This window comes from Canis aureus, chromosome 32 (genome assembly GCF_053574225.1).
Source record: "Canis aureus isolate CA01 chromosome 32, VMU_Caureus_v.1.0, whole genome shotgun sequence".
NCBI classification, from domain to species: domain Eukaryota; kingdom Metazoa; phylum Chordata; class Mammalia; order Carnivora; family Canidae; genus Canis; species Canis aureus.
In genome coordinates this window covers 42,720,858-42,837,900 of record NC_135642.1, presented here as the reverse complement: position 1 = coordinate 42,837,900, position 117,043 = coordinate 42,720,858, and the positions used below count along the sequence as shown (strand labels likewise).

Here is a 117,043-nt window from a genome sequence, read left to right as displayed (position 1 = left end):
TGCCAACATGTATCTTGGGGGGGTTTAGAGATAAAGGAAATTTCTAAAGGAATTTTTATACAATAAAGTAGATTCACAGGCTCCTGAGGGTCAGGGTAAGATTGCTTTCTGCCCTTAGCAAAGTATTAATTAGATCTAGACAGCTGAGTCCATAGAGGACTGTCCCTCTTCCTGTTTCAAGGACTTGTCAATGTGCTGCCCCGGTCTTGTGCTTTGTTCTCAGCTAGTTCTCTGTTCCCCCATCAACTGCAAGACTCCCCTTCCCCATCTGGGAAGAGTAATGCAGGAGCATGCTGCAGGAGTCTACAGGGTTTGGGGACTCAAAACAGGGTCACATGCCTGAGACAGAAACGCTAGGTCACAGGCTGGGTGAACACAGAGTGCAGAGGGAGACCAAGGAGACAGGAGTGATTGATTGCTTTTCCCTGAGGGTGTGCTGAAGAGTGGGGACCCAAGCTTTCCGCTGGAGATTGGGAGGCCATCATTTTCACTCTCATCCTCTAAAACAGAGTGGAAAGCCCTCAGGGAACAAAAGAGCAATATGAAACAGATTACTTAGCCTGGCCCCCGGCAAGGGTGGTGCAATTCCACCTTGGGCAAAAACATCTGAGAATCGGGGCAACAGGCCCCTCCCTCAGAAGACCAGCAGGAACATCCAGCCAAGATCAAGTTTACTAATCTTAGAGAACTGCAGAACTCCAGCGCTAGGGGGGAAACAGTATGTAGAATTCATTTTTTTCTCCCCATGATTCTTTAGTCTTCAATTTTACTTTTTTTTCTCTTTTCTTTTTCAATCAGTTTCTTATTTTATCAACTCTTATTTAAAAATCTTTTTTTAGGGGCCCCTGGTTGGCTTATTAGGTTGGGCATCTGCCTTCCGCTTGGGTCATGATCCCAGGATCCTGGGATTGAGCCCCATATCAGGCTCCCTGCTCTGCAGGAAGTCAGCTTCTCCCTCTCTCTCTGGCTGCTCTCCCCCTGCTTGTGCTTGCTTGCTCTCTGTCAAATAAAGAAATAATATCTTTGAAAAACAAAACAAAAAATAAAGAATAAAATCGTTTTTTTTAAAGATTTATTTATTTATTAATGAGAGACACAGAGAGAGAGAGGCAGAGACACAGGCAGAGGGAGTAGGCTCCATGCAGGGAGCCTGATGTGGGACTCGATCCAGGACTCTAGGATCACACCCTGGGCCGAAGGCAGGTGCTCAACCACAGAGCCACCCAGGTTTCTCTAAAATCTTTTTAAATTTTTTTTAAAAACTTTTTAAATTTTCATTTTTACAGTTACATTCTATCCTTTCATTGTATTTAATTTTATTTTTGTATATATATGTTTTTCTTTTTTTTAATATGTGTAAGTTCCTTTTTTTTTAAAGATTTTATTTATTTATTCATAGACACAGAGAGAGAGGCAGAGACACAGGCAGAGGGAGTGGGAGAAGCAGGCTCCATGCAGGGAGCGGGATGTGGAACTCCATCCCAGGTCTCCAGGATCACACCCCAGGCTGCAGGTGGCGCCAAACCGCTGCGCCACCAGGGCTGCCCTATATGTTTTTCTTTCTTTACAATTTTGAGATGTAGTTTCTTCTAACAAACTGATTAAAATACACTTAGGATATAGTGTATTGCTCTGTTCTGTTCACCTATTTATATTCCTTCATTTTTTTTCTTTTAATTTTCTTTTTTCACAGTTATAAACTATCCTTTCATTGTATTTAATTTTATTTTTGTACATATATAAGTTTTTCTTTCTTTACAATTTTGGGATCAAATTTTCTAACAAACAGACCAAAATACACACAGGTTCCAGTGCTTTGCTCTGTTCTGTTTACTTATCTGATTATATTCTCTCTCTTTTTCTTTTTCTGGTTTCGAGTCTCTGATTTGTGGCTATTTCAGTATCTCGTTCATCTATTCTTCTCTGGGCAGAATGACAAGACAGAAAAACTCACCTCAAAAAAGAGAACAAGAGGCAGTACTGACTGCCAGGAACCTAATCAGTATGAATGTAAGTAAGATGTCGGAACTAGGGTTGCTATAAAGATACTAGCTGGGCTTGAAAAAAAGCCTAGGAGACACTAGAGAATCCCTTTCTGGAGAAATAACAGAACTAAAATCTAATCATGTCAAAATCAAAAAGGTTATTAATGAGATGCAATAAAAAAATGGAAGCTCTAATTGCTAGGATAAATGAGGTAGAAGAGAGAATTAGTGATATAAAAGACAAAATGTTGGAGAATAAAGAAGCTGAGAAAAAGAGATAAACAACTACTGAATCATGAGGGTAGAATTCAAGAGATAAGTGATACCATAAAGCAAAACAACATTCGAACAATTGGGATCCCAGAAGAAAAGGAGAGAGACAGAAGGGAGCAAAAGGTATATTGGAGCAAATTATAGCACAGGGCTTCCCTTTCTGGGGAAAGAAACAGGCATTCAAGTCCAGGAGGCACAGAGACACACACCCCTCCCAAATCAATAAAAATAAGTCAACACCCCGACGTATAATAGTGAAACCTGCAAATCTCAGAGACAAAGAGAAAATCCTGAAAGCAGCTCAGGACAAGAGATCTGTAACCTACAAGGGTAGAAACATTAGACTGGTAGCAAACCTATCCACAGAGACCTGGCAGGCCAGAAAAGACTGGCATGATATATTCAAGATGCTAAATAAGAAAAATATGCAACCAAGAATACTTTATCCAGCTAGGATATCATTCAAAAAAAAGGAGAGATAAAAAGCTTCCAGGACAAACAGAAACTAAAAGAATTTGTGGTCAATAAGCCAGCCCTACAAGAAATATTAAACGGGATCCTTTAAGTAAAGAGAGAGTTCCAAAATAACATAGACCAGAAAGGAACAGAGACAGTACATAGAAAGTGACTTTACAGGTCACTTTGGCACTAAATTAATATCTTTCAATAGTTAATCTGAATGTAAACCGGTTAAATGCCCCAATCAAAAGACACAGGGTATCAGATTGGATAAAAAGCAAGACCCATTGATATGCCATCTGCAAGAGACCCATTTTAGACCCAAAGACACCTCCAGGCTTAAAATGAGGGTGTGGAAACCCTTTATCGTGCTATCATGCTAATGGACATCCAAAGAAAGCTGGAATTGCAATCCTTATATCAGACAAATTAGATTTGAAACCAAAGACTATAAAAAGATGAGGAACTATATCATAATTAAAGTGTCTATCCAACAAGAAGATCTAATAATTGTAAATATTTATGCCACTAACATGGGAGCAGCCAATTATATAAACCAACTAATGACAAAATTAAGGACGGCTGGGTGGCTCAGCAGTTGAGCATCTGCCTTTAGCTCAGGGGATGATCTCGGGTCCAGGGATCAAGTCCCATATCAGGCTCCCTGTGAGGAGCCTGCTTCTGCCTCTGCCTATGTCTCTGTCTCTCTCTGTGTCTCTCATGAATAAATAAATAAAATATTTTAAAAATAATAATAACAAAATTAAAGAAATGCATCAATAATAATATAATAATAGTAGGGGACTTTAATACCCCAGTCACTGAATGGACAGATCATCTAAGCAGAAGATCAACAAGGAAATAAGGGCTTTGAATGACACATTGGACCAGATGGACTTCACAGATATATTCAGAACATTCCATCTTAAAGCAACAGAATACACATTCTTCTCCAGTGCACATGGAACATTCTCCAGAATAGATTACATACTTGGTCACAAATCAGGTCTCAACTGGTACCAACAGATTGGGATCATTCTTGGCATATTTTCAGACCACACTGCTTTGAAACTGGAACTCAGTCACAAAAGGAAATTTGGAAAGAACTCAAATACATGGAGGCTAAAGAGCATCCTACTGAAAAATGAATGGGTTAACCAAGAAATCAAAAAAGAATTAAAAATTCAGGTAAACAAATGAAAATGAAAGCACAACTGTTCAAAACTGTTGGGATGCAGCAAAGGCGGTCCTAATGTGGAGGCCGAGAAAAATTAAGGCCATCCCACATAAAGTTTAGCATTAGCACAAGTACAGCCATCTTAGGCCCCTGTGAATAAGAGCTGAACTTTACGGGAAAAACTGCAGAATGTCCTTAATGTCCTTGCAGGGAATCCCATATCAGAAAGACAACAGAGCTCAGAATTACCCTTGGCAGAGAATCCCATATCAGAAAGACAACAAAGCCCATGCCCATGGTAAAAAGTCCCATATTAGAATGAGAACAGAGCTCAATGCCCTTGAAAGCCCCATATCAGAATGTAAACAGAACTTGAGAAATTCCTCCACCCCTTCTGAAAATCCCCTAGACCAGCCTATAAAAAAACCAGCTGTAACCCACTTCGGGGTCCAAGTCCCTGCTCCGCTGTGTTGGGTATACTTGGACCCAAGCTCGAGCTTGCTAATAAACCCTCGTGCGTTTGCATTGGTGTCAGCTCCTTGGTGGTTTCTTGGATTAGCAATCTTGGACACAACACTAAGAGGTAAAGTATACAGGAATACAAGCCTTTCTCAAAAAATAAGAAAGGTTTGAAATACACAGCATAACCTTAAACCTAAGGGAGTTGGAGAAAACAGCAAATAAAGCCTAAACCTAGCAGGAGAAGATAATAAAGAATATAAATCAATGAAATAGAAACCAAAAGAACAGTAGAACAGATCAACAAAACTAGGATCTGGTTCTTCAAAGGAATTAGTTAGGTTGATAAACTCCTGGCCAGACTTATCAAAAAGAAAAGAGAAAGGACCCAAATAAATAAAATCATTGAATTAAAGAGGAGAGATCATAACCAACGCCAAAGAAATACAAACAATTATATGAACATATTATGAGCAACTGTATGCCAACGAATTAGGCACTCTGGAAGAAATGGATGCATTTCAAGAGATGTATAAACTACCAAAACTGAAACAGGAAGAAATAGAAAACCCTGAACCGACCCATAGCCAGCAAGGAAATTGAATCAGTAATCAAAAAATCTCCCAACAAACAAGAATCCAGAGCTGGATGGCTTCTCAGGGTAATTCTAGCAAACATTTAAAGAAGAATTAATACCTATTTTTTTGAAGCTGTTGCAACAAATAGAAATGGAAGGAAACGATAGATGTTGGCAAGGATGTGGAAAAAGGGATACCTTCTCACAGTGTTGGTAGGAATGAAACTGGTGCAGCCACTCTGGAAAACAGTATAGAGGTTCCTCAAAAAGTTGAAAATATACTACCCTATGACCCAGCAATTGCACTACTGGGTATTTACCCCAAGGATACAAATGTAGTGATCCAAAGGGGTAGCTGCACCCCAATATTTATAGTAGCAATGTCCACAAAAGCCAAACTATGGAAAAAACCCAGATGTCCATCAACAGATGAATGGATAAAGAAGATGTGGTATACATACAATGGAATATTACTCAGTTATCAAAAAAATGAAATCTTGCTATTTGCAATGGCGTGGTTGGAACTAGAGAGTATTATGCTAAGTGAAGTAAGTCAATCAGAGAAAGACAATTATCGTATGATCTCACTCATGTGTGGAATTTAAGAAAAACAGAGGATCATAGGGAAAGAGAGGAAAAAAGTAAAACAAGATGAAGTCAGAGAGGGAGACAAGCTGTAAGCGACTCTTAATCACAGGAAAAAAACTGAGGGTCGCTGGAGAGGAGAGGCTGTGGGGATGGGGTAACTAGGTGATGAGTGTTAAGGAGGGCACTTGATGGAATGAGCACTGAGTGTTATATGCAACTGATGAATCACTGAACTCTACCCCAAAATAATAATACACTATATGTTAATGAATCTTTAAAGACTCATGGAACTATTAAAAAAACAAACATAAATAAAGGAAAAGTTTGCAGCATGCAGTGACAAATAATAAATTATTGCCATAATTATATTATTTTTTAAAGATTTTTATTTATTTATTCATGAGAAACAGAGAGAGAGATGGAGAGAGAGAGAGAGGCAGAAACACAGGCAGAGGGCGAAGCAGGCTCCATGCAGGGAGCCCGATGTGGACTCGATCCCGAGACTCCAGGGCCACCCAGGGATCCCCATGTCATAATTATATTAAACAAAACACTCTAGTAGCCAATCTAAGACACTGTAGACAAAGTGGAGAGATTGACAGCAGAGAGACCAGCTGGGATTCAGGTGCAATATACCCTAGTACTTTCTTAATTACAGGAATGCTGACCTCATCCTGAGATTTGATAAATATTAATTCAAATACAATGAGGTCAAAGCTTCTCCAGGTGTTCTTTGGTTAGGCTGGTGGGAGGTGAGGGCAGGTGCTTTGAAAAGAAACTCTTTTTTGTCCTTTTGACAGCCAGGGTCATACCCTCTAAAACCACACTGAGAGGGAGGGAAATGAGAAGGGTAGAGGCTCACAGCCAGGAGAAAGAGCCTGGAGTGAGAAAGTGGTACCTGAATGTCCATCTCTTCTTTCCTTGGTGAGTCCAGGGATAGAGAATGAAGGATACCAAGACAAGATACTGTCTCATTAACTCTCGGTGGCAGTATGGTAATTCAGGCCTGGGGAAATGGACCCACTGCCCAGGAGCTCAAAGTTAGGATGTAGTTAATAAGGCCAGATTAGATGTTTAGAGCCTTGGAATGTAATCAACCCCATTTCAGAGCAGTCTGCTATAGGAGCCTTCCTCTAGGGATTGGGGGCAGGCATCTGGCCAGAAATACTGTTTTACTCGAGGCAAATTGTGCTCAGAGACGGAGACTGTCTTTGCCAATAATTTGCCTAACACAGGTTCACTGTGATAATATTTCACAAGCCAATAGCATACAGGATAATGTCTCTTCTGGAGCCAATAAGAAATAACATACTCCAAATCAATGACAGATTACACTATAGTTCCAGACAAAGTGGAGATGAAAGAAATAAAGTCCAAATTTAGTTGAGGTGTACCTTTCTAGGAGTTGGTTCTTGGGAGAGTCAGCCCTTCCAACGAAAAGCTGGGTATCGGCTGCCTGCCTGTGATGGGGGAACACAGGGCTACTGAGGACAAGGCCCGAGCCTGGGGGGCAGCACATTGGCAAGTCCTTGAAACAGGCAGCAGGACAGTCCTCTATGGGACTCAGCTGCCTCCTTGTTAATACTTTGCTAAGGGCAGAAGGCAATCTTAGCCCGACCCCCAGGAGCCTGTAAGTCTACTTTAACATATAAAAATCCCTTTAGAAATTTCCTTTATCTTGGGCAGCCCGGGTGGGTCAGCAGTTTAGCGCCGCCTTTGGCCCAGGGCCTGATCCTGAAGACCGGGATCAAGTTCCGCGAGGGGCTCCCTGCGTGGAGCCTGCTTCTCCCTCTGCCTGTGTCTCTGACTCTCTCTCTGTGTCTGTGTCTCTCATGAATAAATAAATACAAAATCTTAAAAAAAAATTTCCTCTATATCTAAACCCCTGAAGATACGTGTTGGCAATCATCATCCTCCAAGCACAAGGCCCACTGATCTCCACCTGAAGGGTGTCATGACTCAGGGTTTATTAGATGGTAATAAGTGACCTTTCCCAACAATAGCTGGTCCCCTCAAGGCCCTGAAATCTTGCTTCCAAAATTCCTTGGAGACTACGCTATCCTCAAACCCCTCCCAACTCCCAAGTCCCATATACTCTGCCACCCCTCACAGGCCCGAGGCAGCAGCTCTTCCTTCCTATGGGTTCTGTCCCCGGGCTTTAATAAAACCACCATTTTGCACCAAAGATGTCTTCAAGAATTCTTTCTTGGTCATCGGCTCCAGATCTCATCTGTAATTCCAAAACTTCATCACCGAGACTCCTCATTGTTGGGGCACATAGCAAGCAGGCCAAGGCCCCGGTAGGCAAGGTAGGCTGCTTAAAAGGTTACTACTGCAGGGAGCATTACATGTGCCACTGTCTATAAGGAGTAGCCTTGCCAAGGAAGGGACACACGTCCCTATCTACCTGAGATTGTTGTGTGGTTTAATACCACTACCAGGGCATCCCTGGGTGGCACAGCGGTTTGGCACCTGCCTTTGGCCCAGGGCGCAATCCTGGAGACCTGGGATTAAATCCCACGTCAGGCTCCCGGTGCATGGAGCCTGCTTCTCCCTCTGCCTGTGTCTCTGCCTCTCTCTCTCTCTCTCTCTGTGACTATCATAAATAAATAAAAATTTATAAAAAAAAAATACCACTACCAAACAAGAGCACCCAGCCTGGCCATGGCAGGATCAAGTGTCTCAAGTCCTTCCGAGAATAGCAAAGGGTAGTCTTATCCAGATGGGATGCTCTTGGTAAGTCCTCACGAATTCTTTATAAAGTCTAAAAGTCGGGCAGCCCAGGTGGCTCAACAGTTTAGCGCTGCCTTCAGCCCAGGGCATGATCCTGGAGTCTCGGGATCGAGTCCCACATCGGGCTCCCTGCATGGAGCCTGCTTCTCCTTCTGCCTGTGTCTCTGCCTCTCTCTCTGTCTCTCATGAATGAATAAATAAAATCTTTAAAAAAAATTTTTTTTTAAAGTTAAAAAGTCCTGGGGGTGCCTGAGTGGCCCCGTGGGTTAAGTGTCTGCCTTCCACTCGGGTCATGATCCCAGGATCCTGGAATCAAGCTGCTTCCAGCTCCCTGCTCAGTGGGGAGCCTGCTTCTCCTTCTACCTCTGCCATTGCCCCCACTTGTGCTCTCTGGCTCTCTCTGTTAATCTTTTTTTTTTTTTAAGATTTTTGTTTATTTATTCATAAGAGACAGAGAGGCAGAAACATAAGCAGAGGGAGAAGCAGGCTCCTCATAGGGAGCCCAATGCAGGACTCGATCCCAGGCCCCTGGGATCCTGACCTGAGCTGAAGGCAGACGCTCAACGGCTGAGCCACTCAGGCGTCCCAAATAAAATCTTTAAAATAAATAAATGAAGTCCATCAAGTGATGGACACCAGGGACCTTACTATGCTGCCAATGGCCTAAGGGTCCTCTCTGCTCCAAGTGCAACTGTTTCATCAGTTAAGTCTAAATATCCAACTTCAAAGCAATTTCATCAAAATAAGTCATTCCAAACAAATTCAAACCACAAACAACTTTGTCCAAAACAAGCTTTCAAAACATGGATTCGAAATCATAAGTCGCTATACAACAAATATCCAGGTTAAGTCTTCAGAATGGGGGATTTGAGAACCTTGATTGCCAGCAAGCAATCTGCTTTATGAGCCTGTTTCCTCGCCTGTAGAGTGAAGTGGCTGAACTCAATTTTTAATGCTTGCGGGTTTGTGATGTAACAGTTACTAATAAGATCCTTTAAAAAAAAAAAAAAAAAGATCCTTTAAGGGATCCCTGGGGGGCTCAGTGGTTTAGCACCTGCCTTCGGCCCAGGGCGTGACCCCGGGGTCCCGGGATCGAGTCCCACGTCGGGCTCCCGGTGCATGGGGCCTGCTTCTCCCTCTGCCTGTGTCTGTGTCATAAATAAATAAATGAATAAATAAATAAAACAAAATCTTAAAAAAAAAAAGATTCTTTACACGTACGCGGTTGTGTTTTTCCCCACTTCCTTATTTTAGGCTCCACGGGGAAGAGAAGTCATACAAAGAAGATACTTTTATTATAACTTAGGGCTGCTGTCATTGTTAACAGTCCCATCTAAATCTCCTTATCTCCTTTTTTTTTTTTTTTTTTTTTTTTCAGTTATCTCTAAGACCACCTTGGTCTCGATCTCGCGACCCTGAGATCGAGTCGCATGCTTTACCGCCTGAGCCCCCAGGAGCCCCTTAGCGCCCCCGTCTGGACTTGAACCCCGACAGGGTCCCGCGGCCGCCGTCGACCTTCCCGACGTTCTCGCCTTCCCGACGTTCTCTCGGGGGGTGCCGAGGTGGCTTGTCCCCAGCGCGCCACCGTAGCCCGCTCAAGCGCGAGCGCCGCAGTGGGCGGGGCCTGACGCTCCGCCCGACGTGCGTCCGTGCGTGAGTCCGGCCCCCGCCAGCTCCGGAGCGGCCCGCGAGTTCACACCCGGCTTCGCCTCAGCCTCGCACTGCGCGCCGCCATCGCCGTCATGCTCGGCGCCGCTCTCCGCCGTGGCGCCGTAGCCGCCGCCGCCGCCGCCGCCCGAGCCAGCCCCCGAGGCCTCCGGTACCCAGCCCCGGCCCCCGGCCCTGCCGCCGGTAAGGCGCCCGTCGCCCCCGCCGGCGCCCGCGTGTCCTTGCGGTGACCTGGGCTCCCGCCGCCACTCGAGGGCAGGCTCGCCCCGCGGCCTAGCCCCTGCCCCGCGGGCGGGCGGACGAGCCTGGTGGCCGCCGCCGCCCGCGGGGGACTCGAAGACGCCGCCGCCGCCGCCGCCCCGCCGCGGACCTGCCTCCCGCGCGCCGCGGACGCCCTCGTCCCGGGCCGTGGCCGTGGCCGTGCCCCGGCGCCGACCCCGCGGCCACCTGACTGGGAGTGTCCGTCGGCCGCCGGCCTGCAGCGCGTGGGCGAAGGTGACATTGAGCCCCGGGGCGCGCCGCGGTCCGCGTAGGGGCGGAGGTGGCCCTTCCGGACACCCGGGCACGGACACCCGGGGCTGCCTTGGGGACGCGCGCGCGGGTGATCAGGCCCTCCTGGGCCGGCGCTGCGTGTCACCTTCACAGACCTCGGCGGCGTCGCGGGGACCGCCGTGCCGCGCTCCAGCGCTTCCGTTTTTTAGGTTGGGTCTGCGTGTGCGGGGTTGCCCGAGGTCCGGAGGGGAGCCCGAGTGTCGTTAGGTCTAAGGGTAGGGCGCTCGACCCTCGCAAATCGGGTGTCCTCGCAGACTCGGGAATACCGCTCTGCAAACGTAAGGGCAGCTTTTTTTTTTTTTTTTTTTTTTTAAACATTTTTGTTTCTTTTTTTTTTTTTTTTTAATTTTTATTTATTTATGATAGGCACACAGTGAGAGAGAGAGAGGCAGAGACACAGGCAGAGGGAGAAGCAGGCTCCATGCACCGGGAGCCCGACGTGGGATTCGATCCCGGGTCTCCAGGATCGCGCCCTGGGCCAAAGGCAGGCGCCAAACCGCTGCGCCACCCAGGGATCCCCGTAAGGGCAGCTTTATCACTAATTTTTTTTTTTTTTTTTTAATTTTTAAAGATCATTCAGAAATGTTTTCATTTTTTTTTATTTTTGTTTATTTTCTGTTGTTATTTTCGCTTCGAGTCGGGAAGCGGACTGCTGGAGTATGAAGAGTGCTGCCGATTCCTGCCTCGTACTTTGCCTTCCCTCCCCTCTGGGTTTTGGGGAGACTCCTGTGGCCCAGCGCTGTCCTCGCAGTCGGTGTAGCTGCTCTGCGGTCTTGGCCCCCGGCGGCGGTATATGTATGCCGCGCTGTGGAATGGAGCCCTGAGCGTGCACATGTAGACGTGTGAACTCAAACTCAGAGCTGAAAAGGTGGCTCTCTTGACTCTTGAGTGTTATACCTGGACCCTTCCGGCACCTAAGAAATGCGCTTTTTTAATTATTTTTTTAAATTTTTATGATAGAGAGAGAGAGAGGCAGAGACACAGGCAGAGGGAGAAGCAGGCTCCATGCACCGGGAGCCCGATGTGGGATTCGATCCCGGGTCTCCGGGATCGCGCCCTGGGCCAAAGGCAGGCGCTAAACCGCTGCGCAACCCAGGGATACCCCAAAGAACTAGATTTTTAGAGTTTGCAGAAATGTCCCAGTTTTCAGATAGTAATTTTTTCCCTACTCTGGAACCCTCAGGTTGTGTGAAAGCAATGAGCAATTGCTTTCAAAATACTTTGCCTTGCAAACCTCAAACCTGTTTGGAAATGCTGTACATAAGTTGGGTTGGTAGGGGAGAGAGAATGTCTATAAACTATATATCTAAAAATCAAAATGTTAAGCATATGGGCATATCCACAGCTAGGAGAGTAGATCCTACTCCTACCCCTTACTGAAGTTAGTGATAGAATTTAAACCATGTGGGAGACCCCCTGGTTTTGCTATGCTGGAAGGGGGGGAAATGTATGTTCCCATTGCATGCTTGATATTATAAGTAGTTGTTTCGTAAAAGCTTTTTGGTAGTATAACCAGCTTATAATTTGGGACTTGCACAAGGAAGGTGAACAGCTTATTGAAGGTGATCCATCATTCTCCTTGCCTGGGATTTGTAGTTGCTGATCATCTTTCTCTTTGATTAGAAAACAAAACAAAGCTGCTAGTCATCTCTTGAATTCATGCCCAGCAAGAGCTAAAGAAAATGGGTATGAAACACTTTTCTGGGTGGTAGGAAGTATACATGTAATTATCTCTGGGGAAGGAATACGTATATTTCAGTTTTCTTGGGTAAACACTTAGAAGTGGATTTATTGGGTGCTATGGTAGGTGTGTGTTTAACTTGATAAGAAAGCACTAAAGAGTCTTCCAAAGAGATTGTAACATTTTATACTTGAACTTTATTCAGCTAAGGATAATTTTTTAAATATTACTTATTTATGGGACACCTGGGTGGCTCAGCGGTTGCGTTGTCTGTCTTTGGCTTGGGACCAGGTCCCACATCGGCTTCCTACATGGACCCTGCTCCTCCCTCTGCTTGTGTCTCTGCCTCTATCTGTGTTTCTCATGAATAAATCTTTAAAAAAAAATAAATAAAATTACTTATTTACTTAAGTAATCTACACTCAGCATGGGGCTCAAACTCACCGCCCTGAGATCAAGAGTCACATGCTCTTCCCACTGAGCCAACCAGGCACTCCTCTAAGCTAAGGATAATTTTAGTTTTTGAAAAAAGTAGCTTACACATTTTTGGTAAGTGGGTTACAGGGTTGTTGTGAACTATACTTTTTTTTTTTTTTTTAAGATTTTATTTATTTATTCATGAGAGAGAGAGGCAGAGATACAAGCAAAGGAAGAAGCAGGCTCCATGCAGGGAGCCTGATGGGTACTCTATCCCCAGGATCACATCCCGGGCTGAAGGTGGCACTAAACCACTGAGCCACCGGGGCTGCCCTGACCTATACTTTCTGATGTATTAATGTGAATATTAGTCTTGTAAGTATTATTAAATATTCATGTACTTTTGCTTAAATGTTTGCACTAATCAAATACATTTAAGTCTAGAGATACATTATTTTTCCTCACCATAGAAATTAAAGTATGGCCAATTCCAGCCCATTCATATACATGTCCTCCTTCATTCTGGGTTTGGTTAATGGAGGTAATTTATGTCTCTGGGAAGATTGGAACTTGTGCTATGATCCCCTGTGACTAATGGCAGGTAGTTTGCTCCGGGCTCACATAGTAATTTAAATGAGAATTTTCTCACTTGTTGTAGTAGTGGCAGTCCATCTCCAGAACTGGCAGTCTTTCATCTTTTTCTGTTTTCTGATCTTTTTCCTGACATTTACTGTATTAAGGATATGAAGGATAGGGACCCTTGGCTGGTGCAGTCTTTGGACATAAGACTCTTGATCTCAGGTTCATACGTTGAAACCCCACATTGGGGGTAAAGTTTACCTTAATTTTTTTTTAAAGATTTTTTTTTTTAATTTTTTTTAAACTTTTATTTATTTATGATAGGCACACAGTGAGAGAGAGAGAGAGGCAGAGACACAGGCAGAGGGAGAAGCAGGCTCCATGCACCGGGAGCCCGACGTGGGATTCGATCCCAGGTCTCCAGGACCGCGCCCTGGGCCAAAGGCAGGCGCCAAACCGCTGCGCCACCCAGGGATCCCTTTTTTAAAGATTTTATTTATTTGAGAGAGAATGAGAACAGGAGAGAGAACAAGCAGTGGGGGAGGAGCAAAGGGAAAAGGAGAAGCACATTCCCTGCTGAGCAGGGAGTCCAATGTGGGGCTCAATTCCAGGACCTTGATACCATGACCTGAGCAGAAAAGGCAGATAAGCCACCCAGGCACTCAAAGATTTCTTCCTTCCTTCCTTCCTTCCTTCCTTCCTTCCTTCCTTCCTTCCTTCCTTCCTTCCTTTCTTTTTTTTTTTTAGATTTTATTTATCCATTCATGAGAGACACAGAGAGGCGCAGAGACATTGGCAGAGGGAGAAGCAGGTTCCACACAGGGAGCCCGGCATGGGACCAGGTCTCCAGGGTCACACCCTGGGCCAAAGGCAGCACTAAACCGCTGAGACACCTGGGCTGCCCTATTTCTTTATTTTTTTGTTTTTAAAGATTTTATTTATTTATTCATGAGAGACCGAGAGAGAGGCAGAGACACAGGCAGAGGGAGAAGCAGGCTCCATGCAGGGAGCCCGATGTGGGACTTGATCCTCCTAACTCCAGGATCACACCCTGAGCTGAAGGCAGACACTCAACCACTGGGCCACCCAGGCATCCCAGATTTATTTATTAGAGAACACAAGTTGGGGAAAGGGCAGAAGGAGAGAATCTCAAGTAGACTGCTTGCTGAGTTTGGAGCCCAACAGAGGCACAAGACTCAAAGGCATGGGACTTGGGGCTGAGTCCCACATCCCTGAGATCATGACCTGAGCCAAAATCATGAATTGGACACTCAGCCAACTGAGCCACCCAAGTGCCCCCTGTAGGGAGCAGAATTCTAAATGTGTCCTGTTTTTCTATTTTTTTTTAATCCCTATTTGCCTACACCCTCCCCTCCCTTCCCTCTGGCAATCACTGGATTGTTCTCTGTATCTGAGTCGGTTTTTGATTTATTTTTTTAGATTCCATATATAAGTGAAATCCATTTGGTATTTGTCTTTGTCTGGCTCATTTCACTTAACCATAATATTCCAGGTCCATCCATGTCATAAATGGCAAGATTTGTATATGTACATACCACATCTTCTTTATCCACTTATCTTATTTATGGATACATACGTTGCTTCCTTGTCTTGGCTATTGTAGATAATGCTGCAGTGAACAACATGGGGTGCATATGTCTTTTTGAATTACTGTTTTTGTTTTCTTTGGATAAATACCCAGATATCCAGAAGTGAAATTGTTGGATCACATGAAAGTTCTATTTTTAATATTTTGAAGAACCTCCATACTGTATTGCATAGTGGGTACACCAGTTTGCAATCCCTCCAACAGTACATGAGTGTTCTTTTCTCCACATTCTCACCAACACTTGTTATTTCTTACCTTTTTGATAATAGCCATTCTGATCAGTATAAGGTAATATCTCATAGTGATTTTGAATTGCATTTCCTTGATAGTGATATTGAGCATCTTTTCATGTGTCTGTTGACCAACTGTATATTTTCTTTGGAGAAGTATCTATTCAGGTCCTCTGCCCATTTTTAATTGGATTGCTTTTTTTTTTTCTTAAGATTTTATTTATTTATTCATGAGAGACACAGAGAGAGAGAGAGAGGCAGAGACATAGGCAGAGGGAGAAGCAGGCTCCATGCAGGGAGCCTGATGTGGGACTCGATCCCAGGACCCCAGGATCATGCCCTGAGACGAAGGCAGATGCTTAACCACTGAGCCACCCAGGCATACCTAGATTGCTCTTTTGATACTGAATTTTGTGAGTTCTTTCTATATTTTGGATATTAAACCCTTATCAGTTTTATCATTTGCAAATAGCAACCCCCATTCAGTAGGTTGCCTTTTCCTTTTGTTGATGGTTTCTTTTTTTTTTTTTTTTTTTTTTAATTTTTATTTATTTATGATAGTCACAGAGAGAGAGGGGCACAGAGACACAGGCAGAGGGAGAAGCAGGCTCCATGCACCGGGAGCCTGATGTGGGATTCGATCCCGGGTCTCCAGGATCGCGCCCTGGGCCAAAGGCAGGCGCCAAACCGCTGCGCCACCCAGGGATCCCTGTTGATGGTTTCTTTCACTGTGCAAAAGCTTTTTAGTTTGATGTAGTCCCATTTGTTTATTTTTGTTTTTGTTGCCCTTCCTCGAGGAGACAGATCCAAAAATATATTGCTCAGATTGATGTCCAAGAGCTTACTGCCTATGTTTTCCTCTAGGAATTTTATGCCTCTAGTCTTACATTCAAGTCTTTAATCCGTTTGAGTTCATTTTTGTGTATAGTGTAAGAAAGTGGTCCTACTTCATTCTTTTGCATGTAGTTGTCCAGTTTTCCCAACACCATTTATTAAAGAGACTGTATTTTCCCCACTGTGTCCTGTGTGTGTGTGTGTGATCTATATATCTATTTAAAACTTCTTAAATATCATGTAGAACCGTTTTTTTCATTGGGTATAAATGAGAGGGCATGTTGCCTCTTAGGGGATTTATCAGCTTTGCAGGGAAGGGACTATAGTTTGATAAAACAGGTTTTTAAATTGGTATTTGCCAGGATATGTAATTTATTTTGGAATATAATCTAAAGGAAAGCATCAGATTTTTTTTTTAATTTATCAAAAATATATACATTTGTTTAAGAATTGGAATGAGCATTTTTTAAAGCTAGGAATTAGGGCAGCCTGGGTGGCTCAGCGGTTTAGTGCCTCCTTGGGCCCGCGGCATCATCCTGGAGACCCAGGATGGAGTCCCAAGTCGGGCTCCCTGCGTGAAGCCTGCTTCTCCCTCTGCCTGTGTCTTTGCCTCTCTCTCGCTCCGTGTGTCTCTCATGAATAAATAAATAAAATCTTTAAAAATAAAAATAAAAATAAATAAAACTAGGAATTAACACTGTTTATCATAAAAATTCAAACATTGTGGAAGTATATAAAGAAATAGGTTTTCTTGGGGATCCCTGGGTAGCTCAGTGGTTTAGTGCCTGCCTTCGGCCCAAGGTGTGATCCTGGAGTCCTGGAATTGAGTCCCACATTGGGGTCCCTGCGTAGACCCTGCTTCTCTCTCTGTGTCTCTACCTCTCTCTCTCAGTGTCTCTCATGAATAAAGTCTTTAAAAAAAAATAGGTTTTCCTTCCAAAGATAACCACTTTTAACAGTTTGAAGCTAGTCTTTACATGTTAGGGGGCAAAAGTGTAAACATATGTACGTAGTATAGTACTCTTTGTTCTACTTGCTTTTCTTAGTTTTTTTTTTTTTTTTAAGATTTTATTTATTTATTCATGAGACACACACACACACAGAGGCAGAGACAGAGACAGAGGCACAGGGAGAAGCAGGCTCCATGCAGGGAGCCCGATGTGGGACTCGATCCCGGATCTCCAGGATTACACCCTGGGCTGCAGGCGGCGCCAAACCGCTGCGCCACCGGGGCTGCCCTTCTTTGCTTAGTTTTTAAGATTTTTTTCACATCGGTACATAAGATTTGTTTCACTTGACCTGCTGAATAATTTTCCTACCATGATAAATATAGTTGATTCAGAATTTAGTGCATTGAATATATTTCACCCCACTGAACTGTATACTTAAAAGTGGTTCAGATGGTAAATTTGATGTTGTAAATATTTTAACACAATTTAAAAAAAAACAAACTTTAATATATTGACAAGATATGTCAAGTATTATTTCTTTCTGCACATTGAAGTCATTGTTCTTTCTTATTATAGCTGTCCAATCAGTTCGCTGCTACTCCCACGGGTCACACGAGACAGATGAGGAGTTTGATGCTCGCTGGGTGACATACTTCAACAAGCCAGATATTGATGCCTGGGAATTGCGTAAAGGTAAGTGGAACATAGGCTTATTTGCCTACTTGGCATAAAATTGGGAACTACTTTGTAGTCTTTCACTACTCTGTTGAAAGCAGCTATTTTGAAAATATGCCTCATGTAAACTGGGTATTGTCACGCAACTTGCAGTTGGGAAAGTTTATAGCCTCCATAGTGTTTCTTGTAAAGCAGAGTTTTAAAGCAGGCACAATTTACTTTTTGGGCCCGATAGTTCTTTGTTGTGGGGCTGTCCTTTGCATTATAGGATGTTTAGCAGCATCTTTGGCTTCAACCTACTAGGTGCCAACCACCAACCCCCACCCTGGTGTGACAACCAAAAATGTCTGCTGGGAGACAAAATCACCCCTGATTGAAAACCACTGCTGTAATGGTAGATCAATATGAGCAAGAGTTAACAGTTTTGTGCCTTTTAGATGATTTAAGCAAGTAGTCATTGGGTTCTCTCCCTACTCTTGGTAATAGTTTGGGTTTTTTGTGATTTTTATTCTGAATTGTTATTTGTTTTGCCCTGAATTAGTGTTCTAAGTAACATAAAAATTGTTTTTCCTAATTTGCAGATTTGTATTGAACATGAGTCGGTAACATTAATGATAATTAGTCTAATAGCCAAATAGATAACTATTTTTAAGTGTATGGTAATTTGCCACAGACCAAGAGTTCAGTTTCTGTGACTATATTCTAGTATTGTAGTCACTGTGCTTTTTGTACATATAATAAAATAAATAAAAGCAGAACATCTACATGCTTCAGATTTATCTGCAGTAATGTAATAATGACTCTTAATTTGCTGAAACCAGGAAAATTCTTACTGAATAATCTTAAGTAGCAGTAATGAAAAGAATAGTAATTCTGTGTTTGCGTTAAGAGAATCTTGTTTTATGATGTATCATTTTGTGCAGAGCTGAAAGTAATCCTGCCCAGTCATTTTCTGGTTGAATGTGCACTAATGCTTCTCTATATCTTTGTAATGTCCTCATTTGGGCTTCATTAATTCTCCTTAAGCATTTCTCGGGTTGTTCTTAGATTATTTCCCAATCAAAGCTATTTTAAAGCAACTAAAGTATATTCATTGTAATAAGATTTAAGGATACGAGTTGAAAATGACCCTCTTGTTTGAAAAGAAGCCAGCTAATTATTACGAAAATTGTATTAGCATTTAAGAAAATGCTTGGGGTTTTTTATTGTTGTTGTTTTTTAATCTTCAGTCTGCATGCTACTGCATAGTTCCTTCTACTAGTTCATTGTGGAGGATCAACTATGCTCTTACTATCTAGAATTTGTTAAAGGTAGGTTCTCTTATTTTCTAGATAGGAGAATAGAGATCCAAACAGACAAGATCACGTTTATTATTTAATAAACATATAGATAATTGAAATGTAGTTTATATGAAGATATTCCAGGTTGATATGGCTCCTCTTTTTAATTTGACAGGGATGAACACACTTGTTGGCTATGATCTGGTTCCAGAACCCAAAATCATTGATGCTGCTTTACGGGCATGCAGACGGTTAAATGATTTTGCTAGTGCAGTTCGCATCCTAGAGGTTGTTAAGGTCAGTGAAATAACATTGCTAAAGTTGTTCCGGGAAAAAAAAAAAGTTCCAATGTGGGTGGGCTGTTGGTAGGTATCAGCATATTCTGTGTTTCTGAATTTGTTAAAATACCTAAAATCAGTTCTTAAAGCTATAGGAAATGTACATTGCAATTACAATCTTTTTGGAGGGCAGTTTTGCACAATTTATGCAAGGTCTTTAAAAAATTGTGCTTGAGGGGCACCTGGGTGGCTCCATTGGTTAAGCTTCTGCCTTCAACTCAGGTCATACTCTCAGGGTCCTGGGATCAAGCCCCTTAGTCAAGTTCCCTGCTCAGTGGGGAATCTGCTCCTCCCTCTCCCTCTGCCACTCCCCCTGCTCATGTGCATGCTCTCTCTCTTTAATAAACAAATAAATAAAATCTTTTTTAAAAAAGTTGTGCTTGGGGCAGCCTGGGTGGCTCAGCGGTTTAGCGCTGCCTTCAGCCCGGGGCCTGATCCTGGAGACCTGGGATCAAGTCCCATGTCAGCTCCCTGCATGGAGCCTGCTTCTCCCTGTGCCTGTGTCTCTGCCTCTCTCTCTCTCTCTCTCCCTCTCTCTCTTTGTGTCTCTCATGAATGAATACATACATACATACATACATAAAAAATAAAAAGTTGTGCTTGATACTGTCTTGTTTGGCAATTCCACTTGAGAATTTATCTTAAGGAAATAATTAAGGATGTACAAAGATTCTTTGTGCTATTTGTGGTATGAAGTTAAATGTTAGTGGTTTCTTAAGATGGGACTTCCTGAAAGAGGTTATCTATTAATGTTATGATAATTAATGCATTTAACATTATATAATTCATAGTATATTATTACTGTTTTTTTTTTTTTTAATTTTAAATAGGCTCCACACTCAACATGGGGCTTGAACTCAGGACCCTGTAATCAAGAGTCACAAACTCTACTTACTGAACTGACAGTTGCCCCAACAATTCACAGTCTATTAACTGAAAAAAATAATGAAATGATTCTTTGTGGTGTGACCCCATTTTATTTTTTAAAAAATACATAGATGAAAACATAAGAGGATATATATTTATCCTTTTGATTATGATTCCTGGTTTTTCAGTAGTGAACAAATAAATACATTGCATTTTAAACAAGAATTTTATAATTTAAAACAATACAATTGAGGCGCCTGGGTGGCTCAGTGGTTGAACATCTGCCTTTGGCTCAGGTCGTGATTCTGGGGTCCTGGGATCGAGTCCCACATTGGGCTCCCTGCATGGAGCCTGCTTCTCCCTCTGCCTGTGTGTGTCTCTGCCTCCCTCTGTGTCTCTCATGAATAATAATAATAATTTTTTAAATTTTTTTTTAAAATTTTTATTTATTTACGATAGTCATACACAGAGAGAGAGAGAGAGAGAGGCAGAGACATAGGCAGAGGGAGAAGCAGGCTCCGTGCACCGGGAGCCCAACGTGGGATTCGATCCCGGGTCTCCGGGATCCTGCCCTGGGCCAAAGGCAGGTGCTAAACCGCTGCGCCACCCAGGGTTCCCAATAATAATAGTTTAAAAAAAGTAGGTGACTTGATCCTCTGCTACTAGCCTCTGCATATGTGATTAAAAGCATTCTCAATTTCAGTTTTTTAATAGACACAGCTTTTCAGAGAGCTAAATGTAGATATTTTCTTTGCCATCAGGACAAAGCAGGACCTCATAAGGAAATCTACCCCTATGTCATCCAGGAACTTAGACCAACTTTAAATGAACTGGGAATCTCCACTCCAGAGGAACTGGGCCTTGACAAAGTGTAAAACCCATGGGTAAGCAACACTCCACTGAATAAGACAGGAAATGAATCCAGGGAGTGGGGAATGGATAACATTTCAGTGTTCTCAGAGTAAGACCTTTTAATGGCTGCCTTAGTGGCTATGAACATAAAAGATCCAGAAAGCACCAATGATGCTAAATTTAAGGAGCTAGAATTGTTATTTCTAGTTGTTACAATGTTCTCTTATTGGTGTAGAAGCAAGAGGAAGCCCCATTAATTAAAAATCTATATAAAATATTTCAAAAATAAAATTCTAGCCCTTTTACCTCCCCCAAACTAAAAGTAATCCATTGTGTATAAGCCGTTCACCACTCATGCTTTTATACATCTGTTTATTTTTTTAACAGGGTTCTATTAATTTGATGCATTTGTTTTTGTGTGCCCATATTAGAATTTAACAGTCAAGTAAATATTCACTGATAATTAAAACGTATTTGATACCTTATTCTCTGTGGGAAGGCAGGTAATAGAACCAGTCACAAGATTATCTAGGTAGAGAGGAGTATGCAGAAAATCCTTTGTAAAACAGAAAATGTATAAGCATAACTCATTTTCATTTTATTTAAGCACATAGTATATATAACTTCCTATGTCAGACACTGTTTTAAATGCTGTATAAATATTCACTCATTTAATCCTCATAAACCATCCCATGAGGGAGTTATTAATTTTTATAATTACTCCATTTTACTATTTTATTAATGAAGAAACTGAGGCACCTTGTCCAAAGTCCTATAGCTAGTACTGGAACCTACACTTTAAGCCAGGCAGTCCAGCTCCACTGCTCCAGAGTCTCTTGCTCTTACTATAACACGTCCTATATAGGCATTTATGAAGGCTATATTCATTTCTCAGTAGTAAACAATGAGGCTTAAATAGTGGATTTGCTTCCTTAAAGTAAGAGGACATTTATTTTTAAAATAGTGGAACTAAACTATCTTATAAAAGTACACCCAAAATTATTGAAGGAGCTGGTATCAGATCTCTCACAAGATACAGGTCCAGTGAGCATGGTTAAAGGTTGCTTTGGAGCAGGAGTCTTTTTTTTTTTTTTTTTTTAATTTTATTTATGGTAGTCACACACAGCGAGAGAGAGAGAGAGAGGCAGAGACACAGGCAGAGGGAGAAGCAGGCTCCATGCACCGGGAGCCCGACATGGGACTCCATCCCGGGTCTCCAGGATCGCGCCCTGGGCCAAAGGCAGGCGCCAAACCGCTGCGCCACCCAGGGATCCCTGGAGCAGGAGTCTTAACTTTATCTTTGTCCACTCCCATACCACCACCACCTTGCTAAAGTCATTTAGCTCATCTTTGTAGTACATGGAAAGGTTTTTTAAATATGTGTACTAAAGATTTCTGTGAGAAAATTAGGCATTCAGAATAGAAGATTTCCTCCTTACATTTTATTTTATCAAGTAGAATTCCAAGGAGTCCAGAGATCTTTGTTACATAGGATATATCCTAGCTGTGATGACATATTTCTTTAAAAACATTTTTAAAGGGCAACTCCCCAGCACTTTTATGGTTGGAAAAGAGGACCACCCCAGTAAATACTGTTTTAGTAAGATTTCTATCTTTCCTTTATTTTCTGGCTAATTCTTCCTGTTTTCTCTTACAGATGGGCTTCTCAAGGATTTATTCATATTGCTACTTGATTGTAAACAATCACCTGGAAATACTGATGATAACATATTACCTTATTTGAACAAGTTTTCCTTTATTGAGTACCAAACCATGTAATGGTAACTTGGACTTTAATAAAAGGGAAATGAGTTTGAACTGAAATTAGGTATTATTCCATGTGTTTGCTTTGAAAAGCAGAAAATGAATCATCATAGAACCATTGATTTCATGGTTTTGTTGCCACTATGTGCTGAGAGAACTGCTTTAATTCTCTGGAAACCATCTGACATCAAATAATTTTAAAAGTGATCATTGAGATAGTCTTGAGAATGTGCTGTGTAGTAGCCAGCTTCTCTCTTAGTGACCTTTTCCTTCCCTACCTGTTCTCCTTTAGCTGTGCAGTATTAGCCTTGGACATCAAATAACTAGCTATTTTAGATGTTCAGTGCTTTAAGAACTAAAATCAGTTTACTTCTTGAGAGAATTAATAGAATACACAAATCCCATCTTAGTTTAGAAGTCCCATATTATTGGAGACTGGCTGTCGGAGAAAGAGGTTCTAGGTCTGTGTGACTTCTAGTATAGCCATTCAGACAGTAGTGTCAGGGGATAGGATTACTATTAGGTTGAGGTTTGTGTGTCTTCTCCTAAAGCGAAGTAAGAAAATGTTAGTACAATCAGTTTTGGTAAGGAATCAACACAAATGACATTTTATTTATTTATTTATTATTATTATTTTTTTTTACAAATGACCTTTTATGAAAGACTAGTTACCTACTAAAAAGTCCCCCTCTCCTTTTTTAAAAAGTAGAAATGGAAATAAACTAAAATAGCCACATATGTTTAATTAATCGTATAGTTGATAGGTATGGTTCTTATGTTTGACCCCTCCATAGGCCAGCTCTTTCCCCTCATTCTGTGTAGTATAACATAGCAGTCACACTGCTGTTTTTCCTCCAGATTCTCTTTAGGTTGCTTCCCCTAAGGATGACATAATCTTAAGTCTGCTCTCCCAAATCCTACAGTTGATGGGTGGGGGTAACAGAACAATCACATATGTAAAGATTATCACGGCAGAGATTTTTAAAGTTCTGTGAACATACATATGGGTACTATGAGGAAGGAAGTGACATTTAAGTTGAAGCCTAAAGGATTGAGGGTTTTTGTTTATCCACAGCTTTATCAGAAAGGTAATTTTACTTATTGTATGACCTGTTTGGTCTTTGCACCATTGGAGTGGGGAGGAAAGGTTTGTTTGTTTGTTTTGACAGCTCCCATATGTACATTCATAATCGCATTTAAACCTGTTTTTTCGGACAGCCCCGGTGGCCCAGCGATTTAGTGCCACCTTCAGCCCAGGGCGTGATCCTGGAGACCCGAGATTGAGTCCCATGTCAGGCTCCCTGTATGGAGCCTGCTTCTCCCTCTGCCTGTGTTTCTGCCTCTCTCTCTCTCTGTCGTGAATAAATAAAATCTTTAATAATAATAATAATAAACCTGTTTTTTCAATTCCCAGATGTAAAGGATTAACTATAGCTGAAAAAGGGCCATGTCAGGATCATGGGCTCTTACTCTTTATAGGAGGAACAGAAAATGATGGAAATGGTTTCTGTTCTTAAGATCATAGGAGGCGCCTGAGGAGGAAACATAGGTTTACAACCATTTGCAAGAGTGAGAAACGAGTGCTATGATGGTTTTCACACCACATTTATTGGATACCTACTGTATGCCGAGCATTGTGCCAGATACTGGTAATAGAATAGTGAATAAGAAACCAATTTGGAGCCTGGAAAAATTGTTGGAGTTAGGGTCACAATTTAGGAAGTTCTACAGTGTAGTTATAACTAATAAGGACTTTATTTTTTTAAGATTTGTTTATTCATGAGAGAGAGAGAGGCAGAGACATAGGCAGAGGGAGAAGCAGACTCCCCACAAAGAGCCCAGGGCAGGACCCAATCCCGGATCCTAGGATCCGGAGCTGAGCCAAAGGCAGATGCTCAACCTCTGAGCCACCCAGGTGTCCCACATTTGCATTGTTATACAGTGTCTGTGGCTGTTTTGCACTACTGTGGCAGAACTAAGTAGTTGGGATAGATATTGCATAGTCCAGAGTCAAAAATATTTTCTGACCATTTATAGGAAATGTTCGTCAATCCCTAATCTAAAATAATGGAAGTTATTTTTGAAGCAAGCAAACTTCTAAATCCTAGGCCTATTACTAAGAGGCAAAAGTGACAAGATACATTTACTGATAAATTTTTTACTCCTGTCAAATACCAGTTTTGTCATGTCAATTCCCCCATTGTCTGTGAGTCAAATTTGACTGACTCCTGTACTGTGCTGGAGAAAGTAGGTACATCTTTTAGCTTAATGGATTCTAGTTCTATCTAAAGGAAGTAGACAATAAATAATGTTCACAATTTATTTTTATTATTTTTTTAAGATTATTTATTTATTCATAGAGAGACAGAGAGAGAGGCAGAGACACAGAGGGAGAAGCAGGCTCCATGCAGGGAGCCCCACGTGGGATGGTGGGACTCCATCCCGGGTCTCCAGGATCATGCCCTAGGCTGCCGGCGGCGCTAAGCCGCCGCGCCACTGGGGCTGCCCAATGTTCACAATTTAAAGAAAATGATGCTTCAACAGCTTGATGACGGACAAGCTTCTGCCCTAACAGAACTCTTCTTTCCTTATTCTTTATTTCAAAATATTAAAAACTAATAGTTTGCTACATTTGTTTTATACTTAGTATATGTATACACTTTTTTCCTCAACCATTTGAAAGTAAATTACGGCATTTTACCCCTAAGTAGTGAAGCAGACATCTAAGAATAAGGACTTTTCTTACATTATCACAATACTGTTAATATGCTTTAAGAATTTTGCCATAAAATATATATACAGTTCATTTTTCTAAAGAGTCCAGGCCAGCGGTGGTGTAGAATGCTCTACAATCTGCATCTTGCTATTTGTTTCCTGATTATTAAAATCCAGTTAAACATTTTTGGCAAGAATGCTACACAGATGGGGGTGCCTGGCTGGCTCAGTCAATGGAGCATGTGACTCTTGACTAGGGTTGTTGAGTTTGAGCCCCATGTTGGGTGTAGAGATTATTTTATTATTTATTTATTTATTTATTTATTTATTTATTTATTTATTTATTTATTTATTTATTTATTTTGTAGAGATTATTTTAAAAATTAAAGGGTGCAGGACACCTGAGTGGCTCAGTGGTTGAACATCTGCCTTTGGTTCAGGGCGTGATCCTGGAGTTCTGGGATCAAGTTCCACATTGGTTTCCCTGCATGGAGCCTGCTTCTCCTCCCTCTATGTCTCTGCCTCTCTCTGTCTCTCGTGAATAAATAAAATCTTAAAAAAAAATTAAAGGGTGCCTGGGTGGCTCAATCAGTTAAGCATCTGACCAGCCCAGGTCATGATCTCAGGGTCCTGGGATTGAGCCCTGTCAGGCTCCACGCTCAGTGGGGAGTCTGCTTCTCCCTCTGTCCCTCCGCTTGCTTGTGCTCTCTGTCTCTCAAATAAGTAAAATCTCTTGTGAAATAAGAAAAAATACTACATCGATGATGTGAAATTCCAGTTAGATCCCCTGAAGATGGATGTGATGTATGTCCTAGCATCTTTGTATTATATTTACCCATCAGCTGATGGGAGACAATAATGTAGCAATAAGATGAAGAAATAGGGGCTTTTTCCCTCTGTTCACACATCTCTGGTATCTCTTATAAAGATACTGGTCCTGTTGGATTAGGGGCCCACTCTGATGACCTCAGTTAATCACTTCCTTAATGGCTTTTATCTCCCAAGAACTGTCACCCTGGGGAGTTGAAACTTAAACATTAATGGGGAGGATAAAATTCAGTCTGTAACATTAAAGACATGCACCTGACTGGTACAAAAAGACGACAGCCCCCCCCCCCCCACACACACACACACACACGATAGGCTTTTGAAGCAGATGATTCAATTCTCATCTCTACAACTTTGTGATCTTTGACAGATCAGTTAATCCTGGTGATCCTCACTTCACTTTGCTTATGATAGTGCTACATAAGGATGTGAGGACTGGGAAATCTATCTTCCCTAGAAGGAGGTGACATGCGTTCATGGGAGGATGAAATTGGAGCTGGTGACCTGGGATCCACAAAGACCTGCAGATTCATGCAATTCTCTGCTTTACCAACAATGGAAGAAGTCAAAGGCTGGAGTCTGAAACCTGTGAGGTGGGAAAAGAGTTTCAGAGGGGAGTACAGAATGAAAATTTTCACTCTTGATGAACATGATGTAAAAACCCTCAACAATATATTAGGAATCTGAATTTAACATATTGAAAAGATTATACTCCATGATCAACTGAGATTTATTCCAGGGATGCAAGGAGGTTCCACATCTGCAAATCAATCAACGTGATACACCACAGTAACAAGGATAAAAACTGATCATCTCAACAGATGAAGGAAAAGCATCAGACAACAGTCTATATATGATAAAAGTTCTGTATATGATCTATATATGATAAAACTGCAACAAAGTATAATGTGGACATACCTTACCATAATAAAGGCCACATATGACAACCCTGCAGCTAACCTACTCAAAAGTGAAAAGCTGATAGTAAGATCGGCACCACCACTATAACTGTTCATATTATTGTCCTCAAGGTCTTTCCCTTTGAAGCCTAGCCTAGGGTGCTGGCTGACTGATGCCCCTCTCTGGCAAAGAGGGAGGGTGGAGGTAGGTGACACCTCTCAGAAGGACCTCTGGCTCCCCCCCCCCCCAGGTGGCTCAGCAGTTTAGTGCTGCCTTTGGCCCAGGGTGTGATCCTGGAGACTGGGGATCGAGTCCCACATCTGGCTCCCTGCATGGAGCCTGCTTCTCCCTCTGCCCGTGTCTCTGCCTCTGTGTGTGTCTCATGAATGAATGAATAAATAAATTCTTAAAGTCCTACAGATAGATGGCCAATAAGCACATGAAAAGGTGCTCAAAATCATTAATCAGGGACATGTAAATCAAAACCAGTGAGATTCCATCTTAGCCTGTTACAATGTCTAGTCTCAAAAAGACAAATAACAACTGTTGGTAAGGATGTGGAGAGAGATCCCTGGGTGGCGCAGCGGTTTGGCGCCTGCCTTTGGCTCAGGGCACGATCCTGGAGACCCGGGATCGAATCCCACGTCGGGCTCCCGGTGCATGGAGCCTGCTTCTCCTTCTGCCTGTGTCTCTGCCCCTCTCTCTCTCTCTCTGTGACTATCGTAAATAAATTAAAAAAAAAAAAAAAAAAAAGGATGTGGAGAAAAGAACCCTCGTGTTGTTGATGGAAATCTAAACTGGTACAGCCATTATGAAAAACAGTATAGCTTTCCTCAAAAAAACTTAAAAATAGAACTCCAGTATGATCCAGCAATTCCACTTCTGGGTGTTTATCCAAAGATGATGAAAACACTAATATGAAAAGATATATGCACCACTCTCCATGTTCACTGCACCATTATTTACAATAGCAAGATATGGAAACGACTTAGGTGTCCATCGATGGATGAATGGATAAATATATATATATATATATCATAAAATATATATATAATGTGTGTGTGTATATATATACTTTTATATACCATAAAATACTTTACCATAAAAAGAATGAAATCTTGCCATTTGCAACAACATGGATGGAGCCTGAAAGCATTATGCGAAATGAAATAAGTCCGGCAGAGAAAGACAAATACTGTACAATCTCACTTACATGCGGAATCCCCAAAATAAGAAATGGGTTCCTGGCTGGCTTAGTCAATGAAGCATGTGACTCTTGATCTCAGGGGTCCTAAATTTGAGCCTCACTCGGGTATAGAGATTACTTAAAACAAAAACACCAAGCTCATAGATAACATAACAGACTGGTGGTTGCTGGGGTGTGGCAAATAGGTGAAAGGGATCAAAACAGAAGTTGCAAAATAAACAAGGCAGTCTGGTCCTGGGGAGTATAAAGCCAAGCACAGGAATAAACACCACGTTCCTAGAACAGTGTAAGTTTTGTAAGGTTACTTTTTTTTTTAGATTTTATTTTTAAGTAATATCTCTGCACCCACCCAGGGGCTTAAATTTACAACCCCAAGGGGAATGTTTTGATCTTGTTTTACCCTCTGAGTCAAGTGTCCCCATAAGGGTTGCGTGGGTGGCTCAGCGGTTGAGTGTCTGCCTTTGGCTCAGGTTATGATCCTGGGGTCGTGGGATTGAGTCCCGCATCGGGCTCTCCGTGCAGAGCCTGCTTCTCCCTCTGCCTGTCTCTGCCTCTCTGTGTCTCTCATGAATAAATAAAATCTTAAAGTGTCCCCATAAGATTACATATCTTGAGTTCTTACGTGCGAGGTGCCATTCGGAGAACTTTACAATTTAACCTCACAAGATAGGTACTATTATCCCCGTTTCACTGCTGAAAAAATGGAGAAATGAGTAAGTTAAATACCTTGCCAGTTATTGGCAGGTCACATAATCTGGGTTCAGGGGTCATGTTCAATCACATAGCAATTAGCTGATCATTAATGATGGGAGATCGAGGAGGGGCATGAATGAGGATATTCTGCAAGTTCCTGGAGAGTTTGTGACATCATGTGGGTTCTGATCACGTTTTCTTTGGCCCTTGGAGAAGTTCCCATCAGTCTAACAGGCAGCATAGCCAGGAGGAAAACATTTCTCACCGGCATGAGAAAAACATTCCAGGGAGCTGGGTTCAAATCCCAAGTTTACCACTCAACTGCTGAATCTGACCAAGTCTAAATCTCCTTTGCATGATAGGAATAACAGCTGGTCACGCTGGGAAGTCCAGAGAACTGAGCCATGTGGGGGCGCCTGGGTGCCTGAGTCCACTAAGGGGTGAAGCAAGTCTTGGTTTTCAGTGCAGGTCTTGATGTCAGGGTCCTGAGTTCAGGGTCCTAGATGCTGTTTCCGAATGTGCAGTACGGGGGTGGGGGCGCCGAGGCGGACGGCCGGGGGTCAGGACACGGCCTCGGGGCCCGGGATGGAGCCCGGCTGCCGGCTCTGCCGCGAGTCTGGCTGCGGCGCGCGCTCGCTCTCTTTCAAATAACTATTTTTTTCCAAAGCCTGGAATCTACAAAAATAAACATTCCTCTGTGCTTCCGATGATCCAAAAGCTCGTTTCAAATTCCTTTTTCCGAATGTGCCTGAGGCACACAGTCCTGCTCCAGTGTCGGCCCCGGGGACCAGGATGTCGCTGCGGCGCCCGGGGGCCGGTGAGTCTGCGGCGGCCTCCGCGGGCGGCTCCTCGCGGGCCCGCAGCGCCCTCACCCGCTCTCGGCGGCCCGCCCGGCCCCGGCCTCCCTTTCGCCGCCGCCCCCTGCGCCCCGAGCGGCCGCCGGAAGGCCGGGGCCGGGTCCGCGCCTGCGCGCCACCGCCCTTCTCGGGAGGGCCGCCTCCATGCGGGCGCGGGCTCGGCGGCGGCGGCGGCGGCGGCGGCGGAGGGGACTCGGCGGCGGCGCGCAGGGCCCAGCATGGCGAGCGCGGACCGCGGCGGCCCGGGACCTCGGCCCGGCGGGACCGCGGGGGGCGCGGCGGGAGCCCCGGGGCCGCCCTCGGGCCGAAGCGGCGGCGGGGGTGCCCGGGCGGCTGTGGAGAAGAGGGGCCCGTACATGGTGACGCGCGCGCCTTCCCTTCCGGCCAAGCTGCGTGAGTGCGGCCGGGCGGGGGCCGGGGGCGGGGGCGGGGGGCGGCCCGGGGCGGGGGGCGGGGGACCGCGGGCTGCGGCGCGGGAGGACCGGCTGACCCGCGCCCTCTGCCTTGCAGCGAAGCCCCGGGACCTGGCCAGGGCGGTTCTGCGGAGGAAAGGCGTGCAGGGGGCGCCGCCGCCCCGCCCCGGCTCCTCGGCGAAAAGGTCTCGGCGGGCGCCCCTCCTGCGCGGCGGCGTCCGGGGAGGCCCCGGCCCGAGGCCCGAGCCCCGAGGCCCAGCCCGCGAGCGCCCGGAGCCAGCCCGTCGGCTTCGCGGCTTGAAGCTTCTCCCCTTTCGGGCCGTGGCGGCGTCACGCGAGGGCCCTGGGGCCGCGGGGGTCGGCGGAGGGCGCCGAGGCCGGGCCGGGCCGGGCCGGGCCGGGCCGCGAGGGGGAGGGGGAGGGGAGGGGAGGGGAGGGGAGGGGAGGGGAGGGGACGCGCCCGAACGGCCGGGCCCCCTCGTCTTTTCCGCAGGGGCTGAGCTCCGAGGCCGGGCGGGAGCCGAGCCGGCGCCGGTTCCCCGTAAGCTAAGACCGAGAGGCGTGAAGAGGAGACCTGGCCTCGGACTTGCAGCCTCCCTGCCCTCCGGTTGAAGGCCGGCGAAGTGGGGAGTCCTCCCGCTTCTGGAAGCCGCAGGCCTTTCCCCCGGAGCCGCAGCGAAGCGCCTGTCCCGAGCGGCTGTAGCCAGACGCGGGGCCGCGGGGTCGCGGGGTCGCGGGGCGCAGAGGCGACACGGGAGCCCCGCAGCCCTCCCTCCCGGTGACCGGCGGTGCGTCACCTCTGCCTGCTCTTCCCATCTCCCCCCAGGTCGGTGAAGTTCAACAAGGGCTACACGGCCCTTAGCCAGAGTCCAGATGAAAACCTGGTGTCCCTCGACTCTGACAGGTGAGTGCCCCCCCCCCACCCCGGAGAAATGGCCCTTGGGGAGTGACGTGGGTCCCACTGCAGACCTCGTCCAGGACCCCCCTGCGCGTTCCAGAGCTGTCTTCTAGAGAGCATCATCCCTCCCCAGGATAGCCTGGTTAGAGGACTCAGGTGATGCTGCTGCTCTTCCGTTTGGAGCACTAACTGCGAGTGGGGGAGTCATCCTCCCTCCTTACGTATTCGCTGTCGGCGACAGTGACCCCCGCCCCCGCTGGAGCCAGTGGTACTCCTGGTTCTGGGCTTGAGTTCTGTGACCTGTGGTGTTCGTATCTCAAGTCCTCCGGACCCCCTTGCATGCTCTCTACCTGGCCTTTGCAGCTGTGCTCCAGAGGCATCCCCCCTGAACTGACTGTTTTCCTCTTCTCCTAGTGATGGGGAGCTGGAATCCAGATACTCCTCCGGGTATTCCTCTGCAGAGGCAAGTCCAGAGCGCCTTTCTGCACGGGGCCAGGCTGCAGGCAGCGTCACCGCCACTGCTAAATGCTTGTCTTGTGCCTGCTGTATACACGGCACTATGCCAGACTTCCGGTCTGTTCTCCAATCTTCTACTCTGCCCTACTCCCCCAACAGAGGTATAGGTGTCTGAGGAAAGCTGTTGAAAATCCAGAAGACCATAGACCCTTAGGGCTGTAAGGACCTCACAAGTCTTCTAGCCCAGGTGACCACTTAGGAAAGGAGTCCTCTTGATAAATCCCACCTAAGTGTTTACCAGCCTCTTCTTGCTTGAATGCTTCTTGCAACTGAGTACTCACTCCCTCCAAGAAGCCTTGCTGCCTGCCCTCCCTCTAACACACGCACACACTCCTTAGGTAGCTCTTAGAGAAGTTTTCCTTATTATTTGAAATGTCTCTTGCAGGATGGACTCAGTCGTTCTAGGCCTGCCCTCCAGTGTCTCGCAGTAATTCTAGTCTCACTTCCTCTAATTGCCTTTTATCTGAGATCAGCATTCCTGTCCCTCCCCTGGCCATCCTCCACCAGTCTTGTTTTCTTCTAGTCAGTCCAGACAACTTGTGTTCCTTCAGTTGTTCCATCAATGGGAACTCCCGACTGAGATACCGGTGGGATGGCCTTCTGGACATGTTTACAGAGTGATGGTCCCAGACAGAGACACAGGGGTGTAAAGTTCTGGCATGTGCAGCTTACCACCTTAGAGGCCAGGTGCTGGAGACATGACTGGACTGTACGCCACTTTTATTTTATTTTATTTTATTTAAGATTTTATTTATTTATTCATAGAGACAGAGAGAGAGGCAGAGACACAGACAGAGGGAGAAGCAGGCATCATACAGAGAGCCTGACGTGGGACTCGATCCAGGGTCTCCAGGATCACGCCCTGGGCTGCAGGTGGCGCCAAACCGCTGCGCCACTGGGGCTGCCCTTATTATTTTTTCCTTGTTCAGAAAACCCTTGGCCAACCCCCTGAGTTTCTGCCAAAGAGAATAGAAGCAGTTTGTAAATTTTCTCCTTCTTGAATATCTGGGTGCCTAAGATTGTTAAAACTGAGAAAAGAAAAATTAGCCAAGAGCCAGAGAAAGTCCTACCTTGTTCCCAGTCTCCTACTCCTTCTGCTCAGTGGAACTGGTAAATCTAGGTTGACAGGTTCCACTTTGCAGGGAACAGGCTCTGCTGGCATAAAGGAGCTGCATGTTTAACCAGCAGTACAGACAAGGCCGCTCCCCACCCTGTTCCTATGTAACTCCTATTCTACCCCATTGTCCTGGTTTCATTGTCCCATATTCTTCAGCCTTTGTAGGTACCAGTTTAGGTTCCCAGTGGGAACAGTCAGGCCCTTGACTTTCAAACAGAATCTGGAATCTGGTATTTACATCAGATGTCTAAGGATTCTTTAGTGAGAACAGCTCCCCTGGGGGTTAGTGATAGTGCAGCCTGGAGAGTACTGGCTTAGGCTGCTTGGGGCCTTTTTTTTTTATTATTTTTATTGGAGACACAAAGAGAGAGGCAGAGGGAAAAGCAGGCTCCCCGTGGGGAGCCTGATGCAGGACTCGATCCCAGGACCCTGGGATTATGCCCTGAACCAAAGGCAGATGCCCAACCACTGAGCCACCCAGGTGCCCCTGCTTGGGGCCTTTCCCTGCTGGGTGAGGCACAGGCACTTCCTCTTGTAGTCCAGTGATGCATGGAGTTGGCCTGAGGGTGGAGCATGGAGAGGAAGCTCTGGTAAGCGAAGGTAGGTAGGTCTGCCTTTTGGGCAGCAGTTGTTTCTGCTTTGCCTCCTGGCTTACAGTTCTCTCCTCTTTTGCCCTTAGCAAGTGAACCAGGATGTGAGCCGGCAGCTGCTTCAAGATGGGTATCACCTGGATGAGATTCCAGATGATGAGGACTTGGACCTCATTCCTCCCAAGCCTATGGCCTCTTCAACGTGCTCCTGCTGCTGGTGCTGTCCTGGGGACTCTTCCTCCTGTACTCTCCAGTAGACATAACCCCCTAAGATGGGCCCTGCTCACCATGCCTGCAGAGCCCTGTGGACCCTTCTTAGTTCACAGAGTGCAGTGGGGACGGCCATCAGCCTCAGAATCACTGGAGGCACTGATCCTCTGGGAAGAAGGTCAATGGCCTGCAGTTACGCCTTACCTGGTGCTTCTCAGCCAGAGGCCCCCATCTGGGCCATACGGTGATAGGCGGGACTCTGCAGTTTTCCTCTGGTATTAGAGCAGTTTGGAGAAACCACTTTAATAAGGGCAGGCACACAGGAATTCTGGTTCTGGTGGTGACAAGTTGGCTAAGGAAAACTCGCACATATCTTGACCTGTATTTGTTCCCCTCTGTGGAGGGAGAAAGCTTTCGTGGCCAGGCTATGCTGGACAGTGTTGTATGAAAGCAGAAAATAGCACTTTACGGCTTCTAGCTGGGGGGTCTTTGAAAAAGAACTGAACTATTTGGGACCAGTTTAAGAAATTCCATATGCTCCCTCTTCCTGGCTCCACGAGGGGACACTCAAGAAAGCATAAAGCAGGGCCCCTTGGCCTTCGTCCCCTTGCACCTGTTTGCCCATGGCAGGGAGTACGGCAGGTTGCCTGATCACACAGCAGGATCAGGGCTTCTAGTAATCCCTCCACCCAGTGGAGAAAAATTGCTCCACTATGTACATATTTTATTTATTTATCTTTCCTTGGTTACCATTCTTTGCCTTGGTCTTAGGTTATTCAACACCCAGCCTTTGAGTGTAAAGGTTAGGTGAAGGGACTGGAGCTCACCCCGAAGCCTGCAGGTTTGGGTCACCAGCAGAGGGAGCTGCAGGAAGCAGTTAGGTGCCTTCCTATTTAGCTTTTGGATCTTAACTAGCAAGGAGTGAGAAGTGTACTGGCTCTGCCGTGTGGGTCTTTGATGTGGACAGAGACTCACAGGCAGGATGGGCCCCGTGCCAGCTCCCAGGGCCCCTCCCTAAGGAGATAACCTGCCATTGCGGAGGGTGTCCCTTCACTCCAGCATGGGCCTTCCAAGTAAGCCTCTGGGGCAACCCAGCTCCACCCTCAGTGTGAACACGGCTGAGACCAGCATAATCTCCCCAGTGGCCATGCCCCACCCCAGATGGCATCTCTCGCTATACCAGTCCTCTCTAGAATTGGTTTCTTTTTTTTGGGGGGGGGGGATCTCACCCAGAGCCAAGCTGAGGACTGTGAGAGCAGACATGGTTCCTAGCCTAAGGGGCATGAGGATAGGGGGGTGGGCCCTACATGGGAAGTGCCTGGTCTGGTGCTTTATTTGATGTCCCGTGGCCTCCAGAGGTGTGAAGGATGACGTGAACTCTTGCTCTGCCACATGAGGTGACTGGAAGGCTGAGGTGGTCAGTTAAAAAGCCCTTGTCAGATAACTAGGATGATCTATCTGCACTTGACAGGCATCTGTCTTGGTGCTTCTGTCAAATGCTAGGAAGTTAAGGATGTATGGTATCCAGGGGCTGTGGTTGACTTCTGATCCAGTAGCATCACAGCAGGAGGTAGATGGGACCGAGGCCACAGACACGGCAGGTCAGGGTCTGGGGACTAGGAGACCTAGATGGTTTCAGGGGTGGGACTGCAGCAACACACGGGTGCTTCACATGCGGAACACTTTTTGTGCAGGCCTTTCTGGTTTCTGCAGAGGTACAGAAGTACACAGAGGGCACCACCCAGGGCAGTGTGAAGAGACTGTGGTGGTAGCAGGAAGCCCAGTGTGGTGGGGCTACATCTGGGGGGGGGGTGGTTAGGACAACGACCTGAGCACTTAGGTGGGTGAAAGTGGCAGCAGGACCCCAAGACCAAGGCCCTCCAGATGGTTGTTACTCTAAGTCCACGCTATCTATTTCCCTGTGTCTGTTCCTGGAGAGGATGTTCTAGAAGTGGTTGGTTCTGTGCGGAAGTCATTACCTTTGTGGAGAAAGTTGGAGGCACCTGGCAGCTAGGCAGGGTAGAAATGGTCTGTTTGGGGCCAGAGGTCCCAGGCTAAATAAAATGTCACCAATAAAGGCACAAAGGTGCCTAGAGCCAAACTGCCTTAATTCAGAGCACCAGGTATCCTGCAGGTGCCTGTCCTGGGGAGACCGGGGTGTATTCGCAGTTAACCTCCCAGAGGGAAGTAGGTGTGTGGTGTTTACAGAGGACGCTACGGAACTCTTGGCTTAGGCTTCCACAACTCTGAAAATTTGTACGAATAAATACAGTCATGCTAGTTGGGCAGTCTCTGTTGCAGTAGGATTTGAAAGTAAGGCTTAGACCACAGCCCCCTGAATTGTGAAATGAAGAGCCTAAGAGGTTCCCCCCGCCCACCCGTGGCCATTCCTCCTGAGACCTGCCTCTTCCTGCAACTCCCAGTGGGCAGCGTTTCCAGGCTGGCATCACTGGAGGCTGCAGGCCTTTGCAGAGCACTTCTCTTTAGAGGACGTTCCATCTTGCAGACCCTTTCCTTTCCCAGGTCGGCTTTTGCTTTTAGCTGAAAAAAACTTAGAGGCCACGAAGCCCCAGAGTAGGTTAGTCAGAACCATTCTGAAGGTGGTTCTCTAGATTTCCATCATATAGGGCGTCTGGTACGGGCAGCAGCTCAGAAAGATCCTTTTGTGCCGGTTTAAACCGTTACTCCACGGGAGTCTCCACCTCGTATGTGGTGACAGGACCCGACTAGTCAGTGGCAAAACAGACAGCGGGGCCACTTCCTGCAGAGGCGCATGCACGTCTAGAAGGTAGTAGGCACAGCGTGAATAGACATCCTATATGTTTTCTGCCGGTTTAGGAAAAGTAGCTAGGTTTCTCTTCCCAACACAGATTGTGTCATCCTGTCCCCAAATCCCTGTTTGTATGATGACTGAATATGTCCTAAAGTGGCTGACAAATTTCCCTGGAAAGGCAAGTCAATGCTTTAGGCCTTGGAGGCCAGATAGTCTGATGCATCTCCTTTTGCCACTGGAGCCTGAAAGCACCTGGACTCCGGCAGCCTGCTGGCCTTAGCGTGCTGACCCCTGCCCTAAGGCCGAGTGAAAGCACTGGAGAGAGAATCTTGCACTATCTTTAGATCCACCTTCCACATCTTCAGATCCCTTCCCAGATGTTCCTATAAAAGGGCTTCATACATACCCACCTCAGGGAGCTGTTGGGGCAGGAATTAAAGCAAAAACTGGACACCCAGGAAGGGCCCCATCAGCCCACTTCAGAGACTGGCACGCAGACAGCGGACTGCTCTGCCTCCGAGCCTCAACACAAGTGATCTTTAATTGCCTTGACAGAGCCAGAGGGTGACAATATTAGGCCACAGGCCTGCTCTGCCCTCTTCCGCAGCTGAGGAAATGGGCAGTCCCAGGGCCGGAAACCTGTTCTTAATGACCCTCTTGCTGTGACTGACACTGAGCTAGTCCTGGATGTTACCAGCCTGCCTAATGCTGTAGGCTGGAACAGAGCTGCCGCCTCCGCCCTGAGCAGGCCCTGGCTCCGGTACGGTGAGAAGACCAGGGGAGTGTCTGGTCTTTGTCCCCATCAGGGTCCTCCTCCCGGGAGAGAGATGGTTTGTCCTAGGCTTGCTCAGGAGTCCCTACCTTGGGGCTCACTACTCTACCCCTGCTCTTCAGGGTATGCCCAGCTCCAGAGCAGGGAAGGGGTTGGAGCTGGGCCTGAGGAGAGCCAGGAAGGCTACGGCCTCTACAGCAGGCAGCAGGCACGGAACAGCAGTAGGTCACTGGGCACGGCGAGCTTCAGGGAGACCCTCTCGTTGGCCCCAATGAAGAGCACCCCACCACGCTGCAAAGGAATTGGGGTCTGGGCTGTAGGAGTGCTGGCTGTCACTCTCCCCTGTACAACCAGGAGGATGCTGGCGGAGTCCACTGCCAAGACATTGTATTCCGCGACGGAGCCAGGGACCTGGGCAGAAAGAACAGGACGATGCGGCTGGTGGTCTCTTCCCGGCAGCTCCCAGCAGGCCCAGGACAGCCTCAAGGGCAGCAAGGAGAAGAGCTCTTCTCCCCCGCTGCTCAGGCTCTTGTCAGCGTGCAGGCCCTGTCTGGTCCCTGGTACAAAGGGAATGGGCAGGGCCCTTGACCGTGTCCTGTCATCCTCATCCCTGCCCCCCACTGGCCTCCTCTAAGTGCACTTATAAGGAAACCCAGCTCCCGGTGTGTACTCTACATTGTGGCCTTTGCCAGACTTTTTCAAGCCATACAAGACCCCACCACAGCCACTGCCGCCACCCCACTCACCTGCATCTTCATGACCGTGAAGTCCGGCACAGGGGGGTCATAGATATAGAGATAGGGGTCTTCCTGACTCCGTGCTGGGAGAAAGAGCCTGTCCTTGCTGGGGGTATAGCTGAGCATTTCACACAGGGTTGGCACGTCAATGAACTTGGGTGTCAGGCCAGCACGAACAGTGTTATCCGAACACGCCATGCACTCCACACAGTCTGGGGACAGACAGTTGTCATGTACTAATAACCTGATGAAGGATGAAGGGCTGGTCTCCTAACCTGAGGGCCGTGAACCGCCTACAGAGTGCGGCAAAAAAATGCGTGAAATGCATAACCTGGGAGAATGGGCTAAGATATCAGATACCAAAAAACAGGTGGTCAGTTGCCCACTGTCATCAGGGGGAATCATGTCAGCCCCAGACTCCGTTCTACCACAGAATCCTGTCCATGAGGATAGACAGCCAGTAGTCCAGATGTGACACCTTTCTGTGGCAACTTGTTTTCATGTAAAAATCTCTAGGTGGGGAAGACAGACATGCAAAGATAGTGATGCAGGGGAGAGAACAGCCTTGATCCCAGGTAGCCTGGGTTCACATTGTTCCCAACCATGCAGACAGGGCTTGTCATGAGACTACCGTGACCTCACAAGGACCATGTGAAGGTTCAATTGTCCAACACTAAGCTGGCATTCTGCACCCTACTGGCCACTACCCTGCCCGACCCTAAGCCAGAGCTGGATGGGATCTTAAAGATCTTCCTCTGACCACCCCTTCCGCTTTTATCTAGATGATGAAGCAAAGCTTGGTAGTGGGGCTCACTGCTAAAATGGGGCTCACCTTGGGGCACCTGGCTGCCACAGTCCGTGGAGTATGTAACTCTTGATCTCCACGTTTTGAGTTCAAGTCTCACTCTGGGTACGGAGATTACTTAAAAATAAAATCTTAAAAAAGGGAAAAAAAAAAAAACAATAACAAACAGGGACACCTGGGTGGCTCAGTGGTTGAGCGTCTGTCTGTCTTTGGCTCAGGGCGTGACCTCAGGGTCCTCGCATCAGGCTCCCTGCGAGGAGCCTGCTTCTCCCTCTACCTATGTCTCTGCCTTTCTCTGTGTGTCTCTTATGAATAAATAAATAAAATCTACAAAAACAAAAACACCCAAAAAAACCGACAAATATGGCTCACCTCCTTTCAGGTAGGCATGGGGCACATTGGCCTCCAGAAACATGGCCTCTCCCGGCTTCAGGGTTAGCAGGTTCAGGAAGTAGATGGCAAAGCATCCTATATCACCTGGATACTGCTGGTGCAGCTGCAGTAAGAGCTCCCCGTAGATGTCCTCCATGTTGTTCCCAGCAGCCACTGAGGGTCACAGAGCACGTGAGGCCACTCAGGAACACTGAGTGGTGTTCACAACTCCACCTTGGCCAGCGAGTCCTGGGGAAATCCCTGCCCACAGGAATCCAGACACTGGTGGGTATGTTCTCCTAGCCACGTCCTCAACCTTTGGGGGCCGGCCTTCCTTGATCTTCCAGCCCACACAGATGCCATTTTCTCCATTTGGACCGTCTGTATGCCCAGCAATACCAGCCACCAAAAGGGCTAAAGTTTGGGGCCAGATAATCCTTTGTTATGGAGGCTGTCCTATGTACTGTACAATGTTTAGCAGCACCCTTGGCCTCTACCCACAAGATAGCACTAGCACCCTAACCCATGTTTTGAGACAAAAAATGTCTCTAGACAACTGCTGATGTCCCCTGGTTGAGAGCCACTGCTGTAGAAGCTCAATCATTCTAGGTGAAAACCCAAGAGTTCCATGTGGGGTGACCCGCTGTCCCAGATAGCCCAGGCCTTTGCCTTTCTTAGCACTGAAGGTACTGTGTCTCAGAAAATCACTAAGTCCCAGACAAACCAAGATGGTTGGTCACCCCAGATGACAAGAGACAGAATGTGCCAAAACTGTGTCCTGAGACGGACCAAGGGAGGGTGAGCTCAGCCTGGACTGGAGTAGTGAGGGAAGGCTTGGAAGTTAGGGGAGGGGAAGGTATGAGCTGAACCCTCTTGAGTGTGCAGAGAATGGGGGAAAGGCAGAGTAAGGAAAAGCTGGATGTGTCAGTGCCAAAGTGAAGAAACCAGCTGCTCTGTCTGGATTGAAGGGTGGTTCTGGGTCTTCACACGAAGACGTGCACACCCGCTCTGTGCTAAGCACTGGGAACACACAAAGGTCAAGGAGACAGGTCTCTGGCCTGCAGAAAACCCCAGTTTTCACAAGTGTGCATATGATGACAGACTAACAGGTGCTGAAGGCTATACCTCACATAGGAACAGGGAGCCCCCAGGAGAGTAATCCATTCTGCTGGGAGTACAAGAAGCCCTCAAGTGGAGGCATGCAAGCAGAGACAACAGCAAAAACTAAACCAAAAAAACCACAAAGTGGGCAGCCCGGGTGGCTCAGTGGTTTAACGCCACCTTCGGCCCAAGGTGTGATCCTGGAGTCCTGGGATCGAGTCCCACGTCAGGCTCCCTGCATGGAGCCTGCTTCTCCCTCTGCCTGTGTCTCGGCCTCTCTCTCTCAGTGTTTCTCTCATTAATAAATAAATAAAATCTTTAAAAAATAAACAAAAAACAAAAACCACAAAGAAAACATAGGATCAGGGGCTTCTGGGTGGCTCAGGTCATGATCTCAGTCCTGGGATGAGCCTCATGTTGGGCTCCCTGCTCAGCAGGGGGTCTGTTTCTCCTTCTCCCTCTGCCCCTCCCCCACACTCTGCTCTATCCCACTGTGCTCTCAAATAAATCTTTATTAAAAAAAAAAAAGCCCACATAGGATATGCTTGGGTAAAACAGTTCTCTGTGGCTCAGAGGTAGCAGGAAAATGTGTAGAGAGAGAACCAGAAGAGCTCTGGGGTCTCCTAGAGAAGGGGCTGGGGCTTCATCACATGTGCCACATAAGCTCCTAGCTGGAGTCTGCTCTATCTTGTACACTACTTGTATTGACTCCCCAACCCAAATGTGACAACCACACCCATCACAGTCATTTCCTGAACTCTCCTTAGTTAGCACAAGGTTGGGCACAGAGCAGGTATTTAAGGAAACGTGTGTGTGTGTGTGTGTGTGTGTGTGTGTGTGTATAGATTAACCAAAAAAAAAAAGAAAGATCTACTCACTGAAAGCTCTGGGCTTCCGGCCTTTGGAGAAGGGATGAGGATTCCCCTGTCCCCTTCCTGCTCTCTAGGCCCAAAGTACAAATCCATCCATGGGGAGCAACTGTTGGGCTGGGGAGGTCTCAGGATGCCTAGGGGGAAGATCTAATAGTTTTCCAAGCCCTCTCCAGTCAGCTAGAGAAAAGAGCCGGTGAGGAAGCAGCACTCAACCTAGGGCCCTGCTCCACAAAGACAAAAATATTCTCAGTTGCTAATAGACCATCTAAGTCATCTAAGGTCCATTTTAGTGTTCTAGGAGAGCAGAAGGGTTGAGAACTTGGACTAGCATCCAGGGCAAGGCAGGAGGGTTCTGCACCCAGGCCTCCAACACCCACCTTGCTGAGAGATCCGCTTCACCAGCAGGTTGAGCTGCTCCACCACCACCTTCTTCTCGCTCTTCATCAGGTGGGAGAAACAGCTCTGCAGAGCAGACGCCATAGACCGGGAGTCACCACCCATGCTCTGCTTCAGCTGAGTTGCCGCCTTATCTCCAATCAGAAACTGGAACTCAGGCACCTCTGCAGGAAAGCCCGGCCAGTGACCACTTCAGGAATGGCAAGAGGGAACCCGCAGAAGTAGGAACTTAGAGGAGGCCCCCTATCCCATCCCTAACCAAGGAGCCAGGCAACACGAAGCAAGCTCTAGCCAACTGCTCACCACCGGCCTCAGCAACCACACCTGAACCCGGCCCCACAGGCCCACCCTGGTGGCTTCAAGAATTCATTGGACTGGGCCACCTGGGTGGCTCAGTCAGTTAAGCGTCTGCCTTTGGCTCACTCAGGTCTTGATCCCAGGGTCCTGGGATCGAGCCCCGTGTCCGCTGGGCTCCCTGCACAGCGGGGAGTCTGCTTCTCCCTCTCTCCCTCCCCCTGCTTGTGCTCTCTCTCATATAAAATCTAAAAAAAAAACAAAAACAAAAAAAGAATTCATTGGGCCAACCAGCCCTCAGCTCCCGTCACACCCAGCCTCTGTTCTCTGCCCCAGTCCCCGCTCTGCCCTGGGGCAGCCCATGCATCCTGGCCCTACATGCATGTTCTTAGCATTCTGCTCAACCTTACTTGTCAGGAACGTCAAAATTTCCTCAACTGGACGGAAACCACATAAACCCTGGAAGGAGGTGAGGGCAACGGCCATCTCTGGCTTATGGTTGGCATCAGGGTAGTGCTGTGGGGCCTGGAGGTGCAGCTTCTCTGCCAGCTCCTGGGGGGTGGCCAGAGGGACACGAGGACAGTCAGGGTGCATCATGACCTAGCAGGAACCAGCCCCACCCACCAGACAGCAGTGGCTTCATGCTTTCGGCAATGAGCCCACTCAGGGCAGAGTGCAGAAACTCAGGGTTCAGCCAACCCAGGGAGGAACATGGGCCAAATCTGGGGGAGATTTTAAGAGGCCTGGACTGTGAATCAGGAAACCCAAACACCAAGCCACGCTTTGGATACCAACAAGGTGTGTGACTTTGGCTCAATCCTTGTCTTCTCTGGGTCTTATTCTGCCCTCTAGAAATGAGACGTTTGGACAGGCAAATGCCTAGGAGCCGAGGCAACAGCTAGGGCACCTGCCTTGCCCTGGAAGGTGAACTCTCCCAGAGAGCCAGCGGGACAAACAGCACAAGTGAGTAGACCTGGGCTGGATGAGGGGAACCCAGGGAAGAGCACAGAGAAGCTCCCCTGGCACAGGCTGGTCAGCTGCCCACTGAACCTTTGCTGCCAGCCTGTGTCACCAGTATCTAGCCTTCCAGAGCTAAATTGGGAGGCGTCAGGCCTAGATTTAGCTTTGGGCTGGAGAGTGGTGTGGGTGGAGTAAAAGCAGCAATAAAAGCTGTGGGAGGGCCTTGATGAGTTCTTCAGTATCCTGAGCTCCGCACCCCAACTCTGATCCTGTACCTTGTTAGGGTGTGCCTGGATGGACAGGGCCGTTTCAACCGAGAGCACCTTGAAGAGGAAGGGCAGCTTCCCATGGAACATGTCCTTGACCTTCGAGCCCAAGCAGTCCTGGTTCTCTGCGATCCACTGGCCTAGTGTCTTCTGTGAGATGCGGTCGTCAAGTATCTTGGCATCTCCCCGGGGGTGGGATCCCATCCACAACTGGAAAAACAGTAAACTTGGGAGGGAAAGAGGAAGAATCTGGCACCACCAACCTGAATCCCGAGATGGGCGTCCCAGGCCTGGGCGTAGATGCTCGTGCCATCACAGACATACAGGAAGACAACGGACCCCAGAACACCAGTAGTCTGGAGACCCCGTTCAGGCTCTGCCTCCAGCCAGCTATGGAGGCCTGGGCTAGTTACTTCTGGTCACCCTGTCTGGATTTTCTCATCTGTCCAGTGAGGAGAAAGACGCCTGCCCTGTCAAGGTCACTAAAAAGGTCTCTCACATGGCTCTGAAAAGGCTTAACATTCATTTATTCCAACCTCCAAAGTAGATGCCTTGCTGTGCTTTGGGTTTATGTCACCTCATGGCAGAAAAAAAAAAAAAAAAATGCATATTGTAGGCTATTAAAACGTAAAAGCTAGTCAAAGTAAAATTTTCAATTGTCAAAGAGGACTGAATTAAAATTCAGTAAGTGCTGAGAGTTTTTGTTTTGTTTTGTTTTGTTTTGTTTTTCAGAGAGAGAGGCAGAGACCCAGGCAGAGGGAGAAGCAGGCTCCACGCAGGGAGGCCGATGCGGGACTCGATCCTGGGACCCCGGGGTCACGCCCTGGGCCGACGTTGGCGCTAAACCGCCGAGCCAACAGGGATCCCCAAGTGCTGAGAGTTCTTAAGGGGGGAAATGCCAGCCTGTTATGCCCAAGCCTCTCTCCTCCGGCGCCACCACCTGGGCTCATCACCTGCCAGGGTCCCGGGGGCCAAGGCCTCCTCCCTCTGCGGCCGCCCCGGCTGATCCACGGGACTGGCCCGGGCCCTCCGAGTGGAGGAACCCCTGGTCCCACCTGCCGGTAAAGGGAACAGCCCGGGGCTCACCTCCGCGTACGGCTTGTCCTCGGAGATCGCGGCCCCGGGGTCGCTGCTGGCCAGCAGCTGGGCCACCTCGCTGCTGGAGCCCATCTTCCCCCAGGCGTAGTGCTGCACCGCGCAGGAAAGTGGGAACACTGGGGGGCGGAGGCGGCGGGTCAGCTTCCGAGGCCTGGCCCCGCAGCCCCGGGGAACCCGCACACGGGCTGCGGCTTCCGCCCCGGGGGGGTTGGGGGGGGCGCAGACGGTGGGTGCAGGCCCTCCGCCGCAGGCCTCGACGTTCCCATCTGCAAAGCGGGCAGGAGGGCTCTTCCGCCGACGCGAGGCAGGGAGTTGCGGGGGGCGGGGGGGGCGCGCACAGGGAGCAGGGGGAGCCCACTAGAGGGCACCCCGCGTCCGAGTCCACGCGCGCTCCTCCCTCACGACCCTGCCGCGAGCGCTGCAGTAACGGCTCTGTCCCCGTCGCGCCCGGAGCCCACCCATCCACACGCGGGGCTGCAAGCCCGGGTCCCACCTGGCGGACACACCGGGTCCGGAGGGGCCCCGCGCGCCCCCGCCCTGCGTGCCCCGGCCCCGCTCGCCCCCGCCCCGCGGCGGACAGCCCACCTTGCGGAGCCGCCATCCTCTCGCTGCCCGCCCGGCCCGGGCACGTCGGCCCTTCCCGGCAGCCCCCGCGGGCCCCCCCCCATCTGCTCCCAGAGCCTCATGGGAAATGTAGTTCCTCGAGCGCCTCCCCGGAGGCCCGTGGGCCTTGCTGCGGCCGCGCCCCGGACCTTGAACGCGTGCCCGCCCTCGAGCGGTCCCCGGGAGCTCGCGGAAGCCCGGAGGCTGCCGCCCGCAGTCCTGCGTCTCGTATCCGCTCGTCCCTTCACCGGACGCAGATTGACTGAGCGCTGGCAAAATGCCACGGGCGGGAAAAAAAAAAATGCCACGGGCGGTTCCAAGGGCTGGCGGTGCATCCGAAAGGAAGGCGAAGATCCCTTGATAGCTTTGCCTTCATCGAGCTTACATCCTGGTGAAGAGAAGACGGGCAAATAAGCATAATAAATAAGTAGATCATATAAAATGTTGAAAGGTAAGTGTCACGAAAAGTTAAGCGGTGGGGGAGTGCGAGTGGGAGGCAGTTTGCAGGATTTAAGATGTCTCAGTCTCACTGAGGAGGGGAGGCTTGAGCACAGACTTGGAGGGGACCAGCAATGTTCCGGCCGAAGGAGCAGCTTGAGCAAAGACTCAGTGGTGGGAACGCGAGGATGGGCCTGCTGTATCCGGGAGTAAGTGGCACAGAGGCCAGTGTGGCTGGAGCGGAGTGAGCAGGTGTGTTGTGGGGTGGGAGTGCCCGCCAGGGGGGCAGAGGGCCGAACTTTGCAAACTATTGTGGGGACTTCAGGTTTTACCGAGTACCTCGGTCAGTAGCAAAGAATTGCTGTGAAGAAGTAGGGGCTCACTGGTGCTTGATGATGACAGATGTCACATGCACCTTACCGTCTGAGCTTCAGTTTCCTCCTCTATAAAATGGAAATAACAGGTATGTTAGAGAGTGACATGGGATGGGGTGCGGTGCTCCTCTGATCCTCCTCTGATCCTATCTGCTCTAAGTACTACAGATACAGACCCCCCCACCCCCACCCCTCCTCCAGGTGGAGCTGCCCACAGGGCAAACACACAGAATTCAGAGAGAATCACGTGGAGCTCCGCATGCCAGAGGCTGGGCTGGGCCCTGTCTGTGGAATAATCTTGCTAATCCTCTGGAAATAGGATCTGACATCTGGACTTCAATCAGCAGCCCAGGAGGAGGGCAGCCAGCTGAGGCACAGGGAATGAGGGGCTACAGTCCTGACTCTGCTTCCCTTCCCCTCTCCCCAGGTCCCACGGTCTCTACCTCACACCCCGGGGGGAAAGGAGGGGTGCTGTTTTCTCTGTTTCTGCCTGGCTGTGGACATCAACCTTCCCTGGAGGTCCCCTGGCTCAGATACATCAGCCTGCATTTCAAAGGAAGCTTCTAAGGAACAATAAAATGGAAAACAAGAATCCTACAAACAGCACATCCCACATACCTCCTACCTTTGAATCTCTCTCCTTCTCCTCCTCTCTACTCCCCCACCCCCCAGCCATATGAACCTTTTGGGAGCAGAAAGAGGGATTGGTGTAGGCACGGGGGCTTCTTGGAGCACCTCCCACCACCACTACCACTAAAGCCAGAGTTAGAGTCACTCCTTCATAGTATCTCTGTACAGGGAAGGAAGAACTTAGATCTTTGGGACACACCCCACCTCATGCCACCCTCCTTACACTCAGAAAAATAGTGTGTTTGGAGAGCCTAGAGCCTTTCATCCTTACCTCTTATCTATCTCTAGTGGAACTGATCACACTTTCCTAGTGATGACCTCTTTTCCCTACTAGACCTTATATCTAATTCAGCTTCACATTCCTGCCAGTGCCCAGCTGAGAGCTCAAGCTATAACAGCAGTGAACATGTGTCATTATGTGCTAAATACCATGCTAAGCCTTTTTCGAGAATTGTCTCACTTCATTCTCAAGACACCCTATGAGACAGGGAGTGCCTTTAGCCTCATTTTAGAGATGAGAAAGATGGGTCTCGGAGAGCTGAACTGGCCTAACAGCATAGAATTCCAATATGTTACACCTCCTCCCCCACTGAGTGAGTGAATGAGTAAATGATGTCTCTTTCACGGAGAAGGGGGCCGATCCCAGAGGTCTTTAGAGACAGACTAGTAGGCAAGCTCCACATTGATGATAGCAAGTTCCATTCTTTCTTCACCAGTCCAGCATTGTACTAAGCCGGGCAGACAAGGAGGAAGCAGGCTAGCCTCATGTTGTGTGGACTGTTTTCCTTTCAGCTGCAAACAGCAAAGATTTCTATGCTGCCTGTGATGTGTGATATAATAATGGACTCCTGGCCAAAGTTCCTAGAACCTTTGTAAAGTCCTAAACAATAAAAGTGCTAGGGGCAGGGGCAGCCCGGGTGGCTCAGCGGTTTAGCACCACCTTCACCCCAGGGCCGGATCCTGGGGACCTGGGATAGAGTCCTACATCGGGTTCCCTGCATGGAGCCTGCTTCTCCCTCTGCCTATGTCTCTGCCTCTCTCTCTCTCTCTCTCTCCCCCTGTGTGTGTCTGTCATGAATAAATAAATAAATAAAATCTTTAAAAAAAAAAAAAGAAAAGTGCTAGGGGCATTTTTTTGTTCCTATAATTGGCCTTTGACCCCAATTCCTGACATAGAACTCCTAAATCACTTATCCCTTGGAACTTCCTGGGTGACCAGAACATCTTCTGTCCTTTTTTTTTTTTTTTTTTTTAATTTGTTCATGAGAGACACACACAGAGAGAGAGGCAGAGACACAGGCAGAGGGAGAAACAGGCTCCATGCAGGGAGCCCGATGTGGGACTCGATCCCAGGACTCTGGGATCACGCCCTGAGCCGAAGGCAGACGCTCAACCGCTGAGCCACCCAGGCGTCCCACATCTTCTGTACTAATGAGGCAACTCTTAGTGGGTTCCTGGACAGCTTCAGGATGGAGGCTGGTCACCAGAAAGACCAAGCCATGATTCAGAGCTTGGGACCTTCAGCCCTACATCTCCCATCTCTGTCCTCCAGAGAGGGGAGAGACTAAGTTAACAATCAATCAAACGTGCCTACATGATGAAGCCTCCATAAAAACAATCCCTGAACTGGGGCACCTGAGTGGTATAGTCCGTTAAGTGTTTGACTCTTGGTTTTGGCTTAGGTTGTGATCCCTGAGATCAAGCCCTGTGTTGGGTTCCATGCTCAGTGTGGAGTCTATTTAAGAGTTAAGACTCTCTCTCCTTCTCCCTCTGCTCTGCCCCCCTCCCTCAAATAGATGAATAAAAATTTAAAAAAAATATATCTGAACTTAAGTGTTTAGAGAGCTTCTGGGTGGGTAAACACATCCATATGCCAGAAGAGTGGCACACCCAGCTCCCTGGGGCAGAACTCCTGTGCTCAAGACCCAGACCTCGCCCTGTGTTATCTCTTCAACTGGCTATTCATCTGTATATCCTTTATCCTATCCTTTATTATATAATAAACCAGTAAATGTTCCCTGAATTCTGGAAGCCATTCTAGCAAGTTATTGAACCTACGGAGGGGGTCATGGGAACCCTGGTTTATAGAAGTACAGGTGACAGCCTGGGGCTTGAGATTGGCATCTGGAGTGGGAGCAACCTTGTGGGACTGAGTCCTTACTTAACCTGTGGGATCTGATGTTAACTCCGGATAGATAGTATCACAACTGCAATGAATGATACAGATCTAATGCCAGAGAGTTGGTTAGTGTGTGTGGGGGAAACCCATATGTCTGATGATAGAAGTGTTTTGTGCAAATAGTAAAGGAGAAACACTGGAGTTTTTCCTTACATTGCCCTCAGAGGAGTGGTTATGGGACGTTAGGGGTAGAGTTTCTAATGGGTTCCTTTGCATTCGCCCACTTGAGGAGATTTCCCTGAAGAAAAGTTGAACAGGACCTTATTAAAGGATAGTTGGAATTTAGACAGGAAAGAGGAAGGTAAGAAAAGTGGATGAGGGAAACAATAAATACTTATTGACTATCATGTGCTTGGTACTATGTTAGTGCCAGAACTACAACAGTGAGCAAAACAGACCCTACTCCTGCCCTTGTGGAGCTTACTGTCTAGTTAGAACACAAACAAATAACCGCCTAGACAAGTGTATACTTACAATCTGCAATACTTATTATGAAGCAAGACTACGGGGTAATGTAAGCATTTGTTATGGGGGAAGGAGGTGACCTAACCTACAGAGTGGAGAGGCCACTCCTGAAGATGGGGCATGTGAGCTTGGATAAAAGGATAAGTAGGGGTTAACTAAAGTTGATGAGGGCATGGGCTAAGCACACACCAGGAAGAGGGAACTTCATGGGAAAGATCCCCCAGGCGGGAGGGAACAGGGAAGTTGAGAAACTGAAAAGCCAGTTGGAGGGACAGATAGGTGGGGGCAGATCCTACAGGACCTAGAGGCCATACAAGAATTCAGGCCTTCTTTCTTTTTTAAGATTATTTATTTATTCATGAGAGACACAGAGAGAGAGGCAGAGACACAGGCAGAGGGAGAAGCAGGCTCCATGGAGGGAGCCCGACGTGGGACTTGATTCCAGGCCTCCAGGATCACACCCTGGGCTGAAGGCAGCGCTAAACCGCTGGGCCACCGGGGCTACCCCGAATTCAGGCCTTTATGGAAAATAATTGAAGGGCTTTATGCAGTAAGGTTTAAGATAATATAATATTATTTTATAATAATATTCTTATAATGATATTTTAAATAATATTATTTATAATAATATTTCATAATATTTTGTCCCTTTTAAAGCCATCTCTGGTTACAGCATAAACAGCAATAGGCCAATCCGCAGCCCTGTACCAGCCCAGAGGAAGGAATGACAGTGTGGCTGGATTGGGCGGCAGCAGATGCGAACAAAGCAGAAAGATACGAAGAAATAAGGGTAGTGGGGAGTGGCCGTGTCCCCCCATGGCTGATGGCTCAATGGCTGAAATCCCGCGTTCACCCGACAAAGGCTTCGTGTCCAGTTTCAGATCCCAGCTCGGGCCCTACACCTGACCCGGCTCGGGGGTCCTCATTACCCGAACGATGACACTGGGCCGCAGGGGGCGGGACCCAGGAGAATCAGGGGTCGCCTGTGCGTGGACGGCGGCACGGTCGGTTCTCCGGAGGGCCCCTGGGCTCGGCCCTACCCCGGGCCCTGGCCTAGCTCAGGACGTCCTCTAGGGCAGGAGCTCCGTCCCGGGCGCGCCCGAACGAGCTCACACTCCGCCCTCCCGCCCGGACCGGCGCGGCTTCCCAGGCCTGCCTCCAGGGACCCCAGGGGCTTGACTTGCCGCCTCCACTTGGTTTACTTGGGAAATTCCCGGAGCGGAGTTGGGAGCCCTCGGGCCCAGAGGTTTTGGGAGAGTCTCCCCGGGGCCTCGGGGCGCCGCCACCCCCAAACTCAGCGAGAGGAAAGCAGCTGGAAGGAGGACGCCCCGCCCCCGCGGCTCCGTGGTGGGCGGGGCGATGGGCAGGGGGGCGGGGCGATGGGCGGGGCGGGCCTCTGTGACGCCGCGGACCGCGCCCCCAGGGAGGGCGCCGCGCCTGCGCCAGAACGGCCGCCTCGCTCCCGGAAGTGGAGGGTCTGCACGGAGAGCGCCGCTGGGTCTGGGCGCCCGGAGGCAGAAGTGCCGGCGGAGCTCGCTCCTCAGCCCCCCGACCGCCATGTCGTCCGTCGACACCAACCCCTTCGCAGACCCGGTGGACGTAAACCCCTTTCAGGTACAGCCCCCGACTCCGTTCTCCAAGGCCGCGGCGGCCCGGGCCTCGTTCGCTGGAGCCGGGAGACGTGGCGTAGGAGAGACGGGCTGTCTGCCCAATGGGAGAATGGGCTCTGACGGGCGTCCAATCGTCGTGCCCGGGGGGCGGGGCTAGCAGCAGGTGGCACCGGGAAGGGGCGGGGCGCGGCGGCCTGGAAGAGCCGGGGGGACCCTCCAGCTCGCCCGACGTCGCCCCGCGGGCTGGACCCTGCCAGGCAAGGGGACTGAAGCCGAGGCTGCCGGGGAGAGAAGCGACTTCACCGGAGGGGGACCCCCTCCCCACCCCGCAGACTTGGGGGGACACCCGCTTCGAGTCCTGTTAGGACAGAGGGTGACAGCAGCACAGCGGGGTGGAAGCCTCTAGTGGGCAGGAGAAGGAGGGAGATCCCAAGGCCAGACAGGCCTACAAGGTGTAGGAAACCCGCTGAGCATTGCTCGGGCGCGGAGGTAGCCAAGGCACGCTGATACATGGACTTGATAAGCACTCGGCACCTTGGCCACGGCTCTGGTTTGGACCGGGATTTAAGCCAGAGCGCAGAGAGCGCCCAGGTTAGGGAGGGAGGAAACGGGAGGGGGCGGGCTCTGAGGGTCCCGAAGCGCTGGCAGGGGCGCTGAGACCTGTCGACCTTTGCGCTGGCCTCGCGTCTGGAGCAAAGGATAACAGCCCAAACCGCGTAAAGCCCAAACCTCTCTGCCTTTGAGCTGCCAAGGGTGTTGTTCTTCCACAACGAGGGGCTGGGACTCCTGCTCGCTCCCGACCTCCCGTGCCTCTCCTTTCATGTCTGCTCAAAACCAGTTCTAGGGAAGCTTAATTGTGCTGACTGGTGACTTACCAGCTCCGACGATTCTGCTCCGTCAGGATGTCACAGGCACGTGAACCCATCCTGCTGGCACTTTATTCTGGTCGTTGGCCGCTGCTGCGAAGTTTCCTGCAGGTGTAGGGGAAGTGCTGACAGGGGTCCTTCCTGCGACTCACAGCATGAGTTTTCTCACCTTGAATTCCTTCAAGGGTCAGAGCAAAGGCAAAGGAGCCTAGAAGGACATGATGGTACACTGTGGAGAGAGTGGACATTTTATGCTTCTTTCTTGGTCTCAAGGGAGCCCTCCAGGCAAATTTTGGTAGCTTGGTCTTTGTAACATCCTGAACAGTCCCCTGGCAGCTTACTGTTCCTTTTTTTTAAGATTTATTTATTTATGATAGACACAGAGAGAGAGAGAGAGAGAGACACAGGAGGAGGGAGAAGCAGGCTCCATGCAAGGAGCCCGAAGTGGGACTCGATCCCGGGACTCCAGGATCGCTCCCCGGGCCAAAGGCAGGCGCTAAACTGCTGCGCCACCCAGGGATCCCTTAGCTTACTGTTTCTTGATAGAACCCTTGCAGGGACCTTGTCTCTTATGTAACGCTGTCATCTCTATTAGCTGAGTACGGAAAAAAACATTTGCTTTTTTTTTTTTTCCTGCCAGTATCATCTGGTAAGAGTTTGGTTTATTATTTATTTATTTATTTAGATTTTATTTATTCATGACAGAAACAGGGAGAGAGACAGAGAGAGAGATAGAGAGAGAATGAGAGGCAGAGACACAGGCAGAGGGAGAAGCAGGCTCCATGCAGGCGGCCTGATGCAGGGCTCCATCCCAGGTCTCCAGGATCAGGCCCTGGGCTGAAGGCGGCGCTAAACTGCTGAGCCACCCGGGCTGCCCAAGAGTTTGGTTTAATTGCAAAACTGCCGTATAACACTGGACTTTGAGTTTTGGTAAGGATCTAGTAGTCCCTTGGAATGGGTTCTGTGTAATAATTTGCTTTTTTTCTTTTTGTCCCCCCCGTCCGAAACAGACATAAGATGTCTGCTGCTATCCAACAGGGGCAGTCAGCTGTCGAAAGATGCAGAGAGTTTGTCCCCCGTGCTAGCAGTGGATGAGATAATTGGCCTGTGTGCTGCCCTGTATTAATAGCAGCTTGAAAGTCTTAGTCTTAAACCACATCTCCAGCCCCAGGAATGATTGTGCAAACTGTGGTCGAAGTAACTTCTGCATTCAAGTGAGACAGTCTGTCCATCAGGCAGCCCCAGGATATGGCAGGACAGGAAGCAGCTGTGGGCCTGTAAAGAGCAACATCTGGTGGGGAATCCTGTGTGGGAAGACAAGAGCTGGCTGGCTGTGACTCTGCTCCTGCTCTGGGTTTTTCCTCTTGGCACACGGCCCCCGGGGGGGGAGAAGAGCTTTGTTCATGAGGCCCCCAAGCTCTTTCTCCTGGAGAGCTGCCCTCCCTGTCCTTGTGATGAAAGTGTCTGCTTCCTTGACTGCCAGGGCTGGGACATTGGGAGGGTACAGCCCTGGGGTGACTGGGTGTGAACCCAGCTTCATTTACCCAGGGTGTTAGCACAGAGCTCAGGAGAGAACAAGGGGAGAGGAGGGCGATAGGCTCAGAAACCGTCACACCTAGCCAGCTTTCAGAGCAGAGTCATGTTTTCTGCCCCTCCATGATGGGTCATGAAAGTATACTTGGTGTCCAGAGTCCCTGAGCTGGGAGCATCCTCAGAAATCTGTTGTAACCCCTCAATTCAGAGAGGAGGAAACCAGGAACCCAGGGATGATGGGACAGTCAGCAGCTAATTTGCAGCTGGCAGGAGCCCACATCTGGGGCTTTTGAAGTTCACATTATTGGTCTTAAACTGGGTTGGGATTATTTAGGCCAGCTAAGGAAGGAATGTATCTTCGTCATCACTGTCCACATTCTTGAATTGAGAGTACTGGTAGTGGTGATTAGTGCTAGTTAAGTGAGTTTTAGTACTCACTAATTAGTGTTAGCTATGCAAGTCCCCCCACCCCCACCCCCCAGTGTGTGGGACTTGAATAATACAGATGATACTGTGCTTTTTAAGACAAGTATCTGCTTTTTAGGAGCATATGTTCTGAGCAATACCAGTCCTGAAAGGTGCTCAGGGATATGTAGCCATCTAAGTTTGGGAATCACTCTGTATTCCATTTTTCTTGAAGATTGACAAGGGTTGTTAGTTTGCGAAAGGCTCTGAGCAATCCTCTGGTGAAGACATTTGCTCAACTTGATCTGACCCAGTACTTCTCAAAGGTATCCAACTATGGAATCCTTTTTCTGCTAACTCTTATAATAGACTATGCAACTTCCGGTGTGCCTTTATTTATTTTTTTTAAGATTTTATTTATTTATTCATGAGCGACACAGAGAGAGAGAGAGGCAGAGACACAGACACAGGCAGAGGGAGAAGCAGGCTCCATGCAGGGAGTCCAATGTGGGACTTGATCCCAGGTCTCCAGGACCACGCCCTGGGCCAAAGGCGGCGCTAAACCCCTGAGCCACCCAGGGGACCCCCCCTCCCCCCCGCCATGTGCCTTTAAATTGACTTCTTTACTCGTGTTTTTTATCCACCTCCTACTCCCACCCACCTCCCCTGCCCTGTGCTGAGGGTGTGAGCTTTTTGACCTCTTCTTTGCATAGAGTTATAATTGGGATCCTTAGCAAACTTCTGCAAAGCGAGAGCTGTGAAAGCAGAGTTGTCACAAGAGCACAGCAGAAGTTTCACCAAACTTCCAGGAGGAAAGCAGGAAACTGCAAGCCAAATGTTACCGATTTTACAACCTCCCTTGGCACTCCTAATCCCTCTGTTAATTATAGTGCATCTGCTCTGTACTCCGTGTATGCGGGTCCTGCTTTGGACTGATCCCAACGCGTCTGCTCCCGAAAGCTTCTCAGGAAGTCTTGTCAGGGTGGTGAAGAGGTAGAGGGCTGAAGGTGGGCATTGACATGCCCGTTTGAGTTTTCAGCAGTCCACTAACAAGCAGGTCACCCAGGCCAGTGCCAGAGCTGCTTTCCTTCCAGGCATTTCTGCCACGTTGCCCCCAGGCAGACGGCATCGATCTCAAGGAAAGGGAGTGAAGTAGCTGGTGGTGCTCGAACAGAGAAAACCTTTCAGTGTCATGAGTTGCCAGATCACACAATATCACTTTCACACGTTGCCTCCTTGCAATTAAAAGATAATCTCAGTGCTATGGCTGCTTCCCAGTGATTTAAAATGCTTCTCTCCTGTGGGAGGTGAAAGTGGTGGCAAAAACGTGATTTGGGTGTGAACAAAAGTTCCCTTGCACGGACATGGAGGCTTTGCCGTTTCCCAGAGAGGGTGGGCTCCAGCTTGACTGACTTTGGGAATTCTTAAAAGCACCAGATGGACTTGTTGGAAGTTGCCTGTGGAATTGGAGCATTGTCTCAAGCAAATTGAAATTGGTAAAGTTCAGATAGTGTGAGTCCAGACAGCTGCCAGATTGAGGAGGCGGGGTGGTGCTGGTGGTGCTGGTGGTGCTGGGAGTCGTCTCCCTGCCTCTGTGGCTGGCACCTCGTCTCCCTGCCTCTGTGGCTGGCACCTGGAGCTTGGCTGGGTGGTAGAAAGCACCTAGCCAGAGATGCAGCTAGCTTGAACACATTTGTGTTTTCTTTTTTAAGACTATTTATTTATTTATTCATGAGAGAGACAGAAAGAGACGCAGGTAGAGGGAGAAGCAGGACTCGATCCCAGGACCCGGGGATCAGACCCTGAGCCAAAGGCAGACGCTCAACCACTGAGCCACCTGGGCATCCCTACACCTGTTTTCTTTGTAGGTACTTGGAGTAGGTTAATCCTGTGTTTAGAGAAATGGTAATATTTAACCGGGATGAGCAAGGGGTTCTTGCCACTCTGTCAGAGAAGAGTGCTGTGCACTCTTGACCTGTCCAGCAGCACTCAAGCAGTGCCTGAGATGCTGACACATGTACGTACATCGCTGAGCTCCTGCTGCTCCGAGGGCCTGTGCCAGAGATGGACGTAAATGAGCACGCGGCCGGCCAGAGCTTCTGATGTGGCCAGAGAGCCGGGAAGTGCTAACTGTTCACGGTGACACCGAGTATGATGACATAGTCAAAACTTGCCAGCAGCAGCTGTGAGGGATCCGAGGAGGAAAGGCAGAGTCAGGTGGTAGGAAGGCTTAGGCTGAGAGCAGGGAGCCTGGCAGATGGGAGGCGAAGGTATTTCATATTTCAGGTGACACAGCACCAGCAGCTATATGTGGCTCCTGTCTGCTGTCGCCAGGCAGCCCCAGGCACCTCCTGCCTCCCCCCGGCTGCAGGCCTGGACGCGCCCGCCGCTTGCATCTCGCTCACCGCTCGGCTGGTGTCTGGTGCTTCTGTCCTCGGCCTCTCACCACCTTCCACCTGTTTTCAGCCTGCGAAAGCTGGAGCTCTGTCCTTGACTTTGTGCTCAGCGGATGCCTCTCTGAGGAAGTTCTTCTGTAGCCAGCCAGGGTGCAGGGGAGCAAGAGCACCAGGCTCCGGGGACCCGACCAGGCCTGGTTCGGCCCCTTGGCGCTGACCAAATCCAGAGGCAGAGAGATGAATGGTGGTGAAACAAGAGAGGGATTTATTGCAGTGAGGCCCACACCAGGAAGGCCGCAGACTCAAGGACTGTCTCCCAAGTGGAGAAAAGACTTTCAGGTTTATCTCGGGAAAGTATGGGACAAGGGTCAGTGCGTGCAGGTACTGCACTTTGGCCTCAGAATAGCATGCACATCCCCGCCGTCCCGGGTCTGGAGCTCTCGGGGCACCTGCGGCTTAGCAGTAGAGCATGCCACTCTTGGTCTTCCGGTTGTGAGTTCAAGCCTCACGATGACTGTGGAACCTATTTTTAAAAACCCAGACCAGACGTAGGACTCTAGCCCTTACCTTCTCCCGAGCTTCAAACCAGTAGCTCCATGCCTCACCTGGATGTTGCCAACCGTTTCGAGCAGACATAGTCTATAGGTATCTCCCAACCGACTCGGTATCTTCTCAGGGCGTCTCCCTGCTCCCACACCCTCTCCTGACAAACCTGTTCCCCTTCCCCCGCGACCGCTGATCTTGCTCAGCGGTGGCACTGGTCACCAGTCACCCAAGGTAGCCACCCAGTCGCTCTAACTTCCCTTCCCCCTCTCCTGCCCAGAGAGTGATCGAGCCCGTGGCATCTACCTGGGCAGGGTGTCTGGAGTCTGTCCCTGCTGCTCCCCTCCCAGCTGTCATGCTTCACTGTCACCCCTGTGGACTGCAGTCCTGGCCCATCCTCCCTCCCTGCTCACCACGGCAGAGATGCCGGTGCCAGTCTCTAGCTGCCCTGCGCTGCCCTGGGGTGGGGTCCAGGCACCTGCAACCTGCCCGACCTCTGCTTCATGCTGGTTCCTTGGCACTCCTGTTCTCTATACTCTTCACTCCACAGTCCTCAGAACTGTCTTCTGTATAGAGACTGCTTTTATTTTTTACTTATTTTTATTTATTTATAGTTACTTATTTTTAAAGATTTTTTTTTAAGATTTTATTTATTTACTCATGAGAGACACAGAGAGGGAGGCAGAGACACAGGCAGATGGAGAAGCAGGCTTCATGCAGGGAGCCCGATGCAGGACTCGATCCTGGGACTCCAGTATCACGCCCCGAGCCAAGGGCAGATGCCCAACCACTGAGCCACCCAGGCGTCCCTTAAAGATTATTTTAGAGTGGGGGTAGGGGCAGACGCAGAGGAGAATCTCAAGCAGATCCTCCACTGAGCACAGAGCCCAACCCTGGTCTTAAGCTTACAAACCTGACATCCTGACCTGAGCTGAAACCAAAAGTCAGGTGCTTAACTGAGCCACCTGCCGCCCGCCCCTAGAAGCCACTTTATTTTATTATTATTTTTTTGAAGATTTTATTTATTAATTCATGAGAGACACACATACACAGAGAGGCAGAGACACAGGCAGAGGAAGAAGCAGGCTCTATGCAGGGAGCCCAATGCGGGACTCCATCCCAGGACTCTGGGATCATGCCCTGGGCCGAAGGCAGACGCTTTAACCACCGAGCCACCCAGGCATCCCTAGAAGCCACTTTTAAGTCACAGGCTTGAGCACTGGAAATCTGAGTCAGGTAGAGGGCCCATAGAGCCCCCAGCCCCCTAGCGGAATGCAAACAGACTCATTAAGTGACTCACCTCAGAATACCCATGAGCCCCAGCTGACCAGTGGGCTGCTTATAACGGGGCACAGGTACCCAAACTAAATCCCATCCATTCCCATCCCATCCCCCCTTACTTCCCCTTAACTACACCCCCCCGCCCCCACCTCACGGCTGACAGTGTTTCCTTTGCTGTCCTGCCCGCTGCTCCCTTGCAGCATTTTCAATAAACTTCTATGTTCTCTGTCCTGCCTTGGGTGAATTCCAGCCTTTACCCAACTGGGTCACCCCACATCCTGTGCCCTGAACACGTAGAGATGCTGTACCTTTGCAGATGCTGCTCTCGCCTCCCTCCTTAGTGCCTGTTAAACCTCTGTCATCGCTCAAGATCCGACTCCTGTGCCACCTCAGTGAGGCCTTCCCTGACTCCCAGTCTGCTCCCAGTCTGCTCAGTCCCTCCTTCCACTGTGAAGCTATTGCCTGGCCTTGTCCTCTTCCAACACTCCCACCCTGACTGCTTGTTCTCTGTATGTCCACTTCTTGAAGGCAGGAACTAAGGCTTTTTTTTCCCAATGTCCTAGCCCTGTTCTTGGTGTAGGATGGGTTGTGCAGGGAGTAAACCAAAGTGGAAGGAAGTGGCAAGTGGCTCAGTTTGACCAAGGACAGACTGCTGCCAGGGGTGCTGGCACTGGGTCCTGGAGGGCCTCTGGTGCCAGGCCACGTGGTTCAGCCTCACACTCTGAGCTGCTTTGTTCATCACTACTGTGGCAGGTAGAGAGGCTTGAGTGCACCTTGCTCGTTTGGTGGGTTCTCGGGCTCTTTTTAAAAATGTGTGGGTATGTGTGCTTTGAAGGTAAAAATAATGTCATCACATTATAGGAAGTTTATTTATTTTATTTTATTTTATTTTACTCTTTTAAAGATTTTATTTATTCATGACAGAGAGAGAGAGGCAGAGACACAGGCAGAGAGAAGCAGGCTCCACACAAAGAGCCTGATGTGGGATTTGATCCTGCAACTCTGGGATCACGCCCTGGGCTGAAGGCAGATGCTCAACCACTGAGCCATCCAGGCGTCCCACATTATGGAAAGTTTAGAAGACAAAATAGATCATTTCTATTTCTGTAGTGTTTCTTTTACAACCTTTGTTATTTTGGTGTGTTTTTTACCCAGTCTCTTTTCATATGAGTTCTTTTGACAGAATTGTTATTTGGGATTCATATAACAAGGCCTTTTCTATATTGCTGCCCTGTGTTCATAGCTGCGATTTTTAATGGCTGTTCAGGCCATTGGGGGGATGTGTACTTAAACATTCTTGTGCTCGTTGTCATTGGATGTCCTGATTTTTTGTTTTTTAAAGATTTTATTTGTGGGGTGTCTGGGTGGCTCAGTGAGTTAAGCATCTGCCTTCGGCTCAGGTCATGACCCCAGGGCCCTGGGATGGAGCCCGGTGTCAGGGTCCCTGCTCGGTGGGGAGCCTGCTTCTCCCTCTCCCTCTGCTCCTTCTCTCTCCTCTCCCTCCACCCCCATTCATACTCTTTCTCTCTCAAATAAATAAAATCTTTGAAAAAAAAGATTTTATTTACTTATTTGAGAGAGAGTGAATGAGTGAGTGGAGGGTGAGGCAGAGGGAGAGAGAATCTCAAGCAGACTCCATGCTGAGAGCAGAGCCCAGTACAGGGCTCTATTTCACGACCCTGATATCATGACCTGAGCCAAAACCAAAATCAGATGCTCAACCAACTGAGCCACCACGGTGCCCCTGATTTTCTTTGCCCGTTGTAAATACTGGTGCAATAAATGTTTTTTGCAGATACAGATTTTTACATATTTTCATCATATTTCCTTAGGGTCGATTCTCAGTTAAGGAAATACTGAGGTTATGGCTCTTTTCACTTGGGACCCAGCCAGCCCACCTGGGGATGATTGCCCTTTTTTGTCGTATGACACATACCCTTGTCTCCAAAGCAAATAGGACTTCACAGAGTTTCCAAAGTATTGGTAATTCCCTGCCTCCCAGAGAGAATGGCTGAGTTGTTTTTGTTAATGAGGTATTTATTAATGTGTTTATTTGGAGCCTGAAATAAACCCCCTACTGGCAGCTTGGGTGGCGTGTAGGACGGAAAAACAGGGAAAAGTTACAGCTCATGCACAGCCAGGCCTGTGACATGGAAAGTGATTGCCAAAATGGAAACACGCATGTTTTCCCCGCCCTTCCCAGCGGAGCTCCAGCCTGCCTGTCTGCCTCCTTTGCCTCTGTTCCCTGACACTCCAGCTACACGAGGGGCTCCCCTTCCCCAGGGGTGGTGGGCCTCTCCTCCCCTCTCCTGCCCTCCCTTCCCCGCCCTCCCCTTCTTCACGCTGCCCTGGGCTCTTGTGCTGTGTGCACATGTCTGCTAGAACCATCCATCATTGGCTCCAGGAGGGCAAGAGTTGCACCCCTATTTGTCTTGGTGCGTCCTCCCACTGTAACTCTTCCCTGAATGAAAAGAACCGAGTGCAGGAGAGTTTTCTTTGTTACCAGTTCAGTGACTGCCATTAGCCAGCCTGAGTCCTTTGTGTACCATGGGGGTTTTAGGTTACCTCTCTCTAGGTGAAACTTAGCTCTCGCATCCCTTGAAATAACGACTTGACCCACTTACGAGTCAGCTGATGCTTGGTAAGTGGGAAAGAAGGTTGCTGCAGGGGACTTCTTATTTTCATATGATTCAGAGTAGAAGCCAAGGAATGGTCTTCATTCAGACCGGTCAGTGTGGCCCTTCGTGTGAGACTGTCCGCAATGTCTCCCACCATGAGTGTGTTCCCCAAGGACTTCCCTGAAGTCCAGGAATAAAAATGAACAGAAGCAGGTGTCCCGGTCACTCACAGTGCCCTATCAGTGCTCCTTGGGAATGGGGTTCATTCATTCAACCACACATTGAGTACTTTGCCGACGGCAGCAGGCTTTGGGGGTGCGCTGCTGAACAAGGCGGACTATTCCAGGCCCCTTTTCTGAGGTGGGGTGCTTCTGGACCCTGAGGCTGCCACAGTGATGCAGGTGCTCCTCAGCTTTTGAGCAGTACTCCCAGAGAAAGTAGGGGAGAGCATACAGCAGGTACTCTGCAACATCACGTGAGCTTCTGCTCTGCGTCCAGCCCTTCACCAAGCACTAAGAGCCAGAAGTATGAAATAGACATAGAAGCTTCTGGCTGGAGCGCCTGGAGGGCTCAGTCAGTTAAGTGTCTGCCTTTGGCTCAGGCTGTGATCCTGGGATCAAGTCCTGTGTCTGGCTTTCTGCTCAGTGGGGAATGTACTTCTCCCTCTCCCTTTGCCATTCCCCACGCTTGTGCTGTCAAATAAATACACAAATCTTAAAACAAAACAAAACAAAACAAAACAAAACAAAAAAGAAGGCAGTAGCAGCATTTGGCTGCAGAGGGTACCTGCTAGTGGAGACAGTATTTGTTTTTGTTTTTGTTTTTTTAATATTTATTTATTTATTATAATAGTCACAGAGAGAGAGAGAGAGAGAGGCAGAGACACAGGCAGAAGGAGAAGCAGGCCCCATGCACCGGGAGCCTGATGTGGGATTCGATCCCGGGTCTCCAGGATCACGCCCTGGGCCAAAGGCAGGCACCAAACCGCTGCGCCACCCAGGGATCCCGAGACAGTATTTGTTTATGGTGAGTCTAGAGGGGTCCACGGCCAAGAGTTAAAGATTCTAGAAAAAGGAGAAGGGATCACTACAGACAGAGTAGTCAGCTTGCCCAGCCCAGAATCCTCTTCTGGCTGACCTTAGTAAAGGAAATGACATCTCTTCATGGTCTGGAGGTTGCTTATTAAAACGTGTGTGCCTTGGGCAGACATGTGGACCAGCACCCGAAATTGCTACGAGAGCCACCCTCTCTGTCCTCTGTCCCGTGACACAGACTCAAGTAACCAGTTCCTTGGATGGTGGATCTGATTTCAATGACTTCAGCTCACCCGGCCTGCTGGAGCTTGGTGCTATGCGGAGTCCGAAAGGGGATCGGAGCCTGAGCCCCAAATCTTTCTTGGAGGAAGCCAGCCCTGTGATTCTGGGAGAAATCTGCTAGTCACTCAGCTAGCAAATAACCTCAAGGCCAGTTCCCCCAGCTCAGGTGGCCTTCTGAACCTCACCCTACCACTTTGTTCAAGTTATAGGGGCTACCCGGCAGGGCCGGTGTCCAGCAGAAAGGACATTAGCCATGTTGTCTCCTTGCAGAGGACATTGGGTGGGGGTGCAGAGGTGAGGTTCGTCCAGAGAGAAGTGAGAAGTGAGTTGGGGTTGTGTGCCCCGCTCTGGGCCAGCCCCTGGGGCCAGTCAGCCAGTCTCACCGTTCAGGAATTGGAGGCCCAGGTGGGAAGACGAGAATTGGTACATGTGAAAAACCTCAGCAACGCCCACCGCCGACCCTTGCTTCTCTGAATGTACCGAATAGGGACCAGCTATGTTGAGACCTAAGATAAGCACAGCACCCTGGCGAAGGTCTGTTTCCCACAGCCAAGAATTGAGAGGACTGTCCTCGGAAGGTCTGTGTCGTGTGAATATTGTGTTTGAGAATCTGTTTGGTGGAGGCTTCCTGGTGGAGGTGAAGCTGGGCCAGCCAGGTGGGAGCGTGTGAACCAGCCATGAGGGAGGGGGTTAGGTACACAGGGGGGCCAGGGGAGGCCTTGGAACCAGGGCCTTGGCAAAGTCCAGCAGCCTTGTGCCCAGCCTTCACAGCTGTTTCTCCCGAGCCTAGGTCGAGCCTAGGTGATGCAGTGCTGGACCTGAGCCCCACACCTATTATGTACCGGAGGGGAGGGCAGGGCAGGGCAGGGAGGGCGGGGCCGAGGGGATGATCGGGTGATAGAGCGCTGGGGAGGGAGCAGGATGAGGCCCATGGCCCCAGGCCAGCACGGAGGCTGCTGGGGTGCAGGAGATGACAGGCAGTGCTACGCAGGCAGGCCCTAGGCCAGAGGGCTGGCCTTGGCAGAGGTCAGATGGGGAAGGGAAGATTGAAAACTCAGGAAAAGACTGTGTTCTGAGGACATTTTTGCATTTTTTGAAAAGAATCCAGGAAAAAAAAAAAAAAAACCAAACCCAAAAACATTCTCCCAGCTTTTCATCGGAGCCCTTTATGCCTCTATTCCTAGCGAGTGTGCCTGATTTAATAAAATCAGCACTGGCAGCCAGCAGCGTGTTTGTGTTCCACGACCTTAAACTGTCCTTTAAAAAATCAGAGGAATAAGTACTTTTTGTAAGACAATAAATACAGTAACAGAAAGGTTATAAAGTAAAAAAATAAGTCTTTACCCCTGTTCCCCCTCTCGCCCCCCCAAAAAAAACCCACCCCAATCCTGGAGGTCAATGCTGTAAACCGTTTTTCATCTGGAAAGGTTACCAACAAGGATATGGGTGGTATCTATTCTGAGGTCACGGAGTGCGAAGCTTGCTCTGGGTCTCTTCTGGGGAGTCACTGGAGCTGAACTCCTTTTCCAGAAAGGGAGAAGATCGCAGCAGCCTTGGTGTGGCAGGGGCTGGGCACAGGAGCCTTCCCGAGAGGGAGGGGATCCCTGGGAGTGCCTGCTGGCCCTCGGAGGGGCCAAGCGATGGCGATGTGCCTCCCCTTCACCGACAGTCTCTGCTCACGTCTCATGGCTGTTTTCACCTTGGCAGGATCCCTCTGTGACCCAGCTGACCAATGCCCCGCAAGGCAGCCTGGCTGAGTTCAACCCCTTCTCAGAGGTTGGTGAGCATGCCCTCTTTCTGAGTCCCTGGGTCCTCCGGGTGGTGCCACGTTTCCGGGGCCAGGAGCCTTGGCAGAGGCAGCGACAGCTCTGAGAAGCTTCAGTCCTCAAAGGGACAGTCCTAACATGAACTGGGGGGGGGGGGGGGGGGGGATGAAGGATTCACCAGTCTGTGATCTGGGCCCCTCTCTGAAGAGGGCTAGACAGCGCTGGGGAGCCGTGGCTCCAGCAGGGGTGCTGGGTGAAGCATCACGTTGCCCAGCGCCCGAGACTTCGTGCCTCAAAGGGAATGCCCCTCACAGGTGTGCCCCAAAGGGAATGCCCCTCACAGGCAGGGGCACATCACTCACCCTGCCATGAGTTTGCCCTTGTGTGGCCGGCCAGTGGAGCCACTCACCTGCCTCCTTTGGGGTGTCGCACACAGACAAATGCAGCGACAACAGTTCCTGTCACGCAGCTCCCTGGGCCCTCGCAGCCAGCGGTTCTCCAGCCTTCCGTGGAACCAACCCAGCCCACCCCCCAGGTAACTGTTGACGAAGATCCCTCTTGCCTCTCCTTTCCAAAAAGGGAAGCCACAGATCAGTAGCTGAGCTCTGAGATTGGAGGGAGAGCGTGGACACAGGGCCTTAATTCCTGGCTCCCCCTCAAGGGCCCTCTTGGTGATCTCTCTGGAGCTGGTCACTTGCACATGGAGGCTCTGCTCAGCCACCCTGGATCCTTACACCCGCCCACCACTACCACCAAAACATAAGCTCTGCTTACCAGGCTGGAGTCCTTGGTGTCTTTAGAGCATTTGCCCCTGTTGAGCCATTCCAGATCCTTCTGGAGCTTTAGTTTGTCCTCCCCACTTGGGCCCCAGAATCTTTTTTTTATTTTTATTTTTTTACCTCTTTTATTCCTGTCTTCCCTCCTATTTTCCTTTATCCCTTCACCAAATACCGTGAACCCTGTCCGCCTTGTGCCTGACCCTCTACTCCATCACCTCACTGCCCTGCCCCTGTGGTGCGCGCCGCCCCGGTGAGCATGACCCACAGTGGAGTTGTGTGTTGCAGCTCCTGCTTAGACAGGCCAGCAAGTTCCTGCCTACCAGATTCCTGACAGTGAGTGAGCTCTCAGAGAGGCAGATGCTACTAGGAGGAGATAGTATTCTCAGAGACAGCTACATGCGAAAGCTTCCGAAGGTAGGCAAAGCGTAGATGAACGTGAGTGAGGGCAAGGCCCGAGCCAGGCTTTGGACTCTCATGGGTCCCAAGCTGTTCCCGTTGTCTGACTGGACTTGGGAGGGACAGCTGAGACCCTCAGCATGGCCCAGCGTGGTCAGTTCTGGGCCTGCTTTGGCCCCCAGTGCCTGGGATCATCTCCCAGAGGCAGCCTTAGCTCTTCGGAGAACTCGTTGGAGAGAGTGGGAGAGCGAGCGTCTGTATGTGTACGCACACACACACATATACATATGCATGTACGCGTATGCCTGGCTTCTCGTCCTGCAAGATGACCGGTTTCGTGTCCGCTCCCTGAGGACTGTAGACTTCATGAGGACCCGAGCCCCAGGGCCTATCGCACCTGGCAGGACTGGGGCCCTGGGCTGCATTGCTGGGGCTAGCTCGGCTCAGCCTCCCAGAGCTCCCCAGATGCCTCCTCACTCCAGGGCCTTGCTGTCCCGCGCAGGGGATGAAGCCTGCACTTTGTACGACCTCCAAGGTCCTCCAAGCCTGGTGACGGTCCTGGGATGTAACCTTCACAGATTGGTGGTGGGCGGCAGGGGTATCTCCCAGGGTCTGGGGGTGGGGAGGGGTGGTGCCTAGATCCCCGAGGCCTTCCCTCAGGTGCCTCCTCTCTGTGCTCACTGCTAGTGGGTTTGCACTGTGCCCCCTTCACACACACACCCTCCAGGCTCTTCAAATGAGGTGTGGCTCTCTGGTTTCTGGTTACAGGTTAGTCTCTTGTGAGGCCATTTCCCCTTTGCTGTTACCCTAACGGGTAATTGAAGTTTCCCTGGATTCCAGAACAGGGGATAGTTCTCTCTGCTCCAACTCAGGGAGGAAGGAGAGAAGAGAGCCCTGGTTAAGGCTGGTGAATGCCTAAGGGAACGGAGGTGGTGTAGAGGCATAGGACGCAGGTCACCTTGGCGTCTCTGTGATGCTCTCTGGTTCCCAAGACGCCGTGGGGCTGAGATTGGCTCTCCCTGCATGGGGCAAGGCCCTTCTGACGTCCTGCTGAGTCTGACACCACCCCTCTATCTCCCATGTCTGGCTGCCCGTGCCTTCTGTGCCCCCCAGGCCGTGGCCTCCGCAGCCCAGGCAAGCCTGCTCCGGCAGCAGGAAGAGCTGGACAGGAAGGCAGCTGAGCTAGAGCGAAAGGAGCGGGAGCTGCAGAGCACGGTGGCCAGCTTACATGGTAAGAGAGGCGGCCAGCCTCTGGGCCAGCGTGTGGGGCGCAGGAGCCTGCCCTGAGCGTGCCTGTCCCGGGGCAGCCCTGGAGCGCTGCTGGGTCTTGGTCACCTCCGTGGTGCTGGGGCCGGTGCGGAGAGCAGGGAGGTGGAGGCCGGGAGGCCGGCCGGCAGTGTGGTCCACGGTGGAGGTTATTTCCACAGGCATCCCCAGCTCTGAAAGTTCTTGCTAGAGTAGAGGCCCTGCTCCTGCATGTGCTTCCCTCTCATCTTCATGATGATGACCCCTGGTGCTTACGGGCTGGTAGCTCATAAAAGTAACCACTTAGGCCATTTTGCTCTGTTTCCCAGGGCATTTGGGATCCATTATCTTAGAGTGGGCTTGTGGGTTTCCGTGCCCCATCACACTTTGGCCCATCACCCACTCCCCCCATAGAGACCCCTGAGCCTCACTTGCCGGTGCCCTTCTGGGAGCCCTGGTTTGGCCCATAAAGTACCAGAGTGTGCCTCCAGCAAGCCACTGCAGAAGCCAAGGCCTTACCTCATTGCCTCTTTGCACACAGTGAGAGAGAACAACTGGCCACCCCTGCCCTTCTGGTGCCCTGTCAAGCCCTGCTTCTATCAGGATTTCTCCGTCGAGATCCCTGCCGACTACCAGCGGATATGCAAGATGCTCTACTATCTCTGGATGTGTGAGTCCTGCCCGTGCCCTCTGAGCTCAAGCCCTGTCTGTGGTCTGACTGCTCCTCGCTACAGACCCCAGTGCCTCTCAGTGCTGGGCTGAAGGGGGCGCCTTCCGCCCACAGGATTGGCCCTCCACAGGCTACTCCCTGCCCTGAAAGGGCCAGTTCCCGCCACAGATCGAGGAGGGCAGGCCTAGCAGGAGGCTTCAGAGTTCCCGTGGGGCTCGTTGCCCTGAAGGGTCCTCCTTGGGTGAAGGCCTCCCTCCCTTAGGCCCCTCGGCTCCTAGGAGCGCGGGTGAATAGAAGACTCCCTGTACCTCCACCATGCAGGGCCAGGGACAAGAATCACCGAGAGAAAGGCCTCTTCCCCGTGGATCAGCCCTTGAGTCTGCCTCCCCACTCCCACCTTCATGTACCCAGGCTGTCCCTTCACCTTTTACGAACTTGGTTCTGTCCCTGGTTCTGCTGCCCCAGGAGCTCACCCTGCCTCCATGTAGACCAGGGTCCTGTTGTGTTTCCACTGTGGCCCTCACTGTGTGGACCTCGCATCCCCTCCAGGGGTGGTTTGCCGGGCCTGGGAAACCTTCAGTCCCCTTGGCACAAGCCCATTTCTCTCTCCTCACCCTCATTTCTCTCTCCTCACCCTCGCCAGTGCATTCGGTGACTCTCTTTCTGAACCTGCTTGCCTGCCTGGCCTGGTTCTTAGTCGACAGCTCCAAGGGAGTGGACTTTGGCCTTTCGATCCTGTGGTTGATCATGTTCACCCCCTGTGCCTTCCTTTGTTGGTACCGACCCATCTATAAGGCCTTCAGGTGAGTGGGGCTGGGGCAAGGGGTGAGCATGTGACTGGCATCCCAGGTAGCCAGCCAAGGGCCTTACGCCCTGGGCTCCCATCCCAATCTTAGAGCAGAACAGGGTGGTAGGGAAATCCACTTTCCCATTCCCACCCACAGTAGAGCAGATGGAGGTCAGGAGCCATTTTCCTGAGTTGTGCCTGGGTCTGCTCTGGACAGTGTCCTTGGACTAGCAGGGGAGACCTGGAGAGGGATTCGCAGCCTGCCTTGTGCCCCCGCCGCTCCCATGCCTAAGTCTGATGCATTAGGACTTCAGACGGATGGGCTTCTTCACCCCCCCTTCAGCTTTCAGGCATGCAGCTCCAAGGAGGTCTGACTTTGATAAGCTCTCCATGGCTTATCACTGGGAGCTTGTGTGCGCCCCTCCTCCACCTCCTCAGGAACTCGCTTGAGCTCACTGAGTGCCAAGTGATTGACCTAGAATGGACACTGGACTGTGGGTCTACCTCGCACACCCCTAGGGCTTGTGGAAGCGTGCCTCCAAGTTGAGTTGATGTTTTCATTTAGGGCCTGGGAGCCTAGCAGGCCCCAGGGATGGGGCAGGGCAGTGGCTGAACCCTCCCATGCACTCGGCAGGCAGTGTCCCAGCCCTGAGGACCTGGAGACGGTGGTTCAGTTGAGAATTCTGCGCCCCCCGAATAACTTTTCTGGCCAATGGTTTTATAATTAGGTATTTATACCTTTGGCATAGATTTCCTTTTATGAAATACAAATCTGTACTCCGGGAAATGGACCCCTCTTAATATTGTCCTCTGGGAAGCAACTTTATTAGCTCTTTGGTTAAGGGGTCAACCACGATCTCTTAAACTGAGTGACAAGAGCAAGAGTGACAAGCCCTTTTTGATTATGATTATAGATGTCTATGTCCCCTGGACAGTGTGTCTGGTCCCCAGGAGCTCTTCTGCACTCCCATCCTGCCTCCTGGCTCCCTGTGCCATGCGGAATCAGGAATGCTGAGGAGTAAGCCCCGAGCCCGTTTGTGACTTCCAATTTCCCCCTCTCTCCACAGGTCCGACAACTCTTTCAGCTTCTTCGTGTTCTTCTTCATATTTTTTTGTCAAATAGTGATCTATATCATCCAGTTGGTTGGCATCCCTGGCCTGGGGGACAGGTGAGAGCTGGGGCACCACGAGGGAATGATGCTTTCCAGGTGGCCTGGCCTCTCTCGCCCTGTCTCCTGGCTCCCGTCCCAGAGGACCTTCCCCCCCTGGCCAGGAGGGGGCGGGCTGGCTGGCGTCCTCTCCTGGGCTCCTCTGACTCTTCATCGGTTGTCACTTGCTGCCTTGCCTGTTCACCACTCTCTGGGGTTTTGTGGGTGGACTTGCCCTGCACCCTTAGGCTAGCAGGGCTCTGTCCTGTGGTGGATTGCATCCTCCTCTGCTCCTGCCGCGCCCTCCCAGAGGCTGGTGCTACTTCTGGAGGCCCCAGGCGAGCCCTCGGGTTTGGGCAGCTGCCAACGGAAGCCCTGGCCTTTTGCGGACTCTGTGCCGTGACTTTGTCTAGAGACCCTGTAATGTCAGGAGCTGGAGCCCTAGCCTCTCCCAGGTTGCTTTGAGCATGGAGCTGGCTTGAGTTTCCTGGGTGCCGTAGTCCTCAGCTCTAAATTAGCCTCAAAAAGAAAAGCTGCTGGTTGATGTTTTCCTTTCTGCCCCAGTGCACAGGGAACATGACAGAAAGGTCGGGCTGCCACTTGGCTGAGAGCCCGAGGCTGGAAGAGCTGTACTACGTTGGTCCCCACCCTCCAGTGGAGCTGGCCGACCCAGAGCGGAGGGAGGGGACTGACTCACCTTGCACTTGGAGCATGCACCCTGCTCTCCCGCTACCCCTCATCCGGCTCGCCCTGCTGTTTCTAAGCTGGCCCCTTTCTCTCTGAGAATGCCATTCCTCACTATCCTCAGTGAGATCCTGGAAGACAGGCTGTGGCCTAAGTGCTGTTTGTTCCTGACCCGCATTCAGCAGGCTTGAGTTCTGGTCCCAGCCCACCCCCTGCTCAGCCCTCACCCCTGCCCCGCCAGGCTTCCTCAGGAGCTCTGCAGCCCCCAGCTTCCCAGGGCCTTCCTCACCTCCCTTCCCAACCCCCATGGCTGGCTGGCTGGAACCCCATCTTGATGATTATAAAGTACACAGAAGATAAAATTTATTTTATTGACCACTTCAACCATCTTAAAGTAAAAAATTAAGCAGTGTTTAGTAGATCCACAATGTTACACAGCCCTTTCCTCTATCTGGTTCCAGCACATTTGTGTCACACCAAAGGAGACTGTACTACTCAGCAGTCCTCCCCTGAGCCCCGGGCAGTGACGGGGCTTCTCTGTGGCCATTTCATGTAAATGGAACCATGCAATGTGTGGCGGCTTGTTGCGCCCAGCCTTTCTCATCGTGATGTTGTAACACGGATCAGTACTTCTCTTTTTCTGGAATAATCATCCATCCGCTTATCTGCTCATCACTAGACAGAGCCTGGGGTTGTTTCCACCTTTTTCCTGTTGCGAATAGTGCTGGTATGAACATTTTATAAAAGTCTTTGAATATCTGGTTTTGGTTCTTTTGGGTACGTATCTGGAGTAGAATTGCTGGGTCATGTGGTAAGACATGGGGCGGGGCAGCCACGGTTTCCTGAAGTGGCTGCACCATGTTTTCTTTAACATGTCCATTGGCCGCATGTGAGGGTTCTTGTCTTGCCACAACCTCACCAATGCTTATTGTGTTTTGTTCTCAACCTGGAGGTAAATCTCACTGTGATGGTTTTTTTTGTTTGTTTGTTTTTGTTTTTGTTTTTAAGTAGGCTCCACACCCAGCATGGAGCCCAACATGGGGCCCAAACCCACAACTCAAGACCGACTGACTGAGCCACCTACCTAGATACCCCTCTCACTGTGGTTTTGATTGACATTTCCTGAATAATTAATGATGTTGGCCATCTTTTATGTACTTTTTGGCCATATGTAAGGAATATCTATTCAGGTCTTTCTCTAGTAATGGGGTTGCTTTTTTTGTTGTTGAGTTCTTTATATATTCTGGATACTAGCTTATCAGATTAACACATTTCCCCCTCCCCTTTTCATTCTTGTGATAGTGTCCTTTGATGCACAAAAGTTTTAAATTTTGATGAAATCTATTCTTTTGTTGCTTGCATTTTCACTGTCCTATCTAAACCAGTGCCAAATCCAAAGTCATGGAGGGTAAACTGTTTTCTTCTAAGTGTTCTAGTTTTATTTTTATTATTTTTTTAAGATTTTATTTATTTATTCATGAGAGACACAGAGAGAGAGGCAGAGACACAGGCAGAGGGAGAAGCAGGCTCCATGCAGGAAGCCTGACATGGGACTCGATCCCAGGACCCTGGGATCACGCCCTGGGCTAAAGGCGACAGTAAACCGCTGATCCACACGAGCTGCCCAGTGTTCTGGTTTTAGCTCATATTAGGTGTCTCTGATCTATCTGGGGTTGATTTTTGTGTAGCTGAAGTCAAGGTCCAGCTTCATGGTTTTGCATGTGCATGTCCAGCACCATTTGTTGAAGAGTGTTCTTTCTCCATGTAGTGGTCTTGGCACCCTCGTCAAGGATCAGTTGATGGTAGACATATTGGCGTGTTTCTGGACTCGGTTCTTTTCCATTGATCTATATGTCCTTGTGCCAGTAGTGCACTATTTTGAGAATTGTGGCTTTGTAGTAAGTTTTTAAATCAGGAAGTGTGAAAATATCCCCTTTTATAGGTAAGGATCCCGGGGTTCAGGAAGGTGACATGAATGACGGGAGGCAGAGGGGCTGCCCTGGGCCCTCAGTGGGAGGAGCTGAGGTGATACAGGATGAGTGTAATGGGTTGGCCAGTATTCCTTTTCCCCAGGGGGTGAGCCTTTGGAAGTTAGCAGCCCAGCTTTCCATCTGCCCTTGTAACAGCAGGAAAAGCCCCCCTCCTCGCCCCCCATACTACTCCTGTCTGGGGGCAGCGTGGGGCCTCTCAGCCTTCACAGGCCAAGGGCTTCTGGCCCATGGCTCTATGCTGCAGGGAGGTGCCTGGCTGGTGGCTGGTCAGCCTACAGTGGCCACTTAGAGAAGAGGACCTCTGGGGCCTACTCCCACTGTGTCCTCTCTGGCTTCCTCTTCCCTTTGCAGTGGTTGGATCGCAGCCCTGTCTACACTGAAGCAAGACCACTTGGCTGTGTCGATCATCATGATGGTGGTGGCTGGCTTCTTCACCCTGTGTGCCGTGCTCTCACTCTTCCTTCTGAAGCGGGTGAGTGGTGGGCACTGGGGCAGCTCTCTCCAGCCTCCGCCTCGGGGATGCCCATCACTGGAGGCAGTCGCTCCCCTCTCCCCGAGTCCCAGAGGTCCAGTGACTGTCACCAAGGCTCTGGGTAGGAGATCAAGTGGGCATCCAGGGTGCACTTCTCACCGCAGCCTCTTTCCGCAGGTGCACTCCCTGTACCGCCGGACGGGGGCCAGCTTCCAGCAGGCCCAGGAGGAGTTTTCCCAGGGCATCTTCAGCAACAGGACCTTCCGCAGCGCTGCCTCCTCTGCTGCCCGGGGAGCCTTCCAAGGGAACTAGTCCTGACTCTCCTTCTCTGCCCCAGCCTTTTCTCTCGCTGCCTTCTAGCTGCACTTGCCGTGGGTGCCTTAAACAATGGTTATGCTCAGCACAGACCCAGGGAGGGTCTTGCCGGGGTCCTTCCTCCTTCCTCAGCCACCAGCTCTCCCATTTTGCCCAAGGGAAGCGGAGGGAGGGACAGGGCTTTTTTTTTTTTTTTTTTTTTTTACAGAAGAGAAAAGAAAAAAAAAAGCTGTCTTCTCTGGTGGTGGTTTGGTAGGATTCGAAGCAGTGGGAATGAAGTTCACCCCCCCACGCACGCACATACACACACAGACACACGCATGTGCACATACATGTGCACACTTGGAATCACCAGCTGACCTGGACCTGTGCCAGCTGGAGTCTTATTTCTGCCGGGTTCCTGGGGCTCCACTCCTCCCCAGCACGCCTAGCCTGAAACTGGCTCCACGGACCCAGCCTGTGGCATCCACAATCCTGCCTCTACCTTCCTGCCCAGGCTGGGGTAGTCGCCCAAGGGCTCCTCTTTAGATGAGCTCCAGTCCAGGTGGATGGAAAGCTCTGTTCCCCAGATTACTCTGAGGTGGTCTCTAGGCCTCCAAAGCCTCGGGCATCACCTGTAGGCTCTTCCCTGCCTTATGTTTCTCACAGATTTAGAGCCGATCAGTGTCCCCTGCACCTGCCCCCAGTATGGGTGGCATGTGTGCCCCTTGGGGCCTCTCTGAGCCCTCCCCTCCATGGACGTACTGAATGTGCAGTGGGCTTGCCTGGGATTTGGGGATGGGAGGGATAGAAGACGTTGACCCCAGGTGGTCCTGCCCAGCCTTTGGCAGTTGTCTGGCAGGGTGGAGTCTGACTGTCCTGCTGTGGTTTGGCCCTGTTTATCCTGATTTCCTCTCCTCCTGAGGAACAGCAGCCCTTTGCCAAGGCCTCGGCTTCTTCCCTGCTCTGCCTTCCACCCTCAGCAATAGGATTCTTCGGGAGGGCCGGAGAAACATTCCAGGACTGTACCCTCTTGCTGGACCCAGAGCCACTTATGGGATGGTCCGCCCACACCCCCAGCCGAACCTGTCTCCTGTCACTGGCCCTGGTAATTCCGTGGGCGTGTCTGTGGGATGGGCACCTGGAGCCCCCAGATAAGCCCTGCACCCTGTCCTCGGAAGGCTGCATACAGGGGTGGGTGTGTGGACTGAGGGCACTTTTCAAAAAGCTGGCCAACTGCCTGCCTCTGGCACCTGGGGCCCACTCCGACGCGGCGCGCGGACTGCCAGCCCGCCCAGCCCCAGAGCCGCCGAAGGCCGTGGCAGTGATCAAGGTTTTGTAAACTTTCTGGTATTTTTTCCCCCGTGTACAAATGTATATGTTCTGTCTCGATTTTTGTGCTTTAAATAAAAACGACATTTTCAGACAACACGGATCCCCCTGTCTGGTATACTTGGGGGGATGGGGAGGCCCACGGAGCCTGCACGAGAGGAGGCGGTCAGGTCAGGGTGCCGCCTCTGGGCCCTGCTCCGCCGGCCTGGAGCCCCCAAGCCGCCTCCCGAGGCTACTCGGCCAAAAGCTCCGTCTCGTCCCACGGTTCTGGGCGGGCGGGGCCCTTGGGGGAGCCTCCGCGACTCGGACGCCAGCCCGCGCAGCTGCTCAGCCGCGCTCCCCGCCGTTGCCCCTCCCGTGAGCCCTACAGCCCGGATGGGATTCCCGCGGGCGGCCACGGCTGCCGGCCTCGGGCCCGCGGAGACCAGCCAGGGCGCGCCCACCCCGGGATTCGCGGAGGCCGCGGGGGCGGGGCGGGGCGGGGCCGCGTGCGGCGGGGGCGGGGCCGGGGGGCGGGGCCGCGTGCGGCGGGGGCGGGGCCGGGGGCGGGGCCGCGTGCGGCGGGGGCGGGGCCGGGGGCAGAGCCCCGCCCAGCGCGCTGCAGTCCCGGCGGGCGGCGCTGGGGGCGGCGTGGAGCCCGGGAGCGGGGCGGCCGGAAGCGGCGGGCGCGGGCGCGGGCGCGGGGCGCGGGGCGCGGGGATGGCGGGGCCCGGCTGGGGGCCCCCGCGGCTGGACGGCTTCATCCTCACCGAGCGCCTGGGCAGCGGCACGTACGCCACCGTGTACAAGGCCTACGCCAAGGTGGGCGGCGCGGGGGGCGGCGGGGGCTGCACGCGGCCGCACAGCCCGGTGTGTCGAGGCGGGCGGAGGCCCGGGGGCCCCGCGAGCGGCCGAGGAGCGGGCGCCGCACGGGGCGGACGCGGCGCTGGGAGGGGGCTGGGCCGCGGTTCCAGAAGGCCGGCGGCGGAGGGGCCCCCGGGGCGCAGCTCGGTGCGGAGGCGGGGATTCCCGAAGCCGGTGCCCCGCGGGCCTGAGACCCGCGCTGGGAGCCCGCACGGGGCGGGGGGGGGTCGGCGGGCACCGGCTGTGCCCGAGCCCTCGGACCTGCCGCCCCAGAAGGACACCCGCGAGGTCGTAGCCATAAAGTGCGTGGCCAAGAAGAGCCTGAACAAGGCCTCGGTGGAGAACCTCCTGACGGAGATCGAGATCCTCAAGGGCATTCGACACCCGCACATCGTGCAGCTCCGAGACTTCCAGGTGCGCGCCCGGGGTGGGGGGGCCCCACAGGGCGCTGGAGGGACGCCCCCTTCCAGCTGCCGTCTGCCTGTCGCGCAGTGGGACAGCGACCACATCTACCTCATCATGGAGTTCTGCGCAGGGGGCGACCTGTCCCGCTTCATCCACACCCGCAGGCTTCTGCCCGAGAAGGTGGCTCGCGTCTTCATGCAGCAGTTGGGTAAAGCCTCTGACCCCGCCCGACACCCCTTCCTGTGACCCCTGCCCCGACCCGCCTTGACCCCTCGCACTTGTCTCTGTCTCAGCTTGGACGGTTAGGGCCCGGTCTTTCCCGTGTGCCTATCCCTGGCCTCGGGGTGCCACGAGAGGTGGAGAGAGAAGCCCCCCCACCCTCCGCCGCCTCCTGTGGGGGGAATCCCGGTTTCCATAAGGAACTCTAGCATGTCCCAGGGCCCGGGGGTAGACTCAAGTACTTGGCTAAGGAAAACGAAGAGACCCCAAGGGCTGGGGAGGCTCCTAGGAGGGGGAGGGGACATGCAGGGGTCCAGGGTGCTGGGGGGCAAATTCTTAGAAGTGGCAGGAACCTGATCCTTAAGTGTTAAAGAGCCGAGGTCAGGCTGGGCAGGCTTGAAGGGGCAGATGGAAGGCTGAGGGGAGGGGTCAGAGGCAGGGGAGGGTGGGCTCCTCTGACCTGTTTCTCTGGGTGGGCCTTGTTCCCCAGCTAGTGCCCTGCAGTTCCTGCATGAACAGAATATCTCTCACCTGGATCTGAAGCCACAGAACATTCTGCTGAGCTCCTTGGAGAAGCCCCACCTTAAACTGGCAGGTGTGAGTCTAGAACAGCAGGGATGAGGTTTGGAGGGTGGGTGTGCAGAGGCTTCCCTCTGCCCGGGCTCGCTCAGCAGCCCCTGTTCTCATGGCACTCTCTGTTGAGTCATCAAACAGTGATGGGCTGGGAGATGCAGAGAGAGATGGGCCCCACCACCAAAAGGCAGGACGTTTCTCGGGCTCCCCACGCGTGACTCCAGCAGTGCACTGGACGGGGTCAGGCCTCAGTCTCGGGTCAGGGTCGAGACTTCGTGTGTGACAACAGGATGGGCTCAGTCTGGCAGTGCTGGAGGGTGGGAGGTGGGGGAGGAGGTGGCTGTGGCCCCTGACGGGACTTGGAGAAGAATGGACTTGAGCCTGGGAGGCCAGAAAGCAAGGTAAACTCTCATCTTCTAGGCCCTACTGGGCCCTAGCCTCATAGCTAGGGCAATCAGGGTGGCCTTCCTGGAAAAAGATCCCCAGAGAGGGCTATGCGGGGTGGGTGGAATTTGTTCCAGCTCCCAGAGGAAGGTGTAGGAGGGTGTTCTAGGCTAATCTGGAGAGAAGGGGTGTGAGCAGAGGCTACAGAGTAGGCTTGATCCTGGTGAGCCTGCAGGTGGGGAGGAGCCCTGCCCTGGACCCAGGGGAGGCTTTAGGGGCAGGAGCGGCAGCAGCTAGAATTGGGGCCCTGCTGCCTGGCCTCTTGCCCGCAGACTTTGGCTTTGCACAGCACATGTCTCCCTGGGACGAGAAGCATGTGCTCCGTGGCTCCCCCCTCTATATGGCCCCCGAGATGGTGTGTCAGCGGCAGTACGACGCCCGGGTGGACCTGTGGTCCGTGGGGGTCATCCTGTATGGTGAGAGCCCTGGCCCTGGCCCCAACTGGGGCCTCCACCGCGTATCCTCAGGGAAGGCCTCACCGGGCCACTCCTGAAGGGTGCTAACCCACGTGACCCTGCGGGTCCCCCCCACCGCCCCCAGGAGTGGGCCGGGCCAGGCTTGACCCTGTCCCCCCCCAGCCTGCCCTCTGCCTCCCTTCCACAGAAGCCCTCTTCGGGCAGCCCCCCTTTGCCTCCAGGTCATTCACGGAGCTGGAAGAGAAGATCCGGAGCAACCGGGTGATCGAGGTACGTGTTGGAGGGCCTTGGCAACCTGCCCGGCCCTGAGATTAGAGCCCTCACTGCCACCTGCACAGCCCGGGGCATGGGCTCCGGGTGGCCCTGTGTGCGGGGACAAGCTCCAGAGGGGAGGTGGAGGCTTAGGGTTCTGGGAGCCCAGACCGGCTCACGGGAGGGAGCAGAGGGCCTGCCCTCCCCATCCCCCGATTATTGTGCGGGTCCCTGTGGGAGAAGAGCAGAGCAGGCCAGGCCCAGCTTTCCCAGGAGTGATCCAGGGAGGGGAGAAGGACCCATAACCAGGGTTCTGCGACACCAAGGCTTCTGGTGAGGGCGTGGCCCTCCACCGGCTCCATCACCTTGTCCTGTCACTGTTCTTCCCGAGGCTCGGGTTCTCCACCTGCACAGGTGGACCTCTGGGGCGACCCCAGACCAGGGGGTCCTGACAGGGGCGCAGGCTGGGAGCTGAGGTGCTAGAGCCCCGCGTGATGGGTCTCCCCACCCCGTAGCTCCCTCTGCGGCCCCCACTCTCCCGAGACTGCCGGGACCTGCTGCAGCGGCTCCTGGAGCGGGACCCCAACCGTCGCATCTCCTTCCAGGACTTCTTTGCCCACCCCTGGGTGGACCTGGAGCACATGCCCAGTGGGGAGAGCCTGGCACGAGCAGTACGCAGGCCAGCGGGACGGGGTGGAATGAGGGCGGGGGTGGGGCGCTCAGCAGCCCCGTTAGGCGGTGAACAGAGGATCTGCCCTTCTCTGTTCATGGTGGGCATGGGGGTGGCCTGACTCCTGATCTTCCTGTCCCCCAGACCGCCCTGGTGGTGCAGGCTGTGAAGAAGGACCAGGACGGGGACGCCGCGGCCGCCTTATCGCTCTACTGCAAAGCCCTGGACTTCTTCGTGCCCGCGCTGCACTGTGAGTGCGCGGGGCCGGGTCAGCAGTGGTGGGGCGGCCGCAGCTGCACCGGGTGGGCGCCAGAGGCAGCCCCCTTGCCCCCCAGGATTTTGTGGAGGGTAAACGTGACGCTGGGTCCTTTTGAGGATTCCAGAGGATTTGGGGCGCGGCGGGCACTCCTCACATAACCCCCGCTCTCTGCAGACGAAGTGGATGCCCAACGGAAGGAAGCGATCAAGGCAAAGGTGGGTGAGGGCGTCTCCCAAAGGAAACTGGCGCCATCCCGGGATCTCCGCAGCCTGGCTCTCCTGCAGCCGAGAGGCAGACTCTCCCAGGGAGGCCCAGGCCCGCCGCTGCAGCCCCCGGACGTCACAGCTTGGGGCAGCCACCAGGGACGCGGAGGGAGAACTTGGGAGGTGGGTGCAGGTGAGGCAGGAGTGGGGCTGGGGGGATAGCCTCTCCTCAGCCCCTCACCGCCTGCAGGTGGGGCAGTACGTGTCCCGGGCTGAGGAGCTCAAAGCCATCGTCTCGTCCTCCAATCAGGCCCTGCTGAGGCAGGGGACCTCTGCGCAAGACCTGCTCAGAGGTAGGCCTGGTTCCTGGCCTCAGCCCCTGCCCTTTACCTCCAGCAGGAGGGGCGGCAGCGTGGGGGAGGCTCCCTGAGGTGAAACCCAGGCCGCCCCTCACCCGGAGCCTCTGCCCTCCCCCCAGAGATGGCCCGGGACAAACCTCGGCTCCTCGCGGCCCTGGAAGTGGCTTCGGCTGCCATGGCCAAGGTCTGTATCTAGTGCCAGGGATCCAGGTGGGGCAGGAAGCGTCCTGGGCATGACCCTGTGTGACCCGGTGTGTCTGTGGCCGTAGGAGGAGGAGGCTGGTGGGGAGCAGGATGCCCTGGACCTGTACCAGCGTGCCCTGGGGGAGTTGCTGGTGCTGCTGGCAGGTGAGGCCCCGTGGTCGCCGCCCCGTGGTCGCCCCGAGCCCGGGCTGCCCAGCCCTCACCGCGTGCCCTCCCTCTCTTCGTAGCGGAGCCCACAGGCCGGAGGCGGGAGCTGCTTCACACCGAGGTGCCCACTGGGATTGGGAGGGTCGGGAAGCTTTCTCCCTGCCTCTCCCCCTGCCCCCATGTTGGGGGACCTCCCCAGCTTCCCTCAGGGTGTTCCACATCTGGGAGTCACACCTCACAGTGGCCCTGTGCGCTCCTTCAGGGGCTCGGGTGCCAGGGGTCTGGGAAAGTGGGCTGCGCTGCTTCAGGGGGATCGGCCTCCTGGAGAAGGGAGCAGAGACCGAGCTCAGGGGGAGGAGGCTCGGGTTGGCTGGAGGGTTCTGGAGGGCATCTGCAGTGAGGAGGAAAGCAGTTTTCAGGCCCCTACGGCCCGCACCCCTGAGCATGTCTTCCCGTGGCAGGTTCAGAACCTCATGGCTCGAGCCGAATACCTGAAGGAGCAGGTCAAGGTGGGCACGTCTGGGTTCTGGCTCTGTCTGCCCGCAGCTGTCCGCCCCGGCGCCCCTGGCCTGTCCCGCCCTGTCCCGGAGTCTCCCCATCGCCTCTCTGTCCTTTGCCCTCAGGCCGTCACTCACTCAGGGTCTGCTCGGTGGGGCCTGGGCCCGCCTGGCTGCCCCTCACCCCTGGGCCGCCTGTATGTCCCACAGATGAGGGAGTCTCGCTGGGCAGCCGAGACCCTGGACAAGGAGGGACTGTCCGAGTCCGTTCGTACCTGTGAGTCCTGCCCTGGGCTCGGAAGGGCTGGGGGCAGCCCCAAATTCTGCCTCTCTGCCAGAGACTTGAGGCTAGCTTTCCCCCTTCCTCCCCACAGCGTGCACCCTGCAGTGACCCCAGAAGGATGACCGGACGACCACAAGCCAGCCATCTCTGCGGACACACCTGGACCGACGCCCAGGATCCTGTGGCCCCCTGCAAAGCTACAGAGCAGGCTTCCGGCATGGGCAGCTCTAAGACACACACCCCCAGGATACTTGGCACTTCCCAGGTGGCCTGGTGGCCTGTGTCCCCTGGTGGGGAGCGCTGGGCCTTGGCCCATGGGGGAAGGGGAGCAGGACTCGGGGAAAAGACTTTCCTCTGCGTGACTTCTGTGATTTGGTGACTGCTGGATCCTGAGCCTGTGACTGATCCTGGTGACTGAGGCTGCTGAGCCTGTCAGTTTGGGGGCCCCAAGCCCCTGGCCTTGCTCTGAGAACAGGGCAGGGGGCCCTCTGCAGGGTGCTTCTCCTCTGGCTCTTCCCTGTCAGCAGGCAGCTGTGCCCTGGGCCCACCCTGTCCTTCCCGGGAACCCTTACCACAACTCCCTCCCTCCTGGCACTGGAATGGGGCACCCCCAGACCCCTCAGGGACCACCCACCCCACACTGGGCACTCAACCCCACAGAGCTCACCAGGTTTTCTGAGAGCTGACCCCTGCCGCCCTCTCGATAGTTTAAGATAATCCTTCAGACCTGAAGATAATATACTTTGCAGGGTTGGGACAGAGTTCAGAAAGCCATGCCTTCTTGTTCCCACTCTGGCCCAGGGGGCACAAGGAGAGCGGTCCTTAGCCTTTAGCCTTCGCCCCTACTTGCCACAGAGCTGGTCCCCGCCTGGAAGGGGGGAGGCATGGGGGTGCCTGACCCATCCGGCTGCAGAGGAGCTAGCAACCCAGGAAACCTGGTTCTGGGTCTGCCCTTGCTGCTACTCCAGTGTGTGACCCTGTGCACGTCTCTTCCCCTTTTCTGGACTGAGTCTCCCCAGCTCTACAATGGGGCTGTGAATACCTCCTCAGCTCCCCACGTGGGCTTTTAAGAGGACAGCAGTGACTTTAATCTGGAGAAAAATGTATACACGTGGAGTTCCTTGGGGGTTCTTTTAAAAAAAAGTCCACAAGGGTGCTGGTGATCTCTGACCTTTGTGCCCTTTAGTGCCTCCTTGGGGCAAGAGGTGTCTTCCTTGCAGGAGACTAGGTGTAAAGAATATAATTCGTTGTTTATTAAATTATTTTCTGAACTTGTGCTTCTCTTCTTGCCCTGGGAAAAAAAAAGAGAGGTAGCCCCTGTTCACTGGGGCTGGAGGGGCCCCAGGAAAAGCTGGGGAACCTGAGGGAGGGCAGGGGAAGGCCCCAGACAGGATCCCCCGGCCTCGCCATCCCCTCTCCCCCGGGCCTTGTGAGTGAGCAGTGAGCCAGACCCAGGGAAAGGGCATCCTCTCGGGGGTCTAGTGCTCAAGCCCAGCTCCCCAGGACCCTGGGCTGAAGCAGTTTCCGGCAGCCTGCCCTCCGCCTCCCAGGTGTCGATGGGAGCGGCATTCAGGAGCATCTTTGGGGACTGAGGGGAGCAGGAGTCCATCCCCTGGGGCAGCAACCAAGGCAGCAGTTCCCTAGGCCTTCAGAGCGGGCAGGAACGGGCTTCCTTTACAGGAAGGAAACCGGCTGGGACCGGATTCCCCGGAAGCCTCGGCCTGGCCGTCGGGGGGCAGTGTGGAGCAGTGGGCAGAGGCGTGGCGAGGCTCTTGGCCCTGCCCGCTGGCCCTTGAAGCTTGGGGCCCGTGGATGAGCTAGTTTCTCCGGGGAATGAAGATGTGTCTGTAGTGGTTCGTAAGGATTAAACGACCTCCTGTATAGGAGCCTGACCTAAGTTCAACAAAATGTCATTTTCAGATTTAGGGAGAAGGATGTTCTTGATCTCCGGCAGTGGGCCGCACAAGAAAGCCTCAGTGAGAAAAATGAGGGAAAGGGGGAGAATGGGCTCAGAGGGTGGGTCAGTGGGAGGGAGTGGGAAGGAGGGAGGATGGGGGGATGGGGCCAAAAGGCTGGTCGAACAGAAGGATCCCGGGGCAGAGGCTTGGCCTGCAGACCCCGCTGTGGATGTGTACCAGCTGATGGGCTGTGCCCGACCAGAGCCTGAGGCCGCGTGCGGGCGGCCGTGGGGAGGAGAGGCCCAGCCAGGTACAGGAAAGGCCTGGGAGGCCGAGGCCAGGGGAGGAGGCCCTGGGGAAGGGCCCTCCCCGGGAGGAACGTGTAGGTCCTGCGTCTGAGCCACCTGCCAAGGAAGGAGGCAGCCCAGCCCGACGAGGTGGGGCTTGCGCTCCAGGGTTCTCTTCGAATGGCAGAGACCTATGGGAAATAAGCTAAACTGGTTTTTATTTTTATTTTTTCAAGATTTTAGTTATTTATTAGAGATACAGAGAGAGGCAGAGACACAGGCAGAGGGAGAAGCAGGCTCCCTGCAGGGAGCCCAACGTGGGACTCGATCCCGGCACCACCCCGGGGTCACGCCCTGGACCGAAGGCGCTAAGCCTCAGAGCCACCCGGGCTGCCCTAAACTGGTTTTTATAAAATATGTGTTTCCTCCTGAGAGTGAGAGTTGGAAACTCTCACCTTTAACACTTCGAAAGTGCACAAAGCGGGACAGACACAGCCCGAGGTCTGCATGCGCCAGCCGGCCTGTCCTCCCGCTGCCACTCAGCCCCCGAACCCGGAGCCAGCGCGAGGCCGGGCTGCAGGAGCCCCTGGCCTGGGTCCCTCTGTCTCCCCAGGGCCCCGGGAGAAGCGGACAGGCCACCGCTGGAGCAGACTGAGGTGTCCCTGTGCCCAGCTAAGTAGGAAGAAGTGGTTCCCACAGGAGGTCATCTAGGAGAGCGCCTGTCCCCGTGTTCCCAGAAGCCAGCTGCTGTCCCTGCCCCCGCGTGCGAAGTGGCCCAATCACAGGAGGGAGGGGGCACATCGCTTTCTCTGGGGTGACTCGTACCCACACTCGAGAAATCCCACAGACACTAACAGGCCGTAGGCAACAGACACACAGGACTACCACAGCCACGATCAGGTTCACAGACCCGCGCAGGCCCCACCTGGACAGACCGACACTCTGGAGTGCGCACGCGCACACACACACACCCCGAGGCACGGTTCCTGCTAATCACAGCTGCAGTGGCCTCCACACCAAGGCTCCCCCGGATCGGGCCACCTCGGCTCCCTTGCTCTCCCCGCACCTTGCCCGCGGGTTCTGGGACCGACTGTGCTGGGCAGGCCCGGGGCCAGGACAGGGCAGCAGCTCCCGTGACCCACCCCAGACCCAACAGGCCCACCCGCATCTCAGGCTGAGCAAGCAAACGCTCCCCCGGTGTCCCCAGCGCCGGCCTCCCTGGCCGAGGGGGGCCCATCTGGCCAGTGGGGGGAGGGGAGGTCCTCTGGACTCCAAACCCCATCACCCTCCCAGCTCTTCCCTGGGGACCTGCCGCCTCCAGAGGTCACTGCTTCCCTCTGTACCCCGCTCCGTCTGAAAAGCAGGCCTGAGCTGGGCAAGTGGGAAGGGGGCAGAGGAAGGGAACCGGAGTAGGGGAACGGTCACCCTCTTCCCCAAATCGCCTGTGTTACAGGGCCAGAGAGTCAGGTGGGGCTGGGGGCCCAGGCCGGCCACCTGTCGTCCCTCTCTTCCAGGAAGCGCGGCGGGGGCCCGGCCGCAGGGCTGTCTCGTCCCCCTTCAACACCTGTACCCTCGGACTGCCGGCCCAGCACGAGAAGGGGAGGAGGACAAGAGGCGAGAAGCGAGAGGCCCGGCGGGTAACCGGCTTCCCCTAAGCTACGCTGCCCCAATGGCAGGGTTTTAATTGCTCTGAAAAGGGAAGTTTGGGGGCCGGTGGCTCTCTCTGTGGCCTTCACATCACAGCAGGTGGGTGGACCAGTCTGGGGCCAAGTGGCTGTGTGCCTAGGCCGGGGGGGACAGAGAGTAGAGGGCCTGGGGGGACAGCACGGAGGAGCCCCCCACTGAGGGTTCCGTGCAGGGCAGGTAGGGGCCAGGGATGAGGCACAAACGGGGAGGGCACCAGTGAGAAGGACGGGCTGACGGAGAAGCTCTGGGGGCGGGGGATGAAGGGAGGAGGCGGGGAGAGGCCAGCAGAGCCCGAGGCCCCTCGGTGTGTCCTCCGTGCCCACCCCGGCCCGGGCCCCAGAGCTGCTGCCTTTTGCCCAGGAGCCCCCCCCGCCCCCATTCCAGGGACACACAGGTCAGGGTTTCCTGGGGTTCCCAGGCACGGGGAGGAACCCAGTGAGGGGGCTCAGGGCCCCCCACCCGCTCGCTATGTGAGGCTTGGGTGAGGGGTGACCCCAGCCCCCCACGGCCGGCGCCTCTGCCTGTGCGCGCTGGGTCCTGCAAACCACTGAGGGGAAAGGCGCTGTCGGATCCCATTAGGCGGAAGGGCCCCGGGGGGAGAGCGCTGACGCGGGCCCTGCTGCTGACGAGAAGGCCCTCGCCCCCCAGGCAGCCTGCGGCCCCAGCCTGGGTCTCCGCCAGCTCCGGGAAGGTCAGGGCGCTGGGGTTCCTCCGGGGGGGGCAGCCCGGGAGCCGCTCAGAGGCCAGCCCGGCCCCGGAGATACCCGGGTGGCCTGTCCTCGGCCTGCCCCTCCCCGCCGTCACCCCCGCCCCAATTCTCCATCCTCCCGTTCTCCTCTCCCTCTGCCTGTTTCTCCCCACATTACCTACTGAACAGGTTTTATGTTTCTTGTTCTTATTTTACAAGGGGAGGCCTAATGGAAACTTTGCCCTTGAAACCACCCCCCGTATGGCCGTTGGCCTAGAAGTCGTGGCGGGCTTCCTCCCGGGCTGGTGCCAAGCAGGGACGCCCGGGGGGAGCCCGCAGCACCTTGTTGCTGCTCAGGCCCCGGGCGGGGGTGGGGGGCTGCTTGTGGTTGGTTTCTGGGACCCCCCACAGGTAAGGAGGATGAGATTTGCACTCTGGTTTTTTTTTTTTTTTTAATTTTTATTTATTTATGATAGTCACAGAGAGAGAGAGAGAGGCAGAGACACAGGCAGAGGGAGAAGCAGGCTACATGCACCGGGAGCCTGATGTGGGATTTGATCCCGGGTCTCCAGGATCACGCCCTGGGCCAAAGGCAGGCGCCAAACCGCTGCGCCACCCAGGGATCCCTGGTTTTGTTTGTTTTAAGGAGTCAGTTGTCATTTATTGATGGTTTACCATGTGCCAAAGGCTTTCCGAGCTGTCATCCTTTGAAACATTATTATTTAGGGAGGGGGTAGTTCTTCATTTCACAGCAGGAAAAAGAGGCTCTGAGAGGGAAAAGGAGCTGCTCAAAGTCACACAGCAGTGCCAGGACCCGAAGGCGCTTGCCTTGCCTTCTGTTTGTTATACCTCCCATCTCCAAGGTGAGAAGGGGACAGGTGCAGGTGCCAGAGGCAGCTGTGATTGGCCAGAGACCCTCCTGGGGTTCCAAGGAATGGCCGGGAGGCCCAGCCTTCTCCACGTGCACCCCCACCCAGCTGGCTGCCACACCCTCAAAGCCCAGACCTGTTCCATCCCGCCCCAGGCTGCACCTGGTACTTGGTCAGTGCCGGGACCCGCCCTTGCCCAGGGCCCCGAGAGGGTTGAGCTTGAGCATTTTATAGAGGCTGGCGTTGCTATGAAGCTATAGGTGAGGAGGGTGGTGAACCCCACGGTTCCTGGAGGTTTATAAGAAGTGGGAGGACGGTACATCATTTCAAATTTTTATTTTTCACGAAGCTCACAGAGGAGATCCAGCTATGGAATCCAGAGAGAGTTCTACGGGAACAGAACAGAGATTGCCTGGGCCTGGGTCCAGAGAAGGCCTGGAGCCACTTCAGTGCCAGCTTCATCCTTGGCACTCGGCCCCTCACACAGCACCGCTAAGCTCCCGCGAGCCAGAGCCCACGGCACAATGGCAGCCGCTGGCGGCTACGGCTGCAGCTGTTGTCGTGCCCAAGGAGGAGTGGGGGGTTGGCTCCAAGGGCCCAGAGGCCAAGCCAGAGTCTTAGAAATTAGCTAGTCCATTCCCATTTTTTAGAGATGATGCAGTGAAACCCAGAAAGAGCAGAGGCTTTCAAGGAGAGTGAATGTGGAGCCTCAGATCTGGGCCTCTTGTCTACTGAGGGTGTCTGCCTAAGGACCTCTCTAAGCATATCTGAGTGTTGGTGTCTAGAGGGGCTGGCCTGTGTGCGTGTGTCTGTGTGTGCCAGGATTCATCTGTGGCGCATGCTTCTGCACATGCTATGGTTTCCATGTCTGTGTCTCTCGATGGGTGTTCCTGTGTGCACCAACTTGGGGCCATGGGCAGAGGGAAAGGGGCCTATTCCTACAATCTTAGGAGGCCTCTCCAGGCTGAGTAGAGAGATTGGTTCCTGAGGGAAAGGGTGAGGAATGGGGACTTTGGCCCCAGTGGAAGGGATAGACCAGAAGGCAGGCTTGGGCCATGGAAGAGAAGGGTCCCAAGCTAGCAGGGGACAGGGGGAAATAAAACTGAGATGGGGTATGGGTCCCTGGACATTGAAACATGTTCTCAGCCCTCATGTGGGCCCAGCCCTGTGGTCACCCCAATGGGCAACCCCCAGGGAAGTAGTCACATGACGTGGCACTTCTCAGCTGATTGCTTGAGGTCTCCCAATGTGGTCTGGGCCTTGTCCTTGAGTGAGCTGATGTCCAAGCCAGGGAGACTGGCCAACTGCCCAAGGACGGAGGCCCTCTCCTCCTCCTCCTCTGTGTCCTCCTCAATCATCTTGGCCAGCTCCCGCGGCAGCTCCACGTCTCCACCTGCCATCTGAATCTGGCTCTCATCTGTCTCATTCTGAAGGGAAGAGGGGAAGAGGTGGAGTGGGGCTGGAGGTCCAGGAAGACCCAGAGTTGAAGGGACAGGGAGGAGGCCTGGACTGGGCTCCAGACCCCAGGATTCTTGAGCCACATGTTCCAGTGAGTTCAGTCCCCACCCCCACATCCCAGGGTCAAGCTTTTGACACTGGGACATGGACACCTTGCACTTTTATACCGCTTAACTTCACTCTAAGATACTGAAGACACTAGCATAGTGAATAAAGCAAAATGAAAATGCTTAGGAGTCAAACTGTCCCAGTCAGCTAAGTCATAGGGTATCATTACCTACACTGGAGGGTGTACTGGTCATAGTGATGGGTACCGTTTATCAAGTGCCTATCGTATGGCTGACATTCAAAATAACCCTGTGAGGTAGGTATTGTTATCGATTTTACAAACAAGGAAACTGAGGCCTTTTCCACTCATGCACTTTCTCTCTCAAATAAATAAAATCTTAAAAAAACAAAACAAAACAAAAAAACCCTACATCATGGATTCCAATATCTGAGCTCTCTGCCCAACACCTACTGGTTGCCACTGCACTTCTCTATCCCTTTGGGGACCCTGGCACTTTCCACTTTATATCCTACTCAGTTACAGCCACATCTTCCCTCTTCTATTAGACTCAGTTTCCTGATGGCAGGAGTTGTGTCTTTTAATATGCTCGGTGCAGGCATTTGAGCAATGCCTCCATTCCTAGCTGAGTTTTAACTCAGTAGCTTTCCAGGCTCTCTGGACTGTTTTTTGTTTTTTTCCCTCTCTGAGAGATTTTCAGAAGACTGGTGCCCTGTGGCGAGTCAGAGGCAGCCAGGGGATCAGGAAACACCTGCTGAATGAGTGAATGTGATGTTCAAATGTCTGGTCTTGCAATTCAGGTGGAAGCTTCTGGGCACTGGGAATAGCCTGTGCCTCAGTTTCCTCCTTAGGCAACACTTACATGCCCATCTAGTGCTGCACTGCCTATGGAAGATAGCCTCCTGGCTGCCTGGCCAACCAAGGGGCATCCTCCTCTCCGCAGACAGACTCCATGCCCTGGAAGGCAGCCACGGGTCCTGCAGTTAACTGAGGTTCAGCACTCACAAGCTTGAGCTCTGACCCCAGCTCCAACCCTAGCTGGCTGTGTGGTCTTTCAAGTCCCTTAATCTCTCTGAGCCTCAGTCTCCTGATTTGTAGTGTGAGCAACGGCTACCTGGAAGCGCTACTGAGGGGTTACACAAAGGCACGAAGGCTGAGTGCCTGGCACACAGAGGGTGCCGCAGTCTCTACGCCACCCCCTCCCTGGGTATTCAGGAGCTTCGACTGTACTCACCCTTGTGGTAAAATCTACTGCCTTCCACTTCTGCCTGGGCCTGACTAGGGGTTGGGGGAGGGACACATGGGGGAGAGAAGGAGCGTGAACCAGCTCCAGAAACACAAACTGACCAGTCTTGGGAAGCCTGGGCTTCCCCCCTCAGCACCAAGCCCCAGCCTCTGGATCAGGGAAGGAAAGGTCCAACCAAGAACTCCGTGAGTTTCAGGAGCTGAGAGTTGTGGTGCCCAGAGTGGGGAGAAAGAGTGGGGAGCCCCATGCTCACGGTCTCCATGTGCCTACCAGCCCAGCTCCTAAGCTTACCTTGGGCAGCCGATATTTATCTCGGAAGTGGCTCCGCAGCGTGGCCCGCTCAGCCTTCCTCTGTGTGAACTGCGCGTCCCGCTCCATCCTGCGGGGGAGAGGGGGGGCACCGGGGCGCAGTCATCTCAAGGACCCGGAGAATGGGTGGGGTCTGTGAGGGAAGGGACGCAGGGGTCTCTGCACACCCCGAGGTGGACCTCGGTTAGGCTTTGCTGCCTCTCCCCCCATCATCGCGGCCCTTTGTTATCTCTGCACCTGCCACACTGGGCTATGGGGGCGGGAGTGTCAGCCAGTGTGGCTCGCTCTGCAGACCCTAATATGTGTCCCTCGAGGCCTCCAACCCCGTCTGTCTTTTCCCTTCCTGACAGATTGTGTTGTGTGAGGGCAAGTACTCGGGACACGCTTGGGTTTGCATCCTGGCTGCACTACCACTTTTGATATATCACTTATTTTCCTCCTTTGCCACTCACAAAACTATTATCAGGGGGATCTCTGGGTGGCTCAACGGTTTAGCGCCTGCCTTTGGCCCAGGTCGTGATCCTGGAGTCCCAGGATCAAGTCCCACATCAGGCTTCCTGCATGGAGCCTGCTTCTCCCTCTGCTTGTGTCTCTGCCTCTGTGTGTGTCTCTCATGAATAAATAAATAAAATCTTTTAAAAAAAACTATTATCAGGATTAAGCAAAATAATAGCTAATATTTAATGGTTTACCATGTGCCAGGCACTGTGCTATGTGGTTTATATGCGTTAAATAATTTAATCTTAAAAAATATATAGGGCATGTTTTATGGTTGCCATCCCCGTGTTACAGAGGAGGAAACTGAGGCACAGAAAGGTTTAGTTTAAGTAACTGGTCAAAAGTCACCCAGCTAAACAAAACAAAACAAAGCAAAACTGGATCTGAACTAAGCAGCCTCAGATGCCTCTCGGCCCCAGCACTGCCTGCACACAGTCGACGTTGAGTCTCAATATCTATGAGCGCCCCATCTCAAGACCTGTCTCCTTAACTCTGAGCCGCCTCAGCTGCATCGCTTTTCTCGGAATCTCAGACTCAGAGGAGCTCCAGTTGGAAGACGCAGACGGCTAGGACCAGATCGGATTAAGGGATTACTCGTTTCGTCAGAAATGCACGTGCCCCCACCCCATCCCAGGTCCCTACTGCCCCTGCCCCCATTCCCTCTGCCCAGAGTGCGAGGCTGGGACGGGGTCCCGGGTTTAAGATAGGGCAGCTGTGGGGACAGCCTAGAAAGCGCATCCCAGCCTCTTACCGCATCTAGAAAAGTAGGGTAAGGGGATTCGGTGTCTGAAACCGCCCTAGAGGTGGGTCAAGTGGCTGGAGGGGGTTCGGGGGAAGGTCGTCGGTGCCAGGAAGGGATCCCACTCACTTCTCTTCCACCAGTTGCTTCTGATACTCCTCATACTCTTCTCGGCTCATGCCCTGCGCTTCGGCGGCCGATTTGTCCCCGTCCCCCTTGTCCTCGCCGCCCCCCAGGCTCCCGGTGAGGTTCTTCAGCTGGCCGCCCACCATAGTCTTCACCATGAACGCCATGGTCCCCGCTGGCCCTGGCACGGGCGCCGGGAGCCGGGCACGTCCGCACCGACTTCAGCACTAGGGCTCGCGGACAGCTCCTGCCGCCGGCCCGGCGGGGCCCCGCGCTCCAGCCTCCAGCCCCCGCCTCCCCAAACCCCTCCTCACGGGGGGCGGGGGGCATGCACGGGGCTGAGGAGGCTGCACCACGTGCCCGCTCCGCACTCCCGCCTCCCCCACGTGCCTCCTTCCACGCCAAGCTCCGCCTGGGCATCGCTGACAGCGGATTAGGGCCGCGGGGGTGGGGTCTCCCGGGGACGGGGGCGCACCGAGGCGCACGGAGCTCTGCTCCCCTCTCTCCCCTCACTTCCTCCTCTGAGTCCCTGATAGCCAGGATCTCAGCTGGCTGATCCAAGTGGCAGCAAGGGGCAAAAATCCAGCCCTGGGCTCTGCCCCATTGTCCCCAACCCGCTGCCCCAGCAGCTGCCCAGAGAGGTGGACGCCGGGAAAGGGAGGGAGACCAGAGAGGGGGGAATCCCAATTATATCTCCATGGGTTGCCTCATTTTAGTGTGTGCTGCCAAAGCGAGTACCATGGGTTGCCTCCTTCCCATGCCAGCCCCGCTGACCCCTAGAGCTGCAGGAGGTGGCAGGCAGAAGGTTGTTCATGATGATGCTGGCTTGGCTAAGCCAGGAAGGACACCTGGAGGTACCACTCTTTGTGCTGGGTGAATTTGGGGATAGAATTATACCCGGTTGTGATTTCCTCTCCCCCCATTGTCCAGGGTTCAAGGCTCCTGGGGTATCTTGGTCTTTTGGCAATGAAGCCATTCCTTGACCTCCTTACCTGCTTGGAGCTCACTGTCCAGGTACCTGTCTGGAGAAAGTGGAAGCCTTCAGAAAGTAAGGTGAAGCCAGAAGGTCAATGAGCATGTCAAAGCATGGAGAGATATAAATCACTTTTAATAAGATTAGAGCTCCCCCAAAGCTAAGGTGTGAGCAGGAGCTGGGCACCCAGAAGGAGAGGGTACTGGCCAAGTTGTCTCCCCCCTAGACACCATCCACCTCCTTCCGGGCTTTCAGGTGAGTCGTGCACGCATACTGGGGGAGAGAGGCTCCCTCCTCAGAACCCCCAGGGCCCCAGGGACGTGTGGTGCAGGACACTGATGGCTGCCTGTGGACAAACAGTCCTGAAGGCTCTTGTCCAGCTCCCACCTATTGTCAAGGAAAAAAGAAGATTACTTGGATTTCTGCCTTTGGGGTTCTTGAGACCAGGCTCCAAACTCACCTCTCTAGCATCTCTCCACCCCTGTTCTAGGACCTTCCGTGGCTCCCTTGGCCTGCCCCATCAGGACCACATTCTTCCCCTGGCATTCAAGTTCTGTCCAGGTGGCTCCAGCCTTATGGCCACCATTATAAGCCTACCTAATGCATAAGGTTGTCATCATTTCCACTTTGTACCATTGCTGTTCTCACCTGGAGGCTGTCTCTTCTCTGCTTTTTAAAGCTCAGCACACTTCACTTTTCCTCCAGGACCACCCCCAGACCACCCTGATTCTTCTTGTCTTGACATTCCATCAATAAGGACTGTCAGTCCCACTTCTGAGCACCTTAGCACCTTCTCCATCTCTAAATGTTTCATTCCTTCAACAAACACCCACCAAGCAGAGTTAGTGACTTCCCCCCACCTTTTAAATCCTGTTCACTTGGCTTCACAAACTGGTCCCACCCTGCTTTGACAGTACTGAGCGAGTCACTTTTTCTCCAGGATATTGTGCTTTCTTTTTCATGCTTCCATGCTCTTCTCATGCTGTTCCTCTGCACTGATGCCTTTACTTATCTTGACAGGCTGGAAACCTTCTAGTCACCTTGACGACCCGTATCCAACATCCCTTCCAGGTCAATTCCTCTATCTGCCCAAGCTGGGTCAAGGGCTTTATTCCTGTACTGTCATAGCCCCGAGCTTTCTGCCATCATGGCACCGACCACATAACTACCAGCTACTCATCAGTTTCTCACACCAGCAAGTGACTTCTGTGAGGGCGGGACTTAGATGGGGCCAGCAATTGGGCAGGTGACCAGTAGAGCCTATCAGAAAAATGGGTCTTGGCCCAGGTGCTGCTCCTTGGCAGTTGTCAGGCCAGGCACATTCCCCCTGGGCCCCAGTGCCCCACCTCTCAAGTCAGGTGGCTCTGACCCAGAATTAAGAGGTGCCAGGTAGGTGTAGGATGTCTTACCCGTAGGAAGACCCACCTGAAGTACTCGTAACAGAAGAAGCCTAGAGTCTGAATGAGGAGGAAGAGCAGAAAGATGCCAGGCTGCAGGCACGAGGAGGCCCCTGGGGCTTGGCGAGGTGAGCAGGGGGGCTTGGCTGCTGCTTTCTGAAAGGGGACATTTTAAAGTCCTGTATCAGCTTCTTACCCAAAAGGAAAGAGGGGACCTGGAATCTGGGCCATCTGTGTGGGCTCTACTTCCTTTCCCAGGCATGGGACACCCTGGCTGTCATCTCCAGAGAATTTGGAGAGGGTCAGGGTACAAAGCAGCTTCCCCCACCCAAGTTCCCATGGCCCATCTGTGGGAACAGCTGGGAAGGCCTAGGGCCTGGGATCATCGGGGCTCTGAAAGGCTCTAGAGATGAGAAAGAAGTAGAGAGCGACAGACAGACGGTGAGGGCAAATGTAAAAGCAAGACAGGGCAGGGGCACCAGGAAGAGAGGGCTTCACCACCAAGCTCTGAGCACTCCCATTTCGCTTCTGGTCACTGAGGGGGTTGGACCAAATGGTCTCCAGGGTTCTGCAGGCATCGAGAGTCTCTGGAACCCTCCAGAGAGCAGAGAGGGCAGAGAGAAGGTAAGATCTCCATCACAGACACAGACAGACCCCAACACAGATGTGCTTGCCAGCAGTCCTAGGACGGGAGCACAAAGGCAGGAGGACCTGGGGATGCACAGGGGCTGGGCCACAAGGGCTGGGGCCTCATGGTATCCCTACCTTCCCCCTCACCAGTGGGCCTTGAACGTCCTTCTGCAGGAGGCTCAGGATCTGGGCCAGCTCTAAGAAATGATGCTTGGTGCCCACGGGCAGATAGAAGAGCTGGGCTCTTGAGGCCACGCGGGCAGCTGCATCCCTGGGGAGGCGGGACCAAGGGAGGTGACTCATTATCCCTTCTGGTTGTACCCAAACCTCCTAACCCTTCCTGCCTGATTCCTCCCTAATCCCTGATTGCAGCACCTGGTGGGGAACAGGCACCATCTATAGGGCCCCTTCTCAGGGGCTGGTGTTCTTCCCCCAAACATTCCTGTGTCCTCAGACAGTTCTAGCTCCGAGAAAGTTCTCCGTAAAGTTGCCTCTCTCTAGGCTCCCTGGGCTCTGCTTTCCATCCCCAGCCCCCAGGGGACTTAGTTCCTCTCCCCTTTCCCATCCTCCCACCCTCAAGAGTCTAGATGTGAGTAAGGGACCCAGAATCCAACATCCAGCCTGAAGCTTTCCTCCTCCGGGCATCAAGGTGACCTCCCTGTCCACAGAGCTCTCTGGGGAGCCCCTGAGGCTTGGCCCAAAGTGGGATGTTGGGGGGCTGGTGGAGGCACAAAGAACACAGGGACTGCCCCCTCCTGCTGGGCCTGATCTTGGTTGTGGTTGCTCCAAGCATGTCATCAAAGCACGGCCTCCTTCCAGGCGCTGTCACTGAAGGAGGGCTCAGATTCAACCCTCCCTGGGGAGGTGGGGTGTCTGATAGGGGCTCTCATGAGGGCCCCTCCCAGGGAGAATTACTTTTATTTATTTTTTATTTTTTATTTTTTTGAGAATTACTTTTAAACTAGGAATTTCAAGACTTTAAACTTGAGTCAATTAAGTTCAAGTCAACTCAACAAACCTAACGGTGCCCCAGCCCCTCCCTGTGCACCAGACTTTGTGCTGGGTGCTCAGGAAGTGAGGAGAGGACTAGGGAACCCGTGGAGGAACTGGAGGCTGAGCACGTGGGTGGAGCGGGACTTCTCTGCCCCTCCTCGCAGATGCCCTTACCTTATCTCTTGCAGGTCCTGGAGCAGAGTCCTCTGTCTGTGGAGCAGGGCGCAGACCTTGGCAGAGTCCTGCAGGAGTGCCACCCTGTTCTCTGGGGCCCAGGGCTCAGCCCCTCTCTCCTCAGAATCCCTCTTCCCCAGGGACACTGAAGCCCTCTTCCTTCTGGAAGGCCTTACCAGCTTTCCTGGCCCCTGCTCACTTTGGACATTATCTGACATACTGAGTTTATCCCCCGTCCAGCTGGGCTTCTGGGCTTCCCTCCTCTCAAACCGCTTATCCCTGAGGGTCATAGGCTCTCTGCCCTCTGCAGAAGTGGTTCTGCCCCTGGAGGCAGCAAAGGCCCAGTCGAGTCCTCTCCTACCTACTCCCACTCGGGGCCCAGTCCAAGATGGGGCCAGTGCCCAACAGCCCTCAGTGCCTGCGCCTCTGTCTCGCTGAGAGGCCTGGAGAAGTGACCGCCCCTCTCCGGGGTGGGTAGAACCTGGCAGGAGGAGTTCTGGGCCTGGAAGTAGGGTCAGAGAGCGGCCTGGCCTTGGAGTGTGGCCCCGTCGCCACCCCGCCGCTCCAGCAGCCCAGCCTCAGCCGCTCTGGCCCGAGGACACAGATGAGAGCCCCGAGCTGTCAGAGCCCAGCAAAGCTCGCAGGAGCCCCTGGCCTCCCCGCCTGGCATCGAGCATCCAGCTCTCTGGCCCAGGCTGGGCGTGCCACGGGGCATGACTGTTCCGAGGAGAAGCCAGGAGGGCAGTGGCGATGAAGCGAGGCTTCGGGTGCATCTGAGCACTAAGCCAGCCATCCGTACGTGACCCAAGTCACATGTGGAGCTACATGCAAATTAGCACCCGGTCTCTTTCTGGCACTTGTCCAGGGCCCCGGGTACCCGGCAGCGCCTCTCCCAGCCCCAGCCACGTGGATCCGGGGGCACCTGCTCACACAGGGCTAGCCCCCTGCATGCTCCCCGGCCTCGCAGATCCAGCCCATCCTGCCACCTGCGGCACTGCACCCCCCTCTCCTTTCCCCCCAGGCCTTGGGGGAGACTAGTTCCCAAGTACAGTGGTTGCTCCTCCTCCTGGACAGAGGGAGCCCCCCGGTGCCAGGGGCCCAGTGCCTGAGGGAGCTCACTCTTCCAGGCCTGCAGGCAGGGCCTTGGGTGCCCAAGGGGGCCACTCACCCAGGCTCCGACAGGCCTGGCATGGCCCAGGGACCCCAGCTGCATCTTCCATTGCCTCTCAGCCTGGGCCAACCGTTTGGATAGACCCTGGAGGGCCTGCAGGATCTGGCGATGTCTGCCCAGCGTCTCCTCCAGGCCAAAGCGTCGCTCCCCTGGAGAATGGGGCAGAGCTGGGACAGGCAGCCGGCGGCACCGCGGTAGGAGGTCCTATCTTTGGGGGGCTTCTTGGAGAGGGTGGGCAGAAAGTCAGGCTTCTGCCTCCAAGACTCTCCCCTGAAAAGATGTGAACCCGTGGAGGAACCCCACCCGTGGGGTGGGAATAGGACCGAGTCCCAGGACCCGGGGTCTGCTAGATGGGGCCTCCTCAGGCCCTCCTCTCCCCACTACTTAAAGGACTCCTGGTTTGAAGGGAAGAGGGTCCTGTGATGCTCCAATGGGCCCCTGCCCCACCTGCCTGCTCCCTGGGTCCCTACCCTCTTCCTGGACTTTGGAGCTCAGCTTTGGCATCGCGTCCTCCCTGGTGCCAAGGGCCAGCCTCGCCCGAAGCCCTTCCAGCTGCCTTGCCAGCCGGCGCTCCTCCATCTCCAGAAGGGGCTGGCGGGGAGGCTGGACAAAGAAGACAGAAGTCAGGCCTGAAACCCGTGGGAGGCCTGCGGTGAGGGGAGCTTTCCCCCAGGGCCCCAGCCCCCATCCTGGTGGACCAAACATCCATCCCAGCCAGGGAAGAAGCGCCCCAGCTGGGTCTCCCTCACTGGGCCACAAGGCCCTACAATTGCAGCCCGGCTCTGTGGCTGCCCCATCCCCACCCCTTCCCTCCTGCTGCCGCCTGACACCCCAGCAGCTCTCTCGGGACTCGGACCTTTGTCCAGGCGGCTCCCCACTCAGCCACCTCTCTCTGCTCTTCAAGCTCCTGTCTTCCAGGTGGCCTTCCCTGCTCCCCTTAGCTGGTCAGGACCCCTCTTTCATGTTCCCACAGTCCCCAGCCAGCTTGGGAGATGCTCCAGGACAGGGCCTGGCGCCAGGTCACTTCTGGCCCCCAGCACGGCCCGGAATAAAGCCTGGCCTGGGCAGAGCTGCAGAGCTCAGAGACACAGACAGCTCTCAGTAGAGATAAAGGCTGGAATGAAGGGAACACCGTGACATGAGCAGAAGCTTCTGCGACAGGGAGGGGTCCCCGGGCTGTCTCTCCCCTAGCTCTCCCCTGAAGTGCCGGCCCAGGGCTGGCATCACCTTAGGACCCGGCTCACTCAGACTGAAGGTCAGGAAGGACAGGATGTCATGGTCATCTGGAAGGGGGGAGAGAAGGGAAGGTAAGACGCCCCCCTCGGCCCAGTGGCCTGTGTGCTCAGCCCTCACCCCCAGGCCCCATTACATTCTGGGCAGGCAGGAGATCTGGGCAGCTCTATCCTTCGTCTTGCTCACTTCATAGGAAACGTGTGGGGGCAGACAAGCAGGGGGGTGGACAGTGAGGGTGGACCCACACACAGAGCCAAAGGTGGGCGCCCCACAGTGAGTGGGTAAACTGGACAGTCCTGGGTGAGAGCCAGGGCAGCAGACTGACACCCTCAGGCCCCAGAGCGTGGCCTCTACTGGCAGAAGCAAGCACGCAGCGGCCACCCCCTCAGCAGGGCTCTGATCATTTCACTCTCCTCCTCAGAAACCTTCCATGGCTCCCTAGGGCCTAGAGCCTAAAGACCAAAGTCCTGGCCTTCAAGAACTCCCACTCTCGGGTTCTATTCTGCTTTCCAGCTGTGGGTCTCTCTGTGGACTCTCCATGACATTACATCCTTTTGCTCTGGTTCCCTAAATGTCCCTCGTGGCTGCCCTCTTCTGCTTGCCCCACAGTCCCCAGCTGGGGGCACGTATGAGGCCATCACCGGAATAAAGGCTTCTGGTGCTTATCCTATTCGAGACTCAGCAGCCCTGCAAGGCAGACGTGACCTCCCCCGGTGGCAGCAGAGGCCCAGAGACGGCTTGTGCATGACTTCCCAGGCCACATAGAGAGGAAGTGGCTAGCCACACGGCCAGAGCCGTTTAGAAGGTGTGCGCAGGATGAGTCATTAGGTACCACTCTCTGCCCTCACTTGCCCAGAAGGCCCTCACCTGCCAGGGTGCTGGTGGCTGCCGAGACCCCAAAGAAACCTCCAGGAGCCAAAAGCAGGGGCCCGGTGTCAACGCAAACCTCATCTAGGTCACTGGGAGTGAGGCCACTGCTCAGGGACACCTGAGGGGTACAGAGGAGTGAGCCCCTTGCAGATAGAACCCTCTCCTCTCCCCTGACCCCAGTTGTGGGGCACTGTCCCCATCTCTGATTCACCAGCTCCCCTGGTTCTAAAGTAGAGCTTGCAGGTGGCTGCCGGGCTTGGCATCAGAATGGCACGGGGGTGGGGGGACACACGCTCACCTGGTCTCACTCCAGCCCACGTAAGTATGTGCTCTGGGAGTTAGCAGTGTGTGCAGGGAGGAGGAGCCCGCATGTGCCAGGAACCCCGTGCAGCGGCACGGGCACGACTCTGTTGGGGTCATGGGGCTCGCACAGCAGCTCTGTAGCTCTGGGCCCTCCAGCCCTCCAGCCCCCACCCAGAGAAGCTGCAGAAGCAGGAGGGGCCACTCACACGCAGCCTGTGCCCCCAGTACGTGATCCGTGCCGTGAAGGGTCGTGGCAGGTTGCGGAAGTCCCAGCGGCAGGAGCCCAGCTCGCCGCCGGCTCCGTCCCTGTGGGCGCAGGACCCAAGGTCTGGTCGCGGGGGTGGTCCCGGGGGCTGTTCTGCGCAGGCGTCCTGGGGACCCGGGACGGGACAGGTCCCCGTGGCCTAGCCGAGTCTGCTTCTCTAGCAGGAGGAGAGGCGCAGGAAAGCAGGCCTCGCCTGGCGGAGCTGGGAGTTGGAGTTTACAGAAAAGGCCAAGGCCTCCCTGTGCCCCGTCCCTGGGGGACAGAGCCTGACGGGCGTGGGTCCTGCCCTCAGGTCCCCGGGCCCTCCCTTGACCTCCACATCCGCCTGCGCCTGCGGGTAAGGCTTCTCCTCCCTCTCCTTTCTCCCGGCCTGACTCAGCAGGACTGAGTCGGGACAGTGGCACAGACAAGTTCTGGGGGCCCGAGGGGGCCGAGGCTCCGTGGGGCGGAGGCGCACAGCAGGTGCTCCCCAGCCGGGCGCAGGGCGGGGAGGGAGGTCAGCTCCGGGGGCAGCCTGCGTCACCTTGGCCGTGTGACCAGCCCTCCCAAACCTGAATTTCCTCACCTTCCAAATGAGGATAATAATTGGAACTACCTCATAACATTGTTATGAGGGTTTAACTAAGACCGTGAATGTAAAGCGCTCGGCCCGGCGCCAGGCGCACAGGTAGTCTCTGCTCCATAAACATGAGCAATTACTCTAATTGTTATGAGCTGAGGGGTATTTGCTGAGCGACACTGACGGGCTGGCCCTGCTCCCGGTGGGACGGGAAGCCACGTCAGCTGGAAGGAGGGGTGGCGCAGGGCAGGGCACAGGCCACATGGCCTCCAATCTCGGCCCTGCGCACAGCCGTGTGACCTTGGGCAAGTCGCTCCACCTCTCTGGGCCTCCCCGGCCAGCCTGTGATTGGGGACTAAGACTCCCTCGCCGCCAGGGTGCTGCTGCTCAGAGGCGGTGTTGTGAGTGACCACACTCGGCACATGCTCCCCCTTGTGTCCTTTGACACCCCCCACCAGGGTGGGGGCGCTAGGCATTGAGGACTCAGTGGGGCCGTTCCTGGGAAGCCCGAACAAACTCGGGTCCCTGCCCTGGAGGAGGCCCCGCGGGGACCAAGGAGACAGGAGTTCCAGGGCAGCAGCTCAGATAAGAGGCCAGCGAGGAGGGCACAGCCGGGCAGTGTTGGGGGGGCGCCTCAGGACCCAGGCCGGGGCTCAGGTAGGCAGTGAGGGTACCGCGGAGGCCCCGGGAGCGGGCTGGGGTCAGTCCCAACAGGCGCTTACCCGTGCGACTCGAGGCGAGTGTGCCCATCACTGGCCAGCACGCGGATGACGGGGCTCTGCTGCGGGGGGGACAAGCGGCCTGAGCCGTGGGTGCGGGCTGGAGTGCGACGGTGTGGACGGGAGGGCGGCCCGGAGATCACCACTCACCTGGGTGTCCTCGGCCGAGGAGTCGAAGAGGATCCCGATGCCGTCCCACGAGGTCGGCCCTCCCGGGGCCAAGCCCACCTGGCCCTTGTCCCGGGTGTACCACACGGCCTGCGGGGCCCCAGCTGCTCAGCCCGGGGACCTCGGGACACCAGAGCCTCGAGATCGCCACCTGCCTCCCCGGCTCACCCCCCGTGCTCCCGCCGGGCCTCGACTGGGGCCACTCACCATGCCCTGGGCTCCCAGGTGCCCCGGCCCCGTCACCCTCATCTGCACCTCCACCTCCCAGGCCGAGAAGAGGACGGGAGCCCTGCTCCACACGGCACCACTGAGGCTCTGCGTGGACGGGGCCAGGCGCACTTCTTCCGGACCCAATACAGCACCTGCGGACCGGGACAGCTCAGAGCCAGGGGCCCCCCATCCCCTGCCCTCCGTCATTCTCTGTCTGGCCTGGGCCGCGCTCTGGGGGAGCAAGGAGGTGACATCAGGGCCTGCCAGTAAATAACAGGCCAGCTGTCGCATGTGGGAACCCACCGGAGACGTGGGTGCTGGAGCCCAGCACAGAGCTGGAGCCCCCCACAGCTGGGGCGCCTCGCCGGGTGGGGGCAACAGATGTCAGACCCCCGGGGGGCGCTTCACCTGCTTTCTCAAGGAAGCCTCACCACAAGTTTGTGCGGCCTGCTTTTAAAAGACCCCATTTAAAAAAATAAAAATAAAAATAAAAATAAAAATAAAAATAAAAATAAAAATAAATAAGAGACCCCATTTTACACACGAGGCTCAGACAAGCTAAGGAACTAAGTGGATTGGAACTCAGCTCATCCGATTCCAAAGTATGGCTGACCCTCCAACAACACGGCTTTGGGCTGCGTGGGTCCATTTATATGCGCGTGATTGTTTTCATAAATGCCATATGATACTGTAAATGCGGTTTCCTGATGATTCTCTTTTTTCTTAAAAGTTATTTATTTTAGGGGCACCTGGGTGGCTCAGCGGTTGAGCGTCTGCCTTTGGCTCAGGGCGTGACCCCGGGGTCCTGGGATCGAGTCCTGCATCGGGTTCCCTGCATGGAGCCTGCTTCTCCCTCTGCCTGTGTCTCTGCCTCTGTGTGTCTCTCATGAATAAATAAATAAAACATTTTTTCTTTTTTTTCTTAGATTTTATTTACTTATTCATGAGAGACACAGGCAGAGGGAGAAGCAGGCTCCATGCAGGGAGCCTGATGCAGGACTCGATCCCGGGTCTCCAGGATCAGGCCCCGGGCTGCAGGCGGCGCTAAACCGCTGAGCCACCTGGGCTGCCCTAAATAAAATATTTTTAAAGAATTTATTTATTTTAAGGAACGAGAATGAGTGTGAGCAGGGGGAGGAGCAGCGAGGAAGGAGGGGTTGGAGAAAGACTCTCCAGCAGACTCCGCACTGAGCCTGGAGCCTAGGCTCACGACCCTGAGACCACGACCTGAGCCAAAACCAAGAGTCGGAGGCTTAACGGACTGAGCCTCCCAGGCGCCCTCTTCCTTACGATTTTCTTAACACTTCCTTCTCTCTGGCTTACCTTATTGTAAGAATACGATATATAATACGTACAACGTACAAAACGTGTTACTTGCCTCTGTGCATATTGGTAAGGCTTGGGGTCAAGCTATTAACAGTTAAGTCTTGGGGGCATCACAAGTGACATCCTGATTTTCCACGCGTGTGGGGCTGGCGTCCCTAACCCCTGAGCTGTTCAAGTGTCAACCGTTCAAGCATCAGCCTTTTGCCCCACAAGACAGATTTGTGCCTCTCTGAGTGTCAGGGGAGGAAACAGGACCCACGGAGGAAAAGGATGCGCGGGGGGCCCCGGGACACAGCAGAGTGCTTTGTGAGAACAACCACGTTGGGGTTCAGGATCCAGACTGCGGAAGCACGGAGAGACGGAGAGATGCCCCGTGTGGCCAAACGAGGCCCGGGGGCTTCCTGGTGGGGGCGCCTGGGGGCATTCCAAGGTGAGGAAAGCATTTGAAAGCCAAAGTGGGACCTGGCTGGCAAGGCAGGTGGTGAGGAAAGGGTGGGGGATGGAGTGAGTGTGTGTGTGTGTGTGTGTGTGTGTGTGTGTGTGAATTCTCAGTGGCTGTGGCTAGGGGGAGGCCTATCTGGGAGGAGGAGGGAAAGGGGAGAGAAACTGAGGCAGGCTCGGCAGGAATCGGGGGGAGGGTGATCAGAGGCCTCACCCAGCTGGCTCCCCACCCCTCTGGCCTGCCAGCCTGGAACCTGGCCCAAGGCCCAGGCCTTGCCAGGACTTTCCGGAGGCTACTAATCCCGGCTGTTTGCTCAGCAAGGCCAGGGCTGGGGGTGGGGAGGCTCAGAGGCTGCAAGGCCAGATCCTGGGGGCCCTTAGAAGCCACCACTGCCTCTGAAGTGGCTTGTAGGAGGCAAGGATTGTCCACTGAATACTACACGTGTGCAGTCAGCCTTAGGTGGGTTGTGCGTGAGACCTCACCCCAAACTGCCGGCTCCCCGAGTCCGACTCGGCCCTGCGTCTCTGGGCTCGGCACAGAGGGGCAGTGGTGGTGGCAGGTGAGTGAACGAATGAAGGGACAGGCCGCATCTGGCTGTGTGACCTCGGCAAAGCCTCTGCCCCTCTATGGGTCTGAGCCACTCCGGGCCTGATGGGGCCCAGGGGCAGGGGGCGCTGCGCTCGGGCCTGAGGCAGGGCCTGGCTTGGTGCCGCGAGAACCGGCCCCTTCCTTTGTTTACCTCCGGTGCCTCCGTGAGGGAAGATTGACGGGGCCTGTCATGGTAAAGGGACACCTGTTCTGGCCTCAGTCAGGAATCACGCGCCGCTCAGAGCTTCCACCTCACACACACAGAAATACGTGATGGATCTGCTTTCTCTCTTTGCCCTGCCTGTTAGGGGGCTCTGAGCCAGCTCCATGGCCAAGTAGGGGGGCAGGCCACGCAGCACGCGCTGGTGACAAGCCGTGTTCCTAGACTCACCTCCTGCCTCAGCCTTACCCCCTAGTCTTGATCCTCTCGTTCATTTCTAACCTAAGCTCGTCTGTACTGCGTGGGTTTTCGTCAGTCCTCGGGGAGCCTTTCCTCGGGTGCCTGTCTGGGTTGAGCATCTGACCCCTGATTTCAGCTCGGGTCATGACCTCAGGGTTGTGGGACTGAGCCCCACAGTGGGGAGAAAGTTCCGTCTTCAACAAGAGCAAGTAGAAAGGAGACTCCGGAGGCCTGGTTGGGCAGTTCCCGAAGCTACTGTGCTCGTTCGTGCCCCCCGCCCCCAGCACACACAGGGCAGAGCTGCTGCTCCAGCTGCCAGGCAGCCCCCAGTTCTCCCGGACAGCCCGGCCCGTCGGGGAGCAGGGAGCGGGGAGGCTGGCGCGGCCCAAGCTGCCTTGGGCGGTGGGTCTGGGCCTCAGCAGGCGGGCGAGCGTGTGTACTTACAGGCGGGAGAAGCAGAGGAAGAGGAGGGTCCAGGAGAGGCAGAGGGAGAGAGAGAAGCCCTAGGCGGAGACAGAGGAAGGCAGGGAGAGAAACTGAGGCCGGGGGCGGGGTGGGCCGTGGTGGGCGGAGGAGGAGGTGGGTGACAGGGGCCCTGGGCCCTGGGCCCGCCAGCACCGAGTCACAGCTGCCTGGAGCTGGCCAGCCCCCCCCCCCACGCGGCTGATCCACCCCCCCTCATTGCTCCCCTCGGCCGATCCCCGCCCGTCCCCCCCTCCGGCCCGCTCACCTCCGTGATGACTCCAGAAGGGTATTGCAGCCCCGGGCGCCGCCAGCCTTGGTCCTTTGAAGCTGAGCTTATACTCAAACCTCCTCTGAAGAGAACTGGCCCCCTCAGGGCCGGGGGCGCCCAGGAGCAGGAGGAGGGCGAGGGCGAGGCGGAGCAGGGGCTCCCCACTGGCCACCAGCATTGCAGCCACAGGGGGAGGCCAGGGCGGGCGCCAGGGCTGCCGGGCGGGGAGGAGCTGCTGTCGCCGTCCTCTCCCTGTCCCCACAGAGGCCGGTTCCCCGGGGCGACCTCCTCGCCAGCCTGACCCCGACCTCTCGCGCACCTCGGGGGCCATCACCCGCCGTCCCTCAGGCGGCCTCTCCCCTGGCTCAGGATGGGCCCCGCCCCGCCTCCTGCCCGCAGATCAATGTCCCGGGCCACCCCCGTCCCGCCTTCTCTGTCCCAGGCGCTCCTCCCGCGTCCCCGCACACTCAGGCCTCCGAGCGCCTGTTTCCTCAACACAGAAGTTACCTGCAGAGAAAGGGGGTCTCAACAGCAAATGAACGCCACGGGTGGCCTTGTCTGGAGCCTCGTTTTAACTAACCCACTGGGGGGAAACGAGACTATCGGGGGAAATCTGAACAATGAATACTTGATTTAAATAAGGAATTGCTGTTAAAGATTTTAAGAGTAATAATGGTACTGTGGTCACATTATTTTTTAAAAAAGTGTTGTCTTGGGGTGCCTGGGGGGCTCAGCCGTTGAGCATCTGCCTTGGGCTCAGGGCCTGATCCTGGAGACCCAGGATCGAGTCCCACGTCGGGCTCCCTGCATGGAGCCTGCTTCTCCCTCTGCCTGTGTCTCTGCCTCTCTCTCTCTCTCTCTGTCTTTCATGAATGAATAAATAAAATCTTTTTTAAAAAATGTGTTTTGTCTTTTAGAGAAATGTAGGAAAGCTCTACCAATAAATTGATCAAATGCTTAGGATCTGCTTCCAAGTGTCCGGGAGCTCAGAGCTCAGAGGTGGGGGTGCTGGGCACAGGATTAGTCTGGAACTGCTGTTCACGCTGGATGGTGAGGATGTGGGTGTTTGTGACTTCTCTCTCCTGCATATGGTTATAGGATTATTTCCATTCTACAAACGTTTTAAAAAAAGAAATCCTATATTTCAAATATTTTCACTCAAATGCTCATTTTCCAGAGTGGCTCACTTGCCAAGAATCTGGCTAGCTGAAGTTTTACTGTACTTTCTAAGTTCCCAATGGGATTAAGTTACCGAAACCCTACAAATTAATTAAAATCAAGGCTGTAAATGGAAAAGCTTAGGACACGCTAAAAGGAAACCTTCATTTCTCAACAGTAAGTGCTCAGCCACCTGCACCCCGCTGTCCCCACCTCCACGGCCACGCTGTGCAACGGCAGGCCCCAGTGTGGCCCTGCTCCCTCACCTGCCACTCAGTTCTCACTCCTGCCCCTACTGCCCCATCACAACCGCTCCAGGGGCGCCTGGGTGGCTCAGTTGGTTAAGCGTCTGCCTTCGGCTCAGGTCACGATCCCAGAATCCTGGGATCCAACCCCAGATGGGGCTCCCTGCTCTGCGGGGAGTCTGCTTCTCCCTCTCCCTCTGCCCCTCTCCCCACTCATGCTTTCTCTCTCAAATAAATAAATAAAATCTTAAAAAAAAAAAAAAAAGGAAAGGAAACCACTCTGGGAGGGCCTGACAATGACCCCTGTCCTTTGCTTCCAGGGGACACTTGTCAACCGGTCTCTGCAGGGTGGACTGCCATGAGCATCCACTTCCTCGCCCCCTCCCCTACACTCTGAGAAGCCTTCTGGCTCCCCTGCAGGGCCCCCCTCATCCCCGCCCCTGCCGGCCTCCTCTGTGCGCCTTTGCCACCCACTGCCCTCCCTGCCGGCACCTCTGGGGTTCCTTGTGCTGGGGCCTGTCCTCGCTTTCCCTGAGTTCCCTGGCCAAGTTCACCCAAGCCCACGGCTTCCAGCACCATTTCGGTGCTCATGATCCCCAAAACTCTACTGTTAATGGGCTATGGGCCTGAATGTCTAACTCTGTGGTGACATCTCTACTTGGAGGTCCCCAGAGAACACGTCCACCTCAAACTGCTGTTGTCCAACGTCTGGCCTGCCCTTGTCAAGGCTAGGGTCTCGTGAATGGCAACCCCCACCCCTGCCCTGTCAAACCGGAGCAAGCTCTTCAATTTGCTCTCGCTACTCATAGGCCACCTTACCTGATCCTCTAACCTCCAAGCCTGTTTATCTGTAGGATGAGGTACTCACAGCACGTATCTTCAAGAGCTGACTGGGGGGGACGTGAGATGACACGTCTCGTGTGTTGACAATAGGGCGTGGCACGTAGTGAGCACTCCGCTCAGTAAAGTGTCAGCTGTGCTCACCTTCCTCTGCACCTCCGATGGCCTCCGCAGCCCAGGCCACCGGCAGTCACCTCCTGGCTGGCCGCCTGCAGCCTCCCCACTGTCTCTCTGTCTCCACTCTGGACACTCCCACCCCCAGGGCCAGATTGTAACCAGAATTATTCTCAAATGCAGATCTGACCACATGGCTCCTTGGTCCTAAACCCTTCAATTGCTCCTGGTCATTTGTAGCAAGTTAAACCCGTGGGATCTGCAGAGCCAGGTGGGGTCTGGGCCCTGCTTCCTCTCCAGCCTTGCTTGCTCCCAAAAGACCCCCACTGGCACCTGGGGCCCAGCCACACTTCAGGACCTCATCAGGCTGTGGCATCTCAGCACTTTGCCCAGGCAGTGCCCTTCCTTTGCCAGAAACGCCTCATTCTCTGTCCCTGTCCGAACTCCAGGTGTCTGAGAGGCCACCTAGTGTCTCCTGCCCCCTCCACTTCACCAGATTTCTGGGCACCAAGTTGAGATTGAGTGGGCTCTCTATGAGGGTGACATGCTCGTCTCCGCTAGGCCAGCGGCCAGCACAGGAACAAAACAGCCATAAGTCAAGTGAGAGACTGGAAGGAAGAACAGGGCGGACTCACATGTCAGCAGGTGGAAGGACTGGGAGCATCCAGCTCTCTGGGCCTGCATGCCCTGGCCCCAGCCCTTCTCTCCGGATCCCGTGGCCACGCACCAGTGCAGGTGTCTGAACCCGAGCCAGTTCTCAAAACTCCCCGGCCACCTGTGCCTTCAGCGAAGTCAGGTTGGTGGCTTGACACTGGCCATGGCGCGTACACCGTGGACGCCACAAGCTCCAGATCTGAGCCCCCTCCACGCCTCGGGGTCTGTTCCCAGTGACGGCGCGGCCCGCGGTTCCCTCCGAGTGCGGGCTCCATCGCGGCACACCTCGCGCTTGGCGGGTGTCCAGCCACCCCTCCTGCTCTAAGGAAGCCTCCCCCTTGGGTCACTACCATTCCCGCCTCTACCTTTTCCGCCCCCTCAGCGCGTGGATGCAGCCTGAAGGCAAACGTCCCTCCCTTTGGCATCAGATTTGCTCCCCCTCTGCTGCCTTCAAATCCCGTCACCCTCTCCTCTTCTTACAGCTGAATCTCCCAAGCCGGGGACCTTCCCGCAGGGCTCACCCCCCTCCCCCCAGCCAGGCCTAGAATCTGCACCCCCACGAACTCCGGTTTCGCTAGAGGCCCAGCGGCCTCCTAGCTGACGCCAGTGGCAGGCTCTGCTCTTCTGGGAAGAAGGGACCTGCCGGCTTGTCCCCTGCCTCTGCCACAGGGCGGTCTGCTACCTCCCTCTCCATACCCTGCCTGGCCAGCCTCTTCTCCTTGACCTTTGAATGTCAAGAACTCCCCCAGGCATGGTCCCGGGCTCCTTCTGCATGTCCTCCCAAAGTGACCTCCTCCCTGGATGTGGCTTCAGATCCAAGCCGCACTCTGACCTCTCCGATTCCCTGCTCCAGCCTCTGGGCTCCAACAACTTGCTCAAGGCCTCTTGGCAGTCAAAGGCACACCTAAAACTCACCATGCCCTTACTAGAACGCCAGGTGCCTTCTCCTGGACAGGAGCCTCCTGGTGGCCGCCCCCTCACCCCGGCCGCTCTGCCCACCCTGCACCTGCAGGAGGACTCCGCTGGCAAGTCCCCTGGGCTTCATCTCACATCCCCCTGGAGGTCGTCCCCTCCTGGCCCCTTCTCTTACACTCATCAGCCCCCCTCTGCTGCCTGGGGGGACTCCTCCACCAGCAGCCACAGTGTATCAACACCTTCCTGTTCAGAGCCTGTCACTGGCTCCCCGTGGCTTTCAGTGTGACAAAGGCCAACCTTTGCTCTGGCCTCCCCCCTCTGCCTCAAGGCTCGCCTGCCCTCTCTCCAGTCCAGGCTTCTCTTCCTGGAATGCTGCGGCCCACTCCTCACACCTCCTGGTCATCCTCATCTAGCTTGCCGTGCTGCCTCTTACGGGAAGTCCTCCCTGACCCACAGACAAGATCCGATCCCGTTACACATGGTTTTTGCCGTAGCACTTAGCAGCTTGTAGTCGTCGGTGTGATGGCCTCCCTAACTCCACGGCTCTGTCTTGCTCGTTGCCGAGCCCCAGTCCTAGCACAAAGCAGGTTTTCACATGTCTGTCGTTGAATGAACCAAGGGTCTGGCCTTGGAGAAATGAGCCTGTCATTGGTAGGGGAGGCGAGGAAGCTGCTGCTCCGGGCTGGAGGGCAGACGCTGGCGGCCGGGCTGCCGGGGGCTGAGACACAGGCACGAGACACACGGCCAAGTCCGAACCCCCTGGATTTCAGGTCCTGCTAGCTGGGCCGGGGTCAGCGTCGCCCCCGGACAAGGGAAACCACCCCCCACCCAGCGAGGTGCCCATCTCAATGATGAAAGGAGCCTCCCCCAATCTTTACAGCTTCTGCACTGACCACCACACCCGGGCAACCTGAGGGAGGGGGGACCATGCTCTGGTGGGTCCTCATCCTCTATCTGGGGCCCCCGAGGCAGAGTGGGGAAGGCCCCCCACCTTCATCCTCAGGCACGCGGCCGGGCACACGTGGGACAGGCCAGCGCCGTGTCATCTTGGGTCAACAGTGAGAACCACCAGTGGGTCAGAGGCTCCCCCTCCCTCACCCTCTGGGGTCAGCACTTTCTCTGAGGCAGGTGACATTTATCTTGCCTCCAACCAGGGGGACCCCGCTTCCACCTGGTCAGGCCTGGGCGCCTCCCCCATCCTTGGTGCCAGGCATCCTCGTGCTGTCGCCTTGAACCACACGGCGGGGGAGGCAGCTGGGACCCCCAGACGTTACCCTGTGCACAGGGTCCCGAGCTCGGGACGGCCCCAGGGCCAAGCCCCCGCCACAGCAGGATGGTGGGGGAGGGCGGGGGGTGAGGGCTCTCCCCACGGCAGACACAGGACACTCGCTCGTGCAGCTGACACAAAGCGCGGCTACATCTCCCGGCCGTGCTCCCCGCCCGACTCCACTCCCAGGGCAAGCACAGCCCCACTCACAGAGACAGGGGGATGGACAAGATGGCACAGGGACAGGGGGCCGGGGGGCCAGGCAGGCTCGGCGGAGGAAGCGCCGAGGCCGGCAGCGGTGTCCTCATGGAGTGGTTTATTACGGTTCCATCTCACAAGGCAGGTGGGTGGGCGGCAGCGGCACATGAATGAACTCCAAGCCCCTGACAGACGTCTGCCTCGGGCGCATGCAAACAGTGCAACATGGGCAAGCGCAAACACGGGCGACCGAGGCGACACGGGACACGGAACACGGAACGGGGAACGAGGCTGGGCTGACGGGTCCCTAGAGAGGGGCCTGCTCTCCCCAACCCTACGGGCAGGACAGGAAAAATAAGATTCGTACTTCTTGTAAAATGCCCATTTGCTGGGTACTTTCTTTCTCCTTATCTTGAAAAATAATAAAAAATAAACACACGGGAAAAAAATCTCAAAAAAAGGAAAGGAATAAAACTCTAAGAAGGCGAGAGATGGGAGGCCAGGAGAAGCCTGACTGCGGCGGGGGGCATCTGCCTCACGCTCCTCAGCCTCCTCCCTCCTTGGCCCTTCGGTGGGGCTCCCGACACCCCGCGGGTGGGTCCATGAGAAGAGGTGCCAGGCCTAGGCGGGGTCTCTGCGGGGCCAGAGGGGGCGCAGGCTGGGGCAGAGGAAGGAGGCCCACTGGCCCGCTGGGCTCAGTTCAGGCTGGGGCCCAGCCAGTGGGGGCACCAGGCCCACAATCGCTCCAGGTTCAGTCCCGCAGCCCCACGACCTGGGGGAGGAGGCAGCGGTCACAGGTGCAACTCGTGGGTTTTGATGTGCTCGAGCTGCTCCCGGAGCTGCAGGAAGGAGGGCCTTGTGGCAGCATCCAGGTGCCAGCAGTTCTTCATGACCTCGTAGACCGCAGGTGGGCAGCCGTCGGGGGCGTCCATCTTGTAGCCCTTCTCCACCCGAGGGACGACGTCCTTCAGGGGCTGTGGCAGGCGGGTGGTGTGAGTGTGCAGGGCCGACCCCCCGGGGGACCCCGACTCAGCTCCGGGGATCCCCCTCAGACCTGGGCCTCAGAGCCAGCAGGCCCCGAAGGTCCCGAGGGCAGGCCTGCAGCTCAGAACACCGAGCAGGGCCCAGGAGGCTCCCTAGCCCCCTCCCCGCCCAGCCCTGCCCAGGCCCGGCGCCCAACTTACAATTCTTGGGTAAGGCACTCGCCCAAAGGAGTAGATTTCCCAGAGAAGGATTCCGAAACTCCACACGTCAGACTTGGTGGAGAATTTCTGCCACGTGGATGGGAGAAGCAGGGTCAGACCCTGGGGATTCGGGATTTGGCGGAGGCGGGGGAGGGGAGCCCAGGCCCCCCACCCAGCAGCCCCCGGGGCTCAGGGTTAGGCCCCCTCCACCTTCTCTCTCAGGGCCTCCGGGGCCGTCCACTTGACTGGCAGCTTGCCCGTGTCCTGGGTGCTGGAGGCCTCCTTGGTGAGGCCAAAGTCGCTGACCTTGGCCACGTTGTCTTCAGACACCAGCACGTTGCGGGCAGCCAGATCCCGGTGCACGAAGTTGTTGCCCTCCAGGTATTCCATGGCCTCACAGACATCTCTGGGAGAGAGCCAGCCACACAGCCCCTCAGACAGGGCACCCACGGCACGGCAGGGCCCCCCCGAATGGGTGCTGCTTCACTCACAGTGAGAACTTGAGGAGACAGTCTCCGCCCAGCACCGATCGACCCCTCGACCGCAGATAGTCCACCAGGCTTCCCTAAAGCAGGACAGACAGACCGACTGGCCCCACGGGTCAGACTCGCCCCCCCATCCTCTCGAACCGTGGGCTGGGTAAATACTTGAGGGGAACCCGCAGGGGAGGGCTCGGGGCATCACCGTGGAATCAGCAGTAGGTGCTGCAAGCTGGCCCCCGCGCCCGGCAGTTCCCTGAGCTCGGAGCTCACAAATCTCTAAGGCAAACCCTGGCACTACCTCCATCCCACAGGGGAGGAAACTGAGGCCTGGTGAGGTCACAGGGAATGAAGGAGGAGTCAGGACAAAAGCTGAGCCCTGCCTGGTGGCTACAAAGCTCAGCGGGGAGAGGGGCCCCGGGGCGCGGTGAGGGGCCCGGTGGGGAAGGCTGGAGTGTTCAGCCCAGGGCAGGGGCGGCTCTCCGGGCAGGGGCGCACCTTGGCCATGTACTCCGTGACAATGTACAGCCCGCCCTTCTCTTCCACGATCACACCCAGAAGCTGTACCAGGTTGCTATGCCGAAGTTGCCTGGGGCAGGATGGGGGTGGTCAGCGCTGCCAGGCCCCCCCATCCTTCCCCGCCCGGGGACACCTCCACACCCACTCGCAGCCCGACTCACGTCATCACAGAGGCTTCAGCCAGAAAGGCCTGGGCAGTGGCGTCATTTTTAATGCACTTGACAGCAACCTTGTTCCCTCGGTAATCGCCTAGCATCACGTCTGCGGGGCGAGGGCTGGAGGTTGTTCCCTGGACCCTCCACCGGCCCTCGGCCCTCCCGCGGCCGCCACCCCCTCCCGCTCACCTCCAAACTCCCCCTTCCCAATGGTCTGCAGCAGCTTCAGGTCCTTCATGTTCAGTGCCCAGCCGCCTGGCGGGGGAGGGGGTGTCAGTGAGGGGTGGAGCCAGAGCAGGCGTCACAGTGTGTGGCGACCCGGGGAGGGCTCCTCCAGGGCTGGGGGCGGTGCCCGGAGCCCGGAGGGAGGAGGCGGGGAAGCAGGTGAGCACGGGGGCGGGGATGGCACTCACTGCGGAAGAACTCATCCTGGGCGGCCACCGTGCCCTCCATGACCTTTGGCTTGATGAGGCGAGTACAGAGTCCGTCCGCGTCCGAGGTGTAGTGCTGCGGGGGGCAGGGCGGGGGCAGGGCGGGGGCTCAGGGCCAGCGCCGCGCCCGCCGCCTACGCGCACTGCCCGGCTCCAACCACCAGAGGGCGGCCGAGGCGAGCCCACCGGCCGGAGCTCCCCGGGTCCCCCCAGGGAAGGATTAGGGAGGTCCCGACTCAGATCTGTGACCCTCACTTCCACTGGGGCCACGGGCCTCACCAGCATCCCGAGGCGGGAGGCGAGCCCTGGCCTCTGGCCAGACGCGAGGAGGCCTCCCCCCAGCCAGGGGCTAGCAGGGGCAAGGAGCTGAGAAGAGCGCAGGAGGCGTCTGGGAGGCCGCTGGGGCTCCGGGAAGCCAGGTGTGGCCTCAACAGGACCAGCAGAACTGGCCTTGGGAGTTGCAGGGACATGTGGCCACAGCCACGCAGGGTTGTGACCTGACCACCAAGGTGCAGCTCATGAGGGCAGGCTTATGTGCGCGGCTTGACATGTGGCTCTGAGGCCTGGAGGGAGGCCTAGTTCTGGGGCGAGACTCCGACTCTGGCCCTGGCGCCTCTAACTGACAGCTGTGTGACCTGAGGCAGGTCCCGAAACCGCTCTGAGCCTCTCTGTCCCCCACCTGTGGTGGGTGCGTGGGGCCAGAAGTCAACCCTGGCACGCAGCAGGTGCTTCGCCAAGGCGAGGGGCGTGAGGAAACGCAGGCTCCGGAGGCGGCACGTGCCGAGGCCAGCCAGCAGTGGGGGGACACTGGGCCGGAAGCCGGGCCCGCTCACCTCCACCAGCTGCATGAGGTTCTCGAAGTACACCTCCTCGTCGATGCTGAGCTTGCTGGCGTGGTACATGATGCGGTAGTGCTCCACCTTGCCGTCACAGCTCACGCACAGCGTGTAGTCCCCCGGGTAGTTGGTGCTCTCCCGCACCAGGAACAGGCCGGTCTCAGGCGGGCACAGCAGCCGCTCGGCCTGCTCCCGCGTGATCTTGCCATGGAACCAGCTGTGGGGAGGCCGGGCCAGGGCTCGTGGCGGCTCCAGGCACGGACCCCGGCCACCCGGGCCCGCTGTCTGAGGCCCTCCCTCTGCGCCACCTCCCCATGGCCCCCACACGCTCCTCCTGCTTCGGGCCTCCCAGGCCCCGGGGACCTAGCACCCGCGCCTCGCCCTCCGCCTGAGAAGCCTTCACGCGCTGCAACCCCTACGCCCGCTCGCTGCTTTCCTGACTCCTCTAGGGAACCAGGGCTTCTTGTCCTCCCTCCTCCCCACGCTGCAGACCCCGAGCGCTCCTTAGCAGTACTCACGGCATGAGGCTGAGCTTGGTGCCGGCCTTCACGCCCTCCCGTTTCTGGACGTAGTTGGCTGGGATGATGCCCTCACGGCCCACCTTGTTCTTGGCTTTGTACCAGTTTGGGTCCTGGGGAGAGGGCATCCCAGACACACGCTCAGCCCTCCTTTGGCCCCCCTGCAGGGGAGCCCCCACCCAGCTAGAATGCCCAGAGGCGGGAGGGCATAGGTGTGGCCTCGTGAGGTCCCCGATTACCTTGGTGACCGCCACAATGGTGAGCACGTCTCCTTTGCAGAAGGGAAGGTCCTGCTCGGCAGTGCCATGGAAATTGTACTTGGCAATACATTCTGTACCGGATGGCCAGGCGGCCTGTAGGGCAGGCGACAGGTGGGCAGGTGTAGGGAGCCCGGGGCCCATCTCCACCCACTGCCCATCCGCCCTTCAGGACACAGACTCTCGTTGCTCTTTGTAAACCTCCTGCCCCGAGAACTCTGGGTGCCTTCCAGCTGAGATCCCCCCCACTGCCCCCAGGTCCGTACGCCCACCTTGAGGGCCCTGGGTCCAACAGTACACCCTAGAATTTTCCTTTGTCGAAGGCCAGGGTGGGGCCAAGGGGAGCAGACTGACGTGAGGCCTCGTTCTCTCTCCTCCACTGAGCACCCTTCCAGGGGTGGAGGGAGTACTCAACTGCCCCAGCCCCCGCCCCCACGGTACCTGGATTGCTGACATCTTCTCAGAAGATCTGGCGTCCTCCTGTCACAGGAAGGCCACCCCGTCACTTGGTACCATGAGAGCTGCAGGGAGAAAGGGAAGACCAAGGAGGGGTGTGAGAAGCTGGCTCCTCCCAGTCACTGAGCCCCCCATTCCTTCCCCACAGCAATGTGAACACGTACCGAAGGCCCCTAGAGCTGGGACTCTTGGCAGCCTGAGAGCGCCGGATAGGGGGAGGCAGGGGCATGAAGGCTGAGGGCCCCCAGGGACGGAGGGGTCACCAATCCTAAGCCCATGGGGGCCTCACAGCCCCACCAAATGGCCAACAGAGGCAAAAGAAGCTCTGGGGGTGAGAAGCCCCAGGCCCAGAGGTCAGTCACGTGGTCTGTGGAGGAAGGGAGCCCAGGGCGGCTCTGTGAGCCTAGGAAAGGTGCAATGCAACTTGGGAAAGTCACCTGTTCTCCGTGGGCCTCCTAGTCCCACAGCCTATAAAAAGGTGCCCAGGCAACATGTCTAAAGACAAAGGTACACCAACCTCGTGGCCCGGTCGCCCCACTTCTAGGTACACACCCAAGAGAACACAGGGCAGGTGTCAGCCCAGATGTGCACAAGAGCAACGGCGCGGCAGGATCTGTACCTCACGCTGGGAGCCGCCCCAATACCCATCAAGGGTAAGATGGCTAAGCTGTGGTGTCTTCCAGAGCGGTACATGCTGCACAGCAGCAAACACGAGTAGACCGAATAATGAAACCACGATGATGAATTTCTGAAACAGTATCAACCCGAAAGCCCGACAGAGAGCACAGGCTGGGTAATCCCACGTAGACCGTATAAAATTCAAAATCTGGCCGAGCCCACGGTGCGGGACGGCAGCTGCCCTCGGAGGGGTAGAGCCACTGGAAGAGCGGAGTTCTCCTGGCCGCACCTCACGGAGCTGTACCCTTAGGCCTGGGGCACTCTGTGGTTTCCTTCGGTGCAGGTGACCCCTCCAGAAAACCTCCAGCCGACCCACGCTCCAAGGGCGGCAAGCCACAGACTCCGTGGCCCCAGGCTGGCACCCCCTTGACCGCCGCTGCCTTCCTGAAGCCCAGAGCCCCCCGAGCCCCCATCTCAGGAAGCAGTGGGGCTGGAGCCACTGTTCTGTTTCCAGGGGATAGAGGCTCAGACAGGCCAGTGACTCGTCCCTGCGTGTTAGGAGAGAAACCCCAGGAGTCCTGTTCCCAGGTGCATTTGACAGGACGGACAAGGTCTAGGGCCAGGCTGGGCAGTGGGAGGAGACGCTTGAGTGCATGTGCCTGGCCTGCGAGCTGAACAAGGACCGCAGGGCCGAGGCCCGTTTCTCGGAGCGGGGAGCCCCAGAGCCACGCTCTGAAGAACAGAGAGCTTGGGGACAGAAGGCAAGCTGGAAAAGGTTCCACCGGGTGGGGTGCAGGCCGAGCCAGGAGGGCAGGTCGACAGGGACAGCCGAGAGGAAGGGGCCCGGCCGCGAGCCCCGGGAGGGCGGTGGGACACAGCCCGGCCATCTGAGCACCCTACCCGGCTGCTGTCGGGACAGTCCGGAGGTGCCCGCCCAGCACCAACCCTGCAGCTCAGCGGGGGCTTCAGACAAGGAACCGGGGCCTCAGCAGTGAAGTGCGCGGCTGAGGGCAGCAACGGCCGGGACAACCACCACTCCCGGCCTCACTCCGGCTTCCAGTCAGGCGGACCTGGCTCCGTCGAGTGTGCAACTCGGAAGAATGACTCAACCGTTCTGAGCCTCGGCTCCTCACCCTGCCAGGCGGGGACAGGCGTGCCCTGCATGCAGGCTGCGAGGGAGTAGGAGACCTCGGGCCTGAGAAGGTCTGGCGCGGGGCCGGGCATAGCCGCCCCCTTCCTCTGGACAGAAAGGCCTCCCTCCTCCGGCACGCGGGGCTTCACGTCCCGAGGCCAACCTGCCGCCGTCTGCTGTCGGCACAGGAGCCCGGGGCCCACGAGGCCGAGCAGAGACATCGCCCCCACCGAACACACGGTCGCACGGCTGAGCTGCTGAGCCGGGGACAGGAACCGCCCGCCGGGCCCTTGTGGCCCACAAACCGTGGTGCGCCGCGAGCTGCTCTTGCCCCCGTTCCACAGGAGCGGAAACTGAGGCTCACGAGGCCGAACAACTTGTGTGAAGTCACACAGCTCGTTAGGGGTGACGGCCCAGAACCCAAATGAGGGTTCCACTGGGGCTGGCGGGGGCCCTGACCCTCAGGCCCTTCTGAACAGAGGCCCTGCCAGCTTTCCACACCCTCGGCCGGCCTCCCCTCCCTCCCCAGCTTGCCACCACTGGGCCACCACAGAGGGCATGGTGGCTGTGGCCCCGTTAGTCACCCTCCCCAAACACTCCCTTCCTGGCCTGCAGCTGCTGCCGCCGCCTCCCCACTGACATGACAATAATAATAAAAATAATAATAGGCCGTTTTCTGAGCACTTGTTCTGTGCCAGGCCCCGTCCTTGGCATGTAATGGCTCGTCTAATCCTCTAACAACTGAGCCTGTTACTCCCCCCATATTGTAGACGAGGACCCTGAGCGAGGTCAAGAGGCAAGGTGGTCTTGCCAAGAGGCAAGGGGGCTTACACCTCCCGGGAGCACCCTGCCACGCTCGGGCCTCGGCTGCCCAGCCCCGGCACCATGCGGCGCCCAGAGGACGGGCAAGCGCCACTGGAGAGGCCAGGGTGGGCTAGCTCAAGGGGCCAGGCTCCGACAACCAGACATCTGGAAGGCAGGGGAAGGAGCTGAGCCCTCCCTTGGTCTATTGCCTAAAACTTCAGGACCTGGTTTCTCCACCTGTACAATGGGTTGGCGGTACCTCCACAGCAGCCAGGGCTGCTCTGCACGCAGCTGCCAGGCGCCTCGACCCGCCCCTGCCCAGGAATGCTGCAGGGCAGGCCGTGGGCTCTTGCACAGCTCCTCCCTGCTGGCGTCAAGCCCAGGCGGGCTCAGAGGTCTCCCTCCCGAGGGTCCTGAGGGGCCAGGGGCCAGCTCCCTCCAGGTTGGACACAAAGAGCCAGGATGGCTGGGAGGGGCCCCTGTGAATCTAGGGCTCTGGTCTGGCCTGAGCCAGGCACACAGGGGTCCCTTTGGAGTCACATGAACCTACTTTTAGGCCACCCTGTGGAGGCTGCTGGGACGCTGTCCTGGGAGTCAGGGGCTCTGAGTCGTATTCCTGGCTCTGCCACCAACTTGCTGCGTGTGACCTTGGGAAAGTCATTTGACTTTTCTGGGACCTGCTGGCTCTCTGGCACCTCAGACGGACCTGTGTCCCACCTGCTGTTCCCACCTCGCCTGGCATTCCCTCTCCACTCCCTCCCTCTTCTCTACCCAAGGAACTTCCTCTCAACCTCCGGGGTACAACTGAGGCATTGCTTCTGTTTCACGTGTGCCTACAAAGTCCCTGTGGTATTGTCTATGGTGGCAAGCGACTGGGAAGCGATCTTTATGTCCATCAGTGAGGGACCAGACAAATAAACAGCCGGGTATCCCTAAGAGGGAACAACAGTCCCTGCGGTGACGGGGCCCCGACCTTCAGGTGCTGACACACAGCACCCATATGATGCAGCAAGCCGGAAGGGCAAAAAGCCAGCTCAAGTCGCTCAAGGAAAAGCTGCTGGGGGGAACGAGACAGTGACATGGCTTCCAAAGACCACCCCACAGGTGAATCAGAAAGCAGAAAAGCATCAACACAACAGGTGGACCTGGCAGATAGACCTATCGATCTATCTCGTTAACCACGCGACCGAATCAAGCATCACCCACGATGAGAGCAACGACAGAGCGCCTCCCACCGGGACGCCCGGAGGAGGGCACAGCATCCCGGGGGTAGGATTCCCACGGAGCCCGTTAACCTGACTCAAATCAGGAAGATGCAATCAGGCACAGCCTCGACAACTGGCCCGGACTCTCGAAGTTAATGTCGTAAGAGACAAAACCAAGGAACATGCAGAGGCTGGGGAATGTTCTCGAATAAACAGGACGCTAGAGGCATGTGACACAACAACAAAATGGTATTTCTGTGAGGTGAAGGAGGTGTCAACTAACCTTACCGTGGTAACTATTTAGCAACACACGTACATCAAATCACCACGCTGTACACCTTAAACTTACACAACCTTATATGGCAATTACATCTCCATAAAGCTGGGGGAAAAAGGTGAAAGGAACAGGACAACAAGATTCAGTGAGAGATCCTGAACTGGATTCTGGCTCAGAGGGAAAAAGACAGTAGCTATAAAAATCATTGGATGACAGTTGGAAAAATGGAAATGTAAGGTAATATTATGGAATTTTAATGTCAATTTTCCTAAGGACGATCCTGGTGCTGTGATTACGTAAGAGGTGCACGCTCAAGTACTTAGAAATGAAGATGTAGGATGCCTGCAACTAACAAACACACCAGCAAAAAACTCCACAAATACGCATCTCGGTATATGAAAGAGGGAAACCAAATATGGCAAAATGTTAAGACCTGGTGAATCTGGGTAAGGGATGGTTGGGTATTTGTTACATTATTATTTCAGTTTCTTATTATTTTTATTACCTTTAAAGATTTTATTTATTTCAGAGAGAGAGAGAGAGCGTGCATGCACATGAGTACAGTGGGGGTACGGGGAGGGACAGAGTGCAGGGCCAGAAGCAGGGCTTGATCTCACAACCCCAAGACCACAACCTAAGTGGAAATCAGGAGTCAGACGCTCGACCAACTGCGTCACTCAGGCACCCCATTATTATTATTTTTTAAAAGTAATCTCTACATCAAGTGTGGAGCTCAAACTCATGATCCTGAGATCAAGAGTCACATACGCGGGACGCCTGGGTGGCTCAGCAGTTGAGCGCCTACCTTCAGCCTAGGGCGTGATCCTGGAGTCCCGGGATCGAGTCCCATGTCGGGCTCCCTGCATGGAGCCTGCTTCTCTAGAGCCTGTGTCTCTGCCTCTCTCTCTCTGTGTCTCTCATGAATAAATAAATAACATCTTTAAAAAAAAAAAAAAAGTCACATATTCCATGCACTGAGTGGGCCAGGTGCCCTATTTCAGCTTCTTAGTAGGTTTGAAATACTCCAAGTGAAAGGCCGTGAGAAAAGACAAGGTGTGGGACCTGCTCCATGGTACGTGACACACAAGGCATCCCTAACTCCAATCCACGCAGATCATCCCTGAAAGACAGAAGAAACTGGCAACACGAGTTGTCTCTGGGATTGGGGGGGGGGGTGTCAAGTTTAAGGGAAGATTACTTTCCACTGTGAGTTTGCTATTTTGT

The 117,043-nt window shown here is 53.9% G+C and overlaps 8 protein-coding genes and 2 long non-coding RNA genes across 33 annotated transcripts in view; 5 read left to right on the top strand and 5 right to left on the bottom strand.

Moving 5' to 3' along the window:
• Positions 1-9,897: 9,897 nt before the first annotated feature.
• On the top strand, positions 9,898-27,037 carry COX5A (cytochrome c oxidase subunit 5A). Of its 2 annotated transcripts, none has more exons than XM_077881950.1 (5): positions 9,898-10,102; positions 17,348-17,464; positions 18,902-19,023; positions 20,693-20,815; positions 26,461-27,037. In XM_077881950.1, the coding sequence occupies exons 1-4, from the start codon at positions 9,994-9,996 to the stop codon at positions 20,804-20,806; spliced, it is 462 nt and encodes a 153-aa protein (XP_077738076.1). In that variant the 5' UTR covers positions 9,898-9,993; the 3' UTR covers positions 20,807-20,815; positions 26,461-27,037. The 2 variants fall into 2 exon arrangements, with proteins under 2 accessions (XP_077738076.1, XP_077738075.1); XM_077881949.1 differs by lacking the exon at positions 26,461-27,037 and adding an exon at positions 22,441-22,607.
• Positions 27,038-29,632: 2,595 nt separating this feature from the next.
• On the top strand, positions 29,633-35,771 carry FAM219B (family with sequence similarity 219 member B). Its single transcript, XM_077881208.1, has 5 exons — positions 29,633-30,140; positions 30,258-30,345; positions 30,987-31,064; positions 31,473-31,521; positions 33,371-35,771. Exons 1-5 carry the CDS (start codon positions 29,633-29,635, stop codon positions 33,536-33,538), a joined length of 891 nt encoding a protein of 296 aa, XP_077737334.1. The 3' UTR covers positions 33,539-35,771.
• A 1,008-nt stretch (positions 35,772-36,779) lies between these two features.
• MPI (mannose phosphate isomerase) lies at positions 36,780-44,634 on the bottom strand. 3 transcript variants are annotated; one of them, XM_077881930.1, is made up of 8 exons: positions 44,523-44,633; positions 43,926-44,053; positions 42,849-43,049; positions 42,024-42,165; positions 41,301-41,483; positions 38,951-39,124; positions 37,783-37,985; positions 36,780-37,447 (listed from the first exon to the last, which is right to left on the bottom strand). In XM_077881930.1, the coding sequence occupies exons 1-8, from the start codon at positions 44,536-44,538 to the stop codon at positions 37,229-37,231; spliced, it is 1,266 nt and encodes a 421-aa protein (XP_077738056.1). In that variant the 5' UTR covers positions 44,539-44,633; the 3' UTR covers positions 36,780-37,228. The 3 variants fall into 3 exon arrangements, with proteins under 3 accessions (XP_077738056.1, XP_077738057.1, XP_077738059.1); XM_077881931.1 differs by lacking the exon at positions 44,523-44,633 and having other exon boundaries at positions 42,849-43,065; XM_077881933.1 differs by lacking the exons at positions 36,780-37,447; positions 37,783-37,985 and adding an exon at positions 38,678-38,709 and having other exon boundaries at positions 44,523-44,634.
• LOC144303564 (uncharacterized) lies at positions 44,539-48,005 on the top strand. Its single transcript, XR_013370593.1, has 2 exons — positions 44,539-44,991; positions 45,780-48,005. It is a non-coding gene; the product is annotated as an uncharacterized LOC144303564 (long non-coding RNA).
• Positions 48,006-48,953: 948 nt separating this feature from the next.
• Positions 48,954-50,005, bottom strand: LOC144303566 (uncharacterized). The gene is made up of 2 exons (XR_013370596.1): positions 49,811-50,005; positions 48,954-49,144 (listed from the first exon to the last, which is right to left on the bottom strand). It is a non-coding gene; the product is annotated as an uncharacterized LOC144303566 (long non-coding RNA).
• A 52-nt stretch (positions 50,006-50,057) lies between these two features.
• On the top strand, positions 50,058-72,855 carry SCAMP2 (secretory carrier membrane protein 2). 4 transcript variants are annotated; one of them, XM_077881935.1, is made up of 10 exons: positions 50,058-50,240; positions 62,902-62,970; positions 63,397-63,495; positions 64,025-64,153; positions 65,249-65,366; positions 65,922-66,050; positions 66,694-66,853; positions 67,905-68,006; positions 71,012-71,132; positions 71,310-72,855. In XM_077881935.1, the coding sequence occupies exons 1-10, from the start codon at positions 50,184-50,186 to the stop codon at positions 71,442-71,444; spliced, it is 1,119 nt and encodes a 372-aa protein (XP_077738061.1). In that variant the 5' UTR covers positions 50,058-50,183; the 3' UTR covers positions 71,445-72,855. The 4 variants fall into 4 exon arrangements, with proteins under 4 accessions (XP_077738061.1, XP_077738063.1, XP_077738060.1 ...); XM_077881934.1 differs by lacking the exon at positions 50,058-50,240 and adding an exon at positions 50,503-50,827; XM_077881937.1 differs by lacking the exon at positions 64,025-64,153 and having other exon boundaries at positions 50,059-50,240.
• A 560-nt stretch (positions 72,856-73,415) lies between these two features.
• ULK3 (unc-51 like kinase 3) lies at positions 73,416-79,803 on the top strand. 10 transcript variants are annotated; one of them, XM_077881898.1, is made up of 16 exons: positions 73,416-73,559; positions 73,878-74,015; positions 74,094-74,214; positions 74,716-74,820; positions 75,515-75,658; positions 75,846-75,928; positions 76,426-76,581; positions 76,725-76,830; positions 77,014-77,235; positions 77,353-77,395; positions 77,521-77,585; positions 77,671-77,749; positions 77,833-77,873; positions 78,214-78,261; positions 78,376-78,526; positions 78,624-79,803. In XM_077881898.1, exons 1-16 carry the CDS (start codon positions 73,458-73,460, stop codon positions 78,652-78,654), a joined length of 1,635 nt encoding a protein of 544 aa, XP_077738024.1. In that variant the 5' UTR covers positions 73,416-73,457; the 3' UTR covers positions 78,655-79,803. The 10 variants fall into 10 exon arrangements, with proteins under 10 accessions (XP_077738024.1, XP_077738030.1, XP_077738028.1 ...); XM_077881904.1 differs by having other exon boundaries at positions 73,875-74,015; positions 77,014-77,054; positions 77,293-77,395; positions 78,460-78,526; XM_077881902.1 differs by having other exon boundaries at positions 73,875-74,015; positions 77,014-77,054; positions 77,293-77,395.
• Positions 79,804-84,281: 4,478 nt separating this feature from the next.
• CPLX3 (complexin 3) lies at positions 84,282-89,345 on the bottom strand. The gene is made up of 3 exons (XM_077881947.1): positions 88,407-89,345; positions 87,023-87,110; positions 84,282-85,387 (listed from the first exon to the last, which is right to left on the bottom strand). The coding sequence occupies exons 1-3, from the start codon at positions 88,568-88,570 to the stop codon at positions 85,163-85,165; spliced, it is 477 nt and encodes a 158-aa protein (XP_077738073.1). The 5' UTR covers positions 88,571-89,345; the 3' UTR covers positions 84,282-85,162.
• A 147-nt stretch (positions 89,346-89,492) lies between these two features.
• Positions 89,493-101,935, bottom strand: LMAN1L (lectin, mannose binding 1 like). 7 transcript variants are annotated; one of them, XM_077881891.1, is made up of 13 exons: positions 101,555-101,934; positions 98,066-98,220; positions 97,841-97,948; positions 97,694-97,752; positions 96,354-96,453; positions 95,842-95,962; positions 94,969-95,024; positions 94,212-94,344; positions 93,739-93,890; positions 92,571-92,626; positions 91,551-91,674; positions 90,802-90,929; positions 89,493-89,763 (listed from the first exon to the last, which is right to left on the bottom strand). In XM_077881891.1, exons 1-13 carry the CDS (start codon positions 101,886-101,888, stop codon positions 89,628-89,630), a joined length of 1,662 nt encoding a protein of 553 aa, XP_077738017.1. In that variant the 5' UTR covers positions 101,889-101,934; the 3' UTR covers positions 89,493-89,627. The 7 variants fall into 7 exon arrangements, with proteins under 7 accessions (XP_077738017.1, XP_077738016.1, XP_077738015.1 ...); XM_077881890.1 differs by having other exon boundaries at positions 92,571-92,638; positions 97,694-97,749; positions 101,555-101,933; XM_077881889.1 differs by having other exon boundaries at positions 92,571-92,638; positions 101,555-101,932.
• A 5,109-nt stretch (positions 101,936-107,044) lies between these two features.
• CSK (C-terminal Src kinase) overlaps positions 107,045-117,043 on the bottom strand; it is an 18,334-nt gene continuing 8,335 nt past the window's right edge. For all 3 annotated transcript variants that reach the window (XM_077881927.1, XM_077881928.1, XM_077881929.1), the window contains exons 2-13: positions 111,769-111,848; positions 111,310-111,423; positions 111,071-111,183; positions 110,550-110,769; positions 109,699-109,792; positions 109,475-109,540; positions 109,292-109,391; positions 109,110-109,200; positions 108,624-108,697; positions 108,343-108,538; positions 108,133-108,219; positions 107,045-107,922 (exon numbers count right to left, since the gene is read on the bottom strand). In XM_077881927.1, the coding sequence (XP_077738053.1) occupies positions 107,740-107,922; positions 108,133-108,219; positions 108,343-108,538; positions 108,624-108,697; positions 109,110-109,200; positions 109,292-109,391; positions 109,475-109,540; positions 109,699-109,792; positions 110,550-110,769; positions 111,071-111,183; positions 111,310-111,423; positions 111,769-111,783 (1,353 nt within the window). In that variant the 5' untranslated portion in view covers positions 111,784-111,848 and the 3' untranslated portion in view covers positions 107,045-107,739. The remainder of the gene's footprint in view (positions 107,923-108,132; positions 108,220-108,342; positions 108,539-108,623; positions 108,698-109,109; positions 109,201-109,291; positions 109,392-109,474; positions 109,541-109,698; positions 109,793-110,549; positions 110,770-111,070; positions 111,184-111,309; positions 111,424-111,768; positions 111,849-117,043) is intronic.

What these genes read in the sequence shown, in the direction of transcription:
- MPI (XM_077881930.1), bottom strand. An exon ending in AGGACAAGCCGTACGCGGAG is followed by an intron (nt 43,050 to 43,925) that starts GTGAGCCCCGGG and finishes CTGTTTTTCCAG; the next exon opens with TTGTGGATGGGATCCCACCC. An exon ending in CCATGCCTACCTGAAAGGAG is followed by an intron (nt 37,986 to 38,950) that starts GTGAGCCATATT and finishes GTCTGTCCCCAG; the next exon opens with ACTGTGTGGAGTGCATGGCG.
- SCAMP2 (XM_077881934.1), top strand. Translation starts at nt 50,747, where the DNA reads ATGGACTTGATAAGCACTCGGCACCTTGGCCACGGCTCTGGTTTGGAC. An exon ending in AGTTCAACCCCTTCTCAGAG is followed by an intron (nt 62,971 to 63,396) that starts GTTGGTGAGCAT and finishes TGTCGCACACAG; the next exon opens with ACAAATGCAGCGACAACAGT. An exon ending in CCCATCTATAAGGCCTTCAG is followed by an intron (nt 66,854 to 67,904) that starts GTGAGTGGGGCT and finishes CTCTCTCCACAG; the next exon opens with GTCCGACAACTCTTTCAGCT.
- FAM219B (XM_077881208.1), top strand. Translation starts at nt 29,633, where the DNA reads ATGTGCCTGAGGCACACAGTCCTGCTCCAGTGTCGGCCCCGGGGACCA. An exon ending in TTCCCTTCCGGCCAAGCTGC is followed by an intron (nt 30,141 to 30,257) that starts GTGAGTGCGGCC and finishes TCTGCCTTGCAG; the next exon opens with CGAAGCCCCGGGACCTGGCC. An exon ending in CCCGGCTCCTCGGCGAAAAG is followed by an intron (nt 30,346 to 30,986) that starts GTCTCGGCGGGC and finishes ATCTCCCCCCAG; the next exon opens with GTCGGTGAAGTTCAACAAGG.
- LMAN1L (XM_077881889.1), bottom strand. Translation starts at nt 101,888, where the DNA reads ATGGCCCCCGAGGTGCGCGAGAGGTCGGGGTCAGGCTGGCGAGGAGGT. An exon ending in CTCCAAAGTCCAGGAAGAGG is followed by an intron (nt 93,891 to 94,211) that starts GTAGGGACCCAG and finishes CCCATTCTCCAG; the next exon opens with GGGAGCGACGCTTTGGCCTG. An exon ending in CAGGACCTGCAAGAGATAAG is followed by an intron (nt 91,675 to 92,570) that starts GTAAGGGCATCT and finishes CCGCCTCCCCAG; the next exon opens with GGATGCAGCTGCCCGCGTGG.
- COX5A (XM_077881950.1), top strand. Translation starts at nt 9,994, where the DNA reads ATGCTCGGCGCCGCTCTCCGCCGTGGCGCCGTAGCCGCCGCCGCCGCC. An exon ending in TGCCTGGGAATTGCGTAAAG is followed by an intron (nt 17,465 to 18,901) that starts GTAAGTGGAACA and finishes TTAATTTGACAG; the next exon opens with GGATGAACACACTTGTTGGC. An exon ending in GCATCCTAGAGGTTGTTAAG is followed by an intron (nt 19,024 to 20,692) that starts GTCAGTGAAATA and finishes CTTTGCCATCAG; the next exon opens with GACAAAGCAGGACCTCATAA.
- CPLX3 (XM_077881947.1), bottom strand. Translation starts at nt 88,570, where the DNA reads ATGGCGTTCATGGTGAAGACTATGGTGGGCGGCCAGCTGAAGAACCTC. An exon ending in AAGCAACTGGTGGAAGAGAA is followed by an intron (nt 87,111 to 88,406) that starts GTGAGTGGGATC and finishes TCTCCCCCGCAG; the next exon opens with GATGGAGCGGGACGCGCAGT. An exon ending in ATAAATATCGGCTGCCCAAG is followed by an intron (nt 85,388 to 87,022) that starts GTAAGCTTAGGA and finishes TCTTCCCTTCAG; the next exon opens with AATGAGACAGATGAGAGCCA.
- ULK3 (XM_077881897.1), top strand. Translation starts at nt 73,458, where the DNA reads ATGGCGGGGCCCGGCTGGGGGCCCCCGCGGCTGGACGGCTTCATCCTC. An exon ending in TGCAGCTCCGAGACTTCCAG is followed by an intron (nt 74,016 to 74,093) that starts GTGCGCGCCCGG and finishes CCTGTCGCGCAG; the next exon opens with TGGGACAGCGACCACATCTA. An exon ending in GGGAGCTGCTTCACACCGAG is followed by an intron (nt 77,874 to 78,213) that starts GTGCCCACTGGG and finishes TTCCCGTGGCAG; the next exon opens with GTTCAGAACCTCATGGCTCG.